General features: G+C 45.4%; 2 protein-coding genes and 1 non-coding gene across 3 annotated transcripts; 1 reads left to right on the top strand and 2 right to left on the bottom strand.

Moving 5' to 3' along the window:
* Positions 1–21,790: 21,790 nt before the first annotated feature.
* On the bottom strand, positions 21,791–30,064 carry Adora2a (adenosine A2a receptor). The gene is made up of 2 exons (XM_051153217.1): positions 29,513–30,064; positions 21,791–22,893 (listed from the first exon to the last, which is right to left on the bottom strand). Exons 1-2 carry the CDS (start codon positions 29,833–29,835, stop codon positions 21,972–21,974), a joined length of 1,245 nt encoding a protein of 414 aa, XP_051009174.1. The 5' UTR covers positions 29,836–30,064; the 3' UTR covers positions 21,791–21,971.
* A 15,927-nt stretch (positions 30,065–45,991) lies between these two features.
* Specc1l (sperm antigen with calponin homology and coiled-coil domains 1 like) lies at positions 45,992–142,506 on the bottom strand. The gene is made up of 16 exons (XM_051153216.1): positions 142,348–142,506; positions 122,726–122,918; positions 112,803–112,956; positions 107,132–108,765; positions 104,643–104,850; positions 93,763–93,836; positions 92,352–92,527; positions 89,038–89,201; positions 87,491–87,582; positions 83,474–83,564; positions 79,882–79,965; positions 76,968–77,124; positions 73,732–73,834; positions 50,426–50,542; positions 49,627–49,686; positions 45,992–47,941 (listed from the first exon to the last, which is right to left on the bottom strand). The coding sequence occupies exons 2-16, from the start codon at positions 122,879–122,881 to the stop codon at positions 47,852–47,854; spliced, it is 3,360 nt and encodes a 1,119-aa protein (XP_051009173.1). The 5' UTR covers positions 122,882–122,918; positions 142,348–142,506; the 3' UTR covers positions 45,992–47,851.
* LOC127196007 (U6 spliceosomal RNA) lies at positions 74,248–74,354 on the top strand. Its single transcript, XR_007831414.1, has one exon. It is a non-coding gene; the product is annotated as a U6 spliceosomal RNA (small nuclear RNA).
* Positions 142,507–144,179: the final 1,673 nt, after the last annotated feature.

The following is a 144,179-nucleotide window of genomic DNA, read 5'->3' as shown; positions in this document are numbered from 1 at the left end:
CTGGGGGCGACAGCACAGTTGTTAAAACCACTTACTGCTCTTACAGGGAACCACAGTTCAATTCCCAGCACTGACACTGGGTTGCTCACTGCCCCGTGGAACTCCATCTCTTGGAGGATTTGGGGCCTCTGGCCTCAATGGGCACTGGTATGTATTATGTTCACGTGCATACACATAAATAAAAAGTAATAAGATGAAAAAATTTAAAAATTTTTACACCTACTAAAAAAATAAATACTCAAAGTAGCTTATTATGATGGCAAGGCATACATCAATTGCCACCGAGCTCCTTAGTCGACTACAATGGCTTTTCCTCTCCAACATGTTTTGTTGTGATTATCTTGTTTTTCCATGCATTTCTATTTCTAGGGTCTTATCAGCAGCCCCTCTTATCACCTAATCTCTGCCTTTTTCTCATCTCTCTTCAATGTGTTGCTCATAGGGTTGCCTTAGAGCCTGTGCTCCTACCCCGAGGACCTGCTGTGTGGCCTACACGCTGGACTCTCCCATCACCATCACCAGGGGAATCCCCTGCTTCCTTCCTGTGATGGCGTGGCTGCTTCCTGGACTCCATCTTCTCACTCTGTGCTTTCCCCTTTCTTCTCCTTGATGGCATACAGGCTGTGGGAGCTTCCTGAGAGGACATATGAGGTACTGTCCTTGGAAGTCTTGCCTGTGTGAAGGAAGCTAGCGCTGGCTTACAAGCACAGTTGCTGTGAGAAGCCATCCTACCTCAGGATAGTGTAGGCATCCTCTTGCGGCCCAGCCTCTTTCAACTTCCAGAGCTGCTGTTGAGGAGGCCTCAGCCGTTCTGATTCCTAACTCTGTGTGTGTGTGTGTGTGTGTGTGTGTGTGTGTGTGTGTGTGTGTGTGTGTGTGACCTTGCAGGATTTCTTTGTCTCAGCATTAGGAAACATGGCTGTGAGATGCCTAGTGTCCTGGCCACTCAGTGTCCCTGTCATACTGAAAACTCATGTCCTTTGTCCCTGGGATTTTTTTTTTTTTTCAGTTGTTTCGTTTCCTTGGCTGTGCTTCTAAAATCCCTGACGTTGCGGTGAATTTTGCATCTGTCCACTCTTCCTTCTGTCCCTGCCCTTACACTTTGTGGGAAGTGTCTTCACTCTGTCCGCTTGACAGGATGTTAAGGTATTTGATTCCCTAAGAACTTCCCCTGTAGACTCTGCTGCTGACAATCACTCATTTCAGTGAGATTTTTGACATTATAAAATTAAAGACCTCTGTTTGCCACATTAGTATGGCCTAGTAATACTATAAGGCATAAACTCCTTAATACTTTTGAATGTCATAGTTTGAGAAGGAATGTCTTTTGAAGGTCCCTGTGTCAAAGGGTTAGTCCCTAACTCACAAGACTTATTAAAGTGGTGTTCATTAGAGGCGAGGCCTAGTGAGTGAGCTTAGGTCCCTGGGAAATGTGCTAAGTGTTCTGAGACAATGGCCCCCCACTGGCCTAGGAATGGCTTCCATCCCCACATGCCACTGACACATGTGCTGTGCCGCGACGTCCTACAGCCCTGGAGCTAGTAAGTCATGACCCCCTAGCCTCCAAAAGAAGCCCAAACTAACCTTTCCTTTTAAAAGTTTTGATCGTCTCACATATTTTGCTAGACTAACGGAAATCTGAGAGACATACTGGCCTAATGCTTTTAAGGAATTCCTTCAAGATTTTGTAATGTTCTTCTCTTGATGAGCGTGTAACGGGCACAGCCCAGACTGATTATCTTGGGGTCATTTTGTCAGGTCTGTCAACTTACAAACAAAGCTTTATTCTCAGAAAGTTGTAATGTCATCTGGGAAAATACCATTAAAAATAAAACAAAAACAAAAACCAATGATAACAGCTTAGTAGAATCATGAAAGATTATTAGGGAAGACAGCAAATAGAATAGTTTTATGTTGATTGATACTTTATATATTTGGGTTTTTTTTTTTAGTATTTCATTTAATTTTTTTAAAAATTTATGTTCATTGGTGTGAGGGTGTCAGATCTTGGAGTTACAGACAGTTGTGAGCTGCCATGTGGGTGCTGGGAATTGAACCCAGGTCCTTTGGAAGAACAGGCAGTGCTCTTAACCACTGAGCCATCTCTCCAGCCCCTTGATTGACATTTTAAAGCGTGCTGTTGAGGAGTAACTAGGATGAAGTAACTATGCATACTTAAGTATATAAGCAAATACATTTTGGTACATAGGTATTCCTGTAGCCTCTAGCAAAGTCCAAGTGACAGTCTCTCCCCAAATTCTCCCATACACCTTGGTAATTTTACTCTCTGGCCGTGCCCAGTCCTGACTGCCCTTCTGTCACTGGGCATTCCGTTGCATTTGCCAGACTCAAATGGAACGAAGCAGAACAATCTTTTTTTTTTTTTTTTATGTCCCCCTTCGGGGTGCTCTGGAGTCCACACTTGACTGTCTAGGTAGAAGGTCACCATCTCTTTCTCTCTCCATGTCCTTTCTCTTTTACATGGTACCTATCTTCCTCCCTACAGCTTCAGGGACCACCGCCTTTAGCGTTCTAGTCTTGTGTCCGAGCCTGGTTTCAGGGAAAGACCGTCTCCCTCTGTACACACCGCAGAGACTGGTGTGAGGTGTGTCGTTGCTTGTGCAGCATTGTAGAACTGAACCTGGACCCCTGGACATGCTAGGCCAGCACTGAGCCCCTGGGCCACATCCCCAGGCCCCTGCTACAATACATACATCTGCCCTGTGTCCAAAACCAAACCAAACAAGACCAAACAAAAGGCTGTAATAACAAGTCTCCAGACAAGAACAGTAAGCTTGGAGAGCTTGTTGCTAAGCCCAGAGCACACCTTCGCACGTGTCCCTAACCCTGGAAAAGCCCACCTTTACATAATGGAGTGTTTATCTAGGACTGACCCCATGCACGCAAAGGTAGAATGAGTTGAAATGCCTCTAGTCCACTCAGAATTTTGATTTCCGGAAATGTTAGCCGTGTAAGAGCTAAGAAAAGAATTTGCCGACCTTCCTTCCTCTTGCTCCATTTGGCAGACAAAAAACAATCCCGTGTAGATAAAAGGTCACTAAGGATGACTGATCTCTGGCAGCCAGTCCTCACGGTCCTGGAGCAGGGAGGTGAAAGGAGGCCCCAGAGATGGTCCTCAGGCTGTCAGACTACGGCTCAAATGCCAGTGATCCAAGTGCCCCAGGCAGGAGGGCCCAAAAGACCAGGTGGGCTGAGGAGGCACCTTACCCAGTTCCTTCTAGGCTTACTCTCTTAAAAGCACCACGAAGAAGGAAAACAGGAAATCTTTCTCAGTTAAAAACAAAAGAAGACAGGGAGACGAAACTGTTCAACCGCAAGGCCTATCTTAGCCCCAATCCTATCCCTAGGGGTCTGCACAGGCCACCACCCGGCCCCTCTGAGGGAACCCGATGTGAAACTTTAGGCTAGGCGAGAAGTCAGGCCAGGAAGCAGAGGTCCATGCAGTCCTACCCTTGCACATTCCCACCCATTGTTTCCCCCTACGCCACTGTCCTGTGTGACCCATGGCCAAGTTTACCATTGATTTTCCCACGGGGCAGCTTGACCATGCAGAGCCTCGGAGAGCAAGACAAGTGAAAAGGACCCAATAGTCTACAGCAAGGGACCGATCAGACAGACCTCCATAAGCAAGAAGCCCTGCTTGACTCTCAACAGCTGGAGAAGGGAGACAGCACAGACTGGCCATTAGTCGCCATTTGTCTCTACTGAAAGGAGCCATTTCCCACTACCTCTGGACGCACGGCTACCTGTGGCGCCTGTCAGCATATCAAGGCTCATGCTATTCCGGCTATGTTACCTCCGTGCTCGGTCCCTGTGCCTCTTACTATGCTCTTTCTCTATTCTCTATCCCCCTGCTTTTCTTCCCTCTCTTGGAGACAGCCCTGGCTGTGTCCGGTCGACTTCTACTGCACACAGCATTCCTATAGGTAGATAGACATCTACCAAACACTGAATTCCCAAGGGTACGTGGACCTCTACCGCACTGTATTCTGGGTAGACAGACGGGTCTGCTTCCAATTATCCTGTTAGAGTCGATCTTCTTTTGTCTGTTTCTGCGCAGCCTTTCTGCTATGCTGACTTTCACTTTGATTTCAATAGCCGTTAAAGCAAATCTTCACCTTTTTTTTTTTTTTCCCCCAAAGGAAACGAATTATTCTGGCCCTTCCTGACCTGTTTGATTGATTGATTTTTGGCTTTTGAGACAGGGTTTCTCTGTGTAGCCTTGGCTGTCCTGGAACTCGCTCTGTAGACCAGGCTGGCCTCGAACTCGGCCTCTGCCTCCTGGGTGCTGGGATTAAAGGCTTGTGGCACCACTGTTGACTATGTTTTGTTTTTGTTTCTTATCCAAGTGACTCTTAAAAATACAAGTTGTCAGGTTTCACGAAAAATTCCTATTAGTAATTTTCCAAGCTTGCCACTGATCTATAGCTTGGAAAGATTTTCACACTGTCAATCATGTCCTATAGCACGTTATTTCTTTGAGATCTTTTCATTGCTGATCCATAGAGTTGAAGACAATTGCCAGCTTTACACAGTCATGTCTTCACACCCATAAACACAGCACGTGTATTTCTTTGAGCTCTTTCCTTTATGTGTCCTGTGTGAACCCACCATCTTAGAGATTCTAAGTGGACGCTCTACGGCTGAGCTGCCTCCCAAGTCTTATGTCTGCCTTGTGCTTATTTGTTAACTCAGTTTTCACCGGCATATAGAACACTGCTGAGTTTCCACGCTGATCTCACATCCAACACCCTTGACCAAACCATTCTAGTTCCGATAATACTCAGAAGAAGAAAAGGTTTTGGTTTTCCTCTAAGGATAGTAAATTCAACTGAAGAGTGTAGGATTGTATTTACTTTCTTAAAAACATATATTTTGTTCTGTGAGTTCAAGGCCAGCCTGTTCTACATAGTAAGTTCTAGGATAGCCAGGGCTACACACAGAGAAATCCTGTGTCCAAATATATATATATATATATATATATATATATATATATATATATATATATATATATATATATATATATTCCCCCATCTGGGCAGTGGTGGTGCATGCCTTTAAACCTAGCACTTGGGAGGCAGAGGCAGATGGATCTCTGTGAGGCCAAGGCCAGCCTGGTTTACAAAGCAAGTCTAGGACAGCCAGGGCTGTTACACAGAGAAACCCTACCTCAAAACAAAAACAAAAACAGAAACAAAAACAAAAAAAAACCTTAAAAAAAAAAAAGAATACATATTTTCTTTCTTGTATCTGACTGTGTGTTGGGGCTCTTAATGCTTGCTGACTATGAGAGTGTACGTGTGCATCACTACAAAGAGAAGACTGGCAATTTTTCCAATTTCATATATTTTCTACAGGTTTGAGAAAACCATGAGAGGGAACAAAGAGTTTTGAAGAAAGTTAAGGGGAGAGTATGACTGAGCCAGGGTTCTATTGCTGTGAAAAGACAACAGGACCACAGCAACTCTTATAAAGGAAAGCATTTCATTGGGGCTGGCTCACAGTTTCAGAGGTTTAGTCCATTATCATCATGGCGGGAAGCATGGCAGCGTGCAGGCAGGCATGGTGCTGGAGAAGGAGCTGAGAGAGTTCTACATGTTGATGAGCAAGCAGCAGGAAGAGAGAGAACCACCAGGCCTGGCTTAAACATTTGAAACCCCCAATCCTATCCCCAATAAGGCCACACCCACCCCAACAAGGCCACACCCACCCCAACAAGGCCACACCTCCTAATCCCTGTCAAGTAGTGCCACTTGCTGATGACCAAGCCTTCAAATCTATGGACCTATGGAGGCTGTTCTGATTCAAACCACCACAGAGGGTAACAGAATATAGGTGACAAGAAAGTGGAAAGGGAACCACTGAGGGTGGAAGAGCACATCCAGGGTAGGCAGGGCGGGTGGAGAGGAATGATCAATGAAAACAAATTATGGGTCTGGAGAGGTGGCTCAGCCTGGTAGAGGTGTCTGCCACTAAATCTGAGTTCCATCCCTGGGCCCCATAAGGTGCAAGAAGAGAACCAACTCCTGACATTTTTCTTTTGGCCTCTACACATGCAGTGCAGCAAGCATGCGGCACATATGTGCATGGGCACACACACACATGCGATAAATATAATAAATAGATAAAAGTTTGAAAATCCCACAATGAAACCCATTATTTTGTACGTTAGTTCTAAAAGGAAATTACCTTTTGTTATATTAAGGAAATATCTCTGTATTTCTACTTTGTTAAGTATTTACCTTGAATCGGTATTGAAAATTTTTTTATCAGATGCATTTTCTGCATGCATGGACATGCTCCTATGGTGTTCTTTAATTTATTAATAGGAATGGTGCTGATTAATTACCTAATGTTAACCCATCCTTGCATTCCTGGTATAAACCCGAATTGGTCATTATTTATATTGGCTTTTCTACATTGTTAGATATAGCTTGTTCATATCTAATATTGTATATATAATACATTCATAAATAAAACTGGCTGGTAATTAACATGTCTCCTTCTACTATATTCAAATGTCAATTCTGACTTTTAAATAAGAATCAGGGCCATTCAAGTTGGAAAGGAATTTACAGAACACCCAAGCCAGATATGGCTGCACGTGGCTCTAATGCTGACAGCTGGGACCATAAGGAGGCTTATGAGTTGGAGGTCAGCCTAGGCTAACAGAAATACTGTCCTGAAAAAACTGAATAAATGCTAACCAGTCTAATATCGTTATCTTACAAAACAAAGTAGGGCTCCTGGAACAAATCACAACCTTTAAAAATAGTACAAGTCACATACAGGTTAGCGCCCAAAATATTTGACAAAATACTTGTAAATTTCATAATGGCCCCATTCATAATCTCATATGTCTCTAACAGGAGCTCTGCCGGAAGGGTCTATGTATTGTTCCCATTATATGGATAGACTAACTGAGGTCCATGGAGCGCACATCATGAATTATTTGACCGGGCAAAGCCAAGACTAGAAGCCAGATTGCGGACTCTTAAATCTCCAAAATGTGTTTTGTTCCGTGCCCAGCACAGACCCAGCACACACCTGAAGCAGAGATACTCTCTGAGCCTTGGATCCCAAACCACTATTTTACAAGAGTCCAGCATTATTTCCACAGGCACATCAGACAAAAGCCCCATCTGTAGTAATCCCCAATGGGCAGGCATGGAGCCTCATGGTGTCTACAAGTCTTTGGTGGCCAGGACACCCTTGAGGCCAGGATAAGCCCATGGTCTCTGGTACAGAAAGGGATTCAGGGTCCCCAACTGTCACCTTAGTCAACAGGCTCAGAATTCAAGCTCCCTCAGGGCCTGTCCTCAGTGTCCTCTCCGGACTTTGCTTTTCCTTCCTCCCTCCCCCACACCTCTCAGAAGCTGCTTCCTGCACCAGCACCCAGTTTTGCTTGTGCGATCTGTGTCTGCTTCTCACAGCTGGCCCCAGCCTGGCAGCCCCTAGCTCTGAGGATTATCCAATTATCCCATTAGCCCAGCGTGTCCTTCCTTCCTCTGAGCTTTTAGCTCCCCCATCTCTCTCTCCCTTTCCCAGGGCTTCTCACAGCCACCCTTACTATTTCCTTAGCCGGTTCTAAAGCTGAGCCCATCCCCAGTCATAAGACACACACACACACACACACACACACACACACACACACACACACACACACACACACACACCCATCCATCTACTACAGCTAGATCATGCAAGAAAAGGAACGTCCCTCTCAAAACCAGAGTCATGACAGGCGTGGTGGTGCACGCCTGTAATCCCAGCACTCGGGAAGGCAGAGACAAGTGGATTGCTGTGAGGTCGAGGCCAGCCTGGTCTACAAAGCGAGTCTAGCACAGCCAAGGCTACACAGAGAAACCCTGTCTCAAAAAACAAAGAACAAACACAAACACAAAACAAAACAGGAAACAGAGTCACATGGCCAGTTAACAGCAGCAGAGAAGTAACCCCTGGACTTCTTGACCTCATGGCTGTTTTTTTTAACCACATGTGTGACGTGTCTCATCAAGCGCTCGCTGGGGTTGCCCCTCAGATGGAGGCGATACTATCCTCACCGTAGGCTCTGAGACTCTGGAGTTTATATAAGCATGCATGGTCCAGGTAGGGATATAGAATATGAAAACCAGCACATCAGCCAAGAGCTAAGTTGTAATTCAGTGGCAGAAGCCACGGTCAGCAGGGAACAAACTTCTGGTGCATGTGGCATGCATGAGTGCAAAGCGGCTTTCAGCAGAGACTTTAAAGTCCTTTCTCACCCCACCCCACTCCATTTCACTCATGTTTGTTTGTTTTTGTTTTTCCAGACAGGGTCTCTCTGTGTATCCTTGGCTGTCCTGGACTCACTTTGTAGGCCAGGCTGGTCTCAAACTCACAGCGACCCGCCTGCCTCTGCCTCTCAAGTGCTGGGATTAAAGGCATGCGTCACCACCGGGCCTCCCCCCCCCCCCCCAGTTCACTCATGGTTTTAAAGGGTTCAATTCATGTACAATTGGGCAGAATACAACATCAACGAGAACTTACAACAGAGAGTGTTTTTCACCTTATGGGGCACAGGAAGCAGAGGATGATGGGGACAAGGTGTGTCTCCTGTGACTGACTTTCTCCAATGTGTTCTCTTAACTTTTCCCATACCTCTGAAAACACCTCTACCCACGGTGGACCATGCATCCAACACATGACCGCTGTTTTATATTCAACCTACAGAAAATGCCCATGTCCAAGAATTTGGTTGGAAATACATAGACTATTAGCTATCACCTTTCCAGCAAACTAGAGCCATAGCTTTTCTTAGGGTTACTATTGCTGTTGCAGAAACACCAGGACCCAAAGTGTAGGGAGCCTAGTGTGGGCATGCTGTCTTTTCCAAGACCGTGCAAGACCGAGCTTGTACTGAGCCTACCTTTCCACTGGTCACATCTGGTGTTTTTTTCCCCTACATCCTGTTTGGATGTACCCAATGTTTCTGCAGAACCCAAACACCTGCTTCCCTCGCTCCACCCCCCTGCCTTCCGCCCCACCTCCCGCTGACTATATATACTGTTGCTTTGCCGCACAATAAACGGAGACTTGATCGGAATACCGTCTTGTCTTTATTTCTCGCGCCTCTTGTCCCATCCATTCTCACTCCCCCTTCCGGGTACTCCTGTTGACTGACCTGCGGGCCGGGTCACCAAAGCAACTTGAGAGAGAACAGGATTATTTCTTACCTTTCCAGCTGGCAGTTCATCACTGAGGGAAGTTAGGGCAGGAACTCCAACAAGCCAGGAACCTGGAGGCAGGAACTGATGCAGAGGTCACGGACCTCTGTTGCTTACTAGCTTGCTTCACCGTGGCTTGTTCAACCTGATTTGTTTACAGACCCCAGGACCACCAGCCCAGGATGGGCCCACCCACAGTGATCTGGGCCCTCGTTCACCAATCATCTATCACTAAAACGCACAATGGGTTTGCAATCAGTCCAGTCTGGTGGGGGCCATTTTCTTGTTTGAGGTGTCTTAGTGTCTCAAAAACTAGCCGGAACATAGCTGAAGGTTTAGGAAGATTTATCTGGTTGAATGGGGGTAGGTTGATGGAGATTAAAAAAAAAAATCTAAGCACAGAGAGGTCAGTTGGGAGTCCTGTGAGCGACTAGCCTCTGAGCCGAGCAACCAGCCGTCCAGTCTTAGGGGATTCAGCTGTGCTCTCTTGCAAGTAAACTGCCCCCAGCTGGGCTTGTTGACAGTTTTCACCCTATTATGGCGGGATGAAGTCATGAGACCTTGACCGGAGCATCAAGCTGTTCCTTACCTCTTACTGAAAGCAACTCTGCCAGATTTGCATGTGACTTCAGGGAAGGGCCTTAAGCTTATAGGCCAGAAAAGACTAGTGGACTGTGGCTCCATATATATGGCTCCGAGGAGGTCCACATCCCTGCTGGGTAAAGGCTTTTCAGGCCCTGCCTGCTGGGGGCAGAAACACCCACACACCTGTAAGTAATCCCTCACGCTCTGTAAGGACACCCAATAAACTCTTGGTTCCCCAGAGTGAATTTTGGTGGAACCATACCTTGGTTTGTCCTTGGGACATTAAGAAGAGAGATAGACATGGTTTATATGTCACCCTGGGAAGGGATTTTGCTCACATGTGTAGAGATGATGGGGATTCAAGTAAGACCATTGCATTGATTGAAATAGTCCACCCAGGGCCAGAGTACATGCAACAGATGATGGAGCTGTTTGGAAAGAATTAGCAGATGCGATAAATTGGATTTGGGGTGGTGGGGAAGTGAAATGTGGCTGCAGGATGGAAGAGGCTGCCAGTCACTAGGCGAGAACAGCCTGCTTTGTAAAGGTGGCACTTCTGCCAAGCCTGGCTACCTGACCTCAATCCCCGGGTCCCATGTGGTCAAAGGATAGAATTGACTTCTGCAGTTTATCCTCTAGGCACCCTCCAACACACACACACACACACACACACACACACACACACACACACACACACACGCACCCTATACACAGTAAGTAAATATAGTGAAATCATTTAAGGGTGGCAAGACCTGCTTAGCCCTACGTTGAATAGGACCATCTCTAGTTCACACACTGACTCTGGTCCCACCAAACAGCAAACATACTTCTTTTGCAGGGTCACCGTAAGGTTGGACCTCAGGCCTGGGTGCTCATGGCTTCTGGGCTTCCTCTCTGCCTACACCAGATAATCACATCTCTTCTTTTCCTGTAGACCAAGTCTTAATGCTTATCACTCCTACACCTGCTGTCGTAACACTCCCAGGTCTTCTCCCGGATCACTTCCTCTTTCTGTTCGCCCAGACCCTTCCTGCCTTGATCACCCCACAATCCGTTTTGTGTGGGAGGAGCATCCCGTTTGCTGGGGTGAAGGTACAGTTTGAAGCACTGGATGCTTTTCCCCCCAGGTCAGCTTCCTGGAGCTATCCAGTGCTGAACCGGGGACAAACCAATGGACTGCCAAGTTAACCTCTCTCCTTGTCCTTTTTCAATCTCCTATGGGGCTTCCATGGATCCTTGCTCAGTAATACCTGCCCCGTCTGCTGAGGTTATTCTGAATCCGGATTTTAGTCCAGATATTTACTGCATTCTTTCTTCATTCACCCTTTCCGCATGTACAACTGTTCTCTATTTTCTAGACATTTGTTGACAGGTGGGAAAGTATAGGGTTGAAAGCAGGAAATGACCCATAATAAGTGCCCTTTGCCTCAGTCATCTGTTCATCTGAAGTGGTACCCAGCTACCGGCAAATGCTAGAGAGGGCTGGTTAGGACCTGAGCCATGCCCCTTGCATCGGTCCCACCTCTAACCACTCAGGGATCCTTGCTGGTAAACACGGAGCCTGGGGCTAGCCGCACCTGCCACACACACACACCCCAGACGTAATGTAAACTCATGCCCATCAAATTTCTGCATCTAGTAGTGGCTGAACGATGGCAGTGAAAAGAACATAGAAACCAGACCAGCAGTTCTCTGCTTCCTCCCTAATTTTTCCTCCCCTCACAGCCTCCTTTCCAGTGTGATGCTAAGGGCACTGGAGCTGTTAATCAGCTGTAATCATCATTCTGGGGACTGATGTCACTTATGCCTTTCCCAGCACTTTCACGCTTCTTACCCTGTCCTGTCTGAGAGGAGGCACCACAGCTTCAGGAGTGACTAGCTCACAGTCAAGAAGTCCGCGTGAATCTCACTCTCCACGGCGACCACATCAGAGCACAGTGGTGGCTGGAGGCCAGCAGTGGGGTTATCGGACATGTCCACGGGAGACAGAGAGGATGATCCAGGTGAACCCCCTGAAGATAACGTGGGGTAACCACAGGATGTTTGATCGGGCCGGTCTAGTCCTAAAAGTCCTGAGGACGTCAGAGCAGCTGTGGCTCTGGACTTCAAAAAGTTTCCGAAGAGAAAACTCGGCTGTTCTCTAAAGTCTCATCTATATTTAGCAACTCGAAAAATCTGACTCTAAACTAGGTTCTATCCCACCCGCTGCCACCTCCACCCCAACTACTAAAGGTGGGTGGTTTGAAAGGAGCAAAAAAAAAAGAGAGAGAGAGAGAGAGAGACATCAAAGCTGTGACAACCTCCTGACAACATTTTAACTTGAAAATTGCCTTTAAATGGATGGCATAATTCTGTGTAGGCAGATGCATGTCAGGCAGAGTCACTCGCATTCCCCTGTGGCCTCTATCTTTGCCACACCTTTGAGAGTCACAGCCCTCGAGCCGACCACCGCCAGCCACGGCTAGCTAGGCCTGGTTCACTCTGGGAAACCCAGGAAACCTGACCTTTTTCTCCTCTGAACTCACCAGATTTAGGTCTCTCTCCTGGCCCTTGGTTTCCTCTAGATGCCTCTAGCCCCAGGCTCAGTGTGCACCAGCAAAGATCCCTGTGTGATTAGAGGTGGGACAGAGGCAGGGTGAAGGGCTCTCTATGGCCAACATGGCGCTGGCAGCTTTTGCCCTTTCCCCTGCTAAACTGTTCAGGATTACTTTCCTCAAGCTAGCCCCCAAGGTCTGTTCCCTTATTTGGCCACTGACTCATTCCTGAAACTGCATACCAAGGCCCAGCAATTAAAATTCATTATTTAGCTACACTGGCTAAGGTGTCCAATAAGGACTGACCTATTCACCCTAGCACAGACTCTTTTCTTGCTCCTTAAAAACCACTCCTGCAGGGGCTGGAGAGATGGTTCAGTGGTTATGAACACTGGCTGCTCTTTCAGAGGACCTGGGTTCAGTTCCCAGCATCTAGTTCCTGGGGATTCGACACCCTCACATAGACACACATGCAGGCAAAACATCAACACACATAAAATAAAAATAAATATTAAAAAAAAAAAAAACCCACAGCTGGGCATAGTGGTGTGTGTGCTTAATCCCAACATTCGGGAGGCAGAGGCAGGCGTATCTCTGTGAGTTTGAGGCCAGCCTGATTGACAAAGTAAGTCTAGGACAACCAGGCCTGTTACACAGAGAAACCCTGTCTTGAAAAACAAAACAAAATAAAACAACAACAGAAACCAAAAACTCTCCTAGGCATGTGCCATGTAATTCCAGAACTCTGGGAAGCAGAGGCAGGCAGATCACTGTGAGTTCGAGGCCAGCCTGGCCTACAAAGCGAGTCCAGGACAGCCAAGGCTACACAGAGAAACCTTGTCTCGAAAAAAAAACCCCAAAAAACGAAAAGCCCCCCCACACACACACATGAAGGAGAGATAAACCTGTTTTTGTTATGATCCCAAGTGTGGGATGGGGAACAGTCTTGTGAGAAAACAGGTGAGGCTAATCCACTAGAAGGCAAACCACCTCGTGCAGGAGCTTGATTGCTGTCAGCTGAAAAGATCTGTGAACAGACTCTGAGAGGAGATCTATAAGTGAGCCAAAAACAAGAGAGGGGGCTCTTGGAGACTTGGGATAGTTTTGGTTGTTCATTGCTTCACTTCAAGACACTCCTAGAGAGAACCCCTCGAGGAAAGGCTTTGGGGTTCCGGGCTCCTGCTGAGGTTCCGAGTTCTGGTTACTCCAGGTTCCAGCAGAAGAAATCCTGCTGACTACACCAGGAGAATCGTTCCTCAGAACTGATATCCTTATGGTTTTGTTATTGTGTTCTTTAATCTCCTTTTCCTATCATTTAGGTTAGTCGGGTTATAAGTGACATACACTCGGTTAATAAGTTCGTACTAACATATGTTTGTTAAGAAAATTGAGCCTACACACACAATCACCACCAACAAAGCACTCTGTAGAAACACCTGCTGCTGCCTTTGTCCCATGGAGAGGCATTCTCCATCCTTGCTTGCTTTCCTTCATGCTGAGATTTTGGTGTTTGAGTGTGTTTTGTATGGACTCCGAGACCCCCCTACACAGGGAATATGGCTCAGGTCCTAAGCCGGCCTCTCTAGGACTCTGTTCAGGTGCCCATCCAGATGACTAAATAGAATCCTCTCCACTTACATACAATAGGAAAGGTTTTCCCTCTAGTAAGATACTACTACCTGCCTTTACTCACACTCACTCCATGCCTGGTCTTTCCCCACAGCAAGGTCCTTTCCCAGCCTGGCAGTGGGAGGCAGAGGAGACTGAGCTGTACTTTACCCCTAGGAAGGAAAGAAAATATGGGCTAGAGAGATAGCTCAGCTTAGTGCACTTGCAGAGAACCCAGGTTTGGTTCCCATCACCCACATGATAGCTCCAACTCTCTGTAAAACTCTAGCACCAAGAAATCTGATGCCCTTTTCTGACCTTCATCGGTACCAGGCGTAGATGTGGCACATAGGCATACAATGCAAGCAGAACATTTATACATGTAAAATACACAAATAAATAAAACTTCCTTTAAAAAGAGAAGAAGTCCAGAAGTCCAGAAAGGCACCCCCATATCTCTCTAGGCCCTCTTTAGGAGACCCCTTTCCTGGTTTTGAGGTCTGATGGCCTGTCCGAACACTGACAGTTACTGCCAATGCTGTTCCCTGAGGTTGTGGGGAGACTGGGGATGCCGGAGGGACTGGGGTGGACAGCAGGAAGAACAGATTAGGGCAAGGCATGATACCTGTTTGCCTCTCAGAACTTCTGGGTCTCCTCAGCACTGTCCCCACTAAAGTCACTTCCCATCAGCAGAGGGCACAGCCCCCGTGCACCTGAGACCTCCATAAGAGAGCCGCTTTATACTCTAAGCCATAGATGCCATAGGCAGGTTAACCAGTGGACAGAGGGGCAGGCCAGCATGGAAGGTGTCTTGGCCTTCCTTTCCCAGAGCCCAAGAGCCAGGTAGGCTCCATAGAACCATCTCCCTGGACATTTGGCTTTGTTGGACCTTCTGGTGGCCTATGTTCCAGTCACTATTATTATTGGGTTTTTAAAATAATAATAATAATAATAATAATAATAATAATAATAATAATAATAATTATTATTATTATTATTATTATTATTATTATTATTACTACTACTACTACTTTTCGAGACAGGGGTTTCTCTGTGTAGCCTTGGCTGCTGTCCTGGACTCACTTTGTGGACCAGGCTGGCCTCGAACTCACAGAGGTCTGCCTGCCTCTGGCTCCCCAAATGCTGGGATTACAGGTGTGCACCAACACGCCTGGCTCACAGTTAAATTTTTGTTTGATTCCTTTGTTGCTGGTTTTTTTTTTTTTTTTTTTTTTTTGACAGGGTCTCTCTACATTGCCCAGGCTGTCCTGGAACTATCTATGCAGACCAGGCCTTGAACTAACAGAGAACCACCTGCCTCTGCCTCCCAAATGCTAGAATTAAAGACATTGCCCCGTCAGAGTTTGAAAGAGAGTCAGTTTTCTATTCCCAGGGAACTGACTCAGGGGGGCATCAATAGGCCATTTCTCCTCCCTGAGAAGCCCTTCCCCCATGTCCCATGGTTGGTCACTCTATGGTCAACACATAGACCTTGTGGCTCCCTTCAACTGCTCAAGCTCCACAAGGCCTCCCATAGGAAAGTAAGAAGTCTTACGCAAATGAAGAGAGAACAAGGAAGGACCCCAGAAGGAAGCCTCTCAGGGCGCTGAGACAGGCTGAGATCCAGCCCAAGACAGGTCTTTGCTTTTTGAGCCTCCCTGTGGCTCTGCCATACTCGCCCTAGAGACAGCCTGGAACCCAATGGATTCATACATCCAAGAGCTCAGATCTTACTACACAGACATCCAAGCTGGCAGCTTTCTTCAAGGAGAGGTGTGTCTGTTGCCGAGCCCCCGGTTACTACAAGTGTCACCACAACACCTTGCATGTACCATGAACCAAAACCCAGTAGGCTAATGATTTACTAGGAGGAAAAGATTTCCTTTCCAAGTTTTTATTTTGCTTGGTTTTTTTTTTTTTTTTTTTTTTTTTTTTTTTTTTGGTTTATGTGCAAAAGCATAAAGTCAAGTGGATTTAAGATATAAGAGGGGCTGGGTGTGGTGGCGCATGCCTTTAATCTCAGTCCTTGGGAAGCAGAGGCAGGTGAATTGCTGTGAGTTCTAGGCCAGCCTGGTCTACAAAGAGAGTCCAGGACAGCCAAGGCTAACACAGAGAAGCCTTGTCTTGAAAAACAAAACAAAACAAAACAAAACAAAACAAAAGACACAGGAGGGAGAGTAGTTTGAATAATTTCTCCATATTTTCTGGCCATCAAGATGGGACTGTTCATTTCTTCAAATTCTGTCATCCTGGAAGCCCCTGAAGAAGTCGGTGTCACACCGTATGTGGGAAACACGTCTGCAGCAAGTTACGCATCCCCACAAAGAGCAAGCGGTTTTGTCACTCACATACCAGCAGCTGAGAGGAAACAGGAAGCTAGGAACTGTTGAAAAGTCCTGGACTTAGGGGAAAAAAAAGTCCAGACCCAGTATTACTCAGCCCCTGAACTCACAGAGCCTCGTAGTGGTAATCCCCTGGCAACAGGAGGCCCAAAAGTAAGCAACGTGGGCCACGGGAAGCTAGGGCCACGACAGAGCAAGATAGGCACGTGCCCCTTACGTCACGCTGGTTTTGCCCGGGACTCTGCGGTGCAGCGTTGCTGGCCCAACATGTCACCTTATCTTTGGGATAAGTACTATGTTGTATTTATAACCAATTATTTGAGGTAGTGATATACCTGTCTGTTTGCTGTGTCAAGCTTGCAATATATTTTCCAAGTGGTTTGGTTTTTAAATAAGATTTCGTTGTCTCCAAAACAACAAACAAACAAACAAACAAACAGGTCTTAATAAAGCCCCGTGGAGCTGGGCTTGGTGGTAGAGCCCTTTTCATCCTAGCACTCAGGAGGCAGAGACAGGTAGATCTCTGTAATTCTAGCATTCAGGACAACATACACTGTCTCAAAAACAAATTTTTTTTAAAGGGCAGAAGGGCCCTTGAACAGACCCTGCCTGGTATAGGCTCATGGTCTTCATTACCTGCCTTGCTGTGGGCGCTTCCTCCTCCTGCTGAGGGGGCCACTTGCCTATGCATCAAATTGGGAACAACTTCTGCCACTGCACAATGATCCCCCAAACCTTTTCATCCATCCATCCATCCATCCATTCATCCATCCATTCATCCATCCATCCATCCATCCATCCATTCATTTTTGAGACAGGGTTTCTCTGTGTAGCCCTGGCTGTCGTGGAACTCACTCTTTAGACCAGGCTGGCCTCAATCTCAGAGACCCGCCTCCCTCTGCCTCCCGAGTGCTGAGATTAAAGGCTTGCACCACCACTGCCTGGCTCACAATCTTTTATTTCTGAGATCTCTCCACTCTCTTATCTCTGAGCCTTCTTTACTCTCTGCTTAAAAAAAAAAAAAAAGTCTCCTAAGACCCTTATTTAAACTTTCTCTGTCTCAGGATTTGTAACTTCATTGAGTGTGGTTTTTAAAAGAGTCCATAAAATCTGTAACAAAAAAGTTAACTTAAAAAAAAAAAAAAGCACTGATAGTTAAAAAAAAAAAAATCTCTGTATAGGTCATCTTAGTTTGCTACAGAATACTTGGATTCAATTCTTGTTTATTAAAAATAGGACAAGTTTGATGGTTAAGGTTTATAAGGTCTATTCAGGCCAGCACAAATTGCATTGGAGATGGATGTCCAGCCTCTTTGTCTTTGCTAATTGTGTTAAGCTTTAGTGTTTTGAGTAAACTAAGTCATATCAGAGATTTTGACAGTCTGTAAAGGTGTACTATGAAAGGATCAGGAAAACAAGGTTCCCTGTCTCTCTGTGGACTGTTCTTTGTTTTTTTCTTTTTTCTTTTTTTAATGACACAAAAGGAACTTGAATTCAGATATTTGAGGCTTAAAGGGTTTTTGTTGTTCTTGTTTTGTGTTTGGTTTTGGTTGGTGTTTTTGTTTTGTTTGTTTGTTTTTGTTTTTGTTTTTTTGAGACAGGGTTTCTCTGTGTCATCCTGGCTGTCCAGGACTTGCTTTGTAGACCAGGCTGGCCTAGAACTCACAGCGATTCCTGTGCCTCTGCCTCCAGAGTGCTGGAATTAAAGGCGTGCACCATCACGCCCGGCTAACCAATTTTTTTTTTTTAAAACTTTTTCTAAACTCTGCTTGTAGTCACACTAAGTACAAGCACAATTCGTTCACAGGAACAAGCTTCAGCCTTCTGTACATGTTGCCAGGGTTAAGCCTGAATCAAGTCACTAAAATCAATCAGAGTCTGTTTCAAATCAGGTATACTTAATAGAATAGATCCTCGGGGAGAGCTGAATCTGGCATTTAACGTGTTTAATGAAAAAGGTCTCCCTCCCCTGACAGACAAAATACCAGCTCCTGTGGCATAAACCAAGGCGGTCTCCAAAGAAGATGGGCAGCCACTGACCCCCCTGGAGTTTGTTTCAAGTAGTAACACATACCGCTGGGCAAAGAACAAGTTAATGTCCCCACCCCTCCAGGGCTTGCCACACTGTTCAGCGGACTGCTCTACTCTGCCTCTCTAAAGCAGGCCAGTTCAAGTTCCTCCTCCACAGAAAACTCCCTCAGACCTTCTGTTCTGGCAGGCGAGGGCTGGTGCTACCTTGTGTGGCACCCAGACTGATGACCTCTGCCCCCAACAAAGCCACTGACATCACCATGGAGGATGCCAGGCTGGCTGTGCAGATTGTGGGTAAATCTCTGTCATTCCTATTTAACAGAGGCTGCTGGGCTTATGCTTCCTACTCAGGTTTATCCTGCTGTCCACGGCCACTCTGCTTTTTCTCTCCACTGTTTTTTTTTTAACTGATTTATTTATTTGTTTATTTATAAAGTTTTTTTTTTTTTATCACGAATACAGTGCTCTGTCTACATCAGATCACATTATATTGATGGTTGTGAGCCACCATGTGGTTGCGGGGAATTGAACTCAGGACCTCTGGAAGAACAGTCAGTGTTCTTACCCTCTGAGTCATCTCTCCAGCCCTCCACTGTCTCTTATTAACAATAAAAACCTTAACCATACAATCAGTTGGTCGCGCCAGCAGTTCTCTTTACTGTGCCCACTGGCAACGTCCATGTGTGCACACTTTTAGACTTAGCATTATAGGAAGACGTGTACACTTGTGTCTAGGCCTGTGTCCTCCCACTCATGTTCTGCATTCACAGTGGGAGCCTGTACGGGGTAGATGTGGACACGGGACGCTGAAGGCGGAAGACTCAAGGTGGCGTGGGTTTCAGAGGAGCCTGAAAGCACTCACATCACAGCTGTCCCCAGAAGTCCTTCCCAAGCCCCTTATTCTGACCTCCTGACCCCAGAGCCTGTACCTATGCAGCTCAGCCCAAAAGCTCAGTTCCCAGAAAAGGCAAGGATGATGAGACTCCTTCCTTTTCTACCTTTGTGGGTCTCTCTGGTTTCCTGCCACCTGGGGACCAACGGACAAACGGCAGCACCCCCTGCTCTCTGCCTCCTCACACACAGACCACACTGGGTTTGTTCCATCCTCAGCCAGCACAGACCTAGGGGGGCAGAAGCCCGTGAGGACTAGGGTACACTCAGCGAGCTCTTAAGATGCTTAGGTCACTAACAATGGCGCGGAATTCCCCCTGGGGCAGTTTGCTTAGGCTTCAGAGAGGCTGAGAAGTGTCCTGGACAGTCCTTCCTTCTCTGCAGGCAGCTAAAGAGCCTCTGAGTGAGGGAATGGTCAATGAGGAATATAGTAACTTGCATCTATGTCTGCTTCTGTAAAGGGAAAGCATAAAGAGTGCAGCGGAAGGGTCAGATGGACCGGCTAAAGTAATCTATTTTTCTTCTTTCTTTCCTTTCCTTCCTTTTCTTTCTTTCCTTCCTTCCTTCCCCCCCCCCCCCAAAATAATGTTTCTCTGTGTAGCTCTGGCTGTCTTGGAACTCACTCTGTAGCCTAGGCTAGACTCAAACTCAGATATCCACCTGCCTCTGCCTCCTGAGCACCAGGATTAAAGGCATGCACCACTTGAAGTAACGTTTCTTAAATTGAAGGTACAAACGTTATTTCACATGATTTGGTTTGGTTGAGAGAGTTCATCATCAAAATTGATTTTAAAAAGCATGAATGTCAGCTGGGCGTGGTGGTGGCACGTGACTTCAATCACAGAAGCAGGCAGATCTCTGTGTGTTCGAGGCCAGCCTGGTCTACAAAGTGAGTCCGCGATACTCAAGGCTACACAGAATCGAAAGAAACTTCTCTCAAAAAACAAAACAAAATAAAACAAAAAAGTGTGAACATCATAGCTGAGCAGACCTTTTAGATTCACTTCTGCCACTCCGTTAGCTGTGCAACCTGGGGGGCAAGAACTTAACCTCTCTGAGCTTGTCAATCGCATATAAAACTAGGCTCCTGGGGTGGTGTGGTCATCAACCATGATGTTCTAACATACCTTCCTTGACTCACAGCCCAAGAAACTGGCCCTTGGGGGCCCCTGTCAGAACCAGCCATGGCTTCCTGCCCATCCCAAGCTGCCATCACCATCCATCACAGAGTGACAGCAGGGGCTCCCAGGCCAAGACTGGAGCAAGGGATGCTGTCCCACAGGTTTCTTTCTTGGAAGGAAGGAAAGGCAGCTTCGCCTCAGCCCAGCCCAGATCTGTTTCCGGGACCTCCGTAGCCTCTTGGCTAAGGTGTGGGACAGGGGAAGGAGTGATGGGCACAGCTCTGAGAAGATGACTTAGAGACAGGTCTTCCTTGGAGGACGTGAGGAAGGAATCAAAGGAGGAAGACCCTGGATTCTCTTGCTTTCAATTCTTAGGCCAGGAGGTGGGTCAGTGACTCTCAAGGACTGAACAAACGGCCCCTCACCTTCTATGTTGTCTGTGAGAAATGACTGCATCTCCCACAGGGGGATGTAAGTTTGCCGCCACACCCCAAGCCACTCCACAACAACAAACAGGCATTAGAATTCTGGTGTAGCTGCGCACCCAGGTCCCTGGGAGAATCTGAGCCTGGGAACTCCCCAGGATTGGCAACGTAGCTTTCGCCTGCCCATACAAACACCCATAGTCAGCACAACCCCGCGTGTGTGCATCAGACCTGGCTGTGGGATCTGAGAAGAACTCAGACAGCATTCTCAGCAGACAAAGTTAAAACACAGTGTGGCTCATTTTATTTTATCTCAGGAGGAAAAAAAAAAAAAAAAAAAAACCCCACAAACAAATAAACAATCCAAATAGTCCCTCCAGAAGGAAAGGCAGAGGGCAGGGCCTCTGTCGGGGCAGCAGCTCTGGGCTACCCAGGCTCATGTCCACGGCTTGACAGCTCTAATCTCTCTCGTGGGAGCTAAGCCCATGTTCTGGCACCGTTCCCTTCACAGTTCCTGTCTTCCAAGCCCGGCTTCGTTGCCCCAGGACGGCCCTGTGACTAAGTGCACGGCAGCACAAAGAGGACTGCCTGTGATTCCTTGGGATAACTGCAGGATTATCCCAGATCCAGCAGCCAAGGGAGGGACGTCAATATAATAGAAAGGGTTTCCTCACATTTTTTTATCTTCTGGGGGAAAAAAAAAAGTCAAGTGCCACTTCTAGGCCAGCAGCTCCCTAAGCCCGAAGACGGTCTGAGGAGGGTAGTGTACTACGTCAGGAGGCCTGACGTTTCAGGCCAGGACTGAGGGCTAGGCCAGTCCTCCAAGCCACAACTGCCCTACAGAGACAAGACAGAGCTTTTTTTTTTTTTTTTTTTTTTTTTTTTTAAATATATATACTTCTGAAGGAGGAGACCTGGGCCCTGCCTTTGAAGATGCTGCTGCTGCTGTAATCCTGACCTAACACAGGGCTCTGTGGCATAAAACATTTGCTTCTACCACCCCAGGCCTTTCTTACTGGGCTTCATGCGGCTTCAGCTTGATGTTCCCTCTTAGTTCAAAGTGGGAACCAGCTACCCAGTGAGTTTCCTGGCATGGTCTTTTTTGTTTTTCTTTCTTTCTTTCTTTCTTTTTTTTTTTTTTTTTTTTTTTTCTTCTTCTCTTAGTGAGATTGGTCCAGCCAACCAAAAAGATAAAGAGTTCTTTCCCTCAGGAAGGGGCAAACTCTGAGGACCATGGGGATGTCCCTGCTCCGCCCTGGGCCAGGTGATCCCTTAGACCAGGGTGCTCTTGGCTTCCTTCCTGGTGTTCTTGGCTAAGAAGCTCCACATCCCCGGGAGATCTTTGGGTACTCCCTCCACTCACCAGCCCCAGGGTGTAGCCATTGGGCGGCCGCCGTCCAGAATGGGGGGCACTGCCATTGGCCCATACCCCCAGGGGGTGGCCATTGAGGCGGAGGCTGACCTGTTCTCCCTCAGTGCTGTGAGACGCTGAGGCCCAGGCACTGGAACCCCCGGCTTTGAAGGGTTCCTGTCGCCTCAGGACATGGGTTCGGATTATCTTCCGGAAGGTCTGGCGGAACTCACGGATCCTGTAGGCATAGATGAAGGGGTTGACGACGGAATTGCTGTGGGACAGGATGATGGCCAGGTACATGAGCCACGGCGGGGCGTGTTGGCATGTGGGGCAGAAGAAGGTGAAGCAATTGATGATGTGCAGTGGCAACCAGCAGAGGGCAAAGAGCCCCACGATGATGGCCAGGGACTTGGCAGCGTGGACCTCCTTCTGCAGCGTGGACCGGGTCCGCTCTCCCGGCAGAGGTTGGCTTTCCATCTGTTTCAGCTGTCTCCGGGCCGCCAGAAAAATCCGCAAGTAGATTCCCAGCATGAGCAGCAGGGGCAGTAACACGAAAGCAAAGAAGTTGTAGTAGACCATGTAGTTCATGGGGACCACGTCCTCAAACAGACAGGCTACCTGGCCCTCACCGCAGGCCCGCGTGCCGTTCCCGCCTTCCTTAAGCTGACTGCAGTTGTTCCAGCCCAGCATGGGAGTCAGGCCGATGGCAAATGACAACACCCAGCAAATTGCAATGATGCCCTTCGCCCTTGTCCCTGTCACCAAGCCATTGTACCTGGGGAGAGAGGACTGGCATTAGAGGACTGAGGAACCAGGGTCTAGCAGGACCAAGAGCCCAAGAAGCCCCCACAGATGACCAGAGGGTCCCCGTGTGTTGGCCGTAAGGTCTCAGACGGACTAAGCACTTCCTTTTCCTCCTAGCCTAGATAGTGTGCTCTTCTAAGTGAGGTGCTTGCTGTTTCCACAGCTGCGGGGAGGTACTGGGGAGTGGACATCAGGGACGTGGAAACCATCGCACGAATGTCCAGGCGTTACTAGTCTTGAGACTTGAGCTGAGTCTGGTTTGAGAGAAACAGGGGATCTTAGGGGGGATAAGTGCCACTTCTATGCTTGTTAAGCTGGTTCCTACTATAGGAGTCACCACTTTCCTTTAGAACAGGACAGAATGGGCCAGGCCAGACCTGTAGACCGCCTCAGCCACTTATGCTCCCTGCCTCTTCTTCCTCATTTGAGTTGACTCTCCATGGTCCTCAAGAAGAGACTTGCCCAGGGCATGGAGGAGGAATAGAAGTCCCAAACCAAATGAAATATCAGCTCCCCTCCAAACCTACCCACAGTTCTCTGGATGGAGATGAGACAATTATGGATTGACACTTTTCTGAGGTACTGAATGGGGTGTGAAAGAAGACAGCCTGGGGTGGGGGGTGGGGGTGGAGGTCAGGAGAAAATATTCTTGTCCTGATTGGCAGTCCGGGGAGGAGGGGATGGGATGGGATGGGATGGGGCGGGGAGCGGGGAGGCTTGATCTGTCTGTCAACTGGAAAGTAACCTGAGCTCCACTAGAAATACACCGGTCACCTTAGTAAAAGGATGTTTTTGTTTTACGTCTTCTCCACTGAAAAAAGAAAGGAGGGGAGGGGGCTTTGGTAACGACTGAAGAATGAACTTATATTGAATGGTTTCAATTCTGGCAAAACAAAACTACCCTCCCAGTGGAAGCTTCCACTCCTCAAGTTCAGGCCGGACATCTTGGAGAAGTGTCCTCTGAGGCTGGGAGCTCACGTGGTGTAGCCTTCTCCTGCATTTATCTCTACTCTGCAGCTGGGGTGGGGGGTGGGGGTGAGGGGCAGGTAGTAACGAGGAAAACACACCCCCTGAGTTCATTGATTTCAGACTTAAAGCAGCTACACAGAGGCCATGACCTGTGGGTGGTAAACACAGATATCTACCGGTAATGGACTTGTCGGGAAGGCTGGGAACGTGCTGGCCCCGTCTTCGTCTCTATGCAACGTGTATGTGCACTGTTAAAGAGCCTCGTCAGTCTGTGGGAGGCTCTGAATTGAAGCTGCATCATCAAAGAAAGAAGGAAGGCTGGGCGGTGGTGGTGCATGCCTTTATGCCCAGCACTCGGGAGGCAGAGGCAGGTTTGAGGCCAGCCTGGTCTACAGAGTGAATCCAGGACAGCCAAGGCTACACAGAGAAACCCTGTGTTGAAAAACAAAACAAAACAAAACAAAAACAACAAAAGAAAAAAGAAAAGGAAAGAAAGTAGTGTGTACCCAGTGCCGCTAAAGCTTAAAGTGGGCTGGATAGCTAGTGGGGTTTTTTTGGGGGGGGTGTTGTCTTTGAGGGCGAAAATCTCCCATTTTAAGTGTTGTCAATTAAGAAGGATATAAAGAAAAAAAAAATACCCTGGCAGTTTCTGACCACTTATCTAATCTGTCCCTCCGCTTTAGAGCTGGGGAAACTGAAACTAAGACCCAAGGAGAGGCAGAGACAAGCTGTGAACATCCCGAGGCCCAGGAGCAACTCAACCCAGGTGAATTTGTCTCTTCCCCGATGGTGCTGGGGATCAAATCCAGGGCCTTGCGTATGACAGACAAGCATTCTACCACTGAGCTCCAGCTCCAGCCCTGTGAGCTGAAGATGCAAACAGTAACTGTCAGCCACATTCTCCGGAGCATCAGGGCCTTGATCCCCTGCAACGTGGCCTCTGCAGAAGGCCCACAGACTTACGACATGTACCCACAGCACCAGAAAGCCAGCACAGCATGTCTGTTTGTCTGGAGGCTCAAACATGAAGTTCTAGGGCCCCCACCCCATCTAATAATTACGTACTTACTCTGCGCCAGGCACCCCTCAACAGTGTTCTACATGATCCTCACGGGAGGAGAGGAAGCTACGTTAATGTTCACAGTTTTCCTGGGACAAACATACCTTTCCTGGGTTCTAGTGCTGGTACATTCCTGTAAACAAGGAATGCCATGTCACTCACTTTTGGACCTCTTTTGGACCTCAATTTCCTCATTTATGAAATGAAACTAAGAATTCTAGACCTGTCACCACTGCCCATAAGGGCAACGATGCTGAATTTAGTGGGTGGAAACCCCGGGGAGTCACCATGGGAACTCAGGGTGGGTCATAGCTATTCCGTTGCTATTCAGAGAAATAAGTTGCCTGGGATACTGATGAACTTCTAGGGACAGTCTAGAGGTCTCCCACTTTGGGGGCTTTCAAACCCTTTTTTAAGAACGGGCCTTCTGCCATGTCCAGGGAGTTAAGTAAGTTTCTGAGTTAACGGGTCGTTGTTGGAGACAACAATTGAGGCCCAATAGCTTCTGGGAATACACCATGGAAATCCCAGGGTTGTTCTCTTTTCTTTTACAGACTGGAAACCCACAAGGGGACGGCTTCCCACTGCCATTTGGAAAGAAAGCTCCCGTGGGGACAGAACCCAATGTGTAAGGTGCACTTTCCGAAGTTGGCAAAAAGTACGGAGGAGCTTGGAGACAATGTTTAAGCACATGCAAGTGTTATGTACACACACACACACACACACACACACACACACACACACACACACACGCTCATATTTCCAGCACTTGGAAATAGAGGCCGGAGAATAAAGAAATTGAAGTCATAGAACAGAAACTTGAGGCCTAAGACAGCACCCGGACCCACATGGAATCACGTACACACCACAGCTATCCCAAGGGCCCAGCCTGGCCTGTAACTGTGACTAACATAGTCTCATTCTGGCCTTCTGGATAAATATACTCCGTGCAGCTAGAAGGATGCTCAGACTTCCTAGCAGCCCATAGAGTCTTAGAGACATAGGATATGGCCACCCGAGGCTCCGGCAGCACCTATTTCAAGTGTCCCCTGAGGATCCTGATCACCCATACTTGGGGGGGGGGGGGGGGTGGGAGGAGGCTCACCCTATGGCTGCAAACCATACCCACAATTCCAGGTAGAGTTTTTTGTATATTCGCAACACTGAGGAGAAGGCGGGTCTTTTTAAGTCATCCTAATGACCTATGAGTTGAAGAGTACCTGACCCAAAGGAGAAACTCAAATTCCTTCCACAGGCAGAGGCCAACAAGCTAAATCAGCCCCACACCATACCTGCCACTCAGCAGCCAGGCCACCACCCTCCAGCCCAGAGGACAGGCTATACCTACATGCTCGCTCAACTCTACCTTGGGACATTTACCTGGGCTTTATCCAACCGCACGCCTCCCCCCCCCCCCCACTACACACACACCCTGTAATATCAATATGACACAACTTCCTCCAGGGCATATTGCCCCCTACTTCTGCCCTCTCACCAGCATCCTTGTGGAGAAGAACACTTTACAAATGTTAATCAGGTTGTATTCTACCACTGAGCCATGCCTCTAGTCCAGCAAGGGCTTATGGCCAAATTAGAAAGCTTTCCCCTTTACCTTCTTTCCTTTTTCTGTGGTGCTAGGGATACAGCACCAGACCTTAGGGGTGCTATGTAAGCACCCACCACTACGCACATGGCTGGCTCTTGTGCCCTTCTGGAAATCAGAGAAATGTATTTTATAGGACTTCAGGTCTTGCAGCCACTGGTTTTCCATGTGTAGTCTGGCCTGTTCCTTAGGAACGGGAGCACCAGAGGCCAACGTGAGACTTGGAGACAGTGGTGCAAAAGACCCCCAGGAAAGGAGACCTGGTCACTGACCCCAGGCTTTTCATCCCTTGCAGACACAGAGCTGCATCTTGGCCTTTGACCCATTTTCCTTTATTAACCAGAAGGCCTTGCCTTCATTTAACAGAGAGTCCCAACACTCAGGAAGGAGTGGACCAATTATTCTGAGGCTGAAAATTCTTTAAAACGGCAACAAAAGAAGCTCTGAGGCATGGTGTAAGCCTGGGACTATGCCTCCATCCAAGACTAGAGCCTGCAGACCTCACCAATAGCACAGGAAACACCCTAGAAGAGGCTGGGTTCCTAGCTGTGAAGGGAAGAAAATGACAGACCAAGCTAGAAAGTCCCCCCAGAGCCAGCCAAGGGTTCCTGGTCCCTTCCAGATTCCCCTCAAGCCTGGTCCTCTGTTCCCCTCCAGATCTTCCTCATGCCTGGTTTCCTGCTGCACTCCAGACCCCGCTCATGCCTGGTCCCCTTGATCTCCACCAGAAACCCCTCATGCCTGGCTTGCTCTCAGGAGCCCCTTTATAGACACCTCCATATTCTCAGTAACAAAAAACTTGAGGGGACAGGAAAGTGAGGGACTTTAATAGCCAGGAACACAATGAAGGGCTCTAAACTCCACCCAGATTGGGAGGCTGTCCTTTCCTAGCTCTGGTCTCCCACAAGGATCCCAACATCTGCTTCGGCTGAAATGCTGGACCAGGATGCTCCAAGGACATCCTGTACTAACACCCCATGGCCTGTGTAAAACTGCCCAGAGATAAGATGAGCATCCTCAGTGGGCAGCTCCTTGCAGAGACCAGCCTGTGCTTTCCAAAGCCTCACTCAGAGCTCAGATGGCCCAAGGTCCAAGTGGAACTGAGGTCGTGAGGTCCTGCGGGTCAGCTGTTCCTACCCATTTACTGAAGCCATAGACCTTCGAGTGCTCCCCTTGTTACCCATGGGAAAACAGGCCCAGCACAGGGTGTGGCTTTCTACAGCCACACGCTCACTCCATGCCATTCTGGGGGATTTGGTCTCTTGATTATGAGAAGACAGACACAGGGAGAGGCTGAGGAGAGGAAAGCAAGACGAGGCCTTTAAGCTGGGAGCAGCCATCCTGATCTGTCCTAATATGCTGCTGCTGGGGAGTTGGAAGAAAAGTGAATGCTAGGTTACGGCTTTCCTTTGGTGACTTGCTACTACACGGGCTGAGCCCATCTCTTGGGGGTAGGTGCCATTGACCCACCTGGGACCCACACACAGACTCCCCCCTACTCCTCCAGGCTCTAATCTGCCTTTGCAGGAACCTAGACTGTGGTCAACTTCAGGAGCATAGGGTGGAAGCAACGGTGCAAGGCTGTCTCCACACGTGACCTTTAGCCCTGTCTCTTCTTAGAGCTGGCCGAAAGTCTCTCCCCCTTTGTTTGCTAGTTTGTTGGATTGTTTTTTTCTTTTCTTTGAACAGGGATCTTAGTGCAGGCTCCTGGCTGCCCTGGAACTCAGCACCCTCAAATTCTAGCCTCTGTCACGTTCCAGGACGTAAGCATGGGCTTGCTACCATGCCCGGCAGGAGTCCCCTTTGACCAAGACTTTAAGGCAACACAAGGCACAGGCTCTTACCCTTTGAGCAGCCTAGTGTGGGTGTTCGAGTCTCCCCTTAGGGCTCAGATTATAGCAACCGCTGTGTGTTGCAGACAGCTTGTCAAAGACTGACGTCACAGTGACGGCCACCATTTTGCTACATTTCTTTTCTTCCCAGGCCCTCTGCTATCAGCTCCTCAGATAGCTGGGAGAGGGAGCTAGCCCCCTTCTCAGAGCCTCCTTTTTCTATTCAGAAGGCGAGAGGAAGGAAATGACGTCTAAAGGCTCTCTTGCATCTGCCTCTGAGCTTTCACAGCTCACCGAGCCTGGACCTTCTTGTTGCTAGGCGTCCTCTGCCCATGGTAGAGCTGCCATTACTACCACTGTGGGCGGGAGCTCCGCTGGGGTAGAAAAAAAAATTCACTGTGGCGACTGTCCACTCCAAACCCTCATTATGCCATCCTTCCTCTAGGTCTACAGCCACTCTGGCCACAGGACCCAGCTCTGGTAGAAAGACACAGAGGTGGGGCCCCCTGGGAGAGTAATGGACTGTTCTAATCTACAGGGTGACTGGGAAGAGGCCTTGGGGAAGACTTTCTTTACACAATACTTGGCTATAGTCACTTCACTAAAGAGTCACCTGGGGGGCGCAAAATAAAAACCCTTTGCACAGCCATGGCCCCCTCACGCAGGCAGAGTCCTCTTGGACTCAGGGGACAGCCTCATTTGCATAGAAGTCCAAATGACTCACTGCAGCATTTGGCCAAGTCACTTCCTCTCTCTGGGTCACGCTCCTAATGTACACACTGGGGAAAGGATGGCCGTGGCTGAGGCGGGATCCTAGCTGAGGTTCTGCAGTTGCCCATGGCTCCTCACTCACCCCAGATCATATTCAGATGTTATGAAGACTAGCTCACACAGCCAGCGGCAGCATGTAGCCTCAGAACCAGAATACTCTCATCTGATAGTAGCTATATATGGCTGCCTATAGAAAGCCTCAACATGTAACAAGTGCTCTGTACTTATATAGGGATAAAGCCAGACAGGCATGACCACCCCCAGCTCTATAGAGATGCAGACCAACTACTCCCAGAGCCCTGTCCTTTGTGCCCGCTGATGCAAGCCTCATGCACAAATGTAAGCCTCGGCTCACCGGAGCGGGATGCGGATGGCGATGTATCGGTCAACGGCAATAGCCAAGAGGCTGAAGATGGAACTCTGCGTGAGGACCAGGACAAAGCAGGCGAAGAAGAGGCAGCCGTGGCAGGCGGCACAGAAGCCGGTGCTGATGGTGATGGCGAAAGGGATGGCGAGCACACCCACTGCGATGTCAGCCGCCGCCAGCGACACCACGAAGAAGTTGGTGACATTCTGCAGGTTGCTGTTGATCCACACGGCCCAGCACACAAGCACGTTGCCCAGGATGGCCAGTACGGCGATGGCCAGCTCCACTGTGATGTACACTGAGGAGCCCATGGTGGGAGCAGCCACACTTGGGCAGGCTCAGCAAGGATGCGGGCCTGGGCCAGCTCTCGGTCCATAGCTGCAGCCCAGCCGTCCAATCACCCAAGCCTCGCAGCCCTTTCCTCACAAGAGCCACGAGTGTTCCCAGAGAGAGCTCCCCAAAGGCTTTTTCACAGATGACTCCGCATCTCCCGAAAGCATGACTTCTCCGGGGGATCTGGCCTGTCTCTGCTCAGCTTTAGGGTTCCTGAAGAGAAAGAACGAATCCCAGTGAGCTGCTGAACCACCCCGCCACCACCACTTCAAGATTCTGTCAGTCGTGGGTCAGGTATCTGCCTGAGAATGGCTCCATCTTGCCCCGTCTGTGATGGCCTGTCAGGACGCGGGCCCAAAGAGCTCACAGGTTTCAAAGAAGTATTGTTAAGATCTTCCCGGAACCCTTCTCAGGGAGGCGTTTCTTCCATTCTCTTCAGGACAGATGCGGGGCAGCATTTTCCTGCAGTTAGCCACCCTCCCTGCTCACACTAGTGGCTAAAAATCTTTTGCTTGCTTGTTTGTTTGTTTGTTTTGGGGGTCGTTGTTTTTAATCTATGGTAGCAAGTTAAGGCAAAACGATGTTTATGTTGGCTCCCTTTATGCAGCCTTTCAAGCCTTCTATAGCAGCCTTGCCAGCCCTCTGCATTGCTGCACTCACCACCCGGGAAGGCTCTCTCCCCATCAGGCTTTCCCAGCCTCACCTGCTCTCTCACACTGAGCCAGCCTCCCACCTCAGCTCACTTTGCTCCATTCCTGGAGCCTCCATGTCCACCTGAGGAATACTGCCCCTAAGGTCACCTCAGATCCTCCTGGAGTTCCTTTTTGGAGGGACCTGGGAGCCTTCTGGTCCTACCTATCCTCCAGTCCCCACAAGTTAAGCACTCTTACTCTCCCAGGCAGCAAAAGCAGCATCCAAGCCAAACCCAGTGCGCTAACAGCTCCTGCCAGTAGGCTGCACAACCAGGCAAGGCTGTGCAGTGATTGCTTCCCTTCTCCGAGGGATCCGCCTCCCGCTTTCCCCGCCCACACCTCTCCCCACCTGTCCCTCTGCTTAGCTGATGCAGGGAAAGTGGCTTCAGAAAAACAGGTGCTCTGTGAAGACTCAATGGAGGACTGTGGACAAGAATGCTTTCCTTTTCTGGGCCCCAGATGAGAGTGAGGGCTTATTTCAGCACGTGTCCACAATCCCAAGAGAAGGAAGTAACAGATTTGGAAAGACTACCCCAGAGTCACCTCAGATCACAGAATAGTCGAGACCCCTGGAAAGCAGAAGTCTTATTCTCTCCAAGCAAGCTTCAGCCATGCCTAAACTCCCACTCTCCTCCCTGAGCTTGCAAAACTCTCAACGCCAGCAGGACTCTCCCAATAGCTGGTTTCTCCCCATGCAAAATCAAAGGATCCTGCCCCCACCCCCTGCTACCCTTCCCAATCCATCCTCTTCAGTACTGGAGCTTCATGGAACCCCAGATGTGCCTCCTGCTGGAAACAAGAAGCTGTAGAGTTCAACCTGCCCCCTCATCCCAACCCCCCCCACCCCCGCATACAGACACATCTTCCCTTCTCCTCCTCCCCTCTAGGATAAGAAGGATGAATCGAACTGGAGCCCCTGGAGGAAGGCTCTTTTGCCCCTGAAATTGCCCAAGAAGGTGAGAGACAGAGCTGAAACAAATGAACCCAAGTTTCCTTCAGTCTGGAGCCAGCGCAGACCCAGCTGCAGCTATGTGGGTGTGGAGGTCCTTCGTCTACCAGGCTGCTACTGAAGGCCAGGAAGGGGGAAGCCAAGGTCGTCTCTTTAGGGGAGTCCCACTTACATCAAGAGTTTTGTGGGGCTGGAGAGATGGCCCAGTGGTTAAGAGTGCCGCCTGCTCTCCCAGGGGTCCTGAGTTCAATTCCCAGCCACCACATGGTGGCCCACAACTATCTGTGATGAGATCTGGTGGCCTCTTCTGCAGACAGAGCACTCATATGCAATAAATAAAATAAACAAACAAACAAAAGAGTTTTTGCAAGCTATGGAGAAAGCAGAAACTGACACAATTACTGTTCCTACCTAAGTGATGCCATTGTCCCTAAGGTCAGGGCAGAGACACCTATGGCTTAGTCTCCGTGAGTCCCAGCTTTGCACCCAACTCCAAGCAGAATGGCCGGACCCTTCAGGCTACCACCTCCACGTACATACCAGTTCCCTATCCATTCAAGGTTTACAGAAGTATTCGTCGGGTGCCCATCTGACCACAGCAGGCCCAAGACTAACAGCTCCTTCTCTGGGCTTCCGCTTTCAAGGTTTGGAGCAGCAGCAGGCCCACTGTCCAATCAGGCCCAACCAGGCCCAGTGAGCCCCACGGAGAGCTACTGCCTCTTTAAGAGTCCTGACTCTCACAAAGTGCTGTCTCCTGGGGAGGGGGAGGGGGAGGGGTGGGGGATAGATAACCACCTGTCCCTTGGGCCTTCTCTAGTGGGATCTACACTGAAGGGCACTGAAATAGTCTGCAATGAGACAAGGCCATGCTAGACCATCCTCCATCCTCAATGTCCCTTATGGGACCCGGGGAGGAACATAATACATTTCTGTCAAGGTGAGATGGCCCCATCCTTGAGCCTAAGGCCCTGCTGATGGTCACACCACCAGCATGGACCACCCCTCACCCCCACCCCCCCAGTAACTGCACTGACTCCATAGCCACCAGCACACCCGCTTTGAAGGGGCCTAACCTGGGCCCATGTTTGCTGACGCTATTCCCGGCAGCTTTGGTACCTGCCCGAGTACTCAGAGTTCTCAAGATTCCTCATGTTCCTGTGCTGAGTCCATGGTGGATATTTCTGGGTACCACCGCTCTCCCTGACTGTGCTGAGGACGCTCAGCTGTTCTCCAGGCTCAACCCAGCTGGGCCTCCTGCCTGTCAGGCCTGCCTCGCATCATCGGCTTGAGGATACACCAAAGGTTTCTGTCCCAGGGCCCTTCCTTCAACATTCCTGCAGGCCGGCTCAGTTATTGCAGCCCGTCCCAGGGGAAGCTCCTCTGATCCCAGGGCCACCTGGGCAGCTGCCAAACCAGAATCTTTTCATTTGTGCGCCTTCCCCAGCCCCAAGTCCAGCAGTGGAGACCAAGCCGGGGAGGCCTTCCCAGGACAGACAGGAGGGAGGAGCCTTGAGCACCCCCAGGGGAAGGCTAAGGCTGGCTAGCTATAGGCAGGCAGAACAGCTCAGGGCCAGGGCACCCTGACTCTTTTCTTTGTAGTGTGAATGTTCCCACTGGGCCAATTCAAACCCACTGAAGTTTCACTGGCCAGACTGAGCAACACATGCAGCCAAGAGATGTTAGCCACTGCTGACCCACTTTCTGCTTTCCAGGTGACCATTCATCTGAGTACTAAGGCTACGCTGGGCCCCCTTGAGGAGCTCCTGCGTCCTGTCTGGGAGTTTGGGAGTGTCTCTCATGGCAGGCCGAACATTTTTTGAGATGAGAAAAAGCCACAGCCCCAAAACAGGTGGAAAGGCTCTCAGCTTTACCAGGAGCAGTAGAGGGTGGCATAGCCCTTGGAGAATGCCAAAGGACACTGCAGATTTCTCTGTCTGTGGAGTCTCCGGGGCAGTGGTTCTAAACCTGTGGGTCACGACGCCCTTTGGGGGGGGGGGGGGGGGACTCTAGCTCTGAAAACTATTTACATTATGATTCTAAATAGGAACAGAATTACAGTTACAAAGGGACAACGACGACAATTTTATGGTTGTATCGGGCGGGGGGAGGGAGGGAAGGGGGTCACCACAACACGAGAAACAGTATTAAAGGGCTGCACCATTAGGAAAGTTGAGATCCACTGCTCAGAGTCACAGGAAGGCTGGGGGACCCAGGGGAAGGGGCCAGTGTAGAGCCAGGATCTAACAATTTCCTACCCGTCTCTGTTGGTTCTACCGAATTAATCCTTGAGTCATCTGTTGCTAGCCAAGAGGAGAAATTAAATATTAATAATGTCACATTTCCTTATGATCGTCCTTCGTTGAGGACAGGGCGGAGTGCAGACACGGTCCCATGTAAACCTTAGGCACGCGCTACGGAACATGCATCCAAAGACTCGAAGGAACATCCCCTTGGGCTCCCAGCAGTCAGACTCAACCCGGCTGCCTCTTCCTTTCCATCCACTCCCACCCAGCCATGTTAATTAAAGCCATTTAATCCCAAGCCACGTATCTCCTGACCCACCCCAGGCTCTGTGTACACATGCCCAGGTGGTGGTTCCAGAGCCGGCTAAATGTGTCTAAGAGCTCCTGGGCAGCTCTGCACACACTGCAGCCAAGCGCAGGGAACAGAGCAGCACAGAGGCTGCCCGTTGCAGCTTCACTGGGCTTCTATCCCAGTCTTATGATTTTGCCTTGTCTTGAGATGGGTCGCTTGTAGCCCAGGCTGGGCCTCAGGTTTGCTATCTAGCCGAGTATAATCTTGAACTCTCAATCCTCCTGTTCCTTCCCTCTGGGTGCTGGGATCCCAGGCATGAACCATCACCCCCAGGCTGCCCCTCTCTTATAGGCAATGCTCCCCAGTACTCTTCTGTGTCATAGGGAACTCCATACCATCTGCTGCTACCCTTGCTCCCTTCAGTCCTGGGGTTTACTGCAGGGATCCCCCAAAGGACCAGAACCCCAGGAATTCTTCAACGACAGCTGCCACCTTAGAGATTCAGAGAGCCTGGCTCCTGGCCGGTGGCAGAGAAGTTGCTATAAGCCATGCTCTGACCGACCCTAGGACCTCAGCTCTACACTACAGATGACCTGCAAACCAGATTTCAAGAAGCCCAGACGATGAAAGATAAGAGACGAGATGCGTACATTTAATCTTAGCACTCTGGAGGCAGAGACAGGTAGGTCTCGTCTGGTCTATACAGTGACACCCTGTCTCAAAAAATAAAAAAATAAAAAGCCTGTGAAAGAAAATTGAAAGGATCAAGCCCACAAGTTTGATATTATTACTTATGCAGCAATAATTTAGATATCTCAAAAAAGGAGGAGCCATCAACTAGAAGCAAGAGGAATACAATCTTGGACAGGAAAAGCAGGGGTCAAGAGAAAGAGCACAGACACTGTACGTGACAGGCTTCGGGCCTGCAGGCTGCTGAGAACCAAGGCAGGGGTGGACAGAAGAGAACACCGAGGACATCTTACAGGAACCAGAGACAAAGTCTAGATTGAAGAGATCCAACATCTGCCCCTTGATTTGTGGAATCACACTGACTGCGCAAGAATCACAGTGGGATGGACTGGTACCCCACCCCCACCCCTGCGTGTGACCCTTCCACCACCACCACCCCCCCAACACACCTAAAGCACAGCCCTGTGGTGGACCCCGGACCCACTGAACCCCTCCCTAACACATCAATCAACAAGATGGGTCTCTTCTGAGGCTGCCTGATGTTGCGTCACTACCGGGGTCTGGGTCTCCCTTCCCTTCCTGGATCCCTCCAGAGCTGTACAGCACCCAAATTGTAATACCTGGTAAAGGCTGGGACCCCAAGTACTCAAGTACGTGACCAGTACATCCCTCCCCCAATCGACCATGGGCGAGCAGCTGCTGCTGCTGTGTTCCTGGGGACAGGATGTGGGCAGGAGGCCGGGACACTAGCTTACCTTTCTAAATATCTTCACTGCCACCAAGCAGGACCCAGGCTGCCTCAGCCTAGAGTCTAGACTCTAAACTCAAAGGCCACTGGCCAGCGTGTCTCCCTTCTCTCCCACTGAGAGCCCTAAAATGGACCCTTGACATCCCCACTTGTCCAGGTCTGGTACACAGGAGAAAACTACAGGTCCCCAGTACTCACTTTAGGTGTCACTCACTCATTGTAGGCTGCTTCTCCCGGTAAAGCCCCTCCCTAGATGCAGGTCTCACAGAGTGCAGCCTGTGGTAGGAGCAGCCCCGGTGGGGTCCATGCCAGGTCCCACCCCCACCCCACCCAGGGCCTTGGCTTCTCCCATGTGCACAGGCCATGGCGAGAGCATCTCATAAAATGCTCAACACCCCTGTCTCCCATAAATAGTGGATGATGGGTACTGGAAAGAGAACAAGGGATCCCTGGATGGAACCCCAGCAGGAGGCTAGCCTGGACCCTAGAGATGAAGGATGCAAACTCATTCCTGGGGTCCCCAGGCTTTAGTTGTGATGATGCAACCATAGAGGTTAAAGAGAAAGGGCAGACTGCCCCGGACTAACCTGAGTAGGATCCTGTCACCTGAACCCTGTCACTGCCCCTCTGCACATCAGCGCTCCCACTAGCCTGGCTCACGGTTCCCAGAGGCCGCTGTGAGGCCAGATGTAAAGATTCTGTCTCTAGAGAGAGTCACGTCACATAAAGTTGGAGGTAGCCCTGGAAAGCTGCCCAAGTCCTGTCTCCCTAAGTTCCAGCCCCTTCCCAGGCCTGGAACGTTCTGTCTCCCATTCTATGCCTGCTTGAAACCCGGAGGAATCTCATGGCTTCAGAGCCAGGCTCCTCTCTGTACCCCTAATCGTCTCCTGCTATCAGATGGGGGCACAGTATGGACTTACGGCCTGCCCTCCGGCCCTGCACCATCTCTGCTCTCTCCAACCTCCAGACTACTTTTGTCCACTAAGTTCTCCAAATCATGATCTACCCTCCAGCGGTCCCCAGTATGTCCCGGGGCCCAGGTTCTGCCACGGCAGCTGGAGAGATTCTCTTTTACCAGCTCAGTACCTGCCTCTAGTAATCCTTGCCTGTGCATTCTTGCCTCTTCGGCTCCTCCATCACATACGTCAAAGCCCTCTTTGCATGTGCCCATGTATCCGTCTGTCCAGCCGTCTCTCCTAGGCACACACTACTCAGGGCCTGGAGCGGGGCATACCAAAAGGATGCTGAGCTCTCACTTCTGTGAAGTGAGGTGGCTCACGAGCCAGCAGGTGAGAAGCAAGAGCTGCTGATTGCAGGCAACAACTGAGAACCACCAGAGGCTGTGGTCTCATTTGACAGGCCCTGGACTTTGCGGACGGAACCCAATGCCTGAAGCCACATGCTTACTCCCAAACCAACCCTTGGTCTACATTTCTCTCCACTCACAGCAGTCTCTGCCTCTCCCTCTAGGGCTACCCTTCCTAAGCCCAGCAGCCCCTGACCTGCCCTCTGGCATACCGGGACCACAACCCTCACTGCCACCACTGCCACCACTGCCACCACTACCACCAATTGCTACCACTCCTTCCCCTGAACCCACTCCCAACTCAGCCTCTCCGCACCCCCCTCCACATACACCATGGGTTACCATTACTAAGAACACCATTAGACTACAGATGGAAAAATGGATTGCCAGGGCAGTGACCTTCCCGAGGTCACCTAGTGAGTGTGCATCAAAAGGCAAAATCAAAACCCAGGTTGGGACACCAAAATCTTTGATCCATCTGCAGGGTCCTGGAGATCACCTACCTCTTCCTCTGCCTCGCCCAAAGTCTTTCTCTTACTACATGTGTGGACTGCCCTTAGCCTAACTTCAAACCATGGACAGAGAGGCTAGCCCAGCCCAGAACAGTCATAGTCAGTCTCTGAGAGAATGCACACTGGCTAGGGTTTGTCCAAGGGACACCAGAACCTGAGAGAACCTCAGAAATCTCAGAATGCAATGGACACCATAGTCAGGAACCTATCAGTCTTTGAGGAGCTCCTACAGGCTCAAACAAGCAGAGCCTTCCGAACCCTGTATTTCAAAAAAGCTCTCAACCATCGTCTTAGGGTCCCAACACCAAGGACCACCTTGGTTGAGTATGGACACCTTCCTGAAAGGCACAAAGAGTCTAAGGGTCCAGAGGGAGCTGGGCAGTAGAGGCAGAGGGCATGACAAACAGCTTGGAGCATTCTGGAGTTCCAGGTTGAAGGACCGAGAGCCGCCTCCCATCTCAGGGAGACAAGCAAGGCCTCTGGTTGAGTAAGGAGAGGGTCCCAATCCTTCCTCAGCCATCAGGAGAATGCATGCTCTGCCTGCCGCAGTCCTGGGGGCGAGTCCTGGCGACCACCTGCCTGCTGCTTCTATAGCTCTGGACCACTGTGAATCCCTGCTCCTTTCACTGCATGGACGGGCAAAATTGGTCTAAATGTTCCAAAGGCAGAGCCCTTGCCCATCCTCAAACAAACCGTTGAGAGCTGCCACCATTCCCGCCATTTCTACCCTTGCTTTGGGCAGCCCCAGACGCTCACCCACCCTGCTGCCCTCTGGCCTCTCCGCAGTGCTCTAAGTCAGGTTCCCGACACTGTCAACAGGATGCTCCCCTCCCCTGAGTTCCAAACTCCCGTGCTCCTGCCGCGCCTTCCCGGCTGCAACCTGGTGGCCTGCCTGAACCCTTAACTCGGGAGTCTGACCCGCCTACCTCCGGCCGCGCCTCGACGTCCGCAGCCTAGCTTTGGCAGGGACGCGCCCTAAAGAGACTTGTGAGCTTGTAGGTTCAGTCCTCCACGCGGGGACAAATCGACGGCTGTCGCCGCGCGTCGCCTGCGGGTCTAGACGACTGTGAGGCATCCTGCCGCCCTGCCTTACTCGCGCCCCTTCCTCCCTACCTGCCTTTGCGCACCTTCCGGTCGCTGAGGACCGCCCCGAGGGGTACCGCACTTGAGATGTAACCGCTCTGAGAACCCCTGCTGCGACCCCTCTCGAAGCGGCCAGGGCAAGCTTGGACCCTGACACCCGCAGTCTCCTCTCCCGACATCAGGAAGGAAGGGTCGGGGGGGGGGGTAGCGACGGGCGCTCCGAGGGGCGGAAGGGTCTTGATCAGCTCAGACCTCCAGGCCCCGCAGCCTCCGACGGCCACAGCCGCCAAGACACCTCCCCGGGACCCCCAGGATCCCCCGGACCCAGGACCCCGGCTGACCTGCCTCTTGCTCGGGCTCCCACCGTCTCAGCGGCCGCTGGGGCTCCAGCTCCCGCCGCGCCGCTCATGGGCGCACCCTGCAGGCGACTTCGAAACCGGCGAGGCTCCCGCCCCGCCCCGCTGCTGAGGGAAACCGAGGCCCCGAGGCGGGAACCGGAGGAAACGGCCCGGGAAGGCTAGCTCGAGATGGGTCCAGCAGCAAAGCACCCTTCGCCCAAACGTGGACGCTGCAGGTCCATGGGCCCTGACCGCCTCCTCCAGCGCCACTCCCACCCCCACCCGCGTGCCCCCACCCATGAAGCCTTGGCGCCCCACCCCTCTCCGGTGGCTCCTACACAAGGCATCATGCAGCCTGTGCCGCTCTGGCTCTCCCACTTTTGCCCTTGGGCTAAGCTGCTCCACAGCCGACTTTAGGCTTGGGTCCTTAACAGTTCTTACACCCCTGATGCCTATGGGACCGTGACTCCTCCCTCACAGCCCTACTTCTCTACTACAGAGCAAGGAGGGAGGCGCATCTGCACCACAGACTAACCAGAACGCTGACTTCTGGGCTGGGAATCCCCTCCTCACACTAGCCTTGCTCTAGAGGCGGCTGGACCACGAAGTCTCTGGAGCAATTTCCAAATCTCAATCTGTTCATTGCAGGACAAGGCCTTTACACACTCCAGACACTGATGGCCAAAGCCTTTCTGGAATCCTTGTCTTCTAGAACCTCCTGGAACCAACAGGCTGTCGACTAGAGGCAAGAGTGTGGAGAGGCTTGCTGAGAGCCAGGCTAGACCCTGGGGCTGCGGGCTGGATGGGAAGGAATTTCTCTTCAGAAGTAACCCTTTGGCCCATCACAGAAGTAGGTAGGCAGTGAGTGCAGGTGCCTCGGCCTCCCTTGGAGAAGCCAAATGTCTGTCTTTGAAGTGGCGACTGTCACTTATCAGGACTTGAGTTTGATGGCCAAGCACGCTCCCTAGCTCTTTCTCCTAAAGATCTACCTCCTGTTTCTATTTGATGAGCCCAGACCCTATCAGTGTCACAGAATTCGTAGGGTGGTGTGTTCTGCGTGCGTGTGCACATGTGTGTGTAGATCTAGCTGGAGTAGGGAGCTGCATGCAGTTTGAATTAAACCTGAGGTGTCCTGGAGGGAGCACACGACTGGACACTGCCACCCCAGCTTCAATCCTCAGGTGAAGAATCCTATGACCAGTTTGTGGGGCTACCTGGCACTGGCATGTGCTACCACATGCCTTTCAGGGATATGATTATTTCTGTTTTGCCACTTCCTGGAACTTGGCCAGCAGCTAGTACTACAGGGTTAAGGTTGGGGACACAACCAAACTGGAGCCTGTTCTCGAATCGATGACTGACTGCATCCTGGCTTCTAGGCCTCCTCATGTGGGTGCTCAATACCACGCTGCTCATTCTTGTCCGACTCATGTCCTATACTGTCTTGAAAATTCCCCTGAAGAAGCTATGGGAACTCACGAAGTAGAAGCCGACACTTGACCAATTCTGGTGGGTCCCTCCTGTCTCCTGATGCACCAATTCCAGGGCCCAGAACTTTCCTCAGAAGGCCCCTAAAGCAGAGGTTCTCAACCTGTGGGCTGCAACTTCTTTGGCAAACCTCTCTCTCTCTCCAAAAATATTTATGTTATGATTCATATTAGTAGCAAAATTAGTTACAAAGTAACGACGAAAATAATTTTATGGGGGGTCACCTCAATATGAGGAATTGTATTAAAGGGTTGCAGCATTAGGAAGGCTGTGAACCCCACTGGGGTAGAGGGTCTTGCCTGGTGCACTGCAGTGTGCCTAACCCAAAAAGCAAGGAAGATGTCCTTTCCAATACCAATCAGGAAAACAAAACTGGTGTCACTTGCAGTTCCCCCACAGGTTCTGATGGGTAGCACCCCACCACAGAAATGGTCCTGTGGCCACCACAGTTAAGTAGCACCTGCTTGGCTTCAACTCCATATGCCCACATGCCATGGATAGCTGAGTAGAGCCCTGAAAAGCTGGCTGGCTCAGGCCTTTCTAGGTACACTGTGGTCTTGGCCTGACTCTTCGCCAGTTATGAAGGCTCCTCATGGGTGCTGAGACCAAACAGAAGCCAGGGCCTCCCTGAAAAGGCTTCAAAGGCAGAGGGTATATAGGCATGCTCTTAAGGTGGGTTGGGCCCTTTGACGGTGCACTTAGTCCCTGGTTTCTAGCTCTGGGCTTTTGGTTTCTCTGCATAGCTTCAGGGAGTCTTTGAAGACCGCCCACCCTTCCTTATGCCCAGGTCCCAACTCCTCAGTCCCAACCATGGGGCCAGCTGGGCTGTCAAGATGCAGAATTCCACTCTCAGACTACTCCCCCACCCCACCCCCAGCCCTTTGTTCCTGCCCAGGATGCACCTGTGTGGCCTCTGGCCCTCATTGTTTGCTCTAGGGCCAGCTGAACCACATCAGGGAACAAGACACGCCAAGACTAGGACCACGGACCTAGTGGGCTCTGGGCCAAATCCCTCCCGAGAACCCCAGGCCACCCCCAAGTGCTCAATTTTCTTTCTATGAGCAAGATACACAAGTCCACTCTCAGGGGAACACCCCCCAAAAGGCAAAAGAATGCCAGAGTTGTTGAAAGCATGGCAGACAGGAGGCTAACCCCTTCCAACCTGTAACCTTATGGGAAAATGTTCCATCCCATATCTTCTTACTGTCGGGACTGAAAGCAGCTGCAGTCCAACCTTGGACGTAATCTGGTGCAGTACTGTAGACAGGGGTGTGTGGGGTGGGGTGGGGAGGTGTGAACCAAGCACTGAGGTGTGTGCAGCCTTGTCTTGGCCCTATGGTGGGAAGAGACAGCACTCTGCAGCTCTTCACACTAGGGCTTGCCACTTAGCACCTCCAAGGATGGCCCTAAGCCACCTCCCGTGCTCCCTGTACCCCCAGCTCTGTGCCCCACCAGGCCTCCCTCACATTAGAGGATGCCTGGCAGCAGGAGCCCACAGAAGTCAGATCTGTTCCAGCACACTCCCAATGTCCACCTTTGGGAGGACGCACACCTGCTCCTAACCATTCCACGCTCGTCTTGTTCTTGTTCTCCCTCTTCTTAGGACTCAGCTCCCCAACTGCAGAGACCCTGCTGCCCCTTCCTCACACACGGAGCAAGGCAGACACCATCTAGGCGCTTTTTGTGACAAATACTAGTCCTCCCAGGCTACTCTGGGCCTGGTAGTGGCCATTGGCAAACCACATGCCTCTGAGCTACTTTCATGGCAGTTCATGCCCAAGAAGTATGGCTCCCTCTCCCCACTTGGCCTTCTGGCAAATCCAACCTACCGCCGACAGAGTTCCACCAGCATGGAGTCACAGCCAGCAGTCTGTGACTCCAGCTTCACCACTCAGCACAGAGCGGGGTGGCCACACACTGAGACCATTCACATCGGACCACTTCCCACTAGAGGGAACAGCCTCACACAATCCACCACCCTGAGACTTTGGGAAGTGCTAACTAACTGTGTCAGGATGGGGCGAGAGCTGGCTTCCAGTGGTTACAGATTCAAGCATCTGGGAAACTTCCTAGTTACCCTTTTCTTCCCAAGAACATATTTCTTCATTTCCAATAGAGCTGCCTCTCACAAAAGGGCTCAATCTCCCCTAATCGAGTTACTGGCTGGGACAGGCAATACCAGGTCTAGGATAAAGAAGGATGGTATCACTGTGGGACTCCTGAGAGATGGACTAGGTTACATGGGGCTTAGGGGTCAGCAAACAACATGCAGGGGCCCATGCTGTCTCAGGGACAGACCCAAGAGCCATAGGCAGGGTTAGCACTCTCCTTGCCATGCAGAAGTTCCCACTGCTGTGCTGAGGACACACACCCAATGTTCAGTCAGCGAGGAAGAGCTGGAGCAGCCCCGGCCCAGCCTCTGCCATGACAACTCCAAGAATTCAGAATAGAGCTGTTACTTCAGGCTTGAGGTGGGAATCACGCGGTTGTACAGTGTTGGCTCCATTGGAGGGCATGGCTTTGTGGGCATTCTGAGAACATACCCAAAAGTAGGCCAGCTGGAGTCTTGGCCTTCCTAGGCCCCCAAATTCTGGAGAGTGTAAGGCCCAGGTAGGATGCTCATTGTGGGTGGGTACCATGTGTGGAGGTGGTAAGCCGACAGGACTCTTCTGCGTGTGATATGTGCAAAATTGAAAGACAGTATTGCCCAACTGGACCACATTAGATTCAAAACACTGTGCACAAGATGCACCAGTGAGTGGGGGTACAGCTCAGAGCAACAGTACAAGAAACACTGCACCCAAGATGCACCAGTGAGCGGGGGTACAGCTCAGAGGCACAGTACTTATACAGCACATGCAAGGTCCTGCTGAGTTTGAGCCTCAGCGCTTTTTAAAAAAATAAAGAAGGAGGGGGGGGAGGGAAGAATGGGAGGATACAGGGATGGGATAAACATTGAGATGTAACAAGAATAAATTAATAAAAAAAAAAAAAGATGTACGGGGGAAAATGCCTATCTAGCTGCCTCTAGGTAGAATTCCCCACCCCTGTAATTTTATCCTACAACCTACCTCTAAGAAGTTAACATTCATAAAAAGGAAACAAAACCCTTGGGGGCATCCTGATTGAATGTGGGCTCTGCTGGAGGGGTCCCTCGTGCAGGACTCTACTACGGGAAGTGCTGGCCATACGATGGGCTCTAGACATCTGCCTCGGATACCATGTGGGGAAGTGCTGGCCATACGATGGGCTCTAGACCCCTGCCTCGGATACCATGTGGGGAAGTGCTGGCCATACGATGGGCTCTAGACCCCTGCCTCGGATACCATGTGGGGAAGTGCTGGCCATACGATGGGCTCTAGACCCCTGCCTTGGATACCATGTGGGGAAGTGCTGGCCATATGATGGGCTCTAGACCCCTGCCTTGGATACCATGTGGGGAAGTGCTGGCCATACGATGGGCTCTAGACCCCTGCCTTGGATACCATGTGGGGAAGTGCTGGCCATATGATGGGCTCTAGACCCCTGCCTCAGACACCATGTGGGGAAGTGCTGGCCATATGATGGGCTCTAGACACCTGCCTCAGACACCATGTGGGGAAGTGCTGGCCATATGATGGGCTCTAGACCCCTGCCTCAGACACCATGTGGGGAAGTGCTGGCCATACGATGGGCTCTAGACCCCTGCCTTGGATACCATGTGGGGAAGTGCTGGCCATACGATGGGCTCTAGACCCCTGCCTTGGATACCATGTGGGGAAGTGCTGGCCATACGATGGGCTCTAGACCCCTGCCTTGGATACCATGTGGGGAAGTGCTGGCCATATGATGGGCTCTAGACCCCTGCCTCAGACACCATGTGGGGAAGTGCTAGCCATATGATGGGCTCTAGACACCTGCCTCAGACACCATGTGGGGAAGTGCTGGCCATATGATGGGCTCTAGACCCCTGCCTTGGATACCATGTGGGGAAGTGCTGGCCATAGGATGGGCTCTAGACCCCTGCCTCAGACACCATGTGGGGAAGTGCTGGCCATAGGATGGGCTCTAGACCCCTGCCTTGGATACCATGTGGGGAAGTGCTAGCCATATGATGGGCTCTAGACACCTGCCTCGGATACCATGTGGGGAAGTGCTGGCCATATGATGGGCTCTAGACCCCTGCCTTGGATACCATGTGGGGAAGTGCTGGCCATAGGATGGGCTCTAGACACCTGCCTTGGATACCATGTGGGGAAGTGCTGGCCATATGATGGGCTCTAGACACCTGCCTCAGACACCATGTGGGGAAGTGCTGGCCATACGATGGGCTCTAGACACCTGCCTCGGATACCATGTGGGGAAGTGCTGGCCATATGATGGGCTCTAGACCCCTGCCTTGGATACCATGTGGGGAAGTGCTGGCCATAGGATGGGCTCTAGACACCTGCCTTGGATACCATGTGGGGAAGTGCTAGCCATACGATGGGCTCTAGACCCCTGCCTTGGATACCATGTGGGGAAGTGCTGGCCATAGGATGGGCTCTAGACACCTGCCTCAGACACCATGTGGGGAAGTGCTGGCCATATGATGGGCTCTAGACACCTGCCTCAGACACCATGTGGGGAAGTGCTGGCCATATGATGGGCTCTAGACCCCTGCCTTGGATACCATGTGGGGAAGTGCTGGCCATAGGATGGGCTCTAGACACCTGCCTTGGATACCATGTGGGGAAGTGCTAGCCATACGATGGGCTCTAGACCCCTGCCTTGGATACCATGTGGGGAAGTGCTGGCCATAGGATGGGCTCTAGACACCTGCCTTGGATACCATGTGGGGAAGTGCTGGCCATATGATGGGCTCTAGACCCCTGCCTTGGATACCATGTGGGGAAGTGCTGGCCATAGGATGGGCTCTAGACACCTGCCTTGGATACCATGTGGGGAAGTGCTGGCCATATGATGGGCTCTAGACACCTGCCTCAGACACCATGTGGTTTCAGGGCAGGCTGGAACCTCTGGGCTCACTCATTTCCTCCACTCTCTGTCCAGACCTGCCTGACACCCTTCCCTCCCCCCCAATGCCTTCCACTCCTAATTCCACAAGAGGGTTGAGAGCTCTGGTTTGCAGAAGGTCAGAGGGGTGGGTAGCAGAGAGGGAGAACAAACTAGAAAATCAAAGCATGACAAATTAATACATTCAAGAGTATTTACTAGAACAAAATGACAGAGTATCATTCATCAGCAGAAGCCTGTGACAGTAGAAAGATAACTGGCCCTCCTGTAGTGACGCTTGTGCTTTAGGGACGAGAGGCAAGCTTGTATCTTGGAGCTTCCCAGAAAGAATGAGAGAACGTTCAAATATCATTGTTTTGGGGGCAGGGTCTCGCATGCCAGGGCTGGCATCAAATTCACCATGTAATCAACAGCAACACTGAATTCCTGACCCTGCTGCCTCCACTCCTCAGGTACTGGAATCACAGTGTGCACCACCCCACCCAGGTTATGTGGTGCTGGAGACTCACCCAGGGCCTCATGCATTGTAGGCAGGCACTCTACCAGTTCCCAAATGCTACTTTTAAACAAATGGTCATCTATAAACATGCCCACAGGATCAACAGTGCTCTTTAAGGGGCCTGTTAGAGAAGGCATAAAGCAATGGTCTGGAGTCACCTGGAGACTTGTGGATCCCTACACAAACATGGGCAGCCTGGCCCTGGCCGTGGCGTGTGTGTGTGTGTGTGTGTGTGTGTGTGTGTGTGTGTGTGTGTGTGTGTGTGTGTGTGTGTGTGTGTGTGTGTCCCTGTCCCTGTGTGTCCCCGCTATTCGCTACAGGCCTATCCCAGGCCTACAGATTGCAGCACAGAAATGTTATCTCTATATAAACATACCCCTTTCAGTAGCGGCCAACTTACTCCAAATCCCTTTAGAAAACTATGGCAACTTCTACTCTGGCACGAGGCTCAACTAGCCAGCAAGGGATAGAAGTCGTGAGCTGCAAGCCCAGGAAAGTCTTTTTAACAAGACATAGTCTTTTTCATGACATAATAAATAAGGCCCGGCCTCAGATCAAACACCCTGGTGCACAGTGGATGGCCTCGGCAAAGGCAAATGCAGCAGAGGCTGGAAGCTCAGAGATTCAGTGGAGGCTCATTTGGAAACAGTGACTCGCACATGAATAGTCAGTCACCCAAGACACTGTTCATCAGGAGCAAGAACAGAACTGGGCCCAGGAAGAGCAGAAGGGCACTGGACAGAGAGAACAACAGGGGTCTTCTGGGACACTGCAGCGTGGGCTGCTGGACTGCAAGAGTTAGGCAGGGTGGATGGGTGGACTGGCCATCTGATGGCAACATATACAGACACAGCCCACTTGTTACTTAATAACTACTTTCAAAGTACTTTCTTCTCTAGGTTCCACAGACACACCAAAGTTAGTCTTAAGCATTATGCTTGAACACAGAACCTTACTCTGTCCATGTTTGGACCGTGCATGCCTCCTGGGAGACATTCTCGCCATCCAACTAGTTACTGAAGCTGTGATCCCATTTCTACTGATGGCCAGTTTCCTCATGGTACCTTGCAGGTGACAAATAAGTGTATCCTGGAAGTAATAGTCTTGACATTGTTCACATAACAGCTTCTGTGTCAGGCACATGAAAAAAGGTCTTTCTACTCCCAAGAAGCGGCTAGTAAATTCCAGCCAGAAATCAACAGACTTGAGTAAGGCCTAGACTAATGATGTAGGCTCCACAGCCCAGGCACAGCATGGAGCCACCTGTATTGGAGCTCCCACCAACACATGAGATACTCACACAGGTGTGGGCTCAGCTGTCCTGGTGCAGGGCTAAGGCACTGTCTTAACTCCTGCCCTGGAGGGGCAACCATCAACAACTTGAACCTCTGGCTCCCTAAAGCATTCTTTTTTCCCTACTGCACGAATCCTCACTCTCACCATGCTAACGCCCATGTTTTGTGTTTTATTTCTATGCTTACTAAAACAATTAACTTTGGTGCTAATAGAATAGGAGCTATTTCCCCAATATTGTTTATAATAAAACAACTTTAACTAGGAGAACTCCTTGTGACCAGTCTTTTCCCTGGGGCTAGAGGCAACTGGCTGAGCACTCACTGAGTATGCCACCTGCTTCTTGCTAACAAAAATCTGCTTGGTGGCAGTGTAGACTCAGCTAGCTGTGGGCCTGTAAGCTAAGTTAACTTCAGTGGTTAGGACAGTCCTCTATGATACACTCTTAGAACCCAGGCCCACAGGAAGTGACCAAGGCCAGCTCTGTCCCAGCACTGGGAACCACGAGGATGACAGTCAGGAAGTGCAGTGGCTAAAACTTTCGCTAGCCCGTGCTTCCCACACTCAATCCTACTTCCCAGGATGAGCAGGGCACAGGCCTTCATGTTCTTCACACTCAGGGTGCTGGTGGAGCTTCATGGTCTCTGGAAGTAAGCTGGCTGTGTGCTGTGCTTCCTCCTCCCGAGGATGGCCATGTGCAAGAGCCCTGGTCTCCAGTTCCAGTTCCAATGCAGAGGCCTAGATCTGGGCACACTCCCTGCAAGGAGGCCCAGAGTCGCTGAAAGCTTTAGGGGTTCTAGCTAATGGTGTTGGTGTCACTTGGTGACTGCAGAGGTCCCTAGCTTGTAGCACCTCCTCCTGTGTGCTCAGGTTTCAAAGTACTTGTAGATGGCTGTGACATACAGCATTACATTCTGCCAGTCGGGTCGTTCCGTGCGTGCCATCTCATTGATGTCCTGGTAGAGAAGAGGCTTGGTTAGGCTTCATCTCCCCTCCCAGGCCACCCCAATGGGCTTCTAGTCTTTTACTCTAAGGCTTACTGCCTTTTCCGGAGAACAGGCCTCCAGCACCTGCTCTAACTCCAGCAGACACCGTGAGAACCCTGTTCCTTAGTACCAGAATCATCTCAAGTCACACGCCTGTGCCACCAGGGTCTCCTTCTGCCCCAGCCATAGCTTGCCAAGGCTGGAAGGGCTTTTCTTGGTCTAGAAATTCACCCCAGGCATTCTAGGCCTTTCTAGGTTGGTCTCTGGACACACCTTAGGGTTCAAAGCAGCACAGTGTTAGAAGTTATCAAAGGCTTCCTTTTTGAGCAGCTTTCTACAGAGTGCTGTGGTGTGGAAACTGACCTGCTCCTGCTCCAATATCTGAGCCCCTGTGACAAGGGCCTGCTGCAACTAAAGAACAGGGCCAGGTAGTCTGAGAGGGCTGTTTTATAGTCGAGGAACCCAGAAATGTCACTGAGCACATGGGATGAGAAAGGCTGTCCTGAGCAACTTAAAACAGAAAACAGAAGTCAGCTGGCTTACTGACTGAATCTTGACTATGGGATTCTTTTCAGGCTAAATAGCTAGCCACTTTTCATGTGTGACACTACCTTGTACAAGGTGTGCAATGCCCTACCACAATAATTGTACCTGATGTCTTCCTACACAGCTGGATAGAGTCTGCCCTAAGCAAGCATGCTTCTATGAGTTCAGGTGAACACTAGTCTAGTCTAGTCTAGTCTAGTCTAACTACAAATGTAAATACTTCTTCAAGCAATTGCTGCAAGTCAAGACACTGGGTACCCGGGGCTGAGGAGGCAGACCTGGAGACCTACAGGCATCGCAGGGTCCTAAGAATGTTCTGATCCCATAGGGTTCATTTGTGCATAGCCCTGAGCAGGAGCAGGTCTGGGCACTGTCACTGTTACTTGTGTGGAGCAAGTCCCTCTAGGTGTAGAAGGATCCCTTTGCATCTAGATGCAGTAGGCTCGTGGAAGACAGCAAGAGCCTACAGATGCCTGTCTGTGTGAGGCCAGCAGGGGCAGGGCAGAAGCTCATTTTCTACAACCAGTGTTTTGCACTATGAGCAGCATTGTTGGCACCTTTATACGGTCCCTGGGGGGGAACTGTGGGAGGTACTGTGCAGCTAGCTTCCAGAACATCTTCCGGAGTCAGGATGCTCCTGGCCCTCAGCCTCTAGTCCAGTGCTAATGCTAGTCCTAATGCTATGAGCCTTTAATACAGTTCCTCATGTTGTGGTGACACCCCCCCCCCAAAAAAAAACCTTTGTGGCTACTTCATGACTGTACTTTTGCTACTGTTATGTGTTGTAACATAAGCACCTATGCTTTCTGATGGTCTTAATCACAGGTTAAGAACCGCTGCTCCAGACTGACAAAAGGCACACGGCCCTGTGCAAAGTGCATTAACACTCTCCCCCTGAGCCCACAGATTCTTCTGATGGTAAGGAACAGCCCATACAAGGCTGCTGGGACTGAGGTCACAGCTACCCTCTCCTTTGGATGCTTTCTCAAGAGACGCATTGTGTGCATCAACTGAGATGCCCTGAGTACTTTACACCCTCATCCCAGCCACCTGTGACCACTTTTCCTAGGCAGAAGCTACTGTCTGCAATTCCTCAGTAAGGGGCTTACCAGGGTAGATTTGATTCCAACACTTTCAGCTGCCTGGAAAGCCAAGGTGAAGTTCCTTTTCTGTAAAAGAGATGTCAGTGCAGTATATAGACAACTGAAGATCATGAAAGACAGACATTAACCCCTCAGGGACCTTGACACTCTCCTCTCCAGCCATCTACAGCTCTAACTACTTTTTCTTTCCTCACTCAGAAAGTTGCATTCTAGCACAAGGGCTTATGCTAACTGGATACAGACACACACCCCAGCACACACAGACACACACACACACACACAGACACACACAGACACATACACAGACAGACAGACACACACACACACACAGCTAGAAGCACACACCTGTCGAAAGGCTACTCTCCCCTGTGGAACCCAAGGATTTTCTATAGGACTTGGGCTGCCATAAGGGAAAGTAGGAGACCTGAACTTTTGGGTGGGACACCTCAAACCACAGCCCGGAACTAGAAGAATGGCTGCCTTGTTATTTCTGAGACCATGGCGTAGAACATGCTCTGAGCAGCAATGCTGGTCCTGAGGTAGCAGGTTAGCCCAGGCTAGCTGGCACTGCCCTGGTGGCTCATGGCACTATCATCTTTCTGTCACGTCTTAAGACCCTTGATCCTAAATGTTGTCACCTAAGAAGAGCCAACTCCTCCCACTAGGAATGGGCAATGGGTAGAACAGGGACTGGCTGGCTGAGTGTAAACGATCAGCGCAAGGGAGTAAGCCAGGCCAGGCCGCTGTGAGGTGAGGCTGGGGTGAGCAGCCCACTACCAAGGCACCATGCCTGGTTTTGGCTCACCTTATCTTGGCTGTTCAGCTCTTGATAGGGTATGTGGGCTGGGAGATAGGTGTGCAGTAGTGCACAGAAAGCCAGCCCATCGTTCCAGCTGCTGCTGAAGTTTGTGATGTCAATATTCTGTGAGAAAAGGAAAAGAGGAATTCAGAGTGACCTCTGATCTTCTCAGGAGGAATACAAGTTAATGAGGACACAGAGGCTCCCTCATCGTGTGACCTCGCTCTGGAGGAAACAGCATGCTATGGGCCATGTCCCCATACTTACCCTATGACCATCACTAGGCCTTTTATGGATCTCCCATGCCATGTACCTACCAGCTGCAGACTGGTGTTCCTGCCTGGTAAAGCCTGGGCTTGAGACATGATCTATAAGCTGCTCTACACATGGAAAAGCCTCTCCAAGGCCTTCTGTGGTAATGATACAAACTGCCCAATGTAAGTGATAACCAATGAAGTTCCTCGGTGTTTATTAAAGCATTTAGAAGGCCTTCCAGCTGGGCAACGTGGCACACACTTGTAATCCTACTACTCAAGTAGACTGTGAGTTCAAAGACAGCTTGGGCTGTATAGCCACTGTAAGACTCCGTCACGAACACAAGTAACACCAAGGAGACTCTCCTATCTGCCTGCAAGTTGTGTAAGGCACTGCAGAGATTGGCGTTTGTGAGTACTCTACAGTGGGGCGGCTTTCTGATAATACTGCTGCCTTGGACGCTGTAAGGAACTCTTCATGCTTTTCTAAGGAACTCTAATAAACTCACTGGTTCACTTAAGGGAGGGGTATTAGTAACAAGATTCCCATCCTACCAGCCACTATGCATCTCAGAAGTATGCATACATGAGAAAACATGCTCTGCACAGGGGCTGGCATGTGCACTAATGGTAAAAAGCACCCTAAATCCACTAAACTTTAGCACACACTTTATGAACAGTTCCCTAGCACCTCTTGTTTCGCATCCCAGTTCATTGCATACCACCTTCAACTGCATTAAGAACCAGCCTCCTGAGGTAAGAAAGTCCAATTTCACTATGTAAGGCAAACCACTCAGTCTCTGAGAATCCTCCGGGAATGAGAGGTTCCCAGAGTAATGCCAACAACCTCATGGCTGTAGCTTCACAACTGATAATGCACTTTACCACCTTCCCTCTTAAACCCACTGGAGACCAAGTTCTAAGCTGGGAGGCGGTCCCCGTGAGGGTTGGTGTCTAACAGATCTCAGCGGTCCCTTCCCGGAGCAAGTTCTCATCAGCTTCACAATCAAGGACATTTTCCTACCCCCGAAAGTGGGTGCACAGACCACTGCCCTCTGGCAGCACCTTCACCAAGCATACCCTGCTGAGTGTAGCAGCCTCAACAGTACTGAGTAACCTGACAACCTGTTGCCTCCTGCTTCTCCTATCTGATTTCAACAGTGTTATAAATCTGTATGGAGAAGGAAGGCAGACTAATATATGAAGGATGGCAACCTGACTGGTGGTGACCACACTGCTGCCCCTGCACAGAACTGAAGGGTGATCCCATCCAGTGTTCACTGGCATCATTCTTCCCCAAATGCCTGGGTCTCATCAGAACCCTCTGTCCTGGCTATTCTTGTCCCTTCCCCTCCCCCCAGAGTCTCTAACAGCTGCCACCCCAAAAGTTGTTTTGGTGATGGTCTAGTCACCTTGAAATAAATGGTGTGTTGTTATTGCTAATAGAAGATACTTCTCCCAGACACAGATGTTATGAGGTGCAAGCATACATTCAAGTGCAGTTGTCTCTGTCTCTTTTCTCATTTGACTCGTAAGAAGGAGCTGTCCACAGCAGCCAGCTCATCTGAGGAAACTGGAACCTAGGAGATGAGACACCTGCCCAAGGTTCTCGGCAGCAGAAGACATAAGGGGGCTGAAGCCTTTGTCTCAAACACTACACAAGAAGCATCTAATAAGGCTTGGCTTGCTGAGCTACAGTTTTCTGTCACTGTCATTTCTACAGTCTGGGGTGGGTGACCCCACAAATGCTAGACCATTCTTAAAAGAGGGTGGTGACCTGCAGAGCTAGTTTTCACTGGTGAGTAGCTTGTCCATATGCTACACAAGACAAATGAATGGCCAGGCCTGATGAACGACATGGTGCACAAGTCCAGTATAAAATGAAAATGAAAAGTGTCCTGTTCACAGAATACCAAGGAGGAAAGTCTACTACTGGTACTGAAATGAGCCTTTCCATTCTCCCAGGGCTTGCGTCTAAGTGACTGATGCAAGAGGCTAAGGCACATGCTCTATACAGACAACAGGGAAGGAAGTTTTTTAGTGACATGCCTGAGTTCTGTACAAGAACAGTAGCAGTATCTCACTCGAGGTCACTCACTACTGGAAAAAGACAAACCTCTTCTTCCTGTGTTGGTGCCCCCTTTTGCTCCTGAGGACAGAGGCAGTTCTCACAGGCTTGTGGACGTGCCTAGCTTCACTGCGCCTCACAGCAGAGGCTCCTGCCCCCCAGCTGCCTGGCTAAGGCCTGCTTCCTCCAGACAAACCCCACCCTGCTGGGGGAAAGGCTGCTGCTGCTGTCCCCGTGTCTCCTCACCCTGCTCCGCCCCTCAAAATAGACACAGGATACAGCTCCTGGATGGGAGTAGAGGTCATGGGGTTCCAGGTGAGAGCTACTTTTGATACTTGACGATAACATCTCAGATCAAAATAAAGCCCAAACATAGACAAGCTGGCTACATCTTGAGCTCCCATCCCATTGGTGACTGGAGGTGAGGTATTCAGAAGCAAGGTGGTGACTAAAAGACCCTAAGTACTGGCCTAGCCTCTGCCCAGACCAACTCCCAGAGCACTCAGTGAGGAAGGATGCCAGGCCTGGACACAGGAGTGCTCCTTGGAAAGTGGGAGAAGCCTGCAAACCTGAGAAAGCAGGTCTCCAGTCCCCAACTACTCCAGACATGTCACTGTTTTTAATGTTCACGGCTGAAAGTCTTGCTACTAATAAAATCATCTCAACTGTGTCTACAAAGGTCCCCAAACCTAGCTGCTTGCAAAGGGGGTGGGTGGAAGGGAAGCTCAGTGCTAGAAACGGAAAATGGGAGGCCCCCGCCCACGTGTGAAACTTCATCACGTGGTTATTCCAATTCAGTGATACCACAACAGGATTGGTAAGCAGCTTGCAGAAGAAATACACTGAGTAATTTAAAAAAAAAAAAAAAAGCATACCGAGTTACCTGAGAAACAGCTTTTTCCCCTTTATCACCCGGTGAAGGTCCTAGTGCCCACCCTGAAGCCCTCATACTCTGTTGCCACCAGAACCAGCTTCTTACTGTCTCTCTCTCAGTCTGGACGCCACAGTGCAGCAAGCACGGTCTGACGTTCTGTCTCTGCAAGTAGAAGGCTGAACATCCTCTCTCAGGTCAACAGCAAAGACAGACAGGCCCACCTGGGGACTGTTGCTCTATACAAATCTGTTGTCACTTTACTTGCCCACAGTGGCCAAATAAAATGTCAATCTTTGGTTTTCTTTGCAAAGGTCATAAACTTTTTGTGACTCAGAAAAAAACAAAAAACAAACAAACAAAAAACAAATCAACACCACCGTGTGAAGCCTGTAGATGGGGTCTCATGTTTCTGGACACATAACTGATAGTAGCCTGGGCTTCAGTAGAAACGTAAGTGTCAGCCCACCATGCTGATGAACTACTAAGCCTTTAGGAGACACCTGAAGAGCTGAGTTGTCCGTTTCCTAAAAAGAAGGCAGGCACTAAGATACCCAATCATTATTATTTAACAGAAAGATTGGTATGGTGTCAAGTGGATCTGCTTTCTGTAGGCCTTTAAAAAGGCTTTATGACATCACTATAAAAACAGGAAGGAAAAGACACAATATGAGTGGGTAGGGAAGGGGACGTGGTTCTGTAATGAGGTGTGTGTGTGTGTGTGTGTGTGTGTGTGTGTGTGTGTGTGTGTGTGCGTGTGTGTGTTTTCTCAAAACACCCAGTAGGAAGGTTTCAAAGAATTAAACAAACAAAAAGGGCTCAAGAGTCCCCAAGGAGACAGTGGCAACCTCAGGTCTGTGTCAAACAAATGCTTATATGTGAGCCAGCAGCAGGGACTGCCTGCGAGAGGGGAACTGAACCTGGGTAGATGACATGGGGGGAAGGGGCACGGGATACAGTTGATCTTTTGAGGATCATTTGTCAATTTGATGGATCTCTGAGGCCCGACCCTGGAATCAGGCCTTGGCGCTCAGGGGTGGCCAAAAAGTAAAATAGAAGCCTGAGTGTGGGTGGACCTAACAGCCCAGGGCCAAAAGAAGGCTGCAAAGGAGAGTGTGGAGTGTGCTTCAACAGGAACCAGAAGAGCCAATGGGAGTCGGGAATCGCACTGGGGCGGGGAAGGGACTGCTAACTGCAGAGATCTGTGGCAGGAGAGGAACGAGAGATGGGCTACAGATGCACTAGGGAGCTAAAGTAAATCCACTTGGTAAACAGGTTAACTGTACGAAGGGGAAGTGCCATTTAGTAGTGCCAAGGACAGCCTTACTTCTCCCAGCAGAACACCTGCAATGACTTTCACAGAAGCAGAACTCACTGTGAACAGGGTTTGCACCCCAAGAAGGTGCCTTTTCGAGATGTTAACATCAAGATATTTTGTAAACAGATGTGGGGGGGGGGGGAAGACTAGTGGCACTGATGTGTGGGTGTAGGGGTCATGAGTGAGTTCAGGAAAGAGAAAATGCAGGACCATCGGTGTTGCTGGTGGAATCCCCCCAGCGATGATGAAGTTGGCAGTGAGGAGAAAGGAGGCCTTGGAACTCCCCAAGCAGTGGCCATGCTTGGGAGAAAAAAAAAAAAAAAAAGAGCGGCTTTAATGGGGCATCAAGAGGCCAAGGAATGGAAGAGGAACTGGTATGCAAAGGAAGGGAGTGCTCAAAAGATAAGGGCTGTGGTGTGGCTCCTCTGTGGCAGGGGCTTTCCTGCCACTGCATGAGGCCCTGGGTGTGATCCCCAGCACCTCGTATAAATGAATGGCCGTGAGGTGTAGCCAATGCAGAATAGTGCTGCTCCGAGGCCAGGAGGACAGAAACACCCTGAAGCTACAGTGAGCCATGCCAATCAAGAGAACACAGCTCAGCGGCCAGCCACTTAACCCTGTGCCACACTCTTTCTACACATCTAGTTCAAAAGATCTACAATGATATTTATAGCTCTTAAAAAGTAGCAAATGCCAATCTTCCAGGACTGTTCCCGGAGACGCCTCTACACTGCAAATTAAGGAAGGTTACAGGCTGAGGATGTCCTTCCCAGTCCCTACAGGACAGCTGATGTGCTGGCCAGCCAGTCCCATGGGTATGGAGGTATGAAGCCAACTTGTAAACTTGCCTCTCTCCTTCCACCATATGCGTCCCATGGACCAAACTCAAGCCATCAGGCTTGGTAGTAAATGCTTCCACCCACTGAACCATCTCAATGGCCCCAAATTCACTTTTCTGGAGAAAAAGGAATGTGTACTAATTTCTATATAGAATTTCTACTGTTTACAGGCAACACTGACTATCACCTACATCAGGTGGCTCACAACTGCCTGGGCACCTTCCTCCGGCCGTCACATGCACATACCCAAACACGCTCACAGAATTAAAATTAAGATAAACCATGGGGTTGGAGAGATGGCTCAGCTTTTAAGAGAATATAGTGCTCTAAAGGAAACCAAGTTTGGTTCCCAGAACCCACATTAGTCTGCCCCTCTATTAACATCTGCACTCGAGTAAGCATACCCCCAACATAGACACACAAAATGAAAATGAAAGAGAAAATAAAACTTATAAAAGAGGGGCTGGAGAGATGACTGAGAGGTTAAGAGTACTGACTGCTTTTCCAAGGGACCTGGGCTGTTCCAAGGGACCTGGGTTCAATTCCCAGGACCCACATGGCAGCTCATAACTGTCTGTAACTCCAAGATCAGACACTTACACAGACATACATGTAGGCAAAACCCCAATGCACATAAAATAAATTATTTTTAAAAAGAAATAACTTTAAGAAACAGAAGAACAAAAAGAAGCAGAGGCTGGCAAGGTGGTGCACAGCTGCAATCCCAGTATTCTGAGGCTGAAGTAAGGAGATCCTGAGCTTGGGGCCAGCCTGGGCAACATAATGACAATCTGTTTCTCAAACAAAGAGGGGGCTGAGAAAAATACCAGCGATTACATTTCCAGCTTTATGCTGAACTTACACTTTGCATTAGTTTTCACATCGGTTTTGGGTTTTTCTACTCGGCAGACCAGTTAGTTCTATGTCTGGAGCAGGACACAGAAACCAGAGGTTTATGATGTGTATCAAAAGAGGAGTGCAAGAAAGGTCCAACAAGAATTCAAGTACAGTGGTGCCGGCCTGCACTCCAAGCATTCATGAAGCCAAGGCAGAAGGAACCAGAAAAGGCCAGCCTGGGCTATATAGTGAAACTATGTCTTTTAAATGGCATACACAGTTTCACCCAGGAAATGTCTACTATTAATAATGTTCTAAGTATAGAAATCACCTTTTTCTCAGTTACATGTGATGTCACCTGTGACACTCACCTTGGAGGGCCTGGAGCAGAAAAGCCCAGACCTTTGCAACTTTACTTTTCTAGGGGACGAGCCCTCTGTTAGTGGCCTTCAGATGGGCCTCTCTTCTTACTCTTTCTTACTCTGAATGCACTGGGATAGGATATGAAAACCAAGGCATACATAAATCTCAATCTATATTTAAAATGCCACAAAATACCTGAAAGTAGGGACTGGGACTATGGCTCAGTTAGTAAAGTGCTTGCCACGTGAACATGAGGACCTGTGCGAAGGTCCACCCACATGCAAAGCTGGGGGCAACGGCTCTGGCCTGTAAGCCCGGCACTGCGGAGGTAAAGACAGAAGGATGCCTGAGGCTTGCTGACCAGGCAGGCAGTCCAGCCTAACTGTTGAGTTCTAGGTTCAGTTGAGAGATCCTGTTTTTAAAATATATGATGGAAAGCAATTGAAGATCCCTGGCAAAGACCTCTGGCCTGCGTACACACATGCACACACGTACACACAGACACATACATGTATATCACACACACACACATCTGAAAATGAATTTGTCTGAAATTTAATTAAGGGCCACAAAAATATACCCTTAGAGGCCACATGTTCTTTTAATAGCCAATAAGGGTCTGATCTATTCAAGGAAATGCCTTTATGGACATCTGGCAAGAAGCCAGAGGGCATGATTCATCTTTTACCATCTACTTCCGTACGCCCTTGGCTATGGAGAGCAGAGTCTGCAGACTACATATGGTACAGCCATCTTCATTAAGAACCAGTTTTATGATGAAAGTGAAAAAGAAACCTAGCAGGCAGGAGGAGGAGTGAATTACTCCAGGTTCCAACTTTCACGCCAGGGGACACGGCTTGTAGGCTGACTGGAGGCCTGGGTATGATACGCTATATGCTGGGTGTGTGTGTGTAATTTATTAAAAAAAAAAAAAAAAAGTGAAAATCACCTCTTTTTAATGGTGCTGTGCTACCATGCCCTTTCCTTCTGGAAACTGAGCCAAGCTGTGCTAAGTTAGCAGAAAGAAGCTATACTGTGGAGTCCAGACGTTGGTGCCTGCTGTCACAGTTGGACTCTGACCCATCCCCACAGGCTTGTTCTTAACACCTGTTTCCCACTAGCTAGCACTAGTGGCTTTATTGAGGTGGCTATGGGAACTTCAGGAGGTAGGAAGGCAGTGGGAGTGAGCACCTGAGGCATATTATCCCTGGCTCCTTGCTACAAGTCTGTGGTTCTTCCTCCTGTGTCACCAGGAGTAAACAGCACTCTATGCTCTGCAGCCCAGCTGCCTGATGCAGCCACAGCACCTTTAGCGAAATCAATCTTTCCTCTTGAAGTTCCTGTCAGGCAGCCATGGCAGAGCTGCGGAGTCTTCAAAGGCCTGGTATACTGCTGAAGACCCTTAATCCTCACCGCACACCAGTCACCTGGCAAGTCTTTCAGGTTTTGTTTTTTTAAGACAGAGTTTCTCTGTGTAGCCTTGGCTGTCCTGGACTTGCTTTGTAGGCCAGGCTGGCCTTGAACTCACAGTGATCCACCTGCCTTTGCCTCTCCAGTGCTGGGATTAAAGGCGTGTGCCACCGTGCCTGGCTGCAACAGGATATTTATCAGTCATAGAAAAGAATGACATGCCAGACACATTACAACATGAATGAATCTTGAAACTAAACAAAACACACAAAAATTAGTGGTTGCCAGGTACTAGAAGAAGGGGAAAGGGGAGTGACAACTTCCTGTGTGGAAGATTTCCACTGGGAGCTGATGGAAAGTTCTGGAGCTATGTAGTGGTGATCCACACATAGCACTGCAAACATAATACCACTGGATTATATATATTTAAAATGGATAAATGGTACATTTTGTTAAATGTTTTTAACCACATTTTTTTTTAACCAGCAGATATTCTGCAGTACTTTATACCCAGTAGCTCTACATGCTGGGTAGACCTCAGGGGTAAGCAAGGTCATGTAGCTTGAATGTAGTTGATTTTTGAAAGCAATTTATGGTAATGTATTATGGCCAAGCCTTAAGAAGTTGCTTCTTTAAAACAAAAAAGCACTCTGGGCGAGTGTTCAGTACCCAATGGCTTTTTTCAGCACTAAGAGACTGAACATGCTAGCACTTCCATAGGAGACTGAGCATCCTAGCACTCCCAAAGAACCCTGTGTCAGCCCCGGCAACAGCTTCCTCCAACCCCAACACTGGAACTGTCTCCCAATTGGTCAAAGCTCCACGAATGCCTCCAGGATGTGGCTTCCAATATTTTGAAGCATCACAAAAGATAAAATATGAGGTATGTTCTGGGGTTTAATGATTTTCTAATTTTTTTTTCCAGTCAAATTAACCTATTTTGAGGTGGTAGTTCAAGTAGGTTGGCAAATGTCACCGTAAGAAATAAAGACCCTGTTGCTTCCCACAACCCCTTCCAGCAGGGAGGAGCACAGCAGACTGTCGATGTGTGCCTCCCGAGAGCCCGAGCACAGAAGACTGTCAATGTCTGCTCTTGAGAACCCAGGGGAGTGCTCTTGGGGTGAGACTGTGTGTGGCCAAAGCTGGTGCCTGGGTTGCAGCTGATTAGTGAATAAAGGCAAGTTATGGGCAGTTTTGGTTAGCAGCTTAAGAATTAGTTTTGTCTTTCTTAATTAACACTTCTACAAATCTGGTCTTTCTACAGACTTAGTTTTGTTTTGGCAGGGGTTAGTATTCACCAAGATGTAGTTCTGACTTCAATGGGCACTCACAGTGACCCTCAAACATCTGCCCTGGTGTGTGCAATTCAGAGAATTCACTTATATAACTTTTGCTCTTCAGAGGTGGCCTCATTCTACCTAAGGACTGAGCAGAAAATCTGATAGTTTTCTGGCATCAGCCATGGTTTGCTGAATCATACACAACAGTAAGAAAACATCAAGAGGGATATAAATCCAGAAACAGAGTCATGGTACCCAAAAGCATAGACAGGCTGAATGTATCCCCAAGACCACAGCATGGTGCTAAGTCAATACAGTAAAAAGATCTGCACCACTGCTGATGGTAAACCCTCTGCACACCTGGGGCACACCACTTCTTTCTTGGATTTCACGTTTCAGGAAGCTACCTGTCTGCTTCACCTACTCACACTGAGATGGTACAGGAGACTTGGAAGGACCCCTGGCATGGCTCTTCCTAGTTCTGAAATGTGGGTAATGCATTTAGCCTGACCCAGGATACCCGGGCCATCCAAGCGCAGACATCCTGGATGTGAAATGCCTGTGGTCTCACAGGAGCTTAGAAAGGAAATGATCTCAGGAAAGAGATGCTCTGTGGAGCATGCTCACCTTATGATGAACCTCTTTTGTTGCTTACATCAGGAACCGAGCTGTTTTCTTAAACCTGTGAGGGTCACTCTGTATGCCTACCAAGTAATTCTGGCAGAAGAAAATGGCAAAACCTCTGAAAAGGTGGCGCCTGTGCTGACTCAAACTCCACAATTCACTTTTCTTTAATACAACAGACTGTTAAGAGAAACCACAAGAGATTTGACCTTGGACGAGATACAACAGACACCACTGTTATGATGGACAGGGCTGGCCAGGTCTACTCTACCACAGCTGCCCTACACAGGACACTTTATCCCTAACTCCATATTGTTTCTGATTTCATTTTGCAAATTAGTTCATTACTAGCTTTTCTTGCTATTTTCTTGGTATAAAACACAGGATGCGACAAGATACAAAGGGCTGAAGACCACCATAAGAAAAAAGCAAAGGAAACAAAGGTACAAAGGGTACACACAACTAGATGTTGATTTAAGTAAAAACCATTTGTGATGATAAATCTGAGTAATTAAAAATTGGTTAAATTATGCCAGGAAAAAGCGTAATTCTAAAAGGCCTGGAAATAATAGTTTCAGAAATAATTTCAAAGTTCCTGAGGACAAAGGTCATGCTCTAGATTACAAGCTGTTCCTGCTTGTATTTAATGGCCTCTCCAGCTGCCCATGGTAAATGGTAAGCACATAGTTCACAGTTCAGAACAGAAACAGAAAAACAGCTCTGCACAAGTTGAGAAGCTTGAAGGAGTTGGCATTACAGAGACGCTCCTGACAAGCACTCCACGTGGAGGGTGTAACCCCCAACTATCACTGTCACTCAGCACCAACACCAAGAGCACCACCTCATCCTGCCTGGCAGTCAGCTCAACAAGGTCATGGCCTTTGTTTTCTCTGCATTTAACTTCCTCTGAGGAGTGTGGAGATGAAAGCACAGTGCACCGTAACAGTAGAGACTCAAAACCCATTGTCTATAATCTGTTTCTACACACTGTTTTTCCCTCCGTCCTTTCTATGGCCGCCATTACTAATCCTCGTGAGACTTCTTTCTTTTAGGGAAGGTCTGTGCTCTTTGTTTTGCCATCTCTGATATTATGGGCACCCTTATGAATCAGTGTGACCATGCACTCTGTCTGTAAGATGTTTTAAATCTTTCCATCACCAACTTAAAAGCCTACAGGCTACAAAATTCACTTCAATTCATGTAGGAAACCATTTATAGAGATGAACTTAGACCTAAACATATAAACTTTCCAGAAAAAAAAAAAAAAACAATTCTTTGAGATCTCAGGTCAGTCAAACATTTATATATAACACCAAAGCATCCATAAAAGAGGTTCCATAAAAATAATTCCATAAGTTAGATACTATTAATATCAAGAACTTCAGTCCTTCAAAAGCTATTGAGAGTAAAAAAGACAGTCATAGAAGGTAAGGAAATGTTTGAAAGCCAAGCATCTCATGAAGGACTTGAACTCAGAATATTTAAAGAAATCCTAATCAACAAACAATATAGAATAACAAACTAAGCAAAAGAACTAAACAATTCACCAAATAAAATATATGGTAGCAAACAAAAATATGGAAAGACGCTATAAAAACTAAAGCACAAGGAAGCTCCACCTCACACTGTTGAAGGCCTTCAGCTGCCCAGAGTCTTGTGAGGATAGGAAAAAAACAGAGCCCTCCAACACTAGTAGAAAAGCAAATTGAGGCAGTCCCTCCCACAAAGTGGCAGCTTCTTCACATAGCATTGAGATATGCAGACAATGGTGTTGTTATTCCCCAAACCCATTCAAACTTTTACAGTGATAGTATAAGAAGCCAGGGTTTGGGCAAGTGATCAAGTCATGAGAGCAATGGCCCAGTGTCCTAGAAGATCTCAAGTCAGATATAGTGGTACATGACTGTGACCTCAAATATATGTGTGTGTGGGGGGGGGGGTGGGGTAGGATGCACTAGGCAGGAAGATTGCTTTAGTCTATCTCCTAAAAAGGGGGGGGGGGAGGACAGGGAAGAGGAGGGAGAGGAGGAGGAGGGAGAAGAGGGAGTGGGGAAGAGGAAGAGGAAAAAGAGGAAGAATGAAAAGAAAACAAATTCCGAGGCTGGAGAGATGGCTCAGTGGATAAGAGCACTGCCGGCTCTTCCAGAGGTCCTGAGTTCAATTCCCAGCAACCACATGGTGGCTCACAGCCATCTTTGATGTGATCTGATGCCCTCTTCTGGCCTGCAGGGTACATACACATAGAGCACTGTATACATAATAATAAATAAAATCTTAAAAAAAAAAAGAAAAGAAAACAAATTCCAAGTCAGATATAGTGGTGCATATCGGTAACCCTGGTATTTGACAGGCAGACACAGGAGATCAATGAAAACTCAAGACTAGACTGGTTTACCCAGCATGTTCTTGGCCTGACATGGATTTATAAGACTCTATCTCAAAAGCAAAAATAAACAAATGATTCCCAAATAGTTCTTTCTCTTTTTTTCTACCATGTGAGATACAAGATGGCAAGTTACAACCTGGGGCATGGACTTCACAAAAATTTGACCATTAGACACCCTGATCTCAGACTCTTCTCTTCAGATCTAAAAGAAATACTTCGTTTGTTAATAAATGACACTTTGTTTACCTGTGATACTTTGTAAGAGCAGCTAAGCACATGAAGGTACCTAGTTTTACTTACAGTAAGCAATTGTTGGAAATACCCCAAAGTACGCATTAGACAGACACCAAGGTACACCTATAACAGACTATACTCAGAAGAGAAACAAACTACTGATGCTAAGTGAAAGAGGTATTTCCCAATCTATAAATTATTTCTACTTACATCAAATTATAAAATACACAAGTGACATATAGTGACAGCAGATGAATGAGGGGTGGAAGGCAGGACCTAAGGGAGTACAAAGTACATGAGGACCTCTAGGAATTCATGTCATAAGTTACTATATTACAAACGTTACATGTAGCCTATTAGTATTTATCAATTATGTCTTAATACATCTATTTTAAAAAGGCATTCCAGGTCCACAAATAAACAAAAAGCATTCAGAGCCCTGCCAGTTGTGTTGTTGTGTACCTGTAACCCCAGGACTTGAAGATCAGAGTAGGAGGGTCTATGGTCAGCACAGACACAGTCCAAATACCTCTGACGAAAGCTGATGTCTGATGAAAGACAGTCTGAACAGCTTCTGAGGGGCAGGGCTCACCTCTTTATGTGTTCCAGTATACAAGCTACATCTTAGGTTTCTGCTTCAAAGTCCTGGAGACACATCTAGATTGAAGAATGCAAAATGCTTCCCTCAACTGTCTCTTATTTTCACCTTCAAATTACTGAACTTCCTCCAATTTTTCCATCTTGTGAAATAAAGTGTATTTTTAAAAGACATATACGGCTGTGTCCACCCTGTATCGTGTTATTTTCCTCTCTGATTACTTGTATGAGGTATGTCTGGGGCATATAGCTGCAGCAATCTTTCTAGACCACATCCTCTTTAGAACCGGTCACACCCTTCAAAATGTGCCACCTGTTCTTCCTGCCCCTTGTGACCAGGCATGGCTTCATTACTGCCTGAAAAACAGCACGGCAGAAGAGCAACTGTGACCAAGACTAGGTCACAGAAGGCGAGATACTTGCTTGTCCTTCGCATGACACTTGGCCTATAAGGCACATACAGCTAGGAGAGGCTATGTATAGAGGCTCTGTCACAGCCATTAGCCACCAACTACCAGTCCTGGGGGAAGAAGCCAAGAGATGATTCCAGCCCCAAGCAGTACTGAGCCACCTCTGAGAAAACTAAATGAAGAGGCAAGATACCCATTATGCCCCACCCAGACTACAGAGTGATGAGCTAAACAGATGAAGTCATTATCTGAAGCCATTAAGTTCTGGACGGTGCTTGTAGATGCACAGGCCAGCCTTCTTTCTCACAGACCTAAAAAGCCAATTCAGAAAAGAAACCTCCTTCGCTTTCCCATCTCTTGACAGCGCCTAATGGCTGATTGCCCTTTCCATAATTATTTATTAGGAGGTGGCAATCTTTATAAGAAAGCTGCTTCTACAAACGGAGAGGTCACCCTAAATATCCAGGATGTCCTCAGGCTAAACTCATTTATGAAATCTGAAGCAATCCTGTATATAATGAAATCAACACGTCAAACTTCAGCTCCTCTGTGGCTGCTGTACCACTGAGCTGGCATGTGAACCAGAAGAGCCACAAGAGGAAAAGGGTCTAGACACACTTACTTACAATGATATTTTAAATATTATTTGAATCAGACAATTTAATAATCCTGCTTTTAGTAAAATTAAGAAAATCTTGGGTTTCCCTTCTATTTCTTAGCATTGTTCATAATAATAACAACCCACTTATGAAAAGTTACTTAAGAATCAAATTAGAATGCTGCTTGGCGGAGGGGAAGGTTAGCTTAGTATATAAACTGGCAGCATCTGAGAGCTCAGTGATCCAATTGTAAATTCACAGACATATATGTCACGTGTCCAAACTGTAGGTTCCATATCCTAAGTTCCAGGCTGTATGACTTCTATGTCAGATTGAGACAGCTGTTTCCTTCCTTCCTCTTACCTTCACTTGAATAAGTGTCTTCAGTGTATAGCCTCAAATTCAGGATCCCCCTACCTTAGCCTAGACTTGAACTTGAAGTGCTCTTTTTCTTTTGAGATAAAATCTTCCTATGTAGCTATGTAGCTCAGGCTGGCCTCAAATTTATAACAACCCCTTTGCTCAGCCTCCAAGTACTGAGTTCATGGGCATGTGCCACCAAACCAAGACACAGTGTTCCCTCCCTTTAACAACAAACACACGTAGACCAGGCTGGCCTCAACCTCACACCACACTGAAGGCCCTCCTGCCTCTACTTCCCCAGTACTGGGATTTATGACACACACCACTGTGCCTTGCTTTTACCTAGGGAAATCCATTCTCGAGACAATTATTTTAAAGTGAACCAAGAACAATGGAAACCAAACATTTTACTACAATCAGCAGGTGTTTTTCCACATCATAGGTAGAAGATACATGGAAGCAAAAGGCAGGGTTATGAACAGAGCCTCTGCATGCAGTGAGAAGACAAGGACCTAGAAGTCCACTCAAACTCCTGAGGCCAGTCTCTCTTCGGATCTTTCAGAAAGCCTTCCTGTTGGTGAAGTAATAATATTTGTATCCATACAGCTGTTCTTGCTGTTTGAGGCCAGGACTGTCTGGTAGGTGGAAGGGCATTGGTACCAAAGAACCCCAAAATTTATGGCCCTTGAGTGCAGATCTAAAAGTACTCACAGAGAAGAAACTGTAAGCTGGCATTTAAGAATTGGTCTTGTCATTTCTCTACTCCCTCACCTGTGCAGGAAAAATCAACTTGTGTCAGGGGGAAGTGACTGGGTAGACTCATCCCTTGCATTAAAGCACACTTGCAAAGCATGATAGCTCACACCTCAACTCTAGCACTTAGGAGAGAGACTGCAAGTCTGGGACAGCCTGGGCTACAATGTGAGAGATCTTTTCTCAAGAACAAAAACACAAGACACTGATCAAAGTAATTTATATAACAGTACTAAGAAATTTACTTTTAAAAATCATAGCGCTGACATTTCTGGAAATAGATGTTAATAGTTGCTGTCAAAATCATGTTTAGGTAAAATGTAGTAAGATCATCTGCTTCTGGGAAAACTGCTTCCCAGCTGCTATGTTTGTCATTCAAAGGAATCCCCTGAAAACAGGAAACAGCTCTTTCACTCCACTGTGACCACAATGGCATCATCTAAGCTCTGCAGTGTGCAAAGCACACAGGTCCAGAAAAGGCCGAGAGCTCTTTTTACCCCCTGGTGGTGCCTTGTAGTAATATGAAGCTCTCGTCTGTCCACTGCTCTCTGGATGATGGTCTTGTGCCATAGGGCAGAAGACGCTACATACTGGTTGTTTTACTGCCTCACTGTGCCACATTTTAGCTGGCCCACCCCACAGAAAGAATGGGTGGGGCTACAGAATGGCTATTCTTTGTTCGAGTGTTTTTAACCCCTGGAACACAGTAATATTTACAAACAATAAGATCTTTTCACAAACTCAGTTTCCATGTAAAAAGACAATGTAAAATGAAAAGATCTAGACTTTTAGCTTAGATTTAATTCAGATCAAAACCTTATCTACACTTGCACCTTTTTCATTTAACTCTGGGAAGTCATTCCTGTGACCTAAGACATTAGTTATAGAAAAAGAAATGAAGCTCTGCCTTGACTCTCGGGAATCTAATGTGCTGTTGTAACTGCTGTGTCTACAGCAGGACTGCAGCCTGCCTAAGCTTCTCACTCCCTCTGGCCTGGTCCTAACTCCTATGAAACAGAAGGCAGTCTCAGAGAAAGGAGAAAGGAGAAAGCGAGGGAAGGACAGAGAGCGAGGGAAGGACAGAGAGGGGAGGGGCAGCAGGCTGTCTTGTCTTTCTGAACAGCCCTCAAATTCTCTAACAAAAGCCTAAGAGATGAACAGGAACCAGCACACTGGGCAGGGCAGGGGAAGAGGCTCCCCATCCCTACTGAACCCTCTTCTGCTGTAGTGTGTTCTCCTGGGAAGCATGGAGGAACCTGGACTTTGGAGGCAGTCTCCTTAGGCTGTCCCTGCACACCCATAACTCACAAGCATGGAAAGCTGGACAGGATCATTTGATACAGTCTATGCTTGTCTGTGAATGGCCTACTGTTTCAAAGGATGTTGGGAAGGCTTAGCTTATTTGTTAATGATTTCTGACTGTGCTGACTCTAAACCATGGAGACACACATCCCTAAAAGAGTGGAGGTTAAGTTCCTGCCGTTGATTTTGCTTAGTCAAAAGAGGCCTGAAGGGAGAGAAATCCCCAAAAGCATGCTAAGATATTTTTGGCTGTGGCAGAGCAAATGATAGACAAATAGTTCCCTTAAAAATCAAAATTCAGGGCCGGGCATGGTGGTGCACATCTTTAATTGCAGCACTTGGGAGGCAGAGGCAGGTGGATAGCATCTGTATGATTCCTTTTTTATCTAATAGTGTAGTTTGTATAGTGTCTCTTTTTTCTCATCTTTTCTGTTGACATTCTGTAAGTTTTGGTGATTATGTTTTAATTCAGAATACTCTCGAATATTTCTTTCCTTTTTATTTTTACTGAATTTTATTTTGAAACAGTTGCTGTATTGCCTTGGCTGGCCTTAGTCTTCTGAACAAGAGCACCCTCCTATTTCAGTCTGTCAAGTAGGAGATTAACTTTGGTATTTGACCCATGGGTACTTAGAAGATCATTTGGTTTCCAAATTTTTGAGGATTTCCCCAGAGGTCTTAAAATTTCTAGTTTAATTCCATTGTGTTCAGAGAACCCTTTCAGATTTACTGAGACTCCAACCTCCTGCTGCTGGAAAGAAGAGCAGAGATGCCATTTCAGTTTCACCTGGTGAGAGTAGAGTTCCTGGCTTCTCACCTAGTTCTGTACTCACTCTGTCACTTGTTGAAAGGAGATTAGAATCTCCTGACAACAACTGCAGGTTTCCCTAATAATTGAGGCACTTTGTCATTGGTTGGTTAGTTGTTGTTTCTCTCTGTATCTCAGGCTGGCCTAGAACTTGGGGCCATTCTCCTGCTTCAGCCTACCACCCACTGGGATTACAGGTGTGCACCAGCTGGCCTGCCTCCAGAAACCTACTGGATCCATAGATGTCAGGACTTTTTCTCTTGAGAAAATTGCCTCTGTTGTTATGAAATTATTGTTTTTTATCCCTGATGATATTTTTTTATTCTTAATTTTAGTTTATCTGATAATTCATCTACCTTCATTTTTCTTTATTCATTCAGCACAGTTATGTATTTTCATGTATATGTACTCATGTGCGCACTGCTTGTTTATCTTTATGCACATGGAGGCCAGAAGTCAAACTCAGTATTGTTCCTTGAGTAGTCCACCTCTCATGGCTATGTGCACACATGCAGGAATCCTCTGAGTCCAGGAGAGAGCACTGGATCTGTTGGAGCTGGAGTTAATAGGTGGTTGTGAGCCATCTGTGGGTGCTGATAACTACTCTTTTTTTAACCACTTCCCCAACCCCCTCCCTCCCTCCTTTTTCCAACTTCTCCTTCTCCTTTTCCCTTTTTGGCTGCTTGGCTTTGGTCTTGCTGATTAAACTAGGCCAGCAGGCCCCCTGGCTCCTCCTGTTTGTACTTCTCAGCGCTGGGATCACAAGCACGTGCACCATGCCAGCATTTCCCCCCTCCAACTTTTTAACACTATTTATTAATTCATTCATATTACATATCAGTTGTTATCCCATTCCTCCCTCCCTCCCACTTTCACCCTATTCCTCTCCCCTATGACTGTGACTGAGAGGGAGCTTCTCCCCCTGTATACGATCACAGGGTATAAAGTCTCTTCTTGGTAGCCTGCTATCCTTCCCCTGAGTGCTAGCGGGCCTTCCCATCCAGGGGACGTGAGTTCGTGTGAAAGTCAGTCCCCATTCTTCACTCATCTGTGGAGAATGTTCTGTCCATTGGCTAGATCTGGGTAGCTTTCTAAGTGGTGCTGGGGTCTCATGCTTGTGTAGCCAGCACGTCTTCCCAACTGAGCTGTCTACCAGCTCCTCTATTGGGCTTCTTTCTGATGGCAGATAATTTGTTAGTATTTTGTTCTATTTTGTTAATGATTTCTCTAAGGCTTACACTGTAAATTTTACTATAATTTACTTAAGGGTTGTCTTAATTTCCTAAAAGAGAAAGAAAAGAAAAAAGAGCAGCTCTGCCCCAGTATACTTTGTTTCTTTTTTTCTTTGCACTGTCAGTCGTGTGTGTGTGTGTGTGTGTGTGTGTGTGTGTGTTGTTGTTGTTGTTGTTACAAACCTGAGAGATTAGTATTAGAAGAGTGGTTTTTAGCAGGAGGACCATTCTTTCTTTTTTTTAATCCTACTATTTTTACCTCATATTTTTAGCTACTTTTCACAAATAATACTTATTTGTTATTTGCCTTTAGTTGATTTCCAGTGTTCTAAATAGTTAGGTTGTTTTGTTTTGTTTAACAATTTTGTCATATTTTAAATTTGTGGTTGTTTGTTTGTTTGTTTGGCTTTTCTCTTGTAGTCCTGGCTGTCCTGGACTCACTTTGTAGACCAGGATGGCCTCAAACTCAGAGATCACCTACCTCTGCCACCTGAGTACTGGGATTAAGGGCATGCACCCAATGCTCTTGTGTTTTTGTTTTTATTTTTTGTTTTTTTTTTAAAAGAAGACACAAGTGTAGTGGATAGGAAGGAGGGAGAGTAGATTTGGGAGGAGATAGGGGAGGGTGTGAATATGATCAAATTCACTACAAAGAGTGCCAGGTCCTGAGTTCTGTCCCCAACATGGTAAAGCATGACTGCCAAAAGCAAAGATTCGAACCTTACAGTGGTAGTTCCAGAAGTTGCTTGTGAAATCACAATATAACCAAGGCAGTCCTTTGTCTTTCAGGAGGTTTCTCTCCCTCAATAAATCAGAACATCCAGGTCCTTCCAATGGCAATACTCTAGTGTCAGCTAGTCTACAGTGCTTAGTATGTGGAAGGGCACATTTAAAGGAGACAAAAGCATTTGTTAGATAAAAGGTAAAGTCACAAGGGGTTATTTTGTAATGGATGGTTAATAAGATTACAGTGATCAGCACAGTAATTTGAGGATGCCACTTAAAAGAGTTAACGAAAAAAGACAGGAGTATTAGGGAATAGCTCTCCATTGATTAGACAGTTTCTTTGACAAAAAGCATCTGTGGTCCATTTGAGGGTCTGTGAATACAATGCACACCAAGTGTCACGTAACAGAGCAGAGATTTGTGAGGCAGCAGAGACCAAGAGCCTGAACCCACTGCTGGTACCTAAGGACACACATACTCACCCACAGACACAGCCAGCCTGGAAAGGGGCTCTGGCACTTCTTACGTGTGTTTGACACATTAAGAGCTCTAACAGATCAGTCTTTTAGTTTAAAGAGATTATGGCTGGGGCTGGAGAGATGGCTCAGTAGTCAAGAGCACGTACTGTTTCTGCAGAGGACCAGAAATCAGGCCCCAGCACCCACACTGGATGGTACACCAAGACTGCATGATGGCAATGCTCATGCCACTGAAGAAGCTCATTGAGGTTAAAAGTATCGAGATGCCAGGCTAGGTACTGATGCTGCAGTGGTGTCATGGGAACCTTTCCAAGAGGCTGCAGCCAGTATCACAAGTACATCAGCGTTCAGAAAGGCATCTTCATGGGTTTAACGTGGTGGTTTTCAGCTATTGCATTTCTTACAAGGAGCTCAAACACAAGTGGTGAAGTAAGCACCACCGAAGAGGGATCGGTATGGAGGGCACTGCACACCTGAGCACAACTGGTTACCCAGCTCCACCCATGAAGAGTTCACGTGTGGCTAAACCTCCAAATCCCAACTGAGAGCCAATGTGCAATAAATGGCAACTGATTCAAAAAGAGTAGACGGCAAGAAACAGTCAAACTCAGAGTTGAATTAATGCAATAGAAATAACAACAAAATACAAAGAATCAAGGAAATAAGGAGGTGGCTCATAGAGGAAAAAAAAAGGTTGATACTTAGCCAAATTAAATAACAGACAGAAAATCCAAATTAAAGAAATCAGAGATGAACGGGGCATATTACAACAGACACTAAGGAAACTCAGAGACTCATGAAGATAAACTTTAAAAGTCTCTACTAAACTGGAAAACCTAAAAGAAATGGATTAATTTCTTGATATATACAATCTACCAACTTTAAATAAAGATCAAATAAGCTATTTAAACAGATCCATAACCCCTAATAAAACAGAAGCAGTAATTAAAAGGTTAGATGGATTTAGCACAGAATTCTACCAGAACTTTAAAGAGGAACTAATGGCAATACTTAATTGTTCCACAAACTAGAAACTGAAGGAGCACTTTTTAATCCCTTATAAGAGGCAACAATTACACTGATTCCAAAAAAGCCACCAAAAAAATAAGTAAAATTATCAATTGAGCTCATAATTTGAGATTGATAAATATATAAAAATTCTTAATATAATACTTGTAATCTGGATTCAAGAACACATCAAATATAATTTCCACCATAATCAAGTTGGCTTCATTCTAGAGATGCAGGGATGGCTCAACATGCAAAAATCAAGAAACGTAATAAACCATGTAAACACATATTGAGATAAAACCCACATGATCATTCCATGAAGTGCAGAAAAGGCCTCTGACATCCTTGCATGACAAAAGTCCTGGCAAATAAGGGATACAAGGAGCATACCTCACACAATAAAGGCAATCTACACCATGCCCACAGCTGATCAACCTAAACAGAGAGAACTCAAGCATTTCCACCAAAACCAGGAACAAGACAAGAATGCCCATTCTCTATCTCTTCAATGTAGTACATAAAGTCATACACAGCTGGAGCACTACTACAACAGAAGGGAGTCAAGGGGCCATGGAAAGGAAGAAGTCTAAGTCTCTTTATTTGCAGATGATATGATTTTATACATAAATAATCCTAAAATCCACCAGGAAGTTTCTGCAGCTGATAAGCACTTTCAGCCAAGTAGCAGGAACATGCAAAAATCAGCAGCCTTCTTATATACAAAGGACAAACAGAGAAAGAATCAGGGAAACAGTTCCTTTCACAAATAGCCTCCTCTACCACCTCCATCTTGGGGTCACAACCTTCTGCTTTCTTTAAAAGCAATTTTCTTATTGCAATGAAATACACTTATAGTTTACAATCTTAATCACTGGTGGCACAGGAATATTTGCACTATTACACTTCCATCACCACCTCTACCTCACGTTACAACTACTCAGCAGTAACTCCTGTCCATCTTGCTTTCATTCCCACACAAAGACAGTTCTTCTGTTTGTGTGTATTTATCGCTGTTGTGGGTACTTACATAAGCAGAATCATACAGAAGTGGCCCTTTTGTACAGGGTCTGTTCCTCTAGCCTCATCTATATTGCAATGTATGCCTGATGGTTTTCATTACACACACACAACATTCTGCTGTAGGCAGAGACCCCATAACACTCATCTACTCATCTGCCAATGGCCATTAGGATGCCTGTTCTTTCCACTTCTGGCTACTGTGAACTATGGTGCTATAAACACAGGAATACCTAAACTGTCTCTTTGGATCCTTGTTTTCAATTCTTCTGTTTATATATCCAGAGATGTAACCGGCAGCTCATATGGTAATTCTGGATTTTTAAAAGACTACTAAATGATTTCCCACAGCAGTTACAACACTTTACATTGGGTCTGAAAATGCACAGCCCTCATTCCTTCACATCCTCACTCTACTCTGTATTTTAGCTAACGAGAGCAGAACTAGGCAGACACTAGCAGACGCTCAGTGACTACTGCTTCTCCTCACATCCACAGATACTTGGCTCATTAATCCTAAACATCACTGCTTACGTCATGTAGTCATGTACAAATTTGTCCACAAGGAGTGTCAGCTGCTGCTGCTGCTGCTGCTTCTTCTTCTTCTTCTTCTTCCTCCTCCTCTTCTTGTTCGTCTTTTAGTTTTTCAAGACAGGGTTTCACTGTGTAGCCTTGGCAGTCCTAGGCTGGCCTTGAACTCACAGCAATCTGCCTGCCTCTGCCTTCCAAATGCTGGGGTTAAAGGTGTGCACCACCACACCTGGCCACAGGTGGCTTCTTAATGGTAGGTCTTTGTTTACTGGTTCCTCTACTATTTTGTTATTTCCTTCATAGAAAACGTTTCTGTGAAAAATTTTTGGCCATAATTGTTCTTTGGCTATTCTGTTGATCCAAGCCCAAGATGACTGAACTTCAAGCATGCTGTCATGTACTTCTGCACATTTCTAAAGATTCTAAACCAATCTGGAAAGTCTCTGTAACTTAAATGCCATGTGAGGATCCTGGGAATCTATATTGCATTTTTTAGCAGTATAATAAATACATTTAATTTGTTTAGAATTAAAATCTCTTCTTCAGTCATATTTTACACCACCTAATATAAAACCCGAATAAGATGCTGAAAGAAGGAGAGGAAGAAGTGGCAGGATATTATAACAGTCCAGATATGAAACAATGAGGCATAACCCACAGTAGGAATGACAAAATGCTATGAAAACAAACTTAATATAAAACTAATATAAACCTAATATTTAAACTATGTTAAGTGGCAGATGTTTGTTTTTGATCTTAATCTAGATGCCATCGCAACAGAAACACTTAGCCTGGACTTAAGTGCTGGAAGGGCTGGGAGAGTCTTCTGGTTCAAGGCCAGCCTGGTCTACAAAGTGAGTTCCAGGATAGCCAGGATACAGAGAAACTGTCTTGAAGACAGACAAACAGAATCATTTTGAATGTAAGATACACGGTCAGTCAGAGTAGGTGGCACTTGTTCAGTAATTGCTTGCATGGAGTGAGAGAACCGCATGGTTACCTGATAGCCTTCTGTTTTCTTCTGACACCACTTCAACAACGCATTCCTCTTAGAGCCTCCATATTCTCTTGCCAATGCAGAGAGAGGGTCTTTCCTTTCCTCCCTAGTTTGTGAAAATAAGAAACCCCAAATTGAAATATTAGTACCACAATAAGAACATATCTGTACTAATTTGTATTTTTGAATAGATAAAATACATAAAACTAAAGCCTTCCTATGGTAAGACATAGCTTTATGTTTAATTCCACCATCAGTTTTTAGTTTGTGGTCCCATAGACCGACAGCTGTCAAGGCTAAAAGGAGGAGCTCTACTCCTCATCCTTATGGCAGCAAAGACTCTATCAAGAGCATTCACATGTAACAGGCTGTACTCCAGGGTGCTCAACACAGTACTGCTGTCGCAAATCTGTTCTGGGCCTTTTAATCAATATCTTGCTTAATATGTTTTAGTTTATTTTACCCCTTTTTATCTTCTCATGTCCTTCATTCTCTCATCAATATCAAAATCACTCATTAGTGCTCGCTTCGGCAGCACATATACTAAAACTGGAACGATACAGAGAAGATTAGCATGGCCCCTGTGCAAGGATGACACGCAAATTTGTGAAGCGTTCCATATTAAAACAAAACAACCAAACAAACAAACAAAATCACTCATTATAAGTACAAAAAATAAGACTATATGAGATGAAGAATTCTAAAGCACAGCTTCTACCTTTGTGGAGCTAAAAATTAGACAAATGGCAATAAGGGCTGGAGGTAGTTCAGTGGTTAAGAGCACTGACTGATCTTCCAGAGGACACAGGTTCAATTCCCAGCACTGACATGACAGCTCACAGATGTCTATAACTCCAGCTCCAGGAAACCCAATGCCTTCCTCTGGTCTCTACAGGTACCATGTGTGCATGCAGTACACAGCTATACATTCAGGTAAGACACCCATACACAAAACATTATAAAATAAAAATAATCTTACTATTTTGTTTAAGTCATGAGGAAAAGAGGTTGCAATAAACATTAGAAATACATACTACATTATGTGTGGTGGCACTCAAGAGGCAGAGGCAGGAGAGCTCTATGAAGTTCAAAGCCCGCCCAGTCTACATAGAGTTCATGAGACCCTGTCTTAAAGTAACAGCAACAATAACAACACACCAAAACAAAAATGATATTACACGCCCAAGCACAGCCTGTCTGTAACCCCACTACTTCTGGCCATTTCTGAGGTTGAGGGAGGAAGACGGCCAGCTCAAGGCCTATGTAGGCTAGGCTCGGTGATTGAGGGCAACTTTGTCTCAAGATAGACAAAAAGATGAACTGATGGATGGACAGACAGATGATAGAATAAAAATAGATGAAAAAGTAAAAATAACCTAAAATAAAAACAAAAATGCTAAGGCTGCAGTTCAGTGCTAGAGTGCTTGCCTAGAATATACGGGGCCCTAGGTTCGATGCCCAGCATTGCAAACAAAAACATACATCACTTCTAAAAAGTATTAAGCGTGTGCTAAACTGTATGCCCTAATTTCTAAAGATGAAAACTCACCATGTCCCAGGCTGGGCTCAAACATCTGAGCTCAGCCTTTCTGCCTCATCACTCTGTGTACTAAGACTACACTTGTCTCTGGCACTGCTTTGGTCCTGCACTGTCTATGTATACATAAAACATGCTGCTTATGGGTACACACTTCTCAGAGGCTGGTCACACAACACATATAACAAGAACTAGAACTGCTCTTCCTGAGAACCCACATTTGATTCCCAGCACACACATGACAGCCCGTGGGATCCAATGCTCTCTTCTGGCCTCTGTGGGCACTGCATACACATGGTGCACAGACATACATCCATGAAAAAAAATGACACACATAAAATAAAAATAAAGGCAATTTAAAAGTAAATAAATATAAATAAAAGTAAGTTAATTTTCCAGGCATGTGACATAAGCCTATAATCCCAGCACCTGAGACACTGAGATAGAAAAACCTACATACAGATCACGGCAAGCCTTGACTATGATACTATCTTTTTTAAAGTTCATAATCTGAATGGTAAAGTGCTGCACTTTATCCTCAAAACCTAGAACTTAATACAGTGAAGTTTCTGAAACCCTTTTCTATTCCTCCTTGTTTTAATTTTACACCTGTTTTCCCTCATTCTTACAAAGTATGCTAAATTTCTGATACATTTTTCTCTCTAAACGTGTGTGTGTAAAAGGTCTCACTATTAGTCCTGGCTAGTCTCAAAGTCACAGAGGCACCTGCCTCTGTCTCTTGTATGCTATGATTAAGAGTATGTGTCCCCAGCCCTCTGAACTTACTTAGCTTAAAGTAGCTTCTTCCAGAAAGAACCTCACGTTTTCATGTCCTGCTGAACAGTGATTAGCACAGCACCGTGTTGTCTCATGTCCAGTCTAAGCAATTTTTTAAGATAAAGTCTCACTATGTAGTCAAGGTTTATCGTCCTCTTGCCTTTATCTTCTGGGTGCTAAGATTGCAAGTATGTCTTGTAACTACTGATATTGCTTCTTTTGTCCTCCCTCCACATTATTTGTTATTTATGACACTGGGAATCGAACCCAAGGCCTTTACACATGCTAAGTATTCAACCACTGAGGCACACTCTCCCCTTATTTATTTGTTTGTTTGTTTATGATACTGGGAATTGAACCCAAGGCTTTACACAGGCTAAGCAAGTATTCTACCACTGAGGCGCACTCTCCTCTTATTTGTTTGTTTGTTTATGACACTGGGAATTGAACACAAGCTTTTACATAGGCTAAGCAAGTATTCTATCACTGAGGCACTCTCTTCCCAAAAGCAAGTACCAGATTTTGGAGTATCTACATAGACTTTACCAGTAGAACATCTTTAATTTGAAAATCCAAACTCTGGCCAGGCGGTGGGAGGCAGAGGCAGGCAAATCTCTGTGTGTTTGAGATCAGCCTGGTCTACAGAGCAAGTTCCAGGTCAACAAACAAACAAACAAACAACTCAAACTCTGAAAAATCCTGGCTTTCATCCTGGTACTCAAAAAGGCATGTACTTGGGTTTTCAGACTCAAGATGCCTCACCTACACTTAGTTAGCCATTTCCAGTTTCAAGCAAAACAAACGCTTGAAGTTAGTCAACACTGAGTAACACAGAAAGATAACTGGGACACTCAGATAGCACTGACTTGTAAGCTGATCTTTCTCTCTGAGAGGCCAGGAAGGGTACAAAGAACATATTTCCCACCTTATTCGGCTTCGAGTGCTTGGAGTGACAGATGCTGTGGGAGAGGAAGAGAGGGAGAGCTGTGGTGACGTGGTGCCCATAGCCATGAGAGAAGCTGGTGATGCTCCCTCGGATGCAGAGATGTCCCGCTTCATTTCTTCACTGCTTCGTCGAGACACTGTAAGAAAATCACCATGGAATATGAACTAGTCCAACCACTGTATGGAGACTTCAAACAACATTAAAGTCAAAACTACCGGCTATCCAAATCAACATATCATAGAGCTACTTGACCTCAGTGTGGTTTGCAGCACCATTCACGTTAGTTGAGTAACGGAACCAACCTAGCTGTCTAACAGTAGAGGAAGGAACAAAGCACGTATGTGGGATACGTACACAGTGCATTTTTTTTCCATATCAAAAAGAACAAAGTTTCATCATTTGCAGGGAAGGGATACAACTGGACTGTAGATGAGAAGACTGCCCAACATTTTATATTGTTTACCCAAATTAAGACAATCCCACAAAGACAAATATGTTCTCTCTCATTTGTGGTTCCTGGATGCTATACAGGTCATAAAATCATAGAAGTGCATATGACATTGGAAAAAAACTGTCTAAAGAACAAACAGAATTAAAGGGGAAAAATGAGAAAGGAAGAAGATGGGGCCATATGATCAACTTTATTATAGTTCCATGAAAGCCCTTATGTAATGTGACACCATGTCCTATGAATAAATAAAACGCACTTAATGGGAGGATGCAAGGATGGGATAGCAATCGAGATGTAATATGAATAATTTTATTTTTCGATTAAAAAATGCACTTTCTAATTTAAGAAAGGGTTTCTGGCTGGGCACTGTGCCTGTAATCCTAGTACTAGGGAGGCAGAGGCAGGCCGATCTCTGTGAGTTCGAGGCCAGCCTGGTCTACAAAGTGAGTCCAAGACAGCTAGGACTACACAGAGAAACCCTGTCTTGAAAACCAAAACCAAAACCAAAACAAAACAAACAAAACAACAAGAAGAAAAGGAATATATTGTAAAAAATCTATTTCAATTTTAAAAGGTTTGAAAACTCTGGGAAGAAAATGTCTTAGAAAGATTAGGGTTATTTTATTTTATTGACATCTAGATTGTTTTCTTAGAGAAAAGGCCAGATGCTTTGTCAAATAATTTTCTAAACACAGTGTATATACTGACAAATTATAATTATGTATCTTTAAAAAGTATAAACTGATATACATGCCTTAAATTTTTTTAAATTTGAAGTCTTGAGATTTTCTTCTTTAGATTCCTAAAGAACAAATATTACCTTGTGAGAGGAGGAGCTAATGTTTGATTTTACTGATGACTGGAAAAGATTTAATTTTCATTCAAAACACCTACACAGCTGGGGGTGCTGACTTCTGTCTAGAATTCCTGTACTTTCAAAACTGAGGCAGGAGGACTAATATGACCATGAAGCTAGCCTAGGCTACAGAGTGAGGTATTACCATAAAAAATGTGAAGAATTTAAAGTCTATGAAAAGGTTGATAGTGGAAACAGACCGTAGCACATCATTGTCAACAAGTGCCTTTTACCAGTAGCATTCACAGTATCTACCCGGCACACAGTGAGGACCACACAAACACAACTGAAACCAGAACAGCATCTGCAACCAGTCACCCCACCCAGCACCCACAACTAAAATAAATAAACACACCCCTTCTAAGTGTAGCCAACACAGCTGAAGGGGCAGAAGGAAAGGTACGTCTTTGCAGAGCTGGGTGCAGTTCTGGATCAGGCCACACTTTCAAACACACACAAGAAAGACAAAAAGCTAAAAGTTAACAAGTCAATCGCCTTTAAATTTTCAAGTCTAACATAGGGGGGAAAAAAACTGGTCTGGAATTCTGTAGCCTTCCTGCCTCAGCCTCTGCAAGTGAGCACAGGTGTGTGCTGCCACAGCCATGTATGGCTAACAAGATCTGAATTTATTCAGGGCAAACATGCAGCATTAGTTAAGTGTTATCCTAAAGATCCTGAAGGGGCAGATGCTCTCTCCTATCAAATGACCTTAGAATGACACTTACATATTTTTAAGCATAATTTTAAGGATATTCTTTTTTGGCAAGTACTTTGTATGTCTTAAATTAGTAAATTTTTAAAGTGGTATGCTAAGACTGAAATGAGACAACGTCGTATATAAGTGATGACAACTCTTCATCACAGTCAACTGAAAACAGGGGTGAGAGGACAGAAGGAGGTGTACACACTGAACCCCATGCCAAGGAGAACACTAACCATACCGTGGCAGAGCTGTCAGGAGTTTTCCTTTCCAGACGCAATTGAAAAGGCCACAAAGAGCCAGGCAGTAGTGGCACACGCCTGTAATACCAGCAGAGGCAGGCAGAGGCATGTGGATCTCTGTGAGTTCGAGGCCAGCCTGGTCTACAAAGCAAGTCCAGGACAGCCAGAGCTGTTATACATAGAAACCCTGTCTGGAAACAAACAAACAAAAAAGGCCACAAAATACTATAAACAGCAGGAATATACAAGTCACCCTTCAGAGTTATCACTATGGGTGGCTTTACCATACTGGCAAACTTAGTGTCCAGAAATTTTTTGGTGTGTTTTCATTAACTCTTCAAATCAGTCATTGCATATCTAACTATCAACTTTCACAAAGATGTGTCTTCAACATGACACTATAATGCAGGCAACTGAAAACTTCTTGAGGAGTTTTTTAAAAATAAAGTTTCAGATAAAAGTCATTACCTGGCTGGGCATGTTGGTGCATGACTTTAATCCCTGCACTTGGGAGGCAGCGACAGGAGGATAGCTGTGAGTTTGAGGCCAGCCTGGTCTACAAAGCGAGTCCAGAACGGCCAAGATAACATAGAGAAACCCTGTCTCAAAAAAACAAAAACAAACAAACAAAAAAGAGGCATTACCCGAGATGGTCTTGGCACTTTCCATAGCAGGGACTCTTGGGAGAGAAGCAGGCCGGCTGGTTGAAGATGTTCTTAATAGATGCTCTGTACAAAGTGGAAAGGTCACAAAACAGAAACTTACGCATGCTGAGGGGGTAGAAGTGCAAGGAGGATGACCCTTACTTTCCTTAACCCTGAGGCTCGCACCTCCAAAGGAAGGCACTCCACCCCAACAGCATGTTTATTAAACATAACCTCCACAGACAAAGACCATGTAAAACAAGCCAGTCAGAGATGCTACACAGGGGACTGTTTCTAAGTCATTTTGTGCCACTTAACTCTTCAAAGCTACTCAATCAAAATTAAGAGGTCTCTTATTGTATGGGCCTAAGGCACAAACTAAGTAATACCTTGCCTTTCTTTTCTATGCCTACAGTTAGAAGGGGCACCACACATACATGTATCTGTAGAGAGACCTGGATTGTATAGTTAGACTTCCATAATACAATATACTATCTGGCCACAGGAAAACAGGTCATTCTTTTTCAGGCAGCACAGAAGGGTTGAAAAACATAATGGTATCAACCTGGACCTTATTAGCAAAGAAGGGTTGAGAATTACAGTTCAGCCAAACAATAATAGGAACAAAGATCAAATTAGAGGGAAAAGTGAGAGCATGGTTTGATTAAAACAAACAAAAAAACATAGGGTATATCGACAACAGAGCATGAGGGAGACGGCTCTCCAGGGAAGATGCCACCGACAGAGAGCATTTACCTCACCCGAGGGCTCTGTGGTCTGAGGTCTAGCCTTGTCTCATTGGGAAGGACACAATCAGACGCTGTCTCTATTGTGCCTTCAGCTTGGTTCTTAAACACACGCTTTCTTAGGAGTCTCCTTAGCTCCTGGAACACTGGGGCAATCTTTTGTCTGCTAATTCTCTTCCTGCGCATGCCTTATCTAGGACTACAACCCGACAGGCTGTTCTCAGGCCAGAAGAGATGAATGCATGTGTTCTGCCTAGCCAGGATCTGACTTTAGGGATAAACGACTAGTGTAGAACTGAACAATGACGCCTGTATTTAATGAAGGCTATTATTAGCCTTGCTTCCCAAGAATATCCACCCATTTCTTTTTTTAAACATATTAACTATTTATAGCTGGAAATGCAGGTCAGTGATAAAGCATGTTTTATAACACATGAGGCCCTGGGTTCAATGACTGGCGGCAACAACAACCAAAATCTATAAGCACACAGGGACTTAGCAGTGTAAATGACCCTTCTCTTGCAGCATCACAATGTAAAAAGCAATGGCACACAGCACTGACTCTTTAGAATACCACATCTTTTTAGTCCAAATAATTATGTTTTAAAGATTTTACTCTCTTTTTAATCATTTGTGTGTATGCACGTGCATGAGTACAAGTACCCTGAAGGCGGAATCATAGGAAGTTGTGAGACACCCAACATGGGCACTGGGAGCCACGCCCAGGTCCTCTGAAAAGGCAGTATGTGCTCAAGCACTGAGCCATCTCCCTATCCGAGAGTAATTCTTTCCAAGAGTCTTAGAAACATAAAGGTTGAAATAAAAAGTGATACTTTTCTCTTAGGAGGCCTGGGGAGCAGGGAGATATTAGCATATATAAATGGGAGTTAGGATAGTTGAAGATACAGGTCAAGGAAATAACTGAATAATGACATGATGACAGCAGAAGAGGCCCCATGGACCACACAGACAGAGGTGCTGGGTTTGGTAGTGTATGGGAGGCTGAGACGGCAAGACTGCCATATTTTGAGGCTAGCCTGCTACAGAGTAAAGCCAATCTCCAATGCATATACATACAACCTGGCATGCTGGCATATTCCTATAATCCTAGCACCTAGAAGTAGACACTACATCATGAAGAACTGAAGGTTATCCTCAGCTCCATGGAGACTTTAAGGCCATCCTGAACTATAATGAGACTCTGTCTCAAATAAAGAAAAAAGAAAAGAAATATGTGCAAAGTTGAAGTGGGTAGAAAGTGGCTTATAACTGTCCCTAATTAGTCCCAGGAGATTCAGAGCCCTATTCTGGCCTCTGCAGGCACCTGGTACACATACAGTTGTTTATACATACATGGAGGCAAACACCACATACTCACAAATAAAAATAAATCTGTAAAAATAAAATATTACTTGTTACAATGTTTGTCAACCTTGGCTCTACTGACATTTTGGGCTGTACAGATCTTGGTTGTGAAAACTGTTGGTGAAGGGTAGGATGCTTAGCAGGACCGTGACCTCTGCACAATAAAAAGTCAGCATCCACTGGGGCAGTAGTACCTACATGGGCCCTCAGGGCAGCAAGCTTTTTTAAATTTTCAGTTGAAGGAATTTAGAGAATGACTTTCATGGGTTTTCTTACTTTTCTAATTTCTGTGGATAGATGGAAAGTATAAAAAAACAAACTAGGAGAGCCTAACTGATCTTTCTTTCTTTATTTATTTTTTTAACCATTCCCATGTGGGTGCTGGGAACTGATCCCAGGTCCTCTATAAGAATAGCAAGTGCTCTTTTTCACCCCTGAGCCATCTTTCCAGTCCCAACAAAAAAATTTTAAGTTAAAAAATTAAGATGTTAATAGGGGAGCTAAAGTAGAGTAATAAAAATAGTCAATGGGAGTGGGTAGTAGAGGGGCACGCCTTTAATCCCAGCACTCAGGAGGTAGAGCAGGTGGACTGATGTGAGTTCAAGGCCAGCCTGGTCTACAAAGCAAATCCAGGACAGCCAAGGCTTCACAGAGAAACCCTGCCTCGAAAAACCAAAAATAAAAAATAAAATAAATTTAAAAAATAAAATAAAAAATGCTCAATGGACTTAAGAGAAAGCAGGGAAACAACATGACAAGAAGAAAGCATTTATCAAGATGGCAGGCATTAGCTAACACACATGAGTAAATATGTTAACACTGAATGGTCTAAATTTACAGTTATAGCGAAATAGGGTCCTACTGTGTAGGCATGGCTTGCTTAGAACTCAGTGTGCCTGCCTTGCTTTGTGAGTAATGAACTCACAGGCATGTGCTATTTATTGTATTTGGCTTTGCATGGTAAATCTTTTTTTCCCTTGTTTTACTTTTATCAATGCCTGCTTAGTAAAGTGTGGGTTTTAAAAGCACATTGTTGGGTCTCTTTTTATGTGCTCTGACAATGTCTGTAAAAATATACCAACAATAATATACTTTCTGTGAAGTGCCTGGAAACAGTGCAGTGACATGCATTCTGCACTACTTACTATAACCTAGCTGGCATCAGCCTGGAAAGTGGCACGCACACACATGTAACTCCACATGCTAAGCATCAGGTAGGAAGACCCTGAGTCAGTTCAAGGCCAGTCTGACGATATAACAAGACTTTGTCTCAAAACAAAAGAAAGAAATATGTACATCATTAAAGCATCATTTACTAATAACCCATTTCCCTACTTGTAGTTAACAGATGTTAATAAAAACTTTTGATAAAGACATACACCAGATTGGCTAATATAATGCCAGCACCAAGAAAATAAGTTATTAGCCAAAAACGGTAAAGATTAACAAAAAGTGAAACAATACAAGCATGTTAGATGTACCTTGTACAGGAATTTCTCCATAGTTTGGTCTCTTATCTGTCAAGGCTGTCAAAGGCTTGGAGGCTGAGATTGGTCCACTTATGGAATGTCTCTGAAATGAAAGCAAAGTTATGTAACCTAGTACCAAGACTCACAGTAAAAAACCACATGCCTCAGAGAGTAGCCATTTAGTTACCATCAGTGCTTAATACATCTGTTGTGCTATGGTAAGGTTATAAACAAACAACAGATACATATAATATGTGATTAGTAGACTTAAAAAATAAACTTAGGGGCTGGAGAGATGGGTCAGAAGGTAAGAGCACTGTCTGCTCTTCAAGAGGTTCTGAGTTCAATTCCCAGCAACCACGTGGTGGCTCACAACCATCCATAATGAGATCTAATGCCGTTTTCTGGCCTGCGGGTGTACACGCATATAGAACAGTCATACATAAAGTCTCTAAAAATTAACTAATTAAATTAAAAATATAAGCTTGGAAGCTGGGAAGACAGCTCAGTGGTTAAGAACACTCACTGGCAAGTCGTCTAGAGGACCCAGCACCACATGGCAGCTCGTAACTGTCTATAACTCCAGTTCCAGAGGATCTGACACCCTCACACAGATAAACCGGCATGCAAAACCCAATGCACATAAAATAAAAATACGTCATTTAAAAAATGAATAAACTTATAAGTAAACTATATATTCCTATATGGCTTTAAGAAATGATAACAGAGGGCAATGGTGGTGTACGTTGGTAATCTCAGCACTCAAGGAGGCAGAGGCAGGCGGATCTCTGTGAGTTTAAGGCAGCCTAGTCTACAAAGTGAGTTCCAGGACAGCCAAGGCTACACAGAGAAACCCTGTCTCCAAAAACAAAAACAAACAAACAAAAAAGAAATAATATAGCCAGCATCCTCTTCACTCAGTTCCCTTTAATGGTAGCATCTTATAATTCTATGTTAAAGCATCACAACTTTAGAATACTGGTATAGTCAATACACAGGACACTTCCTGTTCACAAGGATGCATGCTTCCTTGGGACCCTTTTATGGTTACGCACACCACTGACCCTGACAGCCTCTGGCACTCTGAATACAAGTAAATTCTTCTGTTTGAAGAGAATTCTTAAACTACCATATGCCAATTTACTAAACACAAAATTAGTTCCAAACCGAAATATGGATGTGTTTCTATTGTGGTTTTACTGGTTTTTCTTGTCCTGGTTCCAAACAGACCTCAACTATGCCTCCGTCCCACTTGACAACTCGACAACTGCCCTGGAACAAGCTGTGGTCTTTAACTCAGCACCCCTGTCAACAGCACTATTAGGTGTCTCCTTATCCCGATATAGGAGGTATACACAGCAGCCTAAACACCCACTGCTGTTACTCCAGCCTATAAAATACATAACAGGCTGTCCACACTTCTTTCTTGTACTTCTATTTCCTTGGCTTTTCTCCAGCCCCCACACCACCTTAAAGAAAAAAATCTCCCTATGTAATTCTGGCTCTCCTAGAACTTGCTATGTAGACCAGGCTGGGCTAAAACTCAGAGATCCACCCACCTCTGCCTCCACACACCAGCCCTCAGTCACATCTTTTTAAAATGTAGCTAACTTCCAGCTACTTGTTTCAGTCTCCCATAAGATCCATGCAAAAGGTTCAGCTTTTCCTCATCTTTACACTGTTAATCTTCCATTATGGACTGGTATCTTACTGTCAATTTAATTTCCATTTCCTTGATGAGTAATGATGCTGAACACCTTCTCATATGCTTAAATATAAATCACTTGCCCTTCACTACATGTTGTTCTCGGGTTACTGTGTACAAGTCTCTTTATTAATTTATTTTTTATTTTTGTTTTTCAAGATAGGGTTTCTGCATGCAAGCCTGGCTATTCTGGACTCACTTTTGTAGACCAGGCTGGCCCCGAACTCACAGCGATCCGCCTGCCTCTGCCTCTGCCTCCCGAGTGCTGGGATTAAAAGCATGACAACTCTTATTATTCCCACAAAGCAAGAATTCCTGCCTACATAGTTTTTAAAAAACTAGCTGGACAGTAGTGGTGCATGACTTTAATCCCAGCATTTGGAAGGCAGAGGCAGGCTAATCTCTACTGAATTCAAGGCCAGCACTTCACAGAGACTCTATCTTGGAAAAAAGAAAAAAAAGGGGCGGGGGGAGTGGTAGAGGGAAACCAACAACCTAACACAGGCAAGCCTGGTGCTGTCCTGGAGATTTTGGTCATGAAGGCAATGTCTGAGAGCCTGTCTCTAAGCCCTTCTTCACACGCTACTGTGTGCAGTTACGCTTGAGAGACAATAGACAGACTAGTCGTACATTAAAGGAGCATTATATTAAGTTTTGTTTCTAGCTACAGATAGTTTTAATCCTATCTTCAAAAAGATGTTATAAAATGATGTTAGACATGAAATCTCAACAGATAAATGCTAGAAGCATCATCTTATTTGTTTTGTGAGAGGTTTGCTTTACTTAGCATCTTGCTTTGTAACGTCAGGTTTTCTTTTAAAAGTCTGATTAATAGAGAACATCTAAAAAGCATTAAATTTGCAAGCAAAGCATGGAGTGCCCTTGCCTTCCAAGTAAAGCCACTGGCTGAGGGACTGTACTTAGGACAGTAAGAGTTCAAATTCCAGCTGGGCATGGTGGCGCACACCTTTAATCCCAGCACTTAGGAGGCAGAGGCAGGCAGATTGCTGTGAGTTTGAGGCTGGCCTGGTCTACAAAGTGAGTCCAGGACAGCAAAGGCTAACATGGAGAAACCCTGTCTCGAAAAAAAAAAAAAGGGGGGGGGGTCCCCACTCACAAATCGAAGAGTCAACCTTGAAGTCTGAACTCAAAAATAAAATGCCCAAGGCTTAACTTTAGAGAAAGAAGTAGTCACAGCTCCCTGTTATCACAGAGCATTGGTTCAGGAACAATTTTGCCTTCGGCTGTCCTCACCCATGCACAAGTACTTTGTTTCAGCCATACTGCCCTGCTCCTGGCTGCACTCCAACAATGGCAAAGAACAGCAGCTCTGAAAGTTATTTAACAATGGATCAGCAATGTCATGACCTTGAGCTCAACTGTGACAAATGGCCCCCAATGAACAGCAGTTCTCTCAATTCATGCCTTGTGTAGACCAACACTTAACTCTGTGTTGGGTATGTACAAATGTGTAGATATGTGCGCTTGCATTCAGGTGTTGCAAAGGGCCCAGAAGAGAGAATCAGATATTCCCCATGAGTTGGGAGTTATAGGCTATTGTGAGCTACCTCACACGAGTATTGGGGACCAAACTTAGGTCCTCTGCAAGAGCTTTAAGCTCTCTTAACTGCTCAGCCATCTCTCCAGTCAGTAAATCTGAAAGATTTGAAATGATCTGTTAGACAGCAAAAATAAAATATGCCAGCCACATACTCAAGAGAGTTATCAAAGTTCCCCAGAAGAGTATCACAATTTACACTTATAATGTGCCTCGATTAAGAATACTCAATGTGGGCTGGAGATATGGCTCAGAGGTTATGGGCACTGGCTGCTCTTCCAAAGGCTGTAAGTTCAATTCCCAGCAATCACATGGTGGCTCACACCCATCTATAATGAGATCTGGTGCCCTCTTCTGGAGGGCAGGCACACATGCAGACAGAACACTGTATACATAAATATATATATATTTTTTGTTTGTTTGTTTGTTTGTTTGTTTGTTTTGTTTTTGTTTTTGTTTTTTGAGACAGGGTTTCTCAGTGTTAGCCTTGGCTGTCCTGGACTCGCTTTGTAGACCAGGCTGGCCTCGAACTCACATCGATTTGCCTGCCTCTGCCTCCTGAGTGCTGAGATTAAAGGCGTGCGCCACCACACCCAGCTATAAATAAATCTTTTTTTAAAAAAAGAATACTCAATGTATTTTACCCAGAAAATTCAACAAATCTCTGAAGCAGTCATTCATCTACCTGAGATGTGCGTGACTGAAAAAGAGGGTCTAGCATGCAAATGTAAAGCTTTCTAAGCCTTCAACGGTCCCAGGCACTTACTTGCATGGGGGAAACGGCGGCAGCAGGAGGGGTTTTCATGGGGCTTGGACTCAAAGGCGTTCGAGGAATTGCAGCTGCAGCAGCATTTGGTACTACAAAAATAGCAATTGAGAAAGTTAGTGATAAATACATCATGGTGCAGAGGAGTTTCCTACTCATCTCCATGGAAGGCTTCACCAATTATCCAATGCTCCTAATTTCCTGCAAACTGTGTGCTGTGGGCACTGACTGACCCCATGTTGACTGCTCAAAGCAGAGACTATAATATAGACATTTCTTCTACCAGATGAATGGCTTGCAATCCTAGGCCAGTACTTTAGTTTTGCTAATTAATCACACTGTATGGCTAAAATACTCCATAAACCAATAACATCTAAGAAAGAAGAAAACAAGAGAATGAGGCATAGCTCAATGGTACCGCACTTGGAGCATGCTTGAGGGGTTCCATCACTATTTATGTATTTTTAAGAAACAAAATAAGAGGCAGTTATGGCGGCAAACACCTATAACCAATCTCAGTGCTTTAGAGGCTGAGGCAGAAGGATCACAAATTGAGACTAGACTGAGCTACTTAGCAAGTATTCTAGGTCAACCTGGGCTGCATAGTAGGACCCTGTCTCAGTAAACAACACACACACACACACACACACACACACACACACACACACACACACACAGAGTCTACAACTTTTATGTAAGATTGCAGATATGTCTTCAGGGTTAGTGCTGAAGAGCTACATCACCAAGAGTCTAGCTTGCTTGTTTCTGACCCTCAAGTGCAATATTGTCAGTTTGTACAAAGTAAAAGAAGAGTAGACCAGCAGTTATAGAATCTTGATCTGAACTTCTTTCCAATTATAATAAGATAACTATAGGACTTTAAACAAGAAAAATTCTCTCAATGACAAAAAGAGACTGATTAGTTTACTGAGGTTAGTAGTTGCAGGTAGCTTGAACTAGAGTGTATGTCTCTAGAAATGAAGAAAGGGAAAACAACAAGGAAGTCCATGTTGAAGGGACAGTGAGGGAAAGGAGTTAGATTCCTGGGTTTCTGGTCTTGGTAACTGAACAGAACTGTGCTGACACTAGGCATGGGGAACAATGAAGGGGGAAGCACGGGGTCTGGTCTGAACATAAGGATGCCTAGAAGCTTAAGAGTCAACGTCAATGAGGCACTTGGTGACAGGATTGAGAAATTCAGAGGAAGGTTAGGGGCTGGAGTTACGTTTCCAGAAGTATGGGCATAAAAAGAAACAAGAAGTCACAGGAATGCATGTATCCACCTAGGGAGAAAAGATACAGCTTGACCTGGGAAGTAAGGCATACAGTGATACCAGGATTTTAAAATGAAATACATTCAACCCCCTGTAGAATGTGCCTTAATTCACCATACCATAGGACGCCACGTGACACTGCATGGGCTCTCTGACACCATAAACAAGCTGATGAAGCAGAGTAAAATCATACAGAATACCAAACTAGATAAGGAGGATGTGTTAAGTGAACAGAGCCACGGCCTTGCAAACCACAGACAAGGAATCCATTACCTTGAGATGCACTGTCGAAAGACTTGATGAGGGTTTTGACTGTGGGAGTTGGCTCTGAGGAAGTCGAGGACCTTCTACTCAGTCCCATCCCTTGCCTCAAGGCTGCCAAATCTCTTTCAACAGCATTCATGTAGTTATACACCCGGCCACGCTCCTCCTCTTGCCTAAAAACAGTGAAATAAAGGCATCGGTGTGCATGAGAAAACACCCATTTTTAAGTTCCTGATTGAAAAGCATTAAAAGGTATTAGGGTTTGGTTTTTGTTTTGTTTGTTTTGTTTTAAACTGTACCAGTTGGACACAGTAATTGCCTGACCTAATATTCTTTGCCTGGTAAACAGCAGGAAATGATACTGAAATGCTCATATCAGGTTATCCTAAGCAAGTTAAACAGCCATCAGATTCCATTTGCATTAAGTGTCAGGTGAGGACATCAGTAATCAATTAGCAGTGAAGCAGGAGGCAGACTGGCCTCAGCCTGACACAACTGGGAAGCTCTGCTCCTGTGCTGCCAGGAAGATGCACCCATTCTTGGGCACCTGGGAATTGATGAGCAGATAATCTATGCTGGCTCCAGCTAAAACACTGTGCTTACACAAGGACATGCAAGGAATGGAGCCAAAAGCTCAGCTCACTAAGAAGGGATAAACTGCTGTAGTCTCTCTCCACAGAGTCCCTACAAAGGACTAGAAATGTTTATTAAGTTCATTAAGACCATAAAATATTTTATTCAGCTCTGTGAGTTCCAGGCTAGTCTGATCCACACAAAGCTGAATAAAATATTTCATGTACTTAATTAATTTAATGAGAGCCTGTTAAAATCTAAAAATACCTGTATAAAGGTTTTATTTTCCAAGTTGAAATTTTCTAAGAAAAATAAGTGTCTTAGATTTTAAAAATATGTATTTAGCCAGGTGTGGTTGTACATGCCTTTAATGCCAGCACTTAGGAGGCAAAGGCAGATGGATCTTTGTGAGTTCAAGACCAGCCTGGTGTGTATAGTGAGCTATAGGGCAGCCAGGATTATTTAGAGAGACCCTGTCTCAAAATAAGTAATTAAATATATATATATATATGAAATGTTTTTAACTGCTTAGAAGACAAGTATATTTTAGTTTATTCTGTATTCAATCTAGAGAGAGAGAAGAAAAATATTGGCATTTCACAGGTTTTTCCAATTATATAATACATTCAAGTCATATTTGCTATTATTAATGATAGCATTAAAAACCTCTAGGGCCAATGAGACGGCTCAGCAGGTAAAGGAGCTTGCTACTAAGCCTGACAACCTGAGTCTGATGCCCAGAACACATGGAGAAAACCAACCTTTACAAGTTGCCTTCTTTTTTCCAGATGCAATGGCACACATACAAAATAACTAAATATAATTAGAAAAAAGCCTATCTGCCATTGCAAGATTAAGATTCAAAAAGTTTTCCAAAATTCTAAGGCTCTCTTGAATATCTTTATATTTCATCAACAACAAATACCATCAATTGTTTTTCTTGATGGACAGGCTCCTAATCATTTTCTTTTTTCTTTTCTTTTCTTTTTTTTCTTTTTTTTTTGGTTTTTCAAGACAAGGTTTCTCTGTGTAGCTTTGGCTGTCCTAGACTCACTTTGTAGACCAGGCTGGCCTTGAACTCACAGCGATCCATCTGCCTCTGCCGCCCAAGTGCTGGGATTAAAGGCATGCACCACCACGCCCGGCTCCTAATCATTTTCAAAGGACTTCTTGTCAAATAAAAATGTGCCATGAAAAGAAAACAGAAGTGTAAACTGAAACTGACTCACAGTCCTCACCTCCAGGGAGCTTCACACTTGGACACACAGCTTTTAGCAGAAGTGCCTGCTCAAACTTCCCATTTTGTTACACAGGTTGAAAATAGAGCATTCCAAGACTGAGATTTGGTAAAAGTAACACTTTACCCGTTCAAGAAGAGTATTTTTTTTTTTTTTTTTTTTTAATGTATACAGCGTTCTGCTGGCATCTGTACCTGCACACCAGAAGAGAGCACCGGGGATGTTATTACAGATGGTTGTGAGCCACCATGTGGTTGTTGGGAATTGAACTAAGGACCTCCAGAAGAGCAGACAGTGCAAGGGGTCCAGGAGTATGCCGGGGACTGGTAGTATTACTCTGACAATCACTGATATACAAGATGCTCTCTCTTCTGTTGTTTAACAGTGTGTGTGTGCGTGTGTGTGTGTGTGTGTGTGCGCGCGCGCGCGCGCATGTGCGCGCGCGCAGGGGCCCACAGAGGCTAGAAGAAGGCAACACATGCCCTAGAACTAGAGTTACAGGTAGTCTTGAGCCACCTGACAAGGGTGCGAGAACTAAGCTCAGACTTTTTGAAGGAGCAGGAAGCACTAACCACTTAACCACCTCGTCAATCCCAGATGCTGCCTCTTTTGGTGGCATTTCTTTGAAATATAAAGACTAGTAAACTTTCAGGGTCCAACAGAAAGACCATTCAAGTAGAAGACTCGCCTGGCAGGTGTACCGCCCTAGGTTCATCCCCAGCATGACAGATAGATCGAGGTATGGATGAATGGACGGGCAGACAGAAGCCACCTCAGGCCGTCAGGGCAACTATCAAATGAGGCATTTCTGATAAGTCATTTAATAATAAAGAAGAAAGAGTAAGGGCAGCTTTATACCAGTGGGGATTTATTAGGCCTCATTCGGAGCCAGGATGTCAATGAGTAACCCTGAGCAACACATCAGGACTGAGCAAGAATAAAGTAAAAGCCTTTCAAAGATATACTGCTTCTCCCTATGCCTAACTAAGGGTTGTTCAACGTGAAGTAAAATCAAATTCTTAATAATAGTAACATATAAACTCTCTCCCCCACTAATATGGAGTCTCACTATGGAGCATCTCACTGTGACACATCACAGGTATCACCTCATGTGGTCATTTTTATGGATGTCCAGTGGCCTCTGTGTACATGTGGAGGGGGCTACTTTGGAGGACACTGGAAAAGTAAAATGCCACACGTGAGTTATGCAAGGAGACCAACACTGTACCAATCATTTGTTTTTTCCGAACTCAGCAACTCAAGCTACTTCAGTCCCTTTGCAAGCTTTAGCTCATTTACTTGTTCATTTACAGAACTCTAAAGCGGCCATAGAGTCTCCACTTTACAAGCCAGGGCCCAGGGAGACAGCATTGCTAACCGAGGTCACCATCTACTAAGAGGCAGGCCCAACAGACCGCTTCTGTGCTCTGAGGAGAAGTAGAGGGCTGGACTGCAGCATCACTGGCACGTCGCTGATTTACTGAGACAGACAATCGATTTCTCAGAACATACTTGCGTGACTTTATTTCCTCCAATTCCTTTGTGAGTTTCTCATTTTTTTCTTGTGCCTCGAGTAGCCTCCGCTTTAGGTCACCAATCTCTTCTTGGGCTTCAGACTTGATGTCATTTGCGATGACCACTGCGGTCTGGAGATCGGCCTGAAACTGCCGCCATTCCGCGGACTCTTCCTACATTAGAAACTAAATTTTAACTTCTGAAAGAGCGCAATGAGGATTTACTTAAAAGCAGCAAGATTTGTTTATGATTAGTTTGCCCTAACAAGTCATACTCCTGAATGACAACGTTTCTTAATCCCAAGAGTTGCTGTTATTGATCTTTTGTAACAGACAAAGCAACTCTTCTCAGAGAACTTGCTCTTAATCAAGGGAGGATCTGCCATCTGATCTCCTACTGAGGCATCGAGCACTCAGAGTGCTCAATAAATATTGATGACAAAAAAAGTCAGACTTCCCTTCCTCACGCAAGTTTCAAAGCAAGTCTTACAAAAATAAATATCATCAAGAATTAAGAGCTTCACCCCTGGAGCTCTCAGGAAGGTATATAAATGGTATGTGAAGCATACGGTGAAGAACTATAAACACCCTAACATCAAATACCAGCGGGGGGGGGGGGGGGGGGGGGGGGAGCTAAAGGAAAAGGAAGAGGAAGCCAGAAGAAAAACTGCACCTCAGTGTAGACAGACACAATCATACAAAGAGGCGTAAGAACTGAGTGGTCTGCCGCTTCCCACAGACAAGAAGGATGCGGGTGTGGCTGGGTAGCCGGCTCCCTCGGGGCTTCTCTTCCCCCAGAGCCACAGCTGGGCCTTGCCTGAGCCCTCTTGTCCTCCTAGCAATTTTCTGACACCATGAAAGCAGCTAGAACAGCTGTGCCAGGACTCAAGGGTGTGACCAGCACACTCCTCCTCCACGTCTTAGCAGCATGGATGTTGGCAGCTGAGCGAACCCAGAGAATACAGAAAGCTCACTTAAAACAGCACGCTTCGTGATTTTAAAATCAAAAGTTAATAAACTTTCTTTAACACTTCCTATCGGACAGTGGTGGTGCACACCTTTAATCCTAGCACTCAGGAGGCAGAGGTAGGCGGATCTCTCTGAGTTTGAGGCCAGCCTGGTCTACAAAGTGAGTCCAGAACAGCCAGGGCCACACACAGAGAAACCCTGTCTCAAAAAACTAAAACAAACAAACATTTTCTTATTACATCTTCCTAAAATTACTACCCACAAATCACTACCAGTACACTCTATCATAAAAGCAGTGTCAGTCCCGATGTAAGATAATGGCACTTGCTTTCCACCCGAGCCCGGTGTGGCCGATATCCACAGTATCTACAGATTAAAGTAACAGCACAAATTCCAGAACACCATGCTTCCCAGTGAGACAGCACAGAAAGTCACCCTACCCGAAGTCTCCTGTGAAGTGTCTTGATTTCTCTTTCCATGTCGTGCTTTTGGTCTTGGAGTTTTTTAACTGTATCTAAAAAGACCACAAAGATGAAATATTTCTTCTTAAACCTGAAGTTCTTAATGACCTTGAATGCTCAAAAGAAATGACAAAAAGAGGTGCTAAAATATGATCATCAAATAGCTAGCTGTCCTGTGCACAGACTTGTTTACTTTCATCACAAAACTTAACGGCATGAAAGAATATTCAACCCAAGAATATAGGTTCTGCATCACTTCCTAAGTAAACTGAAAGCAATTGTTAGAAACATACATATTACTGGCACAAATCCAATCAAAACAACATTGACTGCTATTAAATGCCAGCTTTTAATCACAGAAGTTATTGTTGTAAACCATGCAAGCATAATTCCCTTTACACATTGTAATAAATTCCAGAAAAGTGAATTCAGTAAGTTATTTATAAAAATTGATTGCAATATATCCAGAAACTACCAATTACCTGTGGAATGGTAGCAGTAAATACAACAGGAAATCACATGCTGTTTAGAAGTGAGTTTTGCCTTAAAAGCCACACATGCACAGAAGAGAATTACCCCAGGAGGGCACCACGTTGTCACTGTCCTAGACATCTGTCATACTTGTTACTCTGACAGCTCAGTAATAAATCACTTCTCAGTTATGTAGCAGAAAGGCACTTATGTATGGAAACAATCCTTACTAACACTTTGCCTATGGATGCTATAGTTCCCTCTCCATTCTCACCCATAATTCTTTCTCTCCTCCTCCCCCCACATATACATAAAATAAGAATAAACCTATCTTTCAAATCCAGGAACTCATACATGCTTTACACATGTTTTCAACCACCGAGCTACATTCTAAGCCATGATGCATGTTTTTTTGATGTTTTCTTGTTTTGAGACAAGGTCTCATTATGCTCACTGTGTAGTCTGGCTGTCCTGGAACTCACTATATAGACAGGGCTGGCCTTGAACCCACAGAGACACAGAGATCCACTGACATGCCTCCCAAATGCTGACATTAAAGAGGGAGGGGCAGAAACAAAGAGACAGAGAGAGACTGCTTGATCTGTGACTTAAGTGAGCACAGGGGTACAGGTCAGGAAGCCTTCAGTGTTGGTTCCTCTCTTCCACTATGGTTTCTAGGACTGAACTTAGGTTAATCAAGCTTGCAAGGCAAACACTTCTCTCAAGAGCCCATGATATTTCAAAAATGATACAAAGTAACTTCAGGAATAACTTATTAGTATAAGCTACAATATTTCTTGAAGTTAGATAAAATGAGGCAAAACAGTGGAGAGAACAGAATAAAATGATATGAAATGGAATGAGGGACAGTCTAATTTTGGCAGCCAATAATTAATATCTCCACTAGGAGACACTGCCCCAGATTGTTTAGTGAAGTCAAGGTCCATAAAATAAAAAGTGTACAAAATTTATTATTAATTCAACAATCTTGTAAGTATAAACTATAAGTTGGGCTGTTTTCTAAATAACGAAGACAAAAAGAAAAGGATAACTTCTCTTCAAAGGATTAAAGTTTAGAGGCTGTCTCCTGTGAAGGCTACATCAAACCTCCTTTAACCTGGAAGCCGAGGCTTGACACAGACCTCCCCATCTCCCCCACGCAGTCACGGCAAAGTGAACACAGTGAGTGGACAGGTCCATGGCCCTGTTCTCTGCTGACAGAAACAAGGGTGACTCTGAAACCAGCAGGTCTGGCTCCTTGTCAGCTCACACATGGGTGACTTCATACACAAACAAAGACTAAAGACAAAAGATGAAAATACTGTGCTGGAGAGATGGCTCAGCAGTTAAAAGCACTGTTTGCTCTTCCAGAGGTTCTGAGTTCAAGTCCCAGCAACCACATGGGGGCTCATAGCCATCTATAATGGGATCTGATGCCCTCTTCTGGCCTGCAGGTGTACGTGCAGATAGAGCAGTCATATACATTAAATAAATCTTTTATTAAAAAAAAGAAAAAAAGAAGATATTTTCTTAAAAAGACGAAAATACTATAAAGTCCGCTTTCCTTTATACTCAGACCACTTATGTATAAGAATTTTTTGTTGTTTTGTTTTTGATGTGAGGTACCTCCCTCCCCACTTAGCCCTTGATGGCCTGGAACTTGTTATGTTGACTAGGCTGGCCTTGAACTCACAAGAATTCATCTGACCAAGATATTTTATAAGGAAAACAGCAAACAAAAAAATTTCACTTAAAATTGGCCAAAAATTGTTTTCCTGGGGGCCAGAGAATTGGACGTGCTGGCTGCTCTTCCTAAAGGACCCAGGTTCAATTCCCAGCACCCACATGGCACCTCACAACTGTCAGTAACTCCAGCTCCAAGCTATCTAGGCCATATAAACACCGGTAAAACACTCATATACAGAAAAACAAAATTAAGTTGTAAAAATTTGTCTTCCTTTTCTTCTAGTCACAAAGGACATCTTCAGAAATAGTCACAAGACAGCCAACTGTATTCCAACCCACTTGTTGCACCTGCCATCTTGATTCTTGTGGCAGATTTAACTGTTGTGCCCATCCTAGACTGGTTTATACACTTCTAATTTCCTCAGCTCCTTTTGCTCTTCTGGGCTTTTCTTCACTGACCTCTACATTCACGTCCATAGACTTCACAGTCACTCTCGTTAACAAGAAAGAACATTTGTTACTGCTGGTACTACATATGAATTACTGCGCTGTTATTATTCCTTTTAAATAAAGGAAAGCTGCCAGCAGAGGACTATTTAAACAGCATTAATTGTACTAAACAGGTCTTTGGGGATGTGATTTAAGCTTTATGATTATGTTTGTACTTTTCCTCTGAGATAAAAAAGGAAAACATGCTGGGGGGGGGGGGTTCTATTTAGTTTTCTTTTTTTTTTTTTTAAAGTGACTACTGCTACCTAGCACCATCAATGGTCACACAAGAAGAAATTATCACCCCCTCCAGTTTCCCTAGTGTGATCAACACTGCCACCTACTGTCTTCAATTCAGATTCTATCAAAAACCAGAACTATCATCTCCTTGCTTTTTTTTTTTTTTTTTTAAGATTTATTTATTTATTATGTATACAGCATTCTACCTGCAAGCCAGAAGTGATAGTTGTGAGCCACCATGTGACTGCTGGGAATTAACTCATGGCCTTTGGAATAGCTCAGTGCTTAACCTCTGGGCCATCTCTCCAGCCCCTATCTCCTTGCTTTTAAATTACAAATTAAACCTCTCTTTTTGTTTGTTTGTTTGTTTTGTTTGTTTGTTTTTGAGACAGGGTTTCTCTGTGTAGCCTTGACTGTCCTGGACACACTCTGTAGACCAGGCTGGCCTCAAGCTCACAGTGGTCCACCTGCCTCTACCTCCCAAGTGCTGGGATTAAAAGCGTGTGCCACCACCACCTGGCTAAACCTCTATTTTTTACAATGCTGTTTACTCTAGAAATGAGACAAACTGCTGTTGCATTATTAGTCCATCTAACTTTCTTCCCAGCAGTTCTAGGCACTGTCCTTCCTGTTTAGTAATTGGCTTCATAACTGTCTCTACACCGATGACCTGTTGTCCCCAACAAACCAAGAATAATCCATGCTAGCTCTGGTTCTCTGCCCACCAATCATGCAGAGACACTGGGCAGTTCCCATGGGCCCAGGCTCCGGCTCTGATACTCTTAAAAAGTTAAGAAAATCATACACAACTGCCCTCTTGCCCTCAGAAGCCAAGGAGGCTCTCTGGGGACTACATCAGTTGCTTCCATCTGGTCCAGCATCTCCCAGAGAATGAACTAGGTGTGATTTTTCAGAGGAAAAGAGAAGCCAAGAGTAAATAAAAAAGCCATAGGCAATGTGTACAGAACCTGTGAGAAGATATAACTCGTTTTTAAATAAACTATATGCAATTTTACCTTATTTTAAATTTTCGCTGAAATCTTTATTATTCTCCCCTCCTCCAAAAAAGAGCAGTTATAACACTTTTCTTTCTTTCTTTCTTCTTCTTCTTCCTCCTCCTCCCTCCTTCTTTTTGGTTTTTCAAGACAGGGTTTCTCTGTGTAGCTCTGGCTGCCCTGGAACTTGCTCTGTAGACCAGGCTGGCCTCGAACTCATAGAGATCCGCCTGCCTCTGCCTCCGCCTCCGCCTCCGGAGTGCTGGGATTAAAGGCATGTGCCGTCACCACCTGGCCCTTTAAAGGACATGTTTTTTGTTTTGTTTTTTAAAGATGCCTGCATGCCAGAAGAGGGTACCAGCTCTCATTATAGATGATTGTGAGCCACCATGTGGTTGCTGGGAATTGAATTCATGACCTTTGGAAGAGTAGTCAGTGCTCTTAACCTCTGAGCCATCTCTCAGCCCCAACACTTTTTTCTTCCAAATATTTATTTATTTATTACATATACAGTGTTATGCCTGCACACTAGAATAGGGTACCAGATCACATTATAGATGGTTGTGAGCCTCCATGTGGTTGCTGGGAATTGAACTCGGGACCTCTGGAAGAGCAGATAGTACTCTTAACCGCTGATCCATCTCTTCAGCCTTTTTTCCTTAATTCTAAAAGTAAGGTATGTTCAAAATAAAAGCCTTCAGAAACAGAAATTATAACAAAGTAAGATTACCTTTATTTGAGTTTGACTTGCATCCTTTTGAGTGTCTATCATTTTGGTTTGGCTTTTTGTTTGAACTTGGTCTGCTGAGTTGCCCAGTCAGGGCTTAAACTTCTACAGAGGCTCAAGACACCCTTCTACCTCAGCAGCCCACGACATGGGACTAGAGAAGCACTACAACGTCTGGCCAGCTTTTTCTTTTTTAAGCACAACAAGATGTTTGTACTGCTTCATAAGCCTGTAGCAAATAATGGATTTATCAGTAAACCCAGATGGGCAGCACCATCTAGACATCCCAGAGTATTCCATCAATGGAGCATATTAGACTTTGCTTCCAAAACCCCCCTCCTAACAGAGTTCATACAGTTGCAACTTTTTGTTATAAAGACAGCAAATGTCTTTACACAATTGTTCAGATACTATGTGGAGGAAACTTCCAATAGTAGAGATGAGGAAGGGCCATTTGCAAATAGCAACAAGAGTTAATTCAGTGAACACTAGAAGGGTCTACCTCAAAAACACTGTGGTTTTTTACGGGGTGTTTTCGTTTTTTATTTTTTGAAAAGCCATCAATATACTTATGGTTTAATAGAGTACAATAAAATTAGCATTTTAAAAAGGAACACTATGTGTTAGGCTACGGTTGAAATGTTAAGTGGGCCTAAATTACATAAGTGCACTATGACTGGTTTTGTTTCGTAACCTAACCAATATACTCGGATCTGCCTTTTTCATCCTCTCTGGCAAATGGCAATGAGACCAAGGGGCTCACAGTGTATACATAAGCTATTCACTAGATCACAACTATTAAAATGCAGACTGTGGGACTGGAGAGATGGGTCAACAGTTAAAAGCACTGGATGCAACCCAGCAGTGGTGGCGCACGCCTTTAATCCCAGCACTCGGGAGGCAGAGGCAGGTGGATCTCTGTGAGTTCGAGGCCAGGCTGGTCTACAAAGTGAGTCCAGAACAGTCAAGGCTACAGATCCCACCTGGCAACTCAGAACCACGCATAACCCAGGTCCAGGGGACTCTGCAACCTCTTCTCAACTGAGGGCACAACACACTCACAGAGCACTTCCATACATGCAGGCAAAAAACTCATACACACAAGTAAAATAAATCTTTACAAAATACAGTAGCTGTTTTCAAATTTTGTGATGACAAGCAGTTGTGTGGCAAGCACGAGCACGCGTCTGTAAACCTACAATGCTGTTTTTGAGGACACATTCCTCAAAGTGGACTGCTGAACCTTTTGACAAAATTTTTATCAAGACTTTTAAAAGATGCAGAAATCATACTCCTCTTATAGCACATTAAAATATTCTTGCCTCCTCTTGCTTGTTATCACTCTTTTTAATTTTTCTCACATCAGCTTAATGAACATATTGTTTTGTTTTTTATTTTCTTTTCCATGCCAAGTATCTCCTTTGCTTTTCCTGATTTATCTATTCATATACTTTTACATATATGTATATATGTATGTATATATATGTATATGTGTGTGTGTATATATGTATATGGTGGGGGGAGTCACTGTTCTAGCCATAGGCTTCTCACTACTGGTACAGCAACTAGTGATAACTCTGCTGATGACACACATCAACTCTAACCAAAGTACTGGGTTGGTGCACCCATTTCACAGCAGGGTCACACTCTGCGTGAGTCTCTCTCCTGGAGCACAGGGCAGGAGTCTGCAATTCTGCAGACACCATCCACTTTCCTTTCTGACTCCAAGGTCATGCAAAGAGCCCAGGCATTCTATTCTACTCCTTTATCTGAGCTCAGAAACAAATAAGCCATGAAGTCGGGGACCTCAGTTCAGTGCCCAGCCCTGAGCAGGAAGTTTTGGTAACATGCTTCCCTTCCATATTTTCACTCATTGTTCTGTGTGTTTTTCTGTCTTATTTTTCCATACTCCTGACTCTATCTGCTTTCTATATTCCAGAAATTATTCAAAATTACTGATCCATTAGTACAAGCCAACTGTCTTCTATCTCAACGTTAGCATCACTGAGGCTTTTATAGCTCATTCATACTCTTCTCTTTTTTTGGGTTTTTCAGGACAGGGTTTCTCTGTGTATCCTTGGCTGTCCTAGATTCATTTTGTAGACCAGGCTGGCCTCGAACTCACAGCAATCTGCCTGCCCCTGCCTTCTGAGTGCTGGAAATAAAGGCGTGCGCCACCACCGCCCGGCCCGCTCATTCATACTCTTAGGAACAAGAAGGACACAATTTTCTGAAGCCATGTTCTGAACTAGAAGTTCTGAGTTTATACCACACCTTTCTGGCTCAGATGCTAAGACCATGGTCTAGAGCACTGAGGGCCAGGTATGCACTGTATGGTACTGGTATGACCTGGGAGTCTGCTGGGGCTCTAAATATATTATAACTTTGAGATTATTTCATAGATCATTAATCACTATTCATTTTCTTCAACTGTTTTTCTCCATGCCTCAGATTGCAGAATGATTACTGATTAATCCTCAAGTTCACTGTTTCTCTGTTCATTCATTTAAACATGTTTTCATAATAAATGTTAAATGTGAGTTCTAGAGTGCCTCCTTGCTTTGTTTGCAGTTTTTATTTCTCTGCAGTTTCCCATTTGTCCTTTCATTCTGAGCATATTTTCTTCCACATTCATGAGCCCGGGAGCTGTTGTTAAGTCCTATGTACCAATTCCAAAGTCAGGAAGTCATCTTGGGGTGACTACTATTGAATATAAGGCTTCTTTGGAGCTGATGAAGAGGTTCTAAAATTGACTTGTGGTGAAGCTGGGTAAAATATTCCACAGAGGAAATCTTGCATTCTCAAATAACAATATTCTCTGTTATCTAATCAATGTATTATGTGCAGAGATAATTCCAAATGTGAGAATTTTCTACAGAAAAAAATGTAAGCACTATCAAACTCCAGAGAAAAAGTAACTGCCAAATTCTAGAGATCTAACATAAACTATAAAATTTGTTTAGACACTGGTTATTATTTAAAAGAGAGAAAAGGGGGTGTGGTAGCATGTGGAAACCAAGTGGCACAAGGGTCCTAAGTGTCAGTGAAGCTGGTCTAAGTTAAGTAAAAACCCAAATGAATGAACACAGAAAGCTAGCTAGCATCCATGAGGTCCTGGAATCATTCTGTGGCACTATAAAAAAAAAAAACTACTAAACACTGAGAATAAATAAAGCTGTAAAAGAGACATTTTGATGACAGCTGGAAAAACCTCACTGTTGGCTATTGGTTGATACTAAGAAACTAAGAATAATTTTACAGAGGTGCTCAGGAGAGTCTGAGGAATCAGATGTTGAAATATTTACGAATTTAATGACAATCTAATAAGATTAGAACTTATTAAGTAGTTCAACATACACACGCATAAACAATATAAACACTAAGTATCTTCTAATATTAATGCATATTTGAACTTTTTATCTCAAAAAGTTGGAAAAGCTATGTAGCTTTTTTTTATAATTACTCAGGATTTTTAGAATTTTCCCAGTAAACTCCATATATGGAAAATGAGTGCTTCATAGTTTTGCCCCAGAATTTTCATCATCTAACATCTTTCTAGCTAATACCACAGCTACCACAAGATGTCACTCTTCCCATGCTGGAAGCCAAAAGGATTGCATGAGAACTGCGTAGCATCAGTATTCTCAATAGACACTCAACTTCCAAAGCTACTTGGGAAAACTTCTTACAAGAAAGAAGCAAAATTGCTCCATCACTCTGTGAAGATTTTTAAGTTGGTACTGGTTGGGGGAGGCATTTTTTTTTCTGTGGTGGTATGACCACTGGTGGCTTGCCTATGTGCCTATAAATTACCCAAAGTTTAAAGAACACACCCATGTTCCTGTAAGTGGCCCTAATGAAATTCACTGGGTCACACACACTAGCTGAGAAAAGGAAGAGATCAGCAGGAGACAAACCACAGGGTAAATGGGGTGATGATAATAAAAATATATTATACACACATACAAAAGTCTCTAAATAAAACATTCTTGTGTAAAATATGTGCTAATAAAACTTTAAAATGTATAATAAAAAAATCAGAATTAAATAAAGTTTCTCAAATACAAAATATAAACTAAATCTAAGGCTACAGAGATGCTCAGATTGCTCACTGTTCTTCTGGACTCACTTATGCAAAGACCCACACACAGACATGCACACACATATACAATTAGAAAGTAAAAAAAAAAAATGCATCTTTTTTTTTTTTTTTTTTAAGCTAAACATAAATGGTTGGAAAGTTCTTTTACTGTTTGCTTTTTTGGCTCTGAGACAAGACCTTATTGTAGTAGCTGAAGACGTCTTAGGACTGTCAATCACCACTCAGCACTGGACAACAGATGAATTCGAAGGCTTAAGGTGTAGATGAGAAACTTCACGGCAGTCACAAACATCATCTTCTCAAACAGATTCACTCCCACCACTGACTGTTCTAACACAGAGTCTTCAGAATGTTCAGGAAAACCTTGGTCAACCCACAGGTTCAGGGTCAGCTAACCAGAGCTCAGAATTCATAAACTATATCCAGGCGTGGTGGCGCACACCTTTAATTACAGCACTTGGGAGGCGGAGGCAGGTGGATCCCTGTGTTCGAGGCCAGCCTGGTCTACAAAGTCCAGGACAGCCAAGGCTACACAGAGAAACCCTGTCTTAAAAAGCAAAACAAATAAAAAAAGAGAAATTCCTAAGTTATAGCCTAAAAATTCCCCACAAATGGTCTGCTCTTCTTTGATAGTATCTCAAACGTCCCCATCAACCTATCCGTATCCCAATGCTGCATCTGCTAATCAACACTTTGTCAAGAAATAATAAACTGATAGTGCGCAAAGGAATATTGCACATATCTAATAATTTGAAAGGCTTTAACTAATGTGTCAGAAAAGGCTACTCCAGACAGGCGTGGTGGTGCACGCCTTTAATCCCAGAGCTTGGGAGGCAGAGACAGTCAATCACTGTTGAGTTCAAGGCCAGCCTGGTCTACAAAGTGAATCCAGGACAGTCAAAGCTATACAGAAAAACCCTGTCTCAAAAAACAAAAAACAAACAAAATCAAAAAAAAAAAAAAAAAGGAAAGGGCTGCTCCATTCACTTCACCTACCTCCAGGTGTGGAACATAAAAATGAGGATGCAGCTCAGTGGTAAGATTTACATGGTCCTGAGCTTCACCTCCAGCATCACAAAGACAGTAGTAACACTACTCATTTGTTCTATCAACTGCCATCGTTTATTACTCTATCTACCCATCAACCTCATTTTCCCCCAGAACTCCTTGGGGATATAGTAATCACAGCTCTTCACCTGAAAAACTCAGCGTGTGGTTTCTAAGAACAGGGATATGTTATGTAAACATAGTGTAATTATCAACTTCCTAAATGTATTATTAGCATATCTTTAATCTCTTAGCCACAACTCAGTTTTTGATTAATGCCTTTGTATCATTCTCCCTGTAGCGATGGAGCTGTCTAGACGTGGGTATTACACCATGTCTCCTGAGTCTTCTTTCATGTGGGTATTTCCACGGCCTTTCTCTTTCACAATACTAATGTGTGAGGGCTGCAGCACCCTCCACACCTCTGCTACTACAACACACCTCTTTTGTCGCATGCTGCTCTGTAGATGCCTCCGTCAGAATATGCCTCGCTTGTGCTATGCCTACTGCTATGTGGAAACCAAAGTACTGCTCAACTTTCCCCTCTGCAAAAGTAGTTAGACTTTCATCTTTTTCTCCCTTGTAACTAATAAACAACTAACAAAAAAATATACTCGGTTCAAATAAAAATCTTCCAACTTCCCTAAAAATCCAAAGTAAATAATGTTTAAAAATCTATTCATGCAAAGTACAATGAAACTTTATAATACAAAGTCTTCAGACTAACAGGAAAAATCAAATTTAAAAACAAAAAAACCTGTGCTCTATGCTACAAAATTAGTACACTTTCTTACTCTGCTCATTGGCAATGACTAAAGGTAAATAAGTAGTTTTCCTAACAGTCTAGAAAATAAGTGACTCCATCAGCTTTTTCACTTAAGTGATGTTGCTTAATTATCAATTAACAATTTTCAAGTAATGCTTCTATTGAACACCGAGAACAAAGTGCAGTGACCCACAGTTTCCCGGCTAGCACCTTTGTCAAAGCGTACCTCTGTAAGTCGGCTGGGCTGCTGTGTCCACACTGCGTGCTAGTCAGAATGACCATTCTCACTATTCAACACAGGCACCGGGAAGATACTGAACGCCCTTTGCTACTTACTCTCTAGATCAGAAATGATGAGGTTGTCGTGAAGCTTCACAGCTCGGTGTTGTTCTACTTCATCTTCAAGTTCAAAGATCGTTTCCTTCATGTCGCTCCTCTCTGTGTCTTTTTCCTCCAGCTCTGACCTTAGTTTTTCTAATGTCATATTCAAATCTTCAATCTGCTTCTTGGCTTCTTCCTGGAAGGCCCGGTACTCATCTTCTACCTACGATTAAAAGGAGAATTGTTTCAAGATAAACTATGTAACTAAAGCAGTTACTGTGGGACAGGAAGCTAAGTGTGAGCCCCTAGGGACAGACAGACAGACAAGCCGGCCAAGCCCTGCTACTGCATGGGGAACAGCACCACAAGATTCTCATGCACATCTGAGCACACACCCACGACATCACTGACTCAAGTTATTCTCATGTATCACACAACTTAGGCAGATTATTTATGAGGCATTTTGGGGACATTTGTTCTCCTCCAAAATTTGGGCTTAAAGTTCATTTGATGAATGTTTAACATGCTTCCTGCTCTCCCTAAAAATAAAAAATAAATGCTGTATTTATGATAGAAAAAAATTCAACCATAAAGACATTTTTTAAAAAAAATTAAAGCTAGCAAGATAGCTCAGCAGGTAAAGGTGCTTGCTGCCAAGCCAGAGGACCTGAGTTCAAGTCCTAGAAACCACATGGTGGAAGGAGAGAACAGACTCCAAGTCATCTTCCAACCTCCTCACATGGCTCATAGCACATACACACAAACAGAAGTAAGTAAAACATAAAATTTCCATTTCAAACAGTCTTTATCAAAGTACTAGTTCATAGTGCTTCTCAACATGCATCTCCTAAATTATATCTCTAAAACTGAGTGACCACCAACAGACTGGCAAGGTGACTCAGGAGGTAAAAGCGCTTGCTGCCAAAATTAATGACCTGAGTCCAATCCTTGGAACTCACATGACAGGAGAAAACAACTCCCACAGTCGTCCTGCCTGACACACCTCCAACACGCATGCATTCATATATTCCCTCCCCCACCTGAAACAAATGTAAAATATGTTTTTAAAAAAAGGATCATTAAAATAGTTAAATTATTAGTCATTCAAGTTTTAGCCAAAGATGCACTGAAACTTCTCCCTCTAACATTCACTGCCCTTGGGTTGGGGAGACACTCGGCAGTCAGGAGCACTTCCTGCTCTTCTAGACAACCCTAGTTCAGTTCCCAGCACCCATGTCAGCAGTCTCAATAACAGCCTGCAGCTCCAGCTTCAAGGGATCCAACATCCTTTTCTGGCCTTTGTGGGCACACACATGTGCCACAATTAACACATACACATTTTTAAAAGATATAAAATGTAGAGCCAGGCGTAGTGGCGCACGCCTTTAATCCCAGCACTCGGGAGGCAGAGGCAGACGGATGGCTTTGAGTTCGAGGCCAGCCTGGTCTACAAAGTGACAGCCAAGGCTACACAGAGAAATTCTGTCTCAAAAAACAAAGTAACAAAAAAGATATAAAATGTAGATAGAGTAGATAGATAATCTGTACAAAAACACCCGCTCAACAATCACTAGAGACACAGAACCCTGGACAGAGCATCAGCAACTTAGCCAGCCATTCTGAGGTGTCTTCACTATTAGACTGAACGTCTGTGAAACGAGGCGCTCAGGGATCAGCTCTAAGCTCTTTGCCAGCAATAAACCCCACACCTCCAAGGAACAGGAGCAGCTGTTCTCTAAAACTAGAAGTAACTCACACACAAAAAAAATACAACATAACAGGACAAAAGGCAATAGACATTGTCAATCTTGGAAAACTGAGATCCTGACTCAGCATCTACCTTATGTCATGGTATTTAAAGATGAGGATATAAAATTATCTAGTACTCAAAGTGAAGTCTGGGTGTATGAATTCTCTGTAACAAAGTCTATCTGGGAAGAAAATGATAAAAGGCCGGGCGTAGTGGTGCACGCCTTTAATCGCAGCACTCGGGGAGGCAGAAGCAGGTGGATCGCTGTGAACTGAGGCCAGCCTGGTCTACAAAGTGACTCCACGACAGCCAAGGCTAACACAGGGAAATCCTGTCTCAGAAAAAAGAAAAAAAGAAAGAAAGAAAGAAAGAAAGAAAGAAAGAAAGAAAGAAAGAAAGAAAAATTGGTGGAAAAATATGTATGTTTTAGTTTTTTGCGACAGAGTTTGTCTGTGTGTAGCCCTAGTTGTCCTGGAACTCGCTTTGTAGACCAGGCTGGCCTGGAACTCACAGAGATTAGCCTGACTCTGCCACCCAGGTGCTGGGATTAAAGGCGTGCGCCACCACTGCCTGGCTGAAAAATGACAATACTATAAGAAAACTTTTTACTCTATTTAAGGCAGTATATTCTACAACTTGAGAATGATTTTAAATAAAAGGCACATTAAACAAGCACTTGTGTTTTCAACAAGCATGAGATATATATATATATATGGCAGCTGTATAATGCTCAACAAGAACATCCATGCAATACCTTAGCAATGGCGTCCTGCAACCGATTAGCATCGTTCCGGGTGTGAGCCAGATCTTCCTGTAGGCTACTGGCCAGAGTCTCTGCCTTTTCCTTGTCCAATCTGACACTCTCCAGTAGGTCCTGGATGTCAGACTTGTCCCCAGAGTTATGGATAGAATACAGCTCAGCCACTTTCTGCTTTTCATTCTCCAGCTGGGCCTTCAAGCGATTCATCTCTATCTGGTCACTGGCCACAGTAGCTTTGTACTCCTCCAACGTGGCTGCCAGGGCCGCTTTGCCCTTCTGCTCAGACTCAATGATCCGCTCCATGTGGTGGCTGCGCTCTTTGAGTGCACCTATCATTTCTTGAGCTTCCTTGTTGTCTTGTTCTGCCATCTTTAAAGTGTTGCTTAAATGCTGCTGGACACCTAGAAGCTGCTCTCGCTCAAAACGAGCGTTCTCAGCCAAATCCATGTAGCGCTGCTCTAGCTCCATGTAGCGCCCACTCTTTACATCTTCATCTATGACGTAAGAAATGTGATGCTCATCTAGAAGGGAGCGGAAATATTCAATCTGTCGGCCAAAGTGTTCCAACTTGTCACTCTGCTGACACAGTGACTCCATCAGAATGACCTTCTCCTCTCCCAGCCTCTCGTTCTCACTGTTGAGCTCCTGGGTAATCTGCTGGAGATCGGCTAGCTCTTGCAGAGTTGCCTGCAGCTCCTCACTGGTACTGTGCTGGTTCTCCTCCATCTGGTGAATCCGTTCTGTCAGGCAAGCAACAGACACCTCGCTTGCATTCCCACTACTCCCCTTCCGAGAGCGCTCTATGCTTGGGACGCCCTCTGACTCTGAAGAGGAAGGGGCGTCCAGAGCATCATCGCTCGAAGTGAGGGGCTGGTAAACCTCACTGCACTCACTGTCCAGGTTGTCCATGGAGTTACTGTGCTGATGGTCCATGAGTGTATTTTCATCCTGACTCAGCAGATCCTCCACTGACCCAGGGGCAGAGCCTTCTACTGAGGATGTCAGAGTTCCTCCTCCATCACTCTGGTTGCCAGGGGTGATTTCTGGGCTCAGGGACTGATAGCCAAATAGTTTTTCCGAATTGTCCAGCCTTTGCTCTAAGGAAAAGCCCAACGCATTCAGCCTGTCCTTTAGCATTCTGTTTTCATTTTTCAGTTGGTTGAGCTCCTCACGGATGGCTGTATTCTGTTCCTGCAGCTGTAATAGCGTAGACTCCACATCAGTCGGCTGGTGAGCAATAATGGTTTCCTTCTCCTCAGACTTGTCATCACCTTCACAGTGGTCTTCACTAATGCCCAGCTGAGCACGCATGTCTCGGAGTTCATTTCTCAAATGTAAAATTTCCACATCTTTGGTTTTTGCCAGTGTGAGGAGATCTTTCACCTTGGCTTCCAAAGCAGCTTTGTCACTGATCTGATTGTCCGACTTAGACTTGCTCATACGAATATCACACTCTGTAGCAGTGCGGCTGCGCGAACGTTTAGCCAGTGCCACATCATTAGTTCCCTGACTTACAGAAGGCAGTTTTTTGCTCTGGTTTAGCCGGGTGCGTTCACGTAATCTTTCTCTAGTAGAACTGGATTCTTTATTACCAGCCGAAGTACTTCGTTTGGTTGAAGAACTAGTGCCTACACGTTGAAAACAAGAAGTTAAGATAAAATTATTAGCGATAAAAATGCATGTGTTCAGAGCCCGGGTCTACAAAGGTGAAAGCTGGACAGCCACATGACATACACTACAATTGGTCATCTTCAAAGTCAATCTCCTTGAAACCAGATCATCTTTTAATAAGCAATGAATTAGAAGCCACACATCTCAATTTGTACACTGGAAGAGTAAATTTTGTAGAACATGAACTATATCTCAATAAAGCTGTTTAAAAGATATGCACAGTAACTCAGAAACTGGAGTAGGAGCTGAACTCTGGCCAGAATGTAATATTCCAGAGCAAGACAGCTAGGATCAACCAGTCAGGCGATTAACTACAGAAAACAGTGAAGGGAGATCACAGATCACCATGAAGGGAGAGCCAGCCTCAGAATGAACTACAAGTCTAAGCAACCTATAAGAAACAGAAAAATGATAACCAAATAAATGCAAACAAGTTTCTGATCACAAAATGCCACATAAATAGTAACAGAAGCTCCAAGAGTAACTAGAACTTTTAGGTTTACTCCAGGTACACACAGGAAAACTTCAGAGTAGGCTAAGAGGGAAGCAGAGTGTTTGTATAGTTTGCGCAAGGCTCTGGGTTCAATCATTAGAACCAGGGAAAAAGACAAATTTACAAGCATTAACTTAGACAAGATTCATCAAAACTTTGAGATAGGCTGGGCATGATGGTGCACGCCTTTAATCCCAACACTCAGGAGACAGAGGCTGTGAGTTCCGAGACAGCCTGGTCTACAAAGTGAGTCCAGGCCAGCCAGGACTACACAGAGAAACCCTGTCTTGAACAACCAAAAACAAAAAAATATTGAGATAAATGATACCTTCATTCCACTTTACAGCTGCAGAACTGCTACAGAACACACAAACAGCCCACACATCTTCCTAAATCACAAAGTTGTCCATCCCTTTTATCCCAAGAGCCTTGCGGTCCACTACATAAAACAGCAGTTTTTTTTTAAGAATACACCAGTTAAAGCCGGGCGTGGTGGTGCACGCCTTTAATCCCAGCACTCGGGAGGCAGAGGCAGGCGGATCGCTGTGAGTTCGAGGCCAGCCTGGTCTATAAAGTGAGTCCAGGATGGCCAAGGCTACACAGAGAAACCCTGTCTCAAAAAACCAAAAAAAAAAAAAAAGGAATACACCAGTTAGTTGGGCTTGGTGGTGTGCAGGCTGCAATGCAAGCTACTTCTAAGGCTAAGGCAGTAAGATCTCAAATTCAAGGCCAGCATGTGGAACAGAATTCATTGGAGGCCAGCAGGACAGCTCAGTGACAGCCTGCCTCAAAATGACAGAGAGGACAGCAGTTGCAGACGAGCAGTAGAGCACTGGCTTAGCAAGTGCCAGGCCTTATGTTCAGTCCCCAGGACGCATCAGAGTGGGAGGACTCAGGACCACACACTTAGATCTATGTCTTGTTTCTTTTTGTTTTTGTCGTCCCCGTCCCCCCCCTCCCCCCCGTTTTTTGAGATAAGGTTTCTCTGTGTAACAGTCTTGGCATTCCTGGACTTTGTAGACAAGGCTGGCCTTGAACTTACAGAGATCCACCTGCCTCTGCCTCCCAAGTGCTGGGATTAGGTGTGCGCCACCACCACCTGGCAGGTCTTGTTTCTTGAGGTAAAAATTGTTTTGTTTTGTTTTTTTTCTCTCTCTTTCTTTCACCTCAAGCAAAATGATCATGTCAGTTTTTTCAACGTTTAAAACATTTAGCAGTTAAGAAAAATTGTTCCTACTAAATATGAAAGTACATGCCTGTAACCCAAAACTCTGGAGGCAGAAACAGAGGCAGGAGGATTTGACACAGTAAGTTCCAGACTAGTTGGACCTATTTTGTGCAATGAATTTAATTAATGTGTATAACACACTTTTTAACAAAGAGGCAATATTGCCCACTGGATAAGTTATAGGCTCTAGAGCCACTCATGGACAGAAATCTTGGCTCACCAATTTTACACAGATTCAGGGTAGAGAAGAAAAAACCCAGCTGGTCACAAGACAGATAAAGATGAGGAAGCAGGAGTAAGCATGGCACACAAAAGATAAAACAGTTAACAAGCATTTCAGGGGAGGGGAATTGTTTCTACAGAGGCCTGGACACTGGTTGAGTTCAGAGTTACTGCAAGTCAATAAAGATTCCTAAGCAAGAAAGAAATAAGAGCTGGGCGTGGTGGCACACGCCTATAATTCCAGCAGAGGCAGGTGGATCACTGTGAGTTCCAGGCCAGCCTGGTCTACAAAGAGACCAGCCAAGGCTACACAGAGAAATCCTATCTCAAAAAAACAGAAAGAAAGAAAGAAAGAAAGAAAGAAAGAAAGAAAGAAAGAAAGAAAGAAAGAAAGAAAGAAAGAGAGATGGAAGGAAAATAAAAAGGGAATATTTGTGGAAATTAATCTAGAAGACTGTTACGGCTGATCTTGGTTGTCAAGCAGACTACTTTTGGAATCAACTAAAATCCAACCAGCTGGGCACAACGATTAGCAAATATCTTGACTGAATGATTTGAGGTGGGCCGTACCTTCTGATGGCAGCTTTTGCCTTTTTCTTCCTTGCCCTCATTCTGTCTGCCAAGTTCATCTATCCTATTGCCAAGGCTGGTATTAGAACCTACTACTTCAGCTGGACATGGTGGTGCACGCAGGTCGCTGTGAGTTTATGGCCAGCCTGGTCTACAAAGTGAGTGAGTCCAGGACAGTCAGTGCTACACAGAGAAACCCTGTCTCAAAAAAACAACAACAAAAGCCCAAGCTTGGCCCAGTGTCTCTCTTCCTGCCTGCGGTACTGCTCCAGCACCATGTCTGCCTGCACGCGGCCGTGCTTCCTGATGTGTTGATAATGCACTAAAACTCTGAAACTGTAAGCAAATCCCAATAAGTGTTTTATAAGAATTTCCGCGGTCATGCTGACTCTTCATAGCAACAGAACACTGACTAAAATGAGCTCTTAGGGTGGCCCTTATATGGTGTGATTTGTGTCTACAAAAAGGAGATAAGGACAAAAGCAGAAGGACACATTATGGAGACACAGGGAGAAAGCAGCCAACAAGGCCTCAGGAGAAAAACCAAGTGCCAATACTTTGATTTACAGACAACAGTACAATAACGTAAATTTCTGTTGTGTAAACCACTCAGTCTGTGGTATTTTATTACAGTACACTAGCAGACAAACATATAAATCTGAGCTGGAGTATCAAGTCCTAAAAGGTAATAAGTGAATCCTGAGGTCAGGTGTAACCATCAAGAGAAAACCACATGTGCACACTGAAATGGCTAGCTCAGCTCTAAAACTCACAAAGTGGAGACGGCAACAGAGTATTTCATCTCAAGGTCATTGCACTATGCGTAGGGCATTAAGCCCCCCTGGGGACTGGAGAGATGGCTCAGAGGTTAGGGGCACTGACTGTTCCTCCAGAGGTCCTGAGTTCAATTTCCAGCAACCACATGGTGTCTCATTCCATCTATAATGTGATCTGATGCCCTCTTCTGGCCTGCAGGTGTACATGTGCAGACAGAGCACTGTATACATAACAAATAAATAATAAATCTTTAAAAATAAAAAAACAAATGTGATGACCTCAGGCTTGGAGGTAACACACTGAAGGTTCAAACTTTGTTCTAGCACCATGCTTGTGCCTTATACAGTCTGCTACAAAATGAGTTCCCCAAGGGACACCTATCAAGTAAACACATGGATGGCCTTAGGCAAGACTATTGATACTAAGCTAAGCTTCAGTATAGTTATCTCTTATCTACAATAAGAAGAATATAGTCTGTACTTCAAAAGCTTAGGATCAAATAAAATATTGCTTATAAAAAGTAAGGACAGAAACATGTACTCTTGTTAATCATACCACATGTCCATTAAAATTAACAGTGGAGTGTGACCTGGAACGCAAGAAGAAATTGCAGAAGTTCAAAGAGGACAGTAGGAAACCTGGGCTGGGGAAGTCTAACAACACAAACAGCAGTAGCTGGGTACGAGACAGAATAACAGCCACACCTGTGCTGATCTTGGACTTGTTCTCCGAGATGGTCATGGCAGGGGCAGGAGCTGAGGGCGCTGCAGATGAACAGGTGCTTTTCTTTGCTTTAACACCATTAGTCACACTCACCCCTCCAGCCATTCCAGCTAGGAGGTCATCATTGCTCTTGGTCTAAAAACAAGAGAAGATAAAGACACACTAAGTGAAGCAAGAGTAACTATCTGAAGGCTAACAGCGTTCTTGATTTTTATACTGTACTTAAGAATGCTAGGAGACTTTCCGACATTTAATAAACAAGCAACACTGGGAGTGAAGAGATGGCTCAGCGGTTAAGAGCACTGGCTGTTGTTCCAGAGGATCGGATTCAATTCCCAGCACCCACACGACAGTTCACAACTGTCTGTAACTCCATATATACATAGATACAGACAGACAGACATGCAGGCAGAACACAATGCACATGAAATAAAAAATAAATTATTAAAATATGTAAATAAAAACACACCACTGTGCTATAAAATCAGACATAAAATCTCTTTATACTTATGGGCAATCATATGAGTCTCTCTAAGATACTAAATCATACACACAATAGAAGATTTTATGGATGCCTAGTGTGTGCCCACTAGTGCCACATTCTGTGGAAGACTGGAAGGTGTCGTTCTTATTAAACTTTCATTTAGGGCATGACTAATGAATAGGAGTCACCTCAATGAAACTACACAGGCAACAATGAGCACAGCCGCTACTGCTGTAAGTTCTAAGAGTCAAGTGAATCCTTCATTAAAATGAAGGCCCAAGTAAACTTTTTCCTTTATTAGTTGCCTTGGTCATGGTGTCTTATCACAGCAATAAAAGAGTGACTAAAAGGGACCCATTTTCACTTCTTTTATCAGAACACTGGGAGTTAAAAACTTGTAGAAAAGAAGGGGGCTGGAGAGATGGCTCAGAGTTAAGAGCAGCAACTGCTCTTCCAGCGGTCCTGAGTTCAATTCCCAGAAACCACATGGTGGCTCACAACCATCTATAATGTGATCTGATGTGCACTGTATACATAATAAACAAATCTTTTTTTAAAAATTGTAAAAAAGAAGAAAAACTACTTGTTACTTTATATATTTATTTGTTTAGTGTATATGCACATGTGTACAACACAGTGCCCAGGTGGAGGTCAAAGGTCAACTTCCAGGAGTCTACTCTCTCCTTCCACTGTGTAGGTCCTGGAAATCAACACAGGTGGTCACGTATGGCAGCAAATGCCTCCACCTGCTGAACCCTTTCCCAGACTAAGTAAAATACACGTTTTAATAGAAAACAAAAACAACAACAAATCCTCAGTTTTTCTTCCCCTTAAGGTGAAGGCACACATTATCTGACTGATTTACTCTCTTTGGCTGAAGCAATGCTCTTAAATAATCATACTGAGCTCACTTCTACAAGCTAAGATAGTTCATGTGACTAACCTCTACAGTTTCAAAGCCAAGGATTCCATATGGAAATGTCTGTTCTCATCATTCCATTTTTTCTGTTTGTTTATTTTAGTTTATGTGACGGCTGTTTGCCTGTATATCTATGCAGCACATCTGAGGTCAGGAGAGGGCATTGGATCCCCTGAACCAGTCACAGATAGTGCAGGTCACTACGTGACTGTATCCTAAGTCTTCCGGAAATGCAGTACGTCCTTTCAATCACTAAGCCATCTCTGCAGCCCTTTATCACTCAATTATAAAGCAGTATTATCATAGTGCAGAAAGGTAAAAATATCTTATTTACAAGGAGTCAGAAGACTTAGAGATGAAGCTTAGTAACAGAATGCTCACCTAGTACGTTCACAGCCCTAGGATTGATCCCAACACCAAATAAAAAGTAAAACAGGAAAGTGAAGAAATAGCTTGGTAGTTAAGAGCACTGGCAGGAAACACAGCTTTGATTCCCAGCCCCCACATGGTGGCTCACAGCCATCTTTAATTCTAGCTCCAGGAGATCTAATGCCCTCTTCTGGCCTCTGTGAGCACCAGACACACATTTAGTGCCCAGACATACATCCAAGCAAAACATTCACAAAATTTTTAAAAACTAAAGCCGGGTGTGGCGGTGCACGCCTTTAATTCTAGCACTCTGGGAGGCAGAGGCAGGCGGATCACTATGAGTTCAAGGACAGCCTGGTCGAGTTCAGGACTCTGATGTGAAAAACCAAAAAATTAATTAATTAATTAATTAATTAATTAAAAATTAAAAATAGAAAGGGGATCAGTTTCTTCAACATTTATACAGAATTAAACTCTGATAGTGAAGGGCTGCCAAATGTTTGACACCTAAAATGCATAATAGGTTACAGAGAAAGGGGGAAAAGACATTAACCATGAAATATGTGCATTCTTTTTTTTTTTTTTTAAAGATTTATTTATTATGTATACAGTGCACAGATCACATTATAAATGGTCATGAGCCACCATGTAGTTGCTGGCAATTGAACTCAGGACCTTTGGAAGAGCAGTCAGTGCTCTTAACCGCTGAGCCATCTCTCCAGCCCTAATATGTGCATTCTTTAGGACCTGTCTCGGCTAGTGAAAAGTAGCCATCAACTATGCTACAAAATACCTTTAAATCTTAAGTTCCCTATCCCATTACTCTTCCATTAGCAGCTACATAAATGCAATATACTCTATGTTCAAATCAATCTTTTCTATGTTTTAAAAAAAAAAAAAAAAAAAGCTATCGGGCTGGAGAGATGGCTCAGCAGTTAAGAGCACTGACTGCTTTTCTAGAGGTCCCGAGTTCAATTCCCAGCAACCACATGGTGGTTCACAACCACCTATAATGTGATCAAATGTGCACTGTATACATAATAAATAAATCTTAAAAAATCTTAAAATCTTAAAAAAAAAAAAAAAAGCTATCAAGGCGGGCGTGCATGCCTTTAATCCCAGCACTCGGGAGGCAGAGGCAGGCGGATCGCTGTGAGTTCGAGGCCAGCCTGGTCTACAAAGTGAGTCCAGAATGGCCAAGGGTACACAGAGAAGCCCTGTCTCGAAAAACCAAAAAAAAAAAAAAAAAAAAAAAAAAAAAAAAGCTATCATCAAACTAAATTTTTCCTCATTATGTTAAATATTCTTTCCTTTAAGTTATATGAAAGGAAGCTTAATCCCAGTCACACTTTTCTGGTTGCAATTTGCCTTTGGGTAATGGCAAAGGTGGATCTCTTGAGTTCGAGGCCAGCCTGGTCTACAAAGCAAGTCCAGGACAGCCAAGCCTACACAGAGAGACCCTTTTTTGAAAACTTTCAAGAAAAAGAAATATTTCATATGTACCAGGCTGGCAAAAACAGAGAAAGTGTGATAACACACTCTTTTGGTAAGTATAATGTAAACTGCATTGGTTAAAATGCAGTATGTGTGTGTGTGTGTGTGTGTGCGTGTGTGTGTGTGTGTGCGCGTGTGCGCTATATGATCAGTATAGTGGTACAGAGGGCTAGTGAGATGGCTCACTTACAACCAAGCCTGAAGACCTATTTCAACCTTCATAATCTGTGTGGTAGAGAGAACTGACTCTCACAGTTGTCCTCTGGCCTACACACACACACACACACACACACACACACACACACACTAAAAAAATATATAGAGAGATTTCTAGAATACATTAAGTAAAAATAAGCAAAGCACAAACAAATATATTATGCCATTGCCTGTGTATAAAAAGGAAATGTACTGATAGTTTTATGTCAATTTGACACAAACTAGAGTTATCTGAGAGGCGAAAACCTCAATTGAGAAAATGCCTCCATAATAGTGGGCTATAGGTAAATCTCTAAGGCATTTTCTTAATTAGTGATTGATGGGGGAAGACCCAACCTATTGTGGGTAGAGCATCCCAGGGCCAATGGTTCTGGGTTCTATAAGAAAGCAGGCTGGATCAAGCCATGGGGAGCAAGCCAGTAAGCAGCATCCTCCATGGTCTCTGCGTCAGCTCCTGCCACCAGGTTCCTGCTCTGCTTGAGTTCCTGTCCTGACTTCCTGTGATGATGGACTATGATATGGAAGTGTGTAAAACAAATAAGCCCTCACAATGTTCCATCACAGCAACAGAAACCTTGATAAGAAACACAGTGTTTTAAAATCTATGTATAGGGCTGGAGACAGCCAGCAGCTAAGTGCTCTTGCTGTTCTCTCTGAGAACAGAGTTTGGTTCCTAGCACCTACATCAGAGGGCTCACAGATCTAGGGGGATCCAAAGCCTCTGGCCTGTGCTGGCACCAACACATGCACGTGTACACAGACCTACACATACACACAATTAAACTAAATCTTTTTTAAAAATTAAAATTTAAGTGTTTCTGCCTATTTATGCAAAAAGGAACACTGGAAGAATAAATATGAATGAAATTGATTATTTCTAGCAAGTAAGGGAAAATGGAGAAGGAAGGAAAAAGTCATTAACTGACTATAAAGCCTTTTTTTTTTTTTTTTTTTTTTTGTTTTTTTTTTGGTTTTTCGAGACAGGGGTTCTCTGTGTAGCCTTGACTGTCCTGGACTCACTTTGTAGACCAGGCTAGCCTCCAACTCACAATGATCCACCTGCATCTGCCTCCTGAGTGCTGGGATTAAAGGCATGCGCCATCACGTCCAGCTTGAAAAGCAAATCTTTCTTGAAGAGAAAAGATATTCTCATTTGTGGTAATGAACATTATTGCCAATAGTGAATGCAATGAGCCTGTACACTAGCTTCTAGCATCATACTAACATAACGTCTGGTCTTATAATTGTACTAAGGCTATAAAAGAGACTGTTCATGCTTTCTACAAAATACAAATATTCATTAGTAAAGGACTATCTACAACTTACAATTAAATAGTTTAGGAAAAACTTCTATGCATATGCACATATATTTATGCATGTTACACAAGGGGAAATGTTAAAGCTGCCATACTAAAAGTAAGTATGTGGTGGTTCTTAGTAAAGAGTACACTGTAAAGCTGGCTCAGTAGTTAAGAGTACTTGTTCTTACAAAAGACCCAGGATCAATTCCCTGCACCCCATGGAGGTTCACCACTTCCTAAGGCACCAGGAAGGTATGTGGTGCACAGACATACATGCAGGCAGAGCACTCATACACACAAAATAAAATAAATTAAGAAGGAAAAAAAAAAGAGGACACTGTAAAGTTGGGCATGGTGGTAGGATCTTTTGAGACCAGGAGTCTAGAGCCTCGGTATCTGTACAAACAAGCAACAAAGCAACCACACTAAAAGTGCTCCATCTCATGCCTAGTAGGGCAGATGTAAATTTTATCTACCTACTACACAACCCTCCACACAGCCTGAATCGTTAAAATAAAGAGAATGACAATAAAGGAGTGCAAACTGGGATCTACTCTTGAGAAACAACTCAGCCAACCTATTAAATCCAGCACAGTGGTCAGACTCTGGTTAGAGTGCTAACAGAAATGAAGATGCAAGGGTAATAAAGATGGCCATAAGATGCTCCTAACATTATGGTCTAAGAACCTCCAAGCAAAAAGTCTAAAAGTCACTCAACAATCTGCCAGATGAGTAAACTAAGGTCTCACATGGATTATGGATTACTAACCAGAAACAAGAAACATCTGTTGTTTGTAACAATATGGGTAAGATGCCCAACACACTAGTAAGAACAAGCATAGTTATATTCATATAAAAACCAAACTAGTCCGGCATGGTGGCGCACGCCTTTAATCCCAGCACTCGGGAGGCAAAGGCAGGTGCATCTCTCCGAGTTCGAGGCCAGCCTGGTCTACAAAGTGAATCTACAACAGCCAGGACTGTTATACAGAGAAACCCTGTCTCAAAAAACTAAAACAAACAAACAAACAAACAAAATCAAAACTGGAAAATTAGTTTCTGGTGCTGGATTCTAGAGCAGTAGTCACCTGAGAAGCTTCTGACAAGCAGAGATGATGAGGTTTTCTGACCGGGGAGGTGGCTACAGGGCGCATTCACTGCACAGTGATTCACTAAATTCAGTGTAAGCGTCAAGAGCATCTGCCAATGCAGCCACACAGCAATGTAAAGACAACCTCAAAACAGCCCTGCACTTCCCAGTTCCCTTGTAAACTACTTGAACACGTGCTGTTTTTCCCATCGCTTCTAACTATGCTACAAGATTCTGTAACCAGATGGACATTCCCATAGATATTCCCTATCAACAGCATTCGAAAAATATGAAACCGATAAAGGAATACATTATGAATGCACCTTAACAACAAATGCAAGCCGGGAGTGGTGGCGCACACCTTTAATCCCAGCACTCGGGAGGCAGAGGCTGGTGGATCGCTGTGAGTGAGTCCAGGACAGCCAGGGCTACACAGAGAAAACCCTGTCTCAAAAAAAACAAAAACAAAAACAAAAACAAAAACAAAACAAACAAACAAACAAAAAAAAACCAAAAACAAATGCAAGAGTCAGCTAACTTGGGAAAAATATTGCACATACAGAGAGTGAAATGATACAAAATACTGCATACATTTCATGGTCAACTCAAAATTTTCAGTCAGCCTGTTTTCCTCAAATTATTTTCCAAATTTTACATTTCAGAGGTGAGCTGTCACTAGGCATGACTGCACAAACCTTCAATCCCAGTACTTAGGGGGCAGAGGCAAGTTGATCTCTGTGAGTTCAAGGCTAGGCTGGTCTACAAAGCAAGTCCAGGACAGCTGGTTACACAGAGAAACCCTGTCTTGAACAAACAGAGGTGAACTGTCACACTGAGCTTTTGCTTTCTCTCTGCTGCTCTGGCCCTGTGTGCATGTGCATGTGTGTATAGCATTGAGGATCCATCCATGGCTTTCCCCATACTTGACAAGCAGCCTATCACTACACTATATAACCCTGTTAACTACAACAGTGCACTATCAGTTCTTTGGATTCTGACTGAAGCTTATAGGTTCCCATCCATCAATTTTTACAGAAAATGCTTCTCAGTATAATGGGAACTCAGTTGCTTTTTCCAGCACTAACTATACATAAGCCAGCAGTGTGCACCCTGGACGATGCCGGCACCGAGGGCCCACCCCAGCACAGACGAGGTGAGAGCAGCCTCCCCCCTGCTCACTGAGGAGAGCTGCTACTACTGCTCCTTTTCTACCCCACAGCTCCCATCAAGAGTGCCTGGGGCTCTTTAATCACAAAGATCATCCTCCAAGCTCTTAACTAGAGCTGGCTTTATAAATGAGATACTAAAAAAGCTCAAGTGCTTTTACTCATGAGAAAGGGGCTGTGGAAATTTTGATCCATGACAAAAACGTGTGAATGAAGTGATGCTTTACCCTGCTACTCACCAATGTTCCATATGGCTACAGGGTGAACACGTGGGAGGCCTGTACCAGAGAAACTGAGAACTCTGGTAACTGAGAAACAAAGAGTAGCGAGTCAGAGTCTCCAGCCCTTCTCTTTTTGTAGTGCTAGGAGTTGGTACCTGGAGCACAGCACATGCCAGACGAGCATTCCACCACTGAGTTGAATTCCAAGACCCTCAAAAGCCTCTAGTGTTTTCTTTTCTTCTGCTTATTTTTACTTTTTCTTTCCTGTCTCTTCTTCAATTTCTAGTCAACAATGATTTTCTTCTAAGTGACAGCAACTGATCTAGTTTAGGCAAAGTGTTAAAGAGTGTGATAGCTGACCTTCCTACTAGAAATCTACCTACCCCCTCCACACACACGCACATTCACTTAAACAAAGCTGCTGATGTAACAAGCCTGCAGCATGGACAGCCACTGTGTGATGACAAGAGCAGGTATACAGTATTGCTTTACGATGGAAAAGTATTCACCGTTCAAGACCAAACTCCCAGCAACTCCAGATCTACAGCGCAGATGTGGCATGCCTGCTCAGTGCACATACCACGGTAAGTATGACACAGAGGCCATAGAAGGCAGGCAGGGGGTACACATCCAACACCAACACTTCAACCTGTTCTTCCAGTCACATAAGTAACAGGTCACCTGTCACACAGGTGCTCTGCTCTAAAGACAGCCCCAGCAACTAAGTAACCAGTTAGGTCAGAACACATCATCTCTCTTACATGAAAGAGTCACAGCACTGCCACCAAGGAAACACTTCAGGGTGTTGATTCAGAATAGCGGAAGTAGAGCAAAAGCCATTCCTGGCACCTCCTCCAGGCCACAGGATGACAACTAGCAACTCATCAAGGATACAGTAAGGAAAAAAATTACGACCCCCACACTCACTAAATCAGCCCAGGCTCAGTTTTAACAACCTTGAAATAAAAAACAGCACTTCCTGCTAGATCTTTCAGAACATACACGGAAGTCCGTCATCAGCTGTTCCTCTGAAGTGCTTTAAAATAAGTTAATCTACAATCTAGAAGCCTCTGCCTGGATAGAAGGTTGCTGGAGCGTTCAGGCCAGGCTTGGTTTCTTCTTGTCAGACCAGAAGAAACCCCCTCCTGGTTTCTGTGTAGTCAGTTTCTACCAAAAACATCCCAACACTAAAGAAAGAAAGCAGGCAAGTAAAGAGATTTTTAAACTGGAAGGGCTGGAAGACTGTGGATCTGCAGACAAGGACACCAGACACGGAACTAGGAGCTCTGTGTGGTGGGAAGCACATGCGATCCTGGCCCTCAGGGAGCTAAGAGAGGACTGCAGGGAGTCTGCAGCCAACCTGGGCTACATAGAAGATCCTGTCTCAAGACAAAGCAGCAGCAGATGATGAAGATGACAACATTTTAAAAAGTGGAGGGTCAGTGACTCAGCAGATGAAGACGAAGGGCATCAAGCCTGACGACCTGAGTTCAAGCCCTCTCTCACTCCCACAATGTGGCACCAAGGTTGAAAAGGAAGGAAGGAAGAATAGACAGGCAGGCATAGAGCAATCTGACTCCCTGAATGGCCGAAACCAATACAGAACACCTTAAGAGTGAGAACACCCCTGGAAAACTGCTGTTCCCAAAATCAATCCTGGGCTAAAAGATTCAAATCTAACAATAACAACAACAAAAAAAGCAAAAAACCTGCTACCACCTGTTATTTAGCAAACCTTTGGCCTGTGCTGTCCACTTGTAATCCCCCTTTTAACTATGGCCTCAGGAGCCATGTACTCAACTCTGTGTCCCCAGAGTCTCTAGTCTAATTATAATTCTATACTAAAAAAGATATAATGCAGTCTCTAAGAAATTCTAAAGAAAATTAACTATGCTCTTACTGAATTAAAACCTCCAATGCTAACTAATACTGAATCAGCTATAGAAAAAAAAAACAAAACAGAAATTCATGCTATAAGCCAGGCATTATGGCACACACCTTTAAGCCTGACACTCAGGAAGCAGACACAGGCAGACTTCTGAGTTCAGTGGTCTACAGAGTTTCAAGACAGAAACTACACAGCTACACAAAGAAACCCCGTCTCAAAAAACAAAAACAAACAAAAAAACAAGCAAATAAAGAAATTCATATGTCAAAGTGTATGTGACAGGACAAAAACTACTGTCAAAAGGTCCCGGTAATGTGACGGCCAGCCATCCTTTACCATGCCCCTCGTCTGTCCTTTTCACAAAGCCTTCCTGAGCCAGGAGCATTACCTCCCTACCGTCCATACCGTCTACTGTCTCTTGGGCATCTGACACTTAAGCGGTGGTTCAGTTACTCCTGTTTGCATCTCATCGCACCCATCCTTTTCTCCTCAAGCTCCCTAAAAGCAGACTCTACCTCTGGCTCACCTGTCACAGCACCCTTCATAAGGCAGGCACTCAGTTATTTACTTCATGCAGAGCCTATTATTAGTTTTATTCATATAGATAGACCAAAACATCAATTAAGGCAACCCTGCTGTTCAAAAACTGTGTTCCTAGTTCTAGCAGAGTAAACCCCAAATAATACTAATTTAATAAATTTAATATTAAAATATGTATAAAACCCACAGCATATTCAAAGATTGCTATGTTAATACCTTTAACAGAGCTGCTGTTGTTCCAGGCTTTACTGGCTTGCCTCCTGTGGGTGCTGAAGAGCTGCTGCTCTCAGGCTTGCTTTTCTCTACTGTTTGCAGTTTGCTTATCCCAGATACCTTAGGCACTGAGCCAGCACTCCTGTTTGCTTTCTTCATTCTGGGCTGCCTCTTGGTGATGCATTTACAACCAAACCTGTGGGAATAATAGAAATGGCATCATGTTGAAAAGAAAACTGGAAAGCAGCTCTTTAGAATTTTTTTCTGAAGAATTCCACCACATGATAAAAGTATCTGAAAGACAGATGTCACAACAGAAAACAATGTTGAAAATCCTTCAACTCACTTATTAATTAATACTTTAAAGATTTATAATGTTGTGTTTTATTCATTCAGTAGAAAGAACATCTTACATCATGTGCTAGCTGGTTTTATGTCCAAAACCCAGCAGGGTAAACTCCAAATCCTGCAGCTTTTCGTGCAGTGTCAAAGGGCTAGCTGGGAGTGGAGGGGCACGCCTTCAATCCCAGCACTCGGGAGCAGAGGCAGGTGGATCTCTGTGAGTTCGAGGCTAGCCTGGTCTACAAAGCAAATCCAGGACAGCCAAGGCTACACAGAGAAACCCCGTCTCAAAAAACAAAAACAAACAAACAAACAAAAAAACGGACACACACATACAACTTACATTATAGCTCTCCCCTCCCTGCTTTGCTAACAACACACTTCTCTCCTAGGCTGGCTCTGCTCCCTGTACTCAGTTTTCCCTGGCGTGCGTCCCATGGCTCTGGCACCTCCAATACTTTGTATTCTCTAACACAATCCATGCTTCGGTTTCACTCTGCATAAAATGGCCTCTCAGGGCCTACATGTTCAGGGACTGCCACACGCCTGGCTTCCACAGCTCCCCTTAACTGTGGAGAAGATTCCACAACCCCTCCACTCCTGTATCCCCCTTGGCTCTAAAGCCAGAACCCAAGGCTGAAGCTGCCAAATTTCACTATTTGCTTTGGATGGATCCTGCCCCTCCTTGAATCACATTTGCATAAGTGTTCCTTTGTAGTTTCTTTTTAGGTGGAGGAAATCCTTTGGACTTTTTCCTTTCACAAATTGCAGGATTAGCTGGGTGGCATCTTGCCCTGGGGGCACCACTCCCTTTATTCCATTTCACATGAGTCTTCACCTCTTTCAGCACACACCTTGGTTCCATCATCTAATTTCCTGGTGCTCTTTTTTTTTTTTTTTTTTTTTTTTTTGGCTTTTTGAGACAGGGTTTCTCTGTGGAGCCTTGGCTGTGCTAGACTTGCTTTGCAGACCAGGCTGGCCTCTGACTCACAGCGATCCGCCTGCCTCTGCCTTCCGAGTGCTGGGCTTGAAGGCGTGCGGCACCACCACACCCAGACCCGGTGCTCTTTTTCTCCTCAAAGTGTACATTAGGTATTCCTTTTGCCCTGTTTCTTCTTTCTCAATGTAGACATGCATACGAATGACCACTAATAACCACAGGACAGAGTCAGTATGAGGCTGCCAACAAAAGTAGTCCAGAAGATTTCAATTTAGCCAAGGCTGCAGTGAAATCACGGGATGCAGCACAGGTGGACGCTGCTAGAAACAGATTTGCCTCTGAAATTGTAGTTGTTGTACACTCAGGAACTGTGGCCACATGGAGGTGGTGACACACTCTGTGAAGAAGTTATGCTCGGCAACTCCTAATGATCAGCCTGGAGCTGCTATGACGGGACGGTCGGAGGGAAGGGTCACAGGATGTGAGGCCTAGGTGTGAGGGCACGGGAAAGGGAGTCCTGCCCTTCTACTTCTTTCTTTCACTGCATTAATCTAAACTCAAAGTCCACCACTTACAAGCTCTTAATAAAGCCTTGCCTAAAGACTCCTGGCACAAATAACAAACATAAACCAACAAGATGGAAAGTCTTTTTTTTTCTTTTTCATTTTGGTTTTTCGAGACAAGGTTTCTCTGGGTAGCTTTGACTATCCTGGACTCGCTTTGTAGACTAGGCTAGTCTGAACTCACAGGGATCCGCCTGCCTCTGCCTCTGAGTGTTGGGACTAAAAGCATGCACCACCACTGCCCAGCTGAGGGAAAGTCTTTATATCCTAGTTGCACAATTTACTTCACCAGAGCTCAACAGTTAGAAAAATGTTGCAACAAACCAAGGTTAGAGAGGGCAGTTTACTTCATGGATTCAGGAGCCCCACTCTCTCCAACCATCCACCCATAGAAGATACACCAATCAAGTTTTAGAAATAATGCCAAAGGGACCCTATGAATTTATCTTATCTGTCACATTGCATCAAAGAGAACCTACCCTGAATAAATGACGACAGTCTTGGAGACCAGGAGGGCTTTGAGGTCACCCCATGGCTGGTAGGTGCCTTCAGCCTATCAGTGAGGGACAGGAAGCTTTCTTGACACTACAGAAACATTCAAGCCCGCCTTTCTTCTCCCTCCCTCCCTCCCTCCCTCTCTCTCTCTCTCTCTCTCTCTCTCTCTCTCCTATCAGTTTTTCAAGACAGGGTTTCTCTCTGTAGCCTTGGTTGGCCTGGACTCACTCTGTAGACCATGCTGGCTTTGAACTCAAAGAGATCTACCTGCCTCTACCTCCTCAGTGCTGGGGATTACAAGTGCCCAGCTCCAAAGCCCATTTTCTTTTCTTTCTTTTTTTTTTTTCCAAACCCCATTTTCTTTCTTTCTTTTTTAAGATTTTATTTATTTTATGTGTGAGTGCTCTATCTGCATATACACCTGAACACCGGGGCATGAGAGGGTACAGATGGTTGTGAGCCACCATGTTGTTGCTGAAAATTGAACTCAGGACCTCTGGAAGAGATGACAGTGCTTTCAACCACTGAGTTATCACTCCAGCCCCAAACCCCACTTTCTGAGTCACACAGGGATTTATCTTTTCCTTTAAACTCTAACCTTCATTATAATCTTTTTATCCTACAAAAATAAAAAGTACTGTTTTTTTTTTTAAGAATTTAAATTTAACTGCTTTAAGATGTTCCATGCTGTGGATTTAAAAACAAAAAGAAACCTTCCATGCTTAGTTTTAAAAACCAGTAACTACTTGAAATCAAATCTATATCCACAGACTAATTGCTTAACTCCTGAAATTTTGGTTTCCTCATTCATAAAATGGGGTTGGTAAAAGTGTGTACTTTATGAGGATGCTGAGATAATTAAATGAATAAGAAATCTAACATGCTCATCAGGGTCACAGTCCACAAAGACCTGATAGAGAGAAGCTATCAAAATTTATGGAACCAAAAAAAAAAAAAGGACAACAAAAAAAATGTATGGAACAAACATCCTGTATATCCTGAATGACTAAAGCCTTATTAAAATAAAGGCAGCTGGGAGTAATGGTGGATCCTTGTACAGGCAGGACAAACAGCTCAAGGTCATCTTCAGCTGCATAGCATGACCTACATGAGACTGCCTCAAAAATAAAAATTAAATAATAAGTAAATAAATAAATATTTAAGAGGCAGAAACTTGGAGCTGGAGAAACAGCTCAGCAGTTAAGAGTACTAGATGTTCTTCCAGAGGACTCAAGGTCAGGTTCAATTCTCAGCACCCACATGGTGCTGCACAGTGAATCCAACATCCTCTTCTTACCTCTATAGGCACCAGACACACAGGTGGTACACAGACATACACAAAGGCAAAGCTACCATACACATGAAACGAAAATAACTCTTTAAAAGTATTTGAGAAGATACTTTAGTACTTGGAAGGCAGAGGCAGGGGGGTCACTGTGAGTTCGAGGCCAACCTGGACTACAGAGCTTGTTCCAGGACAAGCTGCTACACAGAGAAACTCTGTCTTGAAAAACCAAATTAAAAAAAAAGAGGAAGAGGAGAAGGAGAAGGAAGGAAGTGGAGGAGGAAAGATAATTTACAGGAGAAATCTTCCCCCTTACTCCCTTTGTGCAGGGTCTCACTAGGTAACCCTGGCTGGCCTGGAACTCTGTATGTCATCCAGGCTGCCTTGAATCTACCAGCCAGTTTCCTAACTGCTGGGATTAATGCCTGGCCGAGATTCCCTTACAAGGCATTACTAAAGGTGGTTCTACTTATTACTTACATTAAATTACATACCATAACATATAATGTCAACAAACAACACTAGCTTCCAGTTCTTTCCCACTGAAAATTACATACCAGGAAATACTGCTATTGCATGGTAAGCAGTCCATAGCAATGATAATGAAGGTCTGGCATTCTGTAAATGCTAACTCTGTGAACCCTGTTTATAACAGCAAGGAGGGCTCAAAACATGTTTTAGAAAAGTAATTGCTTATTGAGATTTTTATGCCTAGCATTATCCCACTAAAAATCTACAAAAGGTCTTGACCCAAGCAATCTAAAACATTTTTGTATAATTTCACAACACTGATTTACAGATTTAGACACTGGAGTAAGTCAAAGGAGAACTCTTAAGTCATGGAGGGTGCTAAGCCTAAGTCAGTGTCAGATGAATCAAAACCCATAGCCTGCCTACAAATCACATGCCTACAAAAACCAAACAAAATTTGAAAAGCCAATAAAAGTGTTTTATTAATCATAATGCAATAAACAAATTCTCTACTAAATTCTGCAACAGCTTTTTTTTTTTTAAGATCTTAATTCTTTTTCTTTATGTTTTTATTTTATGTGTATGGGTGTTTTGCTTGCATATATGTCTGTGCACCAAATGCATACAGTGCCCTTAGAGACCAGAGGAGGGCATTAGACTCCCAGGGACAGGAGTTAACAGACATTGTGAGTCACACCAAGTGCTGGGAATGGAACCTGGGTCCTTTGGAAGAGCAGCCATTGATCTTAACAGCTAAGCATCTTCCCAGCCTTTATTCTTCATTTCCCTTTATGTGCATGGACGTTTTGCCGATATGCCTGCAAGGGTACTACATGTTTGCATTGTCCATGGAAACCAGAAGAAGCCATCAGATCCTCTAGAATTGGAACCATAGACTCTACTATGAGCAACAAAGAGGGTAAACTCAGGTCCTCTCTAAGAGCAGCAGGTGCACACAAAGAAACCCTGTCTCGAAAAACCAATTAAAAAAAAAAAAGAGCAGCAGGTACTCCTAAATGCAGAGCCAACTCTCCAGCCCAACACACACACACACACACACACACAGAGAGAGAGAGAGAGAGAGCGCGAGAGCGCACTAGCTATTACACTTATGGAGAGAGAGAGAGAGAGAGAGAGAGAGAGAGAGAGAGAGAGAGAGAGAGAGAGCGAGCGCGCTAGCTATTACACTTATGAATTTACCAAACATTCAGACAACACATTTAAAGAACCACTCCAAAGCAAATGTCAAAAATTTGCTCAGAGGAAAACCAAGCTCTCCCTGCCATATCAGAAATCTACATACATGCAGTTGGCAGATAGCCAGAGTGCCTGAAATAGAAAGGAGAAACAGAAGAACGGCACTTGTGGCATAGAACTGCTTTAGAAACTACAATGCTGGGCTGGGCATGGTGGCTCACGCCTTTAATACCAGCACTCAGGAGGCAGAGGCAGGCAGAGATCCCTGTGAGTTCGAGGCCAGCCTACTCTAAAAAGTGAGTCCAGGACAGCTAAGACTACACAGAAAAACCCTGTCTCAAAAAAAAAAGGAAAAGAAACTCCAATGCTTACTAACCAAAGAAGGCCCGATTTTTAAAAAAGATTTATTTATTATATACACAGTGTTTTGCCTTCATGTACACCTGCACACCAGAAGAAGGCACCAGATCTCTTTATAGATGGTTGTGAGCCACCGTGTGGTTGTTGGGAATTGAACTCAGAACCTTTGGTAGAGCAGCCAGTGCTCTTAACCTCTGAGCCATATCTCCAGTTCCCCCCCACCCACCCAATTTTTTTAAGTTAAAATTTAAAAAAAAAAATTTTTTTTTTTGACTTTTCAAGACAGGGTTTCTCTGTGCAACAGCCTTGGCTGTCCTAGACCAGGCTGTCCTTGAGCTCTCACAGTGATCTGTCTGCCTCTGCCTCCTGAGTGTTGGGATTAAAGGTGTGCGCCGCCACACCCAGCTAAATTTATTTTTTTAATTTATTCATTTTATATCCCAATAATAGCTCCCTCCCTCTTCCCACCAACCCCTACTCCCATAGTCCTCAGAATGGGGGAGCCCTCCTCCCCTACAAACTGACACTAGCCTTTCCAGTCTCATCAGGACTGCCTGCTTCCTCTTCCTTTGTGGCCTGGCAAGGGCACTCTGCTAGGGGGAAGTGGTTGAAGAACAGGCAACAGAGTTCATAGCCAAGACAGCCCCTGCTCCCCTTATGAGGGGACTCACGTGGAGACTGGGCTGCCCATCAGCTACATCTGAGCAGGAAGCCTAGGTCCTCGGTTGGTGCATCAGTTTCCACAGGCCCCTGGGCCCAGATTTGTTGGCTCTGTTGGGCTTGTGGAGCTCCTATCCTCTCTGAGTCAGGAGGCTCAGTTTTAAATGCTTATTTTTATTTTAACAACTTTTTCTTATTTTTAAGATCAGATTTTATTCTGCATCTAAAATTGGGGTGATTATTACTAACATGTATCCATTTGACATGTAACTGCAAATTATGCAAATGACCATCATGAGCTCCTCTTTCTCTCACAGCCCCCTCCTTCCTGCTTGTCCACAAGGGGAAGGATGTCTGAAGGTGAAGACACGGGAGAAAGCCACAGTCATCAACTATGCCCAAATGGCCCTTCAGTCAATGTAAGGGGGTGATGGTGTCAAGCTAGCTCCAGCAAAGGACAAGTCCAAATCAGACTGCAGCTCAAGGCTAAGTGGGACAGAAAACCTAAGCGACATTTTTAAAGGACCACAGCCAGCAAGACACTTACCTGATTTTGCTATTGTCACTTTAAAATTACAGAAAATTCATTAGTTAATTTTTAAGGCAAGATCTATGCTGTACAATTACTTACACAATCACTCTCTGTGCTGAGAAGAAAGAAGACAAGTAGGCTAAAGAATGCAGCAACTGGTCTGCCTGTCAGCACTTTCCATTAAGTCAGGACTAAGAAGATGCTAAAAGATCATTAAACACAACTCTGCTTCATTGTAAGCTCACTTACAATGGTGTTTCTAAGATTTAACACAAGGAAATGTGAGAAACAAGTAGAAACAACCTGGAATTTTCAAACCTGCAGCTACCAACTCTTCTTCCGTTATTGCTTTTTAAAGAGCAACAGAAGAAAAGCCAGCACCTGGCTGTCTCTATTTTAATGCACACTGCTGAGGAGACCGTTAAACTGCTGATAATACTTAGCATTCCAGACAAGTGACAAGACTGGAAAAAGAGCGTCTCAAAGAATTTCTGGCTATGGTACACAAATTATTTTTGCAGATTTAGTCCAAAGTAAACTGGCTCCCAGAGTTAAAATTGCCAGAATTCAAGAGTCTCCTCTGGCCATTCCTTCTTCTGCCAAGGTTTCTTAGTATTTACCAAGAGAAAGAAGGCCCTTCAAATCATGGCTTTATGCTCAGAGTTTTGGCAGGGAGTTACAAACTTACACAGTACAGCATTCAAAAAATTAACCCAACCAACCTCTAATTAAGAATATGACTGTATATATGTGCACATTTGTACCTAAACCAACCCAGGCACAGCAGTACACACATAACTGCCACCTGGAGGTGACTGGAAAGTGCTGAGGGTTGAGGGGAGACAGTGAGTTTGGAAAACTAAGACCTCTGAGTTGTACTTCATATAGTTAGGTTGGATGGCATGGGATGGGATGTGGCAAAGGAGGGACAGTCCTTTGAGACTGGCTGCAAAAGATGAGGAACACTGGGGCTGGGGAGTAATATGTCAATTGCAAGTCACTGTGTGACCCAGGCGGAGCATGTCAGCAGAGTGGCTGGTTTATCTAAGAGAAACGACACGAGCTTAGGGTGCTTGGGGGAATCCCGGCTGGTGGCTTTGAAATCAGTTATGTACAGATTTCTTCCACAGAGCTCCTAGAATGCACTGGCCCCATATAGAAACAAACAAGGCAGTGCCCCAGAGACACCACTTGGTAAGTATATGAAAATCATAAGCAGGAACTTGAGAAACAGAAGATCAAAGCTATGCTCTGAAGAGCCTAAAGCACTGCTGAAACAATGCACAGTCAGAATCAGAGCCTAAGGCTTTAATGAGTCAGGTGACTTAGTCACTCTGCTACAGCTGTGACCTGTCGTAAGGCATCGATAACTCACTCTGCAACTGCTCATATCTCAGTCTGCTCCTGAGATAAAGATCTAACAATCTACAACAGTAGCAAGCTGGATATGTTAGAAAGTCAATCAACAGAACCTACAAGGCCTGCATAACAGTGTGCGTGAACTATGTAACAAGGGGCAGCTCTGCATGGTGACACGATAAACCTTAGTCTTTCCCCACCACAGCGCCTGAGGCAAATCTCTTCTGCTCCTAGCTTATTCCTTACCCCTTCTACTTCCCTATGGCACTAGAAACCCACTCAGCTCTCCCTCCACTCACTCACTCACACAGAGAAGCCTTGGAAGTTAGCTCTTCAGGCAACTAAAACCACTGCTGCTCCATCCTAAGCCCTGCCCTCCTGCTCCTCAGACCTCAGCATGCACTGCAGCCACTGTCTCTCAGCTTTTTAAGATAGGATAATGGTACTGTGGCTGTTTTCTTTAATAGATATTAATTAACTAGAAATTAACAAAAAGATCTCTAAGAAGTTCTCAAACACTGGTAAACAATCTGAGTCAAAGAAGCAATCAAAATGGCCAGGTGTGGTGGGACATGCCTTTAATCCCAGCACTCGGGAGGCAGAGGCAGCGGATCTCTCTGAGTTCGAGGCCAGCCTGGTCTACAAAGTGAGTCCAGGACAGCCAAGGCTACACAGAGAAACCCTGTCTCGAAAAACAAAACAAAAAAACAACAAAAAAAGTAGCAATAAAATGGAGAATTGGCCAGGAGCAGTGGTGAATATATGGGGTCCCAGCAGCTCCAAAGGCTGCAAGAAGATGGCTTGAGGCCAGGCTAACAACATGAGCCCTCCATATTAAAAAAGAAATAGCCAGCACGGTGGCACACACCTGTAATTCCAGCACAGCAGAGGCAGGTGGATCTCTGTGAGTTCAAGAGGCCAACCTGGTCTACACAAAGAAACCCTGCCTCAAAAACAAACAAACAAGAAAGAAATGTTGGTGGAGGCACTAGAATGTATTTTGAGTTGAATAAAAATAAAAACATGACATAAAAATGTGTGCTACTATTAAAGCAATATTTAGAGGGAAGTATCAACACACCAGAGAAAGTCTCAAAGCAATATTTCAGCTGCTGCTTCAAGATATAAGAAAACGAAAAGGGGCCAGCAAGATGACTCAGTGGGATAAAGGCACTTGAGGCCAAACCTGATGACCTGAGTTCAATCTGGGGCACCCACGAACCAACTCTGTGTGTCTCTGTGTATCTCTGTGTCTGTACACACGCACGCACATACACACACACATACACTCCATAAATAATTTAATTGGAAAATGTTAAAGAAAAGCAATAAAATGAAAAGTAAGCAAAACAAAAGTTAACATGCAAAAGCAAATAAATACAACACCTAAGATTCACTTTAAGTTGAAAGTTCAGAGGCAGAGGCAGACAGATCTCTGTGAGTTTGAGGCCAGCCTGGTCTACAAAGTGAGTCCAGGACAGCCAAGGCTAATACAGAGAGACCCTATCTCAAAAAACCAAAAAAGAAAGAAACAAAGAAAGTTCAAAAGTTCAGATGAATCAAATCCCTTGAAACACAAAATACAAAAGCTCATTAAAGAAGAAATTGCTTCAGGGAGAAAAGTAGATAACCTGAATGGCCAGTTTATGAGAGAAACCAAATGCATGATTATATTTTTCCTACTTGGGAACACTTCCTACTTTTTGTAGAAATCTATTTTCCATTTCTGGAATGAAATGTAAAGACAGCTAAAACCAGAAGAAAACATTTCACTGAATCTGGGGATTACAGCACACACCTGTAATCCCAGCACCAGGGAGGCTGAGGCAGGAGGATGATTTTGAAGCCATTCAGGGCTATACAGCCAACACAGTGAGAGTGCTTTTCAAAACAGAAAATAGGGAGGAGGACGCAATGGTAGGATTAGCACAGAAGAGGTATTTTCATTACCCAAAGGAGAGTGGGTGCCGTGCAATGAAGCAGAGCAGCTGCTCTCACCAAGTTCAAAGGCCCAGGGAAACACTATAAAGGTCCCCAGTAATCTCCGGACCCCACACCCCACCTTCTGGAGATCTGGGATCTTCAAGCAGCATTGCCCCTGCCACAGATCTCCCAGGCTGGAGCCTTGTACCTGCTTCTCTCATGGGTTCTATAGTGCTGGACACTGCACAGTACCCTCGCTCTGGAGTTCCACAGAGAGTGTCATTATGGAAGGTTCCTAGTGGTGAACACACTCCATACAAATCCCTGCCTCAGCCAGGCGGCGGTGGCGCACGCCTTTAATCCCAGCACTTGGGAGGCAGAGGTAGGTGGATCGCTTTGAGTTCAAGGCCAGCCTGGTCTACAAAGGGAACAAAGGAACAAAACACAGAGAAACCCTGTCTAGAAGAAGAAGAAAGAAGAAAGAAGGAGAAGATGATGATGATGAAGATGATGACACCACCTCAAACAAAGTCTCTCATATGTCTTCAGGGTCTTCTGTTTTCTTCACAAATACAACCTACTTTCTCCAATCTGTAATTAATCTTTTTAGCAATTGTTCCTTGCTCACACTCTTGAGTATTCTAACACATATTTACTTTTATCTGTTTGGGTTTCTGTTGTCATTGTTTGATGTGTTGGTTGGTTTGCTGAGACGAGATTACTCTGTTGCTCAAGCTAGTCTGGAACCCACCACAGAGCTCAGAAATGGCCTTGAACTCACAAGAATCCTCCTGCTTCAGCCTCCAAAGTGCCGCTACCACACCTGTGAGCCATCACACCTGCCCTTATTTTGGTTCTTTGAGAGATGCTATCACTAGGTAAACCAGGTTAATCAACCATGTGAGTGCCGAGACTCCAAACACGTACCACTAACATCCAGCTCCAGGCTTTTGCAAATGGCCAGTCTCCAAGTTTTCCAAACCTTTTCATTCTCCTCTTGTTTATCCATCTTTGTCATTTCTCTTCTGTTTCACTGCAGGCAACCCTGAAAAAGGCCATGCTGCATCTTCCCCACTAATCTGCCACCACTCTTTTTCCTTATGTGTACAGTGCTCTGCCTGCATGAACACCTGCAGGCCAGAAGAGGGTATCAGATCACATTATAGATGGCTGTGAGCCACCATATGGTTGCTGGGAATTGAACTCAGGACCTCTAGAAGAGCAGTCAGTGCTCTTAACCACTGAGCCACCTCTCCATCCCTCTGCCACCATTCTTACGCTCGGCATTCCACTAACATCTTTGCAGCTGGGAATCACAGTGCCTTTGCTCAGGTTTCCAATACCTTATTCCTCAGCTCCACCTGAGACCTCATTTGAATGCCCTTTCCTGTGCTATTCTGATGACAGACCTTTAACTACTCCCTGACGTCCAGACTCTCCTATAACTTGGCTTGGTGCCTGTGATATTGCACTCAAAGAAATGTAGATTTTTCTCTAGAGTGCTCCTCTAAATTCATCTAGTCTCCACTCAGTTCCCAAATTGCATACACACTGCCAGGTATTTAGAATAGAAATGGTCCAACTTCATATCAATTTTCTACAGCTAGTTTGTTCCGAGCTGCCTGCTCTAACAGGAAAACCTCAGCCTGGGTAATACGTCAACAGGATTTGTTTGGCACACAGAAGTCGGAAAGTCTAGCAGAGGGGCTGCATCTGGTGAGGCCTTCTGTTGATCACAGATGGTAGAAGGTGAAAGGCAGACAAAGTGAAAGAGCCAAACACATAGCCTCAAGCCCTTCATTGCTGTCATTTAATCCATTTGGGGGAGTGAATTCTTCATGACTCAAGCACTGCCTACACCTAGCAAAATAACATTGAAGTTGAGTTTCCAAGCCATTCTTCTTGGGGAACACATTTAAATCATAACATTCTTCAAGAAAACTACAAAGTATTTCCCAGTTCACTTTATCAAGTTAGCTTGTTGGCAAAGACATTACCAAAAGCATGGGGGGAAACAGCAGGGGAAAAAAAAGCCCTACTGACACACACACGTATCTCTCCCCCCCCCCTCTCTCTCTCGTTTGGTTTTTTGAGACAGGGTTTCTCTGTGTAGCCATGGCTGTCCTGACTTACTTTGTAGAACAGGTTGCCCTTGAACTCACAGAGACCCACCTGCTTCTGCCTCCCAAGTGCTAGGATTAAAGGCATGACCCACCACCGCCTGGCAATCTATCTCTTAAGAAAATGACTGCATAAGTTCTAAACAAAAATTCAGAAAACTGGGGCCTGAGGTTATTGTACCAGTGTTTGTCTAATCTGTATGAGGCCCTGGGTTTGAGTCCTAGCAAAAGAAGGGGAGGCCGGGAGACCCTGTCTAGGAAAAAAAAAAGAAGGAGGGAGAGGAGGAGAAGGAGGAGGAGGAGGAGATGGAGGAGGAGGAGAATCAGCCAATTTAATCTAACAATCCAAAACAATGATTATACATCAAGAATAAGTATCAGGGCCATTAATCCCTGTACTCAGGAGGCAGAGGCAGGTGGATCTCTGAGATCAAGGCCAGCCTAGTCTACAGAGTTCCAGGTCAGCCAGGACTACATAGAGAAATCCTGTCTTGAAATATCAAAACGAACAGAAAAAGCCGACAAGTATATCAGGGCCAGTGAGCCCGGCAGCTGGCTTAGTGGGTTAGGAACTGCCACCAAGCCTGATAGCCTGAACCAACTCCTAAAAATTATCCTCTGGCACCAGTGTGCTGGGGCACGCGCGCACACACACACACCAATAAATAAAAATTTTAAGAACAAATGTCACTTAATCTACAAATCTAAGTTTAACATTCAAGCTTTAGGATTAGTTCAGCAGAAACAGAAGCACCAAAAGTCTAAATTTTACTCTTGATTTAACAAAACAAAAACCCTAAGAAAATGTAACAGAACCTCCTTAACTTGACATATAGTATCTATGAAAAATACCTATAGTTACTGTCATGCTGAATGCCACAAAATTGTATGAAAATTTTGAAGGACTGAGGCAATGGCTCAGCAGTTAAGGGCACTGGCTGTTCTTGCAGAAGACCTGAGTCCAATCCCCAGGGCCCACATGGTTGCTCACAACTCTCTGAAACTCCAGCTCCAGAGGATCTGGGGTCCTCCATGGGAAGGAAGGAAGGAAGGAAGGAAGGAAGGAAGGAAGGAAGGAAGGAAGGAAGGAAGGAAGAAAACCCATTCTTCCTTCTTCTGTTTTACTATGTACCAAAGGTTCTAACCAGAAAGGGGGGAGGGGGGGTTAATGAAAGCACAAAACTAAACAGTATTCAAATTGGGGAAGAAGAAGCAAAAGTGCCTTCATAACAGACACCACTAAATTAAATAACCAATAGAATCTAAAAGAAACACTACTAGGTAATCTAAGTACAGCAAGGTCTCATAATACAAGACTGGTGGCAAGAATCAGTTATATTTCCATGCATAGAAATAAACAGCTGAGCTGGGCATGGTGGCACACACCTTTAATCCCAGCACTTGGGAGGTAGAGGCAGGCGGACCTCTGAGTTTGAGGCCAGCCAGGTCTACAAAGCAAGTCCAAGACAGCAAACAAGGCTACATAGTGAAACCTTGCCTCCAAAAACCAAAACAAAGCGAAACAAAAATGAACAGCTGGAAATTAAAAGTTTTTTAGAATTTCTTTTTTTCTTTTCTTTCTTTTTTTGTTTGTTTTGGTTTTTTTCAAGACAGGGTTTCTCTGTGTAGCCTTGGCTGTCCTGGACTCACTTTGTAGACCAGGCTGCCCTGAACTCCCAGTGATCTGCCTGCCTCTGCCTCCTGAGTGCTGGAATTAAAGGTGTGCGCGCCACCACTGCCCCACTTTTTTTTTTTTTTAGAATTTCTAAGAGCAGGCCTAATTTAGAGCATCATGAACACAAATGATGCTATTGTGTTACTGAACGATTGGAGAGTAAATCTAGACTATTCCATGGCATGAAACACTAAAACCTCAACTTTTCCTGAAACCCAGTTATACTCATTCACATACTGTTTAAGGCTATTTGTCTGTCTGTTTGTTTGTTTGTTTTATACATGTACTCCTACAAACCAGAAGGAACCAGATCTAACTATGGTTGGTGGGAGCCACCATGTGGTTGCTGGGAATTGAATACAAGTACTTTACTTGAAGCAATGGGAAGAGCAGGCAATGCTTAACCTCTGAGCCATCTTTCCAGGCCTGCTTAAGGCTATTTTGAACCACAGTGAGAGTTGGTTTGAATAAACTAAAAAGAATATACAGTGTATAACAACTACACTATTTACTACTGGGTGCTTTATGAAGGATGCTTGTTGATGCCCACTGTCCTATGCCTTTCCATCTCTTGGCTAACTCTTTCCCTCAACAAAGGAATGTTCAAGTCACAGCTATTCCTAAAAGCTCAAAACTCCTTTCCTCTCCCTTCCTAAAAATGCCACCTACGGTCAGGAAATCACGTGGGACCCAATCCTCTGGAAGAACACGTGTTCTTAGCCACTGAACCTTCTCTCCAGACCCAAATTTTACTTAACTGAATTATTTATTTTAAGACTAATCTCATATAGCCCAAGGTGATCTTAATCTCACTTTGTAGCTGAGGATGACTTTGAACTCCAGGTCCTCCTGCCTCTACCTCCTAAGAGCTGGCATTATAGGTGCATACCACAATGTCAAATTTGGTACTGCTTTTTTTTTGCACAGGGTTTCTCTGTATAGCCCTGGTTATCCTGGACTTGCTCTGTAGGCCACGTTGTCCTCGAACTCACAGAGATCCACCTGCCTCTGCCTCCCTGAGTGCTGGGAAAACAGGTGTATGCTACTGTGCCTGACAATTGCATTAATTTTAAGGTTTTTAAAATATACCTTTTGATACATTTTGGTCCCCTGCTATCTTTTTGCTTGTTTTAGTTTCCCCTACAGTTTTTTTTAACAGTATGCTTTTATAACTGTCTTTTCTGGAGGATAAGTGCAAAACAGGCTACCATGAATTGTAAAAGCTTCATTAACGTCAAAGGCATCTCTATTTGCTATAGATCAAAGCTGCCTCACTTCTCAATAAGCCGCACCCTTCAATTCTTTAAGCCTTATTTACTTATTCTTATGATGCAAGGGATTGAACCCAGGACCTTGCACACATACTAGGCAAGCACTCTACCACTAAGCTACATCCCCAAGATTAAGCTTCTTAAAAATCATACTTTAAGCCAGGCGTGGTGGCGCACACCTTTAATCCCAGCACTCGGGAGGCAGACGCAGGCGGATCGCTGTGAGTTCGAGGCCAGCCTGATCTACAAAGAGAGTCCAGGACAGCCAAGCTACAGAGAAACCCTGTCTCAAAAAACAAAAAACAAACAAACAAAAATATCCTCCCTCCAGAACAAAATAATAATTTCTTAAATTATTTTTCTAATACAATGAGACCAATGTACTCATCATCTAACCATGTCCTGTTGTGCGCATCAATGGGCTTAAAAGAAAACACAACTTTTACACACACACCTGTGACAGAGCTGAAACTAGAGGAAAGAAAGTTTGATGTCCTCTCTCCTCCTTTTACCCAGCTTCTTCACTTTTGTTGTTTGTTTGTTGTTTTGGGGCGTTGTTTGTGGGTGCTGGGAATTGACCTGGATTCTCTGGAAGAGCAGCCAGTGCTCTTAACCCCCGAGTCATCTCTCCAGCCCCCCTTCTTCACTTTTGGATTTGTGGTTTGGTTTTTCAGAGTCATCTCCTTTATTATGCTTTTCAGGTTCATCCACCTTCTGCAAATTTCATGATTTTATTTTTATTTACAGCTGAGTAATATTCCACTGTTTGTATGGACTATATTTTCATTAGCAATCATCAGCCGAGGGAAATTCAGGCTGTCTCCGTTTTTCTGGCTATTGTGAACAGAGCAGCAATTATCCCTGAGATACCCTTTAGGTAAATGCCCATGATGGCACAGAGGAATCACCACACTGACTGCCATAAAGACTACACTAATTTACAGTCTCACCAGAGTGAGTGAGAGTCCTCTTCCCCATACCCATGCCAACATTTGTTATCAGATTTCCCAACAGCCAGCGACTAGGATGAGACAGTATCTCAATGTAGTTTCAATTTGCACTTCCCTCATTATTAGGGATGTCGAACATTAAGCTACACCCCAAGACCAATTTGATCATCATGTTGTTTCAAACAACTGAGGCAAAAACAAAAATGAAACAAACAAAAAACAACTTCTGAGATGACTGGGTTTTTTGTTTTTGTTTTTTAACTCTGCAGCTAGTTTATTGAACACTAACAATTCCACCAACAAGAATTTTCTTTAGGAGCTAGGCATGGTGGCACATGCCTTTAATCCCAGCACTCAGGAGGAAGAGACAGGTGGATCTCTGTGAGTTCAAGGCCAGCCTGGTCATCAGGTCTAGGACAGCCAGGGCTCTTACACAGAGAAACACTGTCTCAAAAACCTAAAAAAAGATTTTCCTTTAGCACATTTTGTTGGCACATGCACACAATTCCAGGGACTTGTCCACCTCTACTAGTGGGTACTTTATGCACATGACACATGTAAACAGGCATGGGCACACATAAATGGAAGAGGACAAAGACTCCTAACATCTTATATCACGTAAAAAATATACACACTGAGCTTTGTGTGCATGTATAGTGCGCGTGTGTACATTCTTGAGTGCAGGCCTCACATGCCGCATAGCACCAAGCATGTGTGTAGTACACATGTATACATTCATGGAAAACATTCATACATATGAATAAACCCTAAAGTCAGCATCCAGTTGGACATAGTTTTACAGGCTTGTAGTTTTAGTTGTATTGGAGGCTGAGAAAGATTGCTTGACTATAGTAGTTTGAGGCCAGTATGGGCAATATAGATAGGCCCTATTAAAATAAGATTCAGCGCAGCTGGGCATGGTGACCCACACCTTTAATCCCTGTACTCAGGAGGCAGAGGCAGATGGATCTCTGTGAGTTTGAGGACAGCCTGGGCTACAAAGCAAGTTCCAGGACTGCCAGGGCTTATTATACAGAAAAACCCTGTCTAGGGGGGTGGGAGGGGGGTGGGGGGTAGGAGACATACTAGACAGCCTTGCTCATCACCCAAATTTCTGAGAGGGAAACTACAGTGTCATCACTGGCTGAAAACTGTAGACAAGGATTTTTTTAATATTAAAATTGTTCCTGATGATCCTTTGTATACATGTAAACGAAGGCCCAGGAAAACTTTACTTGTCGACAGCCATAAAGCCAAAAAGAAAAAGGAAAAAAAAAGTCTCCAACCTCTTGACACTGTCACCATTCTTCTATCAAGGTGAGATGTTTGCATAATACTTTGTGCAAGTTAGACATATAATTTAAATATGCATATGGTCATTTAGCAAGTCTTGTACATTAAGAAAGCTCAACCCAATAGGAATTTTGACCCTTTGCAATACCTGAGTCATCAGATCAAAAGAGCAAGGTAATGTCAGTTAGAAAGCAAACCTCAGCTTCAGAAGTCACAAGTCATCGAGAGTATAAAATGTAGAAACTGAGCAAATTTCACTTTAACCATAATTACGCTCCACTCTGCATCTGACACTGATATTTTGACTGATACCGAGAGACACCTTAATACAGCTTTCTATGCTACATTAATCACTTTCTTACTGAAAATGTCCAGGAAACCCCTACATACCTAGGATAAACATAGGCAAACACACAAAACACTCTCAAGCTATTGAAAAATTGCTGAGGGTTAGAACACTGGTATACACTAGATTCAAAGGGAAAATGAGGCATTTTTAGTGGGGGATATGGGGGGGCGTAAGGAGATCAACACTCTTTTTTCTCCATATACCCTTCCATATTGGTTTGAATATTTTGTAACCTACATTTATTACCTTTGTATTCTTTTAAGTATGAAAAAAATTACATTTGTCCTGGTTGCACAGGCCATTAGAGGCTCTCTGAAAATAACTAAAATCTGTGGACACTCAAGTCCCTTATAAAAAGGGTGAAGTTGTGGAGCGGTGCAGGCCCGTAATTAATTCCAGCAACTTCAGAGGCTAAAAAGCAAGACTGATAGTTCTGGGCCTGTGTGGCAACAAAGTGAGGGATATAGCTAGTTTAGGACTCTTAGCCTGACCTCCATCTCCAAGTAAAAGGTAAGTAAGTGGCTATAAGAGCTGGGGATAGATAAAGAGTTTAGCTATAAAACATTTATCTAGGTATATCCCATGCTCTTAGTCCAAAAACAAACAAACAAACAAACAAACAAAAACAAACGGGGAGTGAAGTTATTCATACACAACTTAAGCATATGTCAATCATCAATAGACAAGAAAAAAAGTCTGTACCGGATTCAACCCAGACATACTGTTTTTCAAACTTTTTCCATTCCTGATGTATTGAAAAAGGATTAAGCAAACGACAGTGCCTTTAGTGCCAGGGCAACAAGGCAGGTCTCTCCTCACTCCAAACCTTGAGAAAGGTTGCCTGTAGTCCACGGCTGATTTCACCTCAAGATTTAGCCTCCTGAGTGACCTCCTTGTTGGGCTCCGTGATTTGGTTCAGGCTTTTTTGTTTCGCTCTCTCTCTCTCTGTCAGGTCTCGCTCTGCAGCCCAACCCCAGCCAATCTCGCTTTAGCCTTCCCTGTACCAGGATTCCAGGTGTGGGCCAAGACAAAGTCAATGTCCCTTTAAACAGGTGGTCGTGCCCCCAGCCCCACTCCCACCCCTCAGCAGTTTGGAACAGGTCTTCAAGAGAATAAACAAATCAAAGCTGCCTGCATTTGAATGATCACAAAATTTTTCCTTTGGTTTGTAAGTAGCCAAGCCCACTCAGAAACTGATTTTTTAAAACTGTTCTCTAAGGAACCTCCACCACCACTACCAACACACACAAACACACACACACACATTACACAATTACGGATGTCTCAAACGTACCCACTGCTAGAAATGCAGCATTTCCGTAACAACACATTGTACTATCCATATCCAATCTGATACAATTAGCCAGATCTGAATAAAGAACACTACCAGCTTCAAACAGCCAGGTTCTAACTTAGCAGGGTGCAGCCTTGGAGAAGAGGGGGAGGGGGCGGAGGGGGGTTTCCTCTGCTCCCCACCCTCAATACACCCGACGGGGAGGCAACCTGTCCCAGCCCAGGGCAAGGAATCAGGGTGAATGCCCCGTCTCTCCCAACACCACAGGGAATCCAAGCACCGGGGTCGCACCCAGTCTCTCCATAGAGGTGAGATCCCCAGCTAGGTGGCCCATGGGGGTCTGCGGGATAAGCTGTGAGGTCCGGCCCGGGAAGGAGACAGCGCAGGCGCCGGATAGCTGGGGGTTGGGGGGGTGGTAAGGGGGGGACAGCGCAGGCGCGGGGCCGCCAGGGTCTGCGGGGCCGCCCGGGCCTGGCCGCGCGGGCGGCGCTGAGGAGACGGACGTGCCCGCGGCACAAGCGGAGAAGACCCTGCCCTGGCTCTTACCGCGCGGCACCGCCTCGCTCACTCGCTGGCTCCGGGCTGAGGGCCGGGCGGCGAGCTCGCCCGGTGGCGCGGCCCGGGTCCGTTGAGTCCGGCCTCAGGGCAGCAGCCAACCCACGGCGCCGCTCCCTCGGCCCGCCCTGTCTCCCTTGCGGCTCCCGCCCTCTGCCCGCCCCTTATCCGCCCCCCTGACCGCCCGAGCACCGCCCACACCGCTCCCCGCGCACGCGCCGTGTCGGTCGCTTCTGTGGCCCTCCACTGCGCAGGCGCCAGCGATCACGCCCACTCGCTTCTCGCGGGTCGAGCTGCGCATGCGCCGTGCTGGGACGTGCTAGTCGGCAGTGCCACATTTTGTGGCCGTAGGCATTGTGCTGGAAGGTGTTCCTCAGGAGGAAGGCAGGGCTCCTGGATGGTACGTGCGGAAGGCCCTAGTTCCGGGTTTTCCCTCGTAGGCAAATAGGTCGCTTCTGGTTGAAGCGCATGCTTACACTGTGCTAAGTCCTTTGCTCTTAACCGGACAGTTGGGGAAAAAAAAAGTCAGCGGGTGTCTGGCACCGCTGGTGCTCCCAGCTCAGGAGCAACGCCTGTCCCCACCCGCTAAAGGGAACGAGACTACCAGTGTTATAAAGTTAAGGAATTCTATTAGATCATGTAATCCCCAGTAGTTTTAATTTTTTATTTGTCTTAGTTAATGTTTCTATTGCTGTGATAAATAAACCATCATGACCAAAAGCTCCTCCAACCACAGGTAGGGGGCCTCATCCATGCTTGGACGTGTTTATTATTTATTTTTGCTTTTCGAGACAAGGGTTTCTCTGTGTGGCTTTGGCTGTCCTGGAACTCACACTGTAGACCAGGCTGCTTTTGAACTCAGAGATCTGCCTGCCTCTGCCTCTCCTGAATATTGAGCTTAAAGGCGTACGCCACCACTCCTGGCTATAAATAAATCTTAAAGGATTTTTTCTTTTTCTTTTTCTTTTTTTTTTTTTTTTTTTTTTGCTTTTCAGGACAGGGTTTCTCTGTGTAGCCTTGACTGTCCTGGACTCAGTTTGCAGAACAGGCTGGCCTCGAACTCACAACGATCCACCTACCTCTGCCTCCCAAGTGCTGGGATTAAAGGCGTGCGCCACCACCGCCCGGCAATAAATCTTTTTTTAAAATAAAGGAATTAATATGTCTTCAAAGAATTCAAGGATAAGATAAATTCATAGATTGGGAATATTGAAATAAATTTGCTAATTGAGGGAAAACTTGTCGTCTCCCTTCCCCCCTCCTCACCTCCCCCCCCCCCACTGTTGGGGAGGTGTCATTCTCAGGTATCATTTCTGTGATAAACTAGAACCCACCCCTTCTTCTGCCACTGCCTCCCTCTAATACTAACCCCTCCCACCTCCCACTGCTCCTCATCTCTCTTCAGGCAGACCTACTCTTCAGGCAGACCTATTCCGAGGAGGATACCATCTTTCTCAGGTCTGCCCTCAGCCCTTAACCCACCTTTTTGTTTTGTTTTGTTTTGTTTTGTTTTGTTGTTGTTTTGTTTTGTTTTTCAAAACAGAGTTTCTCTGTGTATCCTTGGCTGTCCTGGACTTGCTTTGTAGACCAGGCTGTCCTCAAACTCACAGTGATCCGCCCACCTCTGCCTCCCGCCTGGCATCCTTAACCCACTTTCCATCCCCTCCATCAAATCTTTACTGCCCCTCCCTTCACTCCCCCCTACCTGCTCTCATTCAGTGTCTCCTCTGCCTCAATGGCGCTGGTGCTGTGTTCTTCTGCTCCCTAAGGTTGCTGGAGCCGAAGCCCCCCGTGTGTGCCCATGCCCCCCTCTCTTTCACTGA

The sequence above is a fragment of the Acomys russatus genome, chromosome 11 (genome assembly GCF_903995435.1).
Source record: "Acomys russatus chromosome 11, mAcoRus1.1, whole genome shotgun sequence".
NCBI classification, from domain to species: Eukaryota; Metazoa; Chordata; class Mammalia; order Rodentia; family Muridae; genus Acomys; species Acomys russatus.
This window is presented reverse-complemented; position numbering and strand designations above follow the sequence as displayed.

Excerpts from the sequence above, each read along its gene's own strand:
- Adora2a (XM_051153217.1), bottom strand. The coding sequence starts at position 29,835 with ATGGGCTCCTCAGTGTACATCACAGTGGAGCTGGCCATCGCCGTACTG. Across the intron at positions 22,894-29,512 it reads GCCATCCGCATCCCGCTCCG|GTACAATGGCTTGGTGACAG; the intron begins GTGAGCCGAGGC and ends CTCTCTCCCCAG.
- Specc1l (XM_051153216.1), bottom strand. The coding sequence starts at position 122,881 with ATGAAGAAAGCAAACAGGAGTGCTGGCTCAGTGCCTAAGGTATCTGGG. Across the intron at positions 93,837-104,642 it reads CATCATTTCTGATCTAGAGA|ATACAGTTAAAAAACTCCAA; the intron begins GTAAGTAGCAAA and ends TGGTCTTTTTAG. Across the intron at positions 77,125-79,881 it reads AAGTGCCAAGACCATCTCGG|TGTCTCGACGAAGCAGTGAA; the intron begins GTAATGCCTCTT and ends ATTTTCTTACAG.